Here is a 144,179-nt window from a genome sequence, read left to right on the forward strand (position 1 = left end):
AAGGAACATGACAACCCCAGATGATCATTTCGGCCTCGTCAGTGAGGTGCAGCCACAATCCTCTAAGCAAACTGGGCAAGGAGTCCACGTCTGGTTTCCCCCATCATCCATAGGGAGACCTCCCTAGGGTCATATTAATTTGCATATGAAGAGATAAGCACTCTATCAGGAATGAACAACAGTTCATCAGCTAGTTTTATGGCGATTTACCACCCAGGAGCAGCCTCTTTCAGACAAGTGTGCTTTTCACAGAGAAAAACTTTCCTGTAGTATATCAGTCTGATCCCGCCAAATAATGTCTGTCCAGCCCCAAAATAACAGGTAATTCTCCTCTGAACATGGAACATGACAACCCCAGATGATTGCTTCAGCCTCCTATGGGCCTTGTCAGTGAGGTGCAGCCACAATCCTCTAATCACACTGTTCAAGGAGTCCACGTCTGGTTTCCCCCATCACCTATAGGGAGACCTCCCTAGGGTCATATTAATTTGCGTACGAAGAGAGAAGCGCTCTACCAGGAATGAACAACAGTTCATCAGCTAGTTCTATGGCCATTTACCACACAGGAGCAGCCTCTTTTAGACCAGTGTGCTTTTCATAGAGAAAAACTTTCCTGTAGTATTTCAGTCTGATCCTGCCAAGTAAGGTCCGTCCAGTCCCGAAATACCAGGCAATTCTCTAAACATGGAACATGACAACCCCAGATGATCATTTCAGCCTCCTATGGGTCTAGTCAGTGAGGTGCAGTCACAATCCTCTAATCACACTGGGTAAGGAGTCCACATCTAGGTTCCCCCATCATCCATAGGGAGACCTCCCTAGGGTCATATTAATTTGCATATGAAGAGACAAGCACTCTACCAGGAACAAACAACAGTTCATGAGCTAGTTCTATGGCGATTTACCATCCAGGAGCAGCCTCTATTAGACCAGTGTGCTTTTCACAGAGGAAAACTTTCCTGTAGTATATCAATCTGATCCCACTAAGTAAGGTCAGTCCAGCCCCGAAATACTAGGCGATTCTCCTCTGAACAAGGGACATGACAACCCAGACAATTGTTTTGGCCTCCTATGGGCCTCGTCAGTGAGGTGCTGCCATAATCCTCTAATCACACTGGGCAAGGAGTCCACGTTTGGTTTCCCCCATCACCCATAGGGAGACCTCCATAGAAACATAGAAACATACATATTGACGGCAGATAAGAGCCATAGGCCCAGCAAGTCTGCGCGATATTACCTAATAGTATAAACTTATCTAGTTTGTAGGATAGCCTTATGTTTGTCCCATGCATTTTTAAAGTCCCCCACAGTGTTTGTCGCTACTACCTCTTGAGGAAGTTTATTCCATAAATCAATCACTCTTTCTGTAAAGAAGTGCTTCCTCAAATTACTCCTGAATCTACTACCCTTTAGCCTGAGATCATGACCCCTTGTTCTTTATATAAAATACCCACAGCCTCAGTTTCACTAAGCCCTTTAACGTACTTGAAAGTTGCCATCATATCACCTCTTTCCCTTCTCTCCTCTAAGCTATACATATTTAGGTCATTGAACCTATCCTGGTAAGTTTTATTTTTTAGACCATGTACCATTTTGGTAGCCCTCCTTTGCACAGATTCAAGTTTGTTAATATCCTTCTGAAGATATGGCCTCCAGAACTGCACCCAATACTCAAGATGAGGCCTAACTAATGATTTATAAAGTGGCATAAGAACCTTACTATTTCTGCTGCAAACACCTCTACCAATACATCCAAGCATTCTGCTAGCCTTACTTGCTGCATTACTACATTGTTTACTAAGTTTTAAATCATCTGAAATAATAATTCCCAAGTCCTGTTCCTCATCTGTAACAGTCAGTAAAGTGTCATTGAGTCTGTAATTAAAATTTGGATTTTTCTTCCCTAATTGCATTATTTTACACTTTGCTGTGTTAAACTTTAGATCCCAGTCGTTTGTCCAATCCTCCCCTTGTTGTATATCACTTCTCATTTTGTCTACCCCCCTGGAACATCCACTCTGTTACAAATTTTTGTATCATCTGCAAACAGATATACTTTCCCCTGTAGCCCTTTGCTGATATCACAGATAAATATGTTAAACAAAACCGGCCCCAGAACTGACCCATGAGGAACACCACTAGTAACAGCCCCCTCTGCTAAACGTACTCCATTTACTAAGACACTTTGTTTTTTGTCCTTAAGCCAGCATTCCCCCCAGTTCACAATTTTTAAATCTAGACCAAGGAGATACAGTTTGAGAATTAGTTTATTCTGTGGAACGGGGTCAAATGCTTTGTTGAAATCTAGATATGCTACATCAACTGTTCCACCCTTGTCTAATACTTTTGTTACATAATCAAAGAAGTCAATTAGATTAGTCTGACATGATCTCCCTGAAGTAAAACCAGCTGATTTTGGTCCTCTAAATTGTTTGTCTTTATGTAAGTCATAATTCTTTCTTTTAAGAGGCTTTCCATTAATTTCCCTACTACTGAAGTTAAACTGGTCTGTAGTTACCAGATTCTTTTCTACTGCACTTTTTATGAAGAGGTATTACATTTGCTATTCTCCAATCATCTGGGACAGTTCCTGTTAATAGTGACTGATTAAACAGATCAGTTAATGGGACAGTTCGCACTGATCGAAGTTCTTTTAAAACCCTTGGATACATATTATCAGGACCCACTGCCTTTTTAACATTTATTTTTGATAATGCTAACAAAACCTCATCCTCTGTAAAAAAGATTACTGTTAAGCTTGTTTCTATTTTTCATAGCATCCCTTTATGTAGACATTTTATCTTCACAATCTTTTGTGAAAACAGAACAGAAGTAATAGGGTCATATTTATTTGCATACGAAGAGAGAAGCGCTCTACCAGTATTTACAGTAAATACACACTATAACACTTTTTATGAATATTGAATATCGTATAAGTATGTTTTAACATATTTTCAGCTACTTAACTGCAATGTAATTATATATATATATATATATATATATATATATATATACATACAAAGAGAGAAGTGCTCTACCAGGAACAAACAACAGTTCATCAGCTAGTTCTATGGCGTTTTACCACCCAGGAGCAGCCTCTTTTAGGCCAGTGTGCTTTTCACAGAGAAAAACTCTCCTGTAGTATATCAGTCTGATCCCGCCAAGTAAGGTCTGTCCAGCCCCAAAATACCAGGCAATTCTCCCCTGAACATGGAACATGACAACCCCAGATGATCATTTCAGCCATCTTTTGGCCTCGTCAGTAAGGTGCAGCCACAACCCTCTAATCACACTGGGCAAGGAGTCCACGTCTGGTTTCCCCCATTACTTATAGGGAGACCTCCCTAGGGTCATATTAATTTGCATACAAAGAGACAAGCACTCTACCAGGAACAAACAACAGCTCATCAGCTAGTTCTATGGAGATTTACCACCCAGGAGCAGCCTCTTTTAGACCAGTGTGCATTTCACAGAGGAAAACTTTCCTGTAGAATATCAGTCTGATCCTGCCAAGTAAGGCCAGTCCAGCCACGAAATACCAGGCAATTCTCCTCTGAACAAGGAACATGACAACCCCAGATGATTGTTTTGGCCTCCTATGGGCCTCAACAGTGAGGTGCAGCCACAATCCTCTAAGTAGACTGGGCAAGGAGTCCACATCTGGTTTCCCCATCACCCATAGCGAGATCTCCCTAGGGTCTTATTAGTTTGCATACGAAGAGAGAAGCGCTCTACCAGGAATGAACAACAGCTCATCAGCTAGTTCTATGGCAATTTACCACCCAGGAGCAGCCTCTTTTAGACCATTGTGCTTTTTTAACAGAGGAAAACTTTCCTGTAAAATATCAGTCTGATCCGCCCGAAATACCAGGCAATTCTCCTCTGAACAAGGAACATGATAACCCGAGACGATCATTTCAGCCTCCTATGGGCCTCATCAGTGAGGTGCAGCCACAATCCTCTAAGCACACTGGGCAAGAAGTCCACATCTGGTTTCCCCCATTACCCATAGGGAGACCTCCCTAGGATCATATTAATTTGCATACGAAGAGAGAAGCGCTCTACCAGGAATGAACAACAGCTCATCAGTTAGTTCTATGGTGATTTACCACACAGGAGCAGTCTCTTTTAGACCAGTGTGCTTTTCACAGAGGAAAACGTTTCTGTAGTATATCAGTCTGATCCTGCCAAGTAAGGTCGGTCCAGCCATGAAATGCCAGGCAATTCTCCTCTGAACAAGGAACATGACAACCCCAGATGATCATTTCGGCCTCGTCAGTGAGGTGCAGCCACAATCCTCTAAGCAAACTGGGCAAGGAGTCCACGTCTGGTTTCCCCCATCATCCATAGGGAGACCTCCCTAGGGTCATATTAATTTGCATATGAAGAGATAAGCACTCTATCAGGAATGAACAACAGTTCATCAGCTAGTTTTATGGCGATTTACCACCCAGGAGCAGCCTCTTTCAGACAAGTGTGCTTTTCACAGAGAAAAACTTTCCTGTAGTATATCAGTCTGATCCCGCCAAATAATGTCTGTCCAGCCCCAAAATAACAGGTAATTCTCCTCTGAACATGGAACATGACAACCCCAGATGATTGCTTCAGCCTCCTATGGGCCTTGTCAGTGAGGTGCAGCCACAATCCTCTAATCACACTGTTCAAGGAGTCCACGTCTGGTTTCCCCCATCACCTATAGGGAGACCTCCCTAGGGTCATATTAATTTGCGTACGAAGAGAGAAGCGCTCTACCAGGAATGAACAACAGTTCATCAGCTAGTTCTATGGCCATTTACCACACAGGAGCAGCCTCTTTTAGACCAGTGTGCTTTTCATAGAGAAAAACTTTCCTGTAGTATTTCAGTCTGATCCTGCCAAGTAAGGTCCGTCCAGTCCCGAAATACCAGGCAATTCTCTAAACATGGAACATGACAACCCCAGATGATCATTTCAGCCTCCTATGGGTCTAGTCAGTGAGGTGCAGTCACAATCCTCTAATCACACTGGGTAAGGAGTCCACATCTAGGTTCCCCCATCATCCATAGGGAGACCTCCCTAGGGTCATATTAATTTGCATATGAAGAGACAAGCACTCTACCAGGAACAAACAACAGTTCATGAGCTAGTTCTATGGCGATTTACCATCCAGGAGCAGCCTCTATTAGACCAGTGTGCTTTTCACAGAGGAAAACTTTCCTGTAGTATATCAATCTGATCCCACTAAGTAAGGTCAGTCCAGCCCCGAAATACTAGGCGATTCTCCTCTGAACAAGGGACATGACAACCCAGACAATTGTTTTGGCCTCCTATGGGCCTCGTCAGTGAGGTGCTGCCATAATCCTCTAATCACACTGGGCAAGGAGTCCACGTTTGGTTTCCCCCATCACCCATAGGGAGACCTCCATAGAAACATAGAAACATACATATTGACGGCAGATAAGAGCCATAGGCCCAGCAAGTCTGCGCGATATTACCTAATAGTATAAACTTATCTAGTTTGTAGGATAGCCTTATGTTTGTCCCATGCATTTTTAAAGTCCCCCACAGTGTTTGTCGCTACTACCTCTTGAGGAAGTTTATTCCATAAATCAATCACTCTTTCTGTAAAGAAGTGCTTCCTCAAATTACTCCTGAATCTACTACCCTTTAGCCTGAGATCATGACCCCTTGTTCTTTATATAAAATACCCACAGCCTCAGTTTCACTAAGCCCTTTAACGTACTTGAAAGTTGCCATCATATCACCTCTTTCCCTTCTCTCCTCTAAGCTATACATATTTAGGTCATTGAACCTATCCTGGTAAGTTTTATTTTTTAGACCATGTACCATTTTGGTAGCCCTCCTTTGCACAGATTCAAGTTTGTTAATATCCTTCTGAAGATATGGCCTCCAGAACTGCACCCAATACTCAAGATGAGGCCTAACTAATGATTTATAAAGTGGCATAAGAACCTTACTATTTCTGCTGCAAACACCTCTACCAATACATCCAAGCATTCTGCTAGCCTTACTTGCTGCATTACTACATTGTTTACTAAGTTTTAAATCATCTGAAATAATAATTCCCAAGTCCTGTTCCTCATCTGTAACAGTCAGTAAAGTGTCATTGAGTCTGTAATTAAAATTTGGATTTTTCTTCCCTAATTGCATTATTTTACACTTTGCTGTGTTAAACTTTAGATCCCAGTCGTTTGTCCAATCCTCCCCTTGTTGTATATCACTTCTCATTTTGTCTACCCCCCTGGAACATCCACTCTGTTACAATTTTTTGTATCATCTGCAAACAGATATACTTTCCCCTGTAGCCCTTTGCTGATATCACAGATAAATATGTTAAACAAAACCGGCCCCAGAACTGACCCATGAGGAACACCACTAGTAACAGCCCCCTCTGCTAAACGTACTCCATTTACTAAGACACTTTGTTTTTTGTCCTTAAGCCAGCATTCCCCCCAGTTCACAATTTTTAAATCTAGACCAAGGAGATACAGTTTGAGAATTAGTTTATTCTGTGGAACGGGGTCAAATGCTTTGTTGAAATCTAGATATGCTACATCAACTGTTCCACCCTTGTCTAATACTTTTGTTACATAATCAAAGAAGTCAATTAGATTAGTCTGACATGATCTCCCTGAAGTAAAACCATGCTGATTTTGGTCCTCTAAATTGTTTGTCTTTATGTAAGTCATAATTCTTTCTTTTAAGAGGCTTTCCATTAATTTCCCTACTACTGAAGTTAAACTGGTCTGTAGTTACCAGATTCTTTTCTACTGCACTTTTTATGAAGAGGTATTACATTTGCTATTCTCCAATCATCTGGGACAGTTCCTGTTAATAGTGACTGATTAAACAGATCAGTTAATGGGACAGTTCGCACTGATCGAAGTTCTTTTAAAACCCTTGGATACATATTATCAGGACCCACTGCCTTTTTAACATTTATTTTTGATAATGCTAACAAAACCTCATCCTCTGTAAAAAAGATTACTGTTAAGCTTGTTTCTATTTTTCATAGCATCCCTTTATGTAGACATTTTATCTTCACAATCTTTTGTGAAAACAGAACAGAAGTAATAGGGTCATATTTATTTGCATACGAAGAGAGAAGCGCTCTACCAGTATTTACAGTAAATACACACTATAACACTTTTTATGAATATTGAATATCGTATAAGTATGTTTTAACATATTTTCAGCTACTTAACTGCAATGTAATTATATATATATATATATATATATATATATATATATACATACAAAGAGAGAAGTGCTCTACCAGGAACAAACAACAGTTCATCAGCTAGTTCTATGGCGTTTTACCACCCAGGAGCAGCCTCTTTTAGGCCAGTGTGCTTTTCACAGAGAAAAACTCTCCTGTAGTATATCAGTCTGATCCCGCCAAGTAAGGTCTGTCCAGCCCCAAAATACCAGGCAATTCTCCCCTGAACATGGAACATGACAACCCCAGATGATCATTTCAGCCATCTTTTGGCCTCGTCAGTAAGGTGCAGCCACAACCCTCTAATCACACTGGGCAAGGAGTCCACGTCTGGTTTCCCCCATTACTTATAGGGAGACCTCCCTAGGGTCATATTAATTTGCATACAAAGAGACAAGCACTCTACCAGGAACAAACAACAGCTCATCAGCTAGTTCTATGGAGATTTACCACCCAGGAGCAGCCTCTTTTAGACCAGTGTGCATTTCACAGAGGAAAACTTTCCTGTAGAATATCAGTCTGATCCTGCCAAGTAAGGCCAGTCCAGCCACGAAATACCAGGCAATTCTCCTCTGAACAAGGAACATGACAACCCCAGATGATTGTTTTGGCCTCCTATGGGCCTCAACAGTGAGGTGCAGCCACAATCCTCTAAGTAGACTGGGCAAGGAGTCCACATCTGGTTTCCCCATCACCCATAGCGAGATCTCCCTAGGGTCTTATTAGTTTGCATACGAAGAGAGAAGCGCTCTACCAGGAATGAACAACAGCTCATCAGCTAGTTCTATGGCAATTTACCACACAGGAGCAGCCTCTTTTAGACCATTGTGCTTTTTTAACAGAGGAAAACTTTCCTGTAAAATATCAGTCTGATCCGGCCGAAATACCAGGCAATTCTCCTCTGAACAAGGAACATGATAACCCGAGACGATCATTTCAGCCTCCTATGGGCCTCATCAGTGAGGTGCAGCCACAATCCTCTAAGCACACTGGGCAAGAAGTCCACATCTGGTTTCCCCCATTACCCATAGGGAGACCTCCCTAGGATCATATTAATTTGCATACGAAGAGAGAAGCGCTCTACCAGGAATGAACAACAGCTCATCAGTTAGTTCTATGGTGATTTACCACACAGGAGCAGTCTCTTTTAGACCAGTGTGCTTTTCACAGAGGAAAACGTTTCTGTAGTATATCAGTCTGATCCTGCCAAGTAAGGTCGGTCCAGCCATGAAATGCCAGGCAATTCTCCTCTGAACAAGGAACATGACAACCCCAGATGATCATTTCGGCCTCGTCAGTGAGGTGCAGCCACAATCCTCTAAGCAAACTGGGCAAGGAGTCCACGTCTGGTTTCCCCCATCATCCATAGGGAGACCTCCCTAGGGTCATATTAATTTGCATATGAAGAGATAAGCACTCTATCAGGAATGAACAACAGTTCATCAGCTAGTTTTATGGCGATTTACCACCCAGGAGCAGCCTCTTTCAGACAAGTGTGCTTTTCACAGAGAAAAACTTTCCTGTAGTATATCAGTCTGATCCCGCCAAATAATGTCTGTCCAGCCCCAAAATAACAGGTAATTCTCCTCTGAACATGGAACATGACAACCCCAGATGATTGCTTCAGCCTCCTATGGGCCTTGTCAGTGAGGTGCAGCCACAATCCTCTAATCACACTGTTCAAGGAGTCCACGTCTGGTTTCCCCCATCACCTATTGTAACAGTCTGTCCCTTTAAGGATCTAATTTCACATCAGCCTCATTTTCGTTTCAACTCCCTTTATAAGCATTGAAGCCTTTTGCTTCATTGCTTGGTATTAGCTGGTTGACTCCTGTCAATACTCAGCCTGTATTTTTGCCTGAACGCATTATTGAGGTTTTGCTACATCCTGCCTAATCTTCCTGGCTCTGTGTGAGTTGCCTCTGCCTTTGCTTCCGAGATACTCCTCGCAGCAACAACGCTGCTTCTCTTCACCTGTCACTTCTCCAGCACCGTACCGCATCGGAACTTCCTCTGACGTCACGGGCGGCCGCTCCAACTACTCACAGTGTTTTCACGCTGACGCCGTGTTTGTACAACCTGTTCACACCGGACTCTCCTGCTTACTTCTACTGAGAACAGCTTCAACATCTACCGCTCGACATTACTCACTGCCGCATCTCCTGCTCCCTTGTTCCATCAAGTTGGTGAGCCAAAACTCATTACTTAAACTTTATCTATTTTGCTGTATCAATCTCCATTACGATTCCCTGCTTATTTGAATTACATATATGTTTCTGCCATACCTAAACTATGCTTCTAATGAGCAAAGGGATAATAAGGGTAACATTAAGCATATGTTACTCCACTCCTTAGCTCATAATATAAAACTTCTTGTGATCATTACGATTGTTATTCAGACAAACAATGGTACTGATTTAAAGAGACAAACACACAATTTTGTAACTGAAAGTATTTTATTGGAGAACAGTGTTAATTTCAATTGCAACATAATAATAACAAATCGGGTTGTTACAGAAATACCAAGCCAGAAAAAAGCAGCATAAAGATGGATCCCATGGAACTCTCCAACTATGTAGCTACATTAGATCAAAAGGTAGATCAATTAAACGTTGGTCTTAGAGAGTTGCAGGTGGAAAACCAAACACTTAGAAAAATTATACAAGATACATTGAAGCCCACACACTCTCACATAGAGCCATTTAATGAGCCACCTGTAAGTCCCCCAGAAAAATTTTCTGGTGATCGCAAACAGTTTAGACAATTCCTAAACTCATGTATACTGTTTATCACTTTGAAACCAAAAACCTTCACAACAGATAAAATAAAGGTATTAACTGTCATCTCATACCTTAGAGGAGAACCTAGGGCATGGGCAGATACCCTTTTTGAACGCAATGACCCCCTACTTAATTCCATTGATGATTTTTTTAAAGCTCTTTCCTCCTTGTATGAAGATCCACACAAACAGCTAACAGCTGATAATAAATTAAGGTCTCTCAGACAGCATAAAAGGGAGGTAGAGGATTATATTTCAGAATTTAAAATCTGGCAGCAAGATTCTGGCTGGAATCAGATTTCCCTGAGAAATCAATTCAGGATTGGACTCTCAGAGTCAATCAAAGATGAGTTCGCCAGAATAGATCTGCCAGATGATCTAGAACAATTAATGCAGCTGTCAATAAAAATCGATCACAGGCTTAGGGAAAGAAAGTTAGAAAAATCAAACTATGACACACATACTAAACTAACTGACTCTAGAGTTTCTTCACACACACAACGAAGTGCTGATGAGCCTATGGACATCGGAGTAATCAGAGGACCACTGACCCCAGAAGAAAAACTGAGACGAAGGGCAAATCATCTATGTCTTTACTGTGGATCAAAGGATCATGAGGTCACAGCTTGCCCAACCCTTAAGAAGCAGAAAAAGGGTAAGCCACAGATACTCAGTTCAGTAACCCCCTCTCCTAATACTGAATTAACTAACTGTTTACTCCCTATCTCATTACAGTGGGATCAACATCTCCTCCACTCTAAAGCAGTCATAGACTCCGGAGCATTTTCCTGTTACATTGATATTGATTATGTTAAACTTAATAAAATCCCCCTTATTGCAAAAAATAAACCTGTAACGGTTCGTCTTATTGATGGAAAACAGTTAGAAACAGGACCAATAACACATCACACAGTACCGATTCTGGTGACCACTCATACATCACATAGAGAGTACATTAAATTTGATGTCTTACAGTCTCCGATTTTTCACATAGTTTTAGGATTACAATGGCTACAAACACATCAACCTACAATTAACTGGACAACTAGTACATTTGAGTTTAATTCAGATTATTGCAGAACAACCTGTAATCCACATTTACCACTACTAGCTCTAAGTGAATCAAAACTTCCTATTGAGTATCAGGATCTTAAGCAAGTTTTCAGTAAAACTGAGGCAGAAAATCTGCCTCCTCATCGTCCATATGACTGCCCAATAGATCTCATTCCTGGTTCTGATATACCATTTGGACATATATTTCCTCTCTCAGAACCAGAACTCCAAACTTTAAAAAATTACATAAATGAAAACTTGCGAAAAGGTTTCATTAGACCTTCAACCTCTCCAGCAGGAGCAGGTATATTTTTTGTTCGAAATAAAGACCAAACATTACGTCCAATCGTTGATTATAGACAATTAAATAACCGCACAATTAAAGACAGATACCCATTACCTCTGATCCCTGAACTTATTGAGAGGCTTAGGGGGGCAAAGATCTTTACGAAACTTGATCTAAGAGGCGCCTATAATCTCATCCGAATAAGACCAGGAGATGAGTGGCTTACTGCGTTTCGCACAAGGTATGGACTGTATGAATATACAGTCATGCCTTTTGGGTTATGCAACGCCCCAGCCACGTTTCAGAGATTTATAAATGACATATTCAGGGATCTGTTAGACACATCCATGGTAATATATTTAGATGATATTCTAATATATTCAGCTAATTATCAGGACCACATCAAACATGTACGTGCAGTCTTACATAGATTAAAAGCACATAGTCTGTATGCTAAGCTTGAAAAATGTATCTTCCATACACAAAATATTACATTTTTAGGATACAACATAAGCCCAAATGGCATAACAATGGAACCCAATAAAATTCAGGTCATCTTAGATTGGCCTAGACCAAAGAACAAACGCGATATCCAAAAGTTCCTTGGATTTTCAAACTTTTACCGCAAATTTATAAAGAATTTTGCTGGTATAACAAAACCTTTAACAAATCTCACCAAGAATGATATTCCTTTTCACTGGACTGCTGAAACTGAACAAGTTTTTCAGCTCTTAAAAACCAGATTCACTACAGCACCAATTTTAAAATACCCAGATCCTAACTTCCAGTATGTGTTGGAAGTTGATGCTTCCCAATATGCAATTGGAGCCATTCTATCCCAACGATCTTCACCCAAAGATTCTATCCATCCAGTAGCTTACTTTTCAAGGGTATTAACTACCCCTGAATTAAATTATCACGTTGGTGAAAAAGAACTTCTAGCAATGAAGGCTGCCTTGGAGCATTGGAGGCATCTATTAGAAGGTACAACAATTCCTATTCAGATTTATACTGATCATAGGAATTTGCAATATCTAAAAATTCATAAAACCCTCACCTCCAGGCAAGTCCGATGGAGTCTCTTTTTCTCTAGATTCTCCTACATTATTTCATACCGACCTGCATCTAAAAACTCAAAGGCAGATATACTATCAAGACTACCCGAAAAACCTACCAATTCCAGACATCATGGCACTGTAATTCCTGAAACTTATATACAGAATACCATAGCTATTCTTTATGAACATAACAAAACTCTCCAGAAGGAACAACTCCAAGATGATACATTTCCAAAGGAAAAGTTAGAAAAACGTAACGATGGTCATTACTATTATTCAAACAGACTATATGTACCCCCCTCACAGAGAAATTCTTTACTAGAAAGTCTACATGATAATAAACTCTCTGGTCACCCAGGAATTCATAAAACCATTGAATTAGCTAAAAGATCTTACTGGTGGCCAAAGATGCAAAAGGACATAAGAATGTACATACAGAGTTGTGAAACTTGCACAACCTCAAAGATTGAGAAACAAAAACCTATAGGATACTTACTCTCACTACCAGCTCCAGAAAAACCTTGGACTCACATTGCCACAGATTTTATTGTAGAATTACCAACTTCTGATAACAACAAAACAATTATGGTTGTGGTAGACTTATTCACCAAGATGTCGCATTTTATTCCTTACCATAAATTGCCGACATCTCTGGAAACTGCTAAGTTACTGATTCAACACGTAATAAAATTGCATGGCTTACCCCAATCCATAACTACGGACAGGGGGACGCAATTTACGTCTCGACTTTGGAAAGAACTATGTACTGCATTACAAATTGATAGACGGTTAAGTACTGCATACCACCCACAGTCTAATGGGCAATGTGAAAGAACCAATCAATGGTTAGAAGAATACCTCAGGTGTTATGTCACACAGCATCAGGATGACTGGTCCTCCCTTCTCCCATTGGCAGAATTTGCCCACAATAATTCTTATCATACGTCTATTAAAACTACGCCTTTTTTTGCAAACTATGGGTTGCACCCTACTTTCCATATTAACACTCAAATAGACAGTGTCTGTCCGGTCGTAACTGACACAACCAACACAATTGCAGAAACATTCTCCATTCTTCATGATAACATTAAGTCAGCTCAGACTAGACAACAGAACTACTACAACTTACGTAGACGGCCGTCACCCACTTACTCACCTGGTGATTTGGTGTGGCTATCAACGAAACATTTAAGATTGACAACTCCTACTAGGAAGTTGAACAAATTTTTTATTGGACCATTTCCCATCTTCAAGATAGTTAATAGGAATGCCGTCACACTAGAATTACCTCCTCAATACAAAATACACCCAACTTTCCATGTCAGTTTATTGAAACCCTATACTGCTTTGAGGGATTCCATGACACATACTTCTCAGCAGCCACCACTTGCCCCAGATACTGAATTTGAAGTTCAGAGTATTCTTGACTCACGGATCGTATCGGGCAAGTTGCAATATCTAATACATTGGAAAGGTTATTCATCAGAGGATGATTCATGGGAGCCTTCAGCTAATTTGTCGGCACCCCGACTGGTTTCCCTTTTTCATAGGCGACATCCAGATCGTCCACGTCCCTGAACCTCGGAGAGGTTCATTTTTGGGGGGCCCTCTGTAACAGTCTGTCCCTTTAAGGATCTAATTTCACATCAGCCTCATTTTCGTTTCAACTCCCTTTATAAGCATTGAAGCCTTTTGCTTCATTGCTTGGTATTAGCTGGTTGACTCCTGTCAATACTCAGCCTGTATTTTTGCCTGAACGCATTATTGAGGTTTTGCTACATCCTGCCTAATCTTCCTGGCTCTGTGTGAGTTGCCTCTGCCTTTGCTTCCGAGATACTCCTCGCAGCAACAACGCTGCTTCTCTTCACCTGTCACTTCTCCAGCACCGTACCGCATCGGAACTTCCTCTGACGTCACGGGCGGCCGCTCCAACTACTCACAGTGTTTTCACGCTGACGCCGTGTTTGTACAACCTGTTCACACCGGACTCTCCTGCTTACTTCTACTGAGAACAGCTTCAACATCTACCGCTCGACATTACTCACTGCCGCATCTCCTGCTCCCTTGTTCCATCAAGTTGGTGAGCCAAAACTCATTACTTAAACTTTATCTATTTTGCTGTATCAATCTCCATTACGATTCCCTGCTTATTTGAATTACATATATGTTTCTGCCATACCTAAACTATGCTTCTAATGAGCAAAGGGATAATAAGGGTAACATTAAGCATATGTTACTCCACTCCTTAGCTCATAATATAAAACTTCTTGTGATCATTACGATTGTTATTCAGACAAACAATGGTACTGATTTAAAGAGACAAACACACAATTTTGTAACTGAAAGTATTTTATTGGAGAACAGTGTTAATTTCAATTGCAACATAATAATAACAAATCGGGTTGTTACACCTATAGGGAGACCTCCCTAGGGTCATATTAATTTGCGTACGAAGAGAGAAGCGCTCTACCAGGAATGAACAACAGTTCATCAGCTAGTTCTATGGCCATTTACCACACAGGAGCAGCCTCTTTTAGACCAGTGTGCTTTTCATAGAGAAAAACTTTCCTGTAGTATTTCAGTCTGATCCTGCCAAGTAAGGTCCGTCCAGTCCCGAAATACCAGGCAATTCTCTAAACATGGAACATGACAACCCCAGATGATCATTTCAGCCTCCTATGGGTCTAGTCAGTGAGGTGCAGTCACAATCCTCTAATCACACTGGGTAAGGAGTCCACATCTAGGTTCCCCCATCATCCATAGGGAGACCTCCCTAGGGTCATATTAATTTGCATATGAAGAGACAAGCACTCTACCAGGAACAAACAACAGTTCATGAGCTAGTTCTATGGCGATTTACCATCCAGGAGCAGCCTCTATTAGACCAGTGTGCTTTTCACAGAGGAAAACTTTCCTGTAGTATATCAATCTGATCCCACTAAGTAAGGTCAGTCCAGCCCCGAAATACTAGGCGATTCTCCTCTGAACAAGGGACATGACAACCCAGACAATTGTTTTGGCCTCCTATGGGCCTCGTCAGTGAGGTGCTGCCATAATCCTCTAATCACACTGGGCAAGGAGTCCACGTTTGGTTTCCCCCATCACCCATAGGGAGACCTCCATAGAAACATAGAAACATACATATTGACGGCAGATAAGAGCCATAGGCCCAGCAAGTCTGCGCGATATTACCTAATAGTATAAACTTATCTAGTTTGTAGGATAGCCTTATGTTTGTCCCATGCATTTTTAAAGTCCCCCACAGTGTTTGTCGCTACTACCTCTTGAGGAAGTTTATTCCATAAATCAATCACTCTTTCTGTAAAGAAGTGCTTCCTCAAATTACTCCTGAATCTACTACCCTTTAGCCTGAGATCATGACCCCTTGTTCTTTATATAAAATACCCACAGCCTCAGTTTCACTAAGCCCTTTAACGTACTTGAAAGTTGCCATCATATCACCTCTTTCCCTTCTCTCCTCTAAGCTATACATATTTAGGTCATTGAACCTATCCTGGTAAGTTTTATTTTTTAGACCATGTACCATTTTGGTAGCCCTCCTTTGCACAGATTCAAGTTTGTTAATATCCTTCTGAAGATATGGCCTCCAGAACTGCACCCAATACTCAAGATGAGGCCTAACTAATGATTTATAAAGTGGCATAAGAACCTTACTATTTCTGCTGCAAACACCTCTACCAATACATCCAAGCATTCTGCTAGCCTTACTTGCTGCATTACTACATTGTTTACTAAGTTTTAAATCATCTGAAATAATAATTCCCAAGTCCTGTTCCTCATCTGTAACAGTCAGTAAAGTGTCATTGAGTCTGTAATTAAAATTTGGATTTTTCTTCCCTAATTGCATTATTTTACACTTTGCTGTGTTAAACTTTAGATCCCAGTCGTTTGTCCAATCCTCCCCTTGTTGTATATCACTTCTCATTTTGTCTACCCCCCTGGAACATCCACTCTGTTACAATTTTTTGTATCATCTGCAAACAGATATACTTTCCCCTGTAGCCCTTTGCTGATATCACAGATAAATATGTTAAACAAAACCGGCCCCAGAACTGACCCATGAGGAACACCACTAGTAACAGCCCCCTCTGCTAAACGTACTCCATTTACTAAGACACTTTGTTTTTTGTCCTTAAGCCAGCATTCCCCCCAGTTCACAATTTTTAAATCTAGACCAAGGAGATACAGTTTGAGAATTAGTTTATTCTGTGGAACGGGGTCAAATGCTTTGTTGAAATCTAGATATGCTACATCAACTGTTCCACCCTTGTCTAATACTTTTGTTACATAATCAAAGAAGTCAATTAGATTAGTCTGACATGATCTCCCTGAAGTAAAACCATGCTGATTTTGGTCCTCTAAATTGTTTGTCTTTATGTAAGTCATAATTCTTTCTTTTAAGAGGCTTTCCATTAATTTCCCTACTACTGAAGTTAAACTGGTCTGTAGTTACCAGATTCTTTTCTACTGCACTTTTTATGAAGAGGTATTACATTTGCTATTCTCCAATCATCTGGGACAGTTCCTGTTAATAGTGACTGATTAAACAGATCAGTTAATGGGACAGTTCGCACTGATCGAAGTTCTTTTAAAACCCTTGGATACATATTATCAGGACCCACTGCCTTTTTAACATTTATTTTTGATAATGCTAACAAAACCTCATCCTCTGTAAAAAAGATTACTGTTAAGCTTGTTTCTATTTTTCATAGCATCCCTTTATGTAGACATTTTATCTTCACAATCTTTTGTGAAAACAGAACAGAAGTAATAGGGTCATATTTATTTGCATACGAAGAGAGAAGCGCTCTACCAGTATTTACAGTAAATACACACTATAACACTTTTTATGAATATTGAATATCGTATAAGTATGTTTTAACATATTTTCAGCTACTTAACTGCAATGTAATTATATATATATATATATATATATATATATATATATATATATATACATACAAAGAGAGAAGTGCTCTACCAGGAACAAACAACAGTTCATCAGCTAGTTCTATGGCGTTTTACCACCCAGGAGCAGCCTCTTTTAGGCCAGTGTGCTTTTCACAGAGAAAAACTCTCCTGTAGTATATCAGTCTGATCCCGCCAAGTAAGGTCTGTCCAGCCCCAAAATACCAGGCAATTCTCCCCTGAACATGGAACATGACAACCCCAGATGATCATTTCAGCCATCTTTTGGCCTCGTCAGTAAGGTGCAGCCACAACCCTCTAATCACACTGGGCAAGGAGTCCACGTCTGGTTTCCCCCATTACTTATAGGGAGACCTCCCTAGGGTCATATTAATTTGCATACAAAGAGACAAGCACTCTACCAGGAACAAACAACAGCTCATCAGCTAGTTCTATGGAGATTTACCACCCAGGAGCAGCCTCTTTTAGACCAGTGTGCATTTCACAGAGGAAAACTTTCCTGTAGAATATCAGTCTGATCCTGCCAAGTAAGGCCAGTCCAGCCACGAAATACCAGGCAATTCTCCTCTGAACAAGGAACATGACAACCCCAGATGATTGTTTTGGCCTCCTATGGGCCTCAACAGTGAGGTGCAGCCACAATCCTCTAAGTAGACTGGGCAAGGAGTCCACATCTGGTTTCCCCATCACCCATAGCGAGATCTCCCTAGGGTCTTATTAGTTTGCATACGAAGAGAGAAGCGCTCTACCAGGAATGAACAACAGCTCATCAGCTAGTTCTATGGCAATTTACCACCCAGGAGCAGCCTCTTTTAGACCATTGTGCTTTTTTAACAGAGGAAAACTTTCCTGTAAAATATCAGTCTGATCCGCCCGAAATACCAGGCAATTCTCCTCTGAACAAGGAACATGATAACCCGAGACGATCATTTCAGCCTCCTATGGGCCTCATCAGTGAGGTGCAGCCACAATCCTCTAAGCACACTGGGCAAGAAGTCCACATCTGGTTTCCCCCATTACCCATAGGGAGACCTCCCTAGGATCATATTAATTTGCATACGAAGAGAGAAGCGCTCTACCAGGAATGAACAACAGCTCATCAGTTAGTTCTATGGTGATTTACCACACAGGAGCAGTCTCTTTTAGACCAGTGTGCTTTTCACAGAGGAAAACGTTTCTGTAGTATATCAGTCTGATCCTGCCAAGTAAGGTCGGTCCAGCCATGAAATGCCAGGCAATTCTCCTCTGAACAAGGAACATGACAACCCCAGATGATCATTTCGGCCTCGTCAGTGAGGTGCAGCCACAATCCTCTAAGCAAACTGGGCAAGGAGTCCACGTCTGGTTTCCCCCATCATCCATAGGGAGACCTCCCTAGGGTCATATTAATTTGCATATGAAGAGATAAGCACTCTATCAGGAATGAACAACAGTTCATCAGCTAGTTTTATGGCGATTTACCACCCAGGAGCAGCCTCTTTCAGACAAGTGTGCTTTTCACAGAGAAAAACTTTCCTGTAGTATATCAGTCTGATCCCGCCAAATAATGTCTGTCCAGCCCCAAAATAACAGGTAATTCTCCTCTGAACATGGAACATGACAACCCCAGATGATTGCTTCAGCCTCCTATGGGCCTTGTCAGTGAGGTGCAGCCACAATCCTCTAATCACACTGTTCAAGGAGTCCACGTCTGGTTTCCCCCATCACCTATAGGGAGACCTCCCTAGGGTCATATTAATTTGCGTACGAAGAGAGAAGCGCTCTACCAGGAATGAACAACAGTTCATCAGCTAGTTCTATGGCCATTTACCACACAGGAGCAGCCTCTTTTAGACCAGTGTGCTTTTCATAGAGAAAAACTTTCCTGTAGTATTTCAGTCTGATCCTGCCAAGTAAGGTCCGTCCAGTCCCGAAATACCAGGCAATTCTCTAAACATGGAACATGACAACCCCAGATGATCATTTCAGCCTCCTATGGGTCTAGTCAGTGAGGTGCAGTCACAATCCTCTAATCACACTGGGTAAGGAGTCCACATCTAGGTTCCCCCATCATCCATAGGGAGACCTCCCTAGGGTCATATTAATTTGCATATGAAGAGACAAGCACTCTACCAGGAACAAACAACAGTTCATGAGCTAGTTCTATGGCGATTTACCATCCAGGAGCAGCCTCTATTAGACCAGTGTGCTTTTCACAGAGGAAAACTTTCCTGTAGTATATCAATCTGATCCCACTAAGTAAGGTCAGTCCAGCCCCGAAATACTAGGCGATTCTCCTCTGAACAAGGGACATGACAACCCAGACAATTGTTTTGGCCTCCTATGGGCCTCGTCAGTGAGGTGCTGCCATAATCCTCTAATCACACTGGGCAAGGAGTCCACGTTTGGTTTCCCCCATCACCCATAGGGAGACCTCCATAGAAACATAGAAACATACATATTGACGGCAGATAAGAGCCATAGGCCCAGCAAGTCTGCGCGATATTACCTAATAGTATAAACTTATCTAGTTTGTAGGATAGCCTTATGTTTGTCCCATGCATTTTTAAAGTCCCCCACAGTGTTTGTCGCTACTACCTCTTGAGGAAGTTTATTCCATAAATCAATCACTCTTTCTGTAAAGAAGTGCTTCCTCAAATTACTCCTGAATCTACTACCCTTTAGCCTGAGATCATGACCCCTTGTTCTTTATATAAAATACCCACAGCCTCAGTTTCACTAAGCCCTTTAACGTACTTGAAAGTTGCCATCATATCACCTCTTTCCCTTCTCTCCTCTAAGCTATACATATTTAGGTCATTGAACCTATCCTGGTAAGTTTTATTTTTTAGACCATGTACCATTTTGGTAGCCCTCCTTTGCACAGATTCAAGTTTGTTAATATCCTTCTGAAGATATGGCCTCCAGAACTGCACCCAATACTCAAGATGAGGCCTAACTAATGATTTATAAAGTGGCATAAGAACCTTACTATTTCTGCTGCAAACACCTCTACCAATACATCCAAGCATTCTGCTAGCCTTACTTGCTGCATTACTACATTGTTTACTAAGTTTTAAATCATCTGAAATAATAATTCCCAAGTCCTGTTCCTCATCTGTAACAGTCAGTAAAGTGTCATTGAGTCTGTAATTAAAATTTGGATTTTTCTTCCCTAATTGCATTATTTTACACTTTGCTGTGTTAAACTTTAGATCCCAGTCGTTTGTCCAATCCTCCCCTTGTTGTATATCACTTCTCATTTTGTCTACCCCCCTGGAACATCCACTCTGTTACAATTTTTTGTATCATCTGCAAACAGATATACTTTCCCCTGTAGCCCTTTGCTGATATCACAGATAAATATGTTAAACAAAACCGGCCCCAGAACTGACCCATGAGGAACACCACTAGTAACAGCCCCCTCTGCTAAACGTACTCCATTTACTAAGACACTTTGTTTTTTGTCCTTAAGCCAGCATTCCCCCCAGTTCACAATTTTTAAATCTAGACCAAGGAGATACAGTTTGAGAATTAGTTTATTCTGTGGAACGGGGTCAAATGCTTTGTTGAAATCTAGATATGCTACATCAACTGTTCCACCCTTGTCTAATACTTTTGTTACATAATCAAAGAAGTCAATTAGATTAGTCTGACATGATCTCCCTGAAGTAAAACCATGCTGATTTTGGTCCTCTAAATTGTTTGTCTTTATGTAAGTCATAATTCTTTCTTTTAAGAGGCTTTCCATTAATTTCCCTACTACTGAAGTTAAACTGGTCTGTAGTTACCAGATTCTTTTCTACTGCACTTTTTATGAAGAGGTATTACATTTGCTATTCTCCAATCATCTGGGACAGTTCCTGTTAATAGTGACTGATTAAACAGATCAGTTAATGGGACAGTTCGCACTGATCGAAGTTCTTTTAAAACCCTTGGATACATATTATCAGGACCCACTGCCTTTTTAACATTTATTTTTGATAATGCTAACAAAACCTCATCCTCTGTAAAAAAGATTACTGTTAAGCTTGTTTCTATTTTTCATAGCATCCCTTTATGTAGACATTTTATCTTCACAATCTTTTGTGAAAACAGAACAGAAGTAATAGGGTCATATTTATTTGCATACGAAGAGAGAAGCGCTCTACCAGTATTTACAGTAAATACACACTATAACACTTTTTATGAATATTGAATATCGTATAAGTATGTTTTAACATATTTTCAGCTACTTAACTGCAATGTAATTATATATATATATATATATATATATATATATATATATACATACAAAGAGAGAAGTGCTCTACCAGGAACAAACAACAGTTCATCAGCTAGTTCTATGGCGTTTTACCACCCAGGAGCAGCCTCTTTTAGGCCAGTGTGCTTTTCACAGAGAAAAACTCTCCTGTAGTATATCAGTCTGATCCCGCCAAGTAAGGTCTGTCCAGCCCCAAAATACCAGGCAATTCTCCCCTGAACATGGAACATGACAACCCCAGATGATCATTTCAGCCATCTTTTGGCCTCGTCAGTAAGGTGCAGCCACAACCCTCTAATCACACTGGGCAAGGAGTCCACGTCTGGTTTCCCCCATTACTTATAGGGAGACCTCCCTAGGGTCATATTAATTTGCATACAAAGAGACAAGCACTCTACCAGGAACAAACAACAGCTCATCAGCTAGTTCTATGGAGATTTACCACCCAGGAGCAGCCTCTTTTAGACCAGTGTGCATTTCACAGAGGAAAACTTTCCTGTAGAATATCAGTCTGATCCTGCCAAGTAAGGCCAGTCCAGCCACGAAATACCAGGCAATTCTCCTCTGAACAAGGAACATGACAACCCCAGATGATTGTTTTGGCCTCCTATGGGCCTCAACAGTGAGGTGCAGCCACAATCCTCTAAGTAGACTGGGCAAGGAGTCCACATCTGGTTTCCCCATCACCCATAGCGAGATCTCCCTAGGGTCTTATTAGTTTGCATACGAAGAGAGAAGCGCTCTACCAGGAATGAACAACAGCTCATCAGCTAGTTCTATGGCAATTTACCACCCAGGAGCAGCCTCTTTTAGACCATTGTGCTTTTTTAACAGAGGAAAACTTTCCTGTAAAATATCAGTCTGATCCGCCCGAAATACCAGGCAATTCTCCTCTGAACAAGGAACATGATAACCCGAGACGATCATTTCAGCCTCCTATGGGCCTCATCAGTGAGGTGCAGCCACAATCCTCTAAGCACACTGGGCAAGAAGTCCACATCTGGTTTCCCCCATTACCCATAGGGAGACCTCCCTAGGATCATATTAATTTGCATACGAAGAGAGAAGCGCTCTACCAGGAATGAACAACAGCTCATCAGTTAGTTCTATGGTGATTTACCACACAGGAGCAGTCTCTTTTAGACCAGTGTGCTTTTCACAGAGGAAAACGTTTCTGTAGTATATCAGTCTGATCCTGCCAAGTAAGGTCGGTCCAGCCATGAAATGCCAGGCAATTCTCCTCTGAACAAGGAACATGACAACCCCAGATGATCATTTCGGCCTCGTCAGTGAGGTGCAGCCACAATCCTCTAAGCAAACTGGGCAAGGAGTCCACGTCTGGTTTCCCCCATCATCCATAGGGAGACCTCCCTAGGGTCATATTAATTTGCATATGAAGAGATAAGCACTCTATCAGGAATGAACAACAGTTCATCAGCTAGTTTTATGGCGATTTACCACCCAGGAGCAGCCTCTTTCAGACAAGTGTGCTTTTCACAGAGAAAAACTTTCCTGTAGTATATCAGTCTGATCCCGCCAAATAATGTCTGTCCAGCCCCAAAATAACAGGTAATTCTCCTCTGAACATGGAACATGACAACCCCAGATGATTGCTTCAGCCTCCTATGGGCCTTGTCAGTGAGGTGCAGCCACAATCCTCTAATCACACTGTTCAAGGAGTCCACGTCTGGTTTCCCCCATCACCTATAGGGAGACCTCCCTAGGGTCATATTAATTTGCGTACGAAGAGAGAAGCGCTCTACCAGGAATGAACAACAGTTCATCAGCTAGTTCTATGGCCATTTACCACACAGGAGCAGCCTCTTTTAGACCAGTGTGCTTTTCATAGAGAAAAACTTTCCTGTAGTATTTCAGTCTGATCCTGCCAAGTAAGGTCCGTCCAGTCCCGAAATACCAGGCAATTCTCTAAACATGGAACATGACAACCCCAGATGATCATTTCAGCCTCCTATGGGTCTAGTCAGTGAGGTGCAGTCACAATCCTCTAATCACACTGGGTAAGGAGTCCACATCTAGGTTCCCCCATCATCCATAGGGAGACCTCCCTAGGGTCATATTAATTTGCATATGAAGAGACAAGCACTCTACCAGGAACAAACAACAGTTCATGAGCTAGTTCTATGGCGATTTACCATCCAGGAGCAGCCTCTATTAGACCAGTGTGCTTTTCACAGAGGAAAACTTTCCTGTAGTATATCAATCTGATCCCACTAAGTAAGGTCAGTCCAGCCCCGAAATACTAGGCGATTCTCCTCTGAACAAGGGACATGACAACCCAGACAATTGTTTTGGCCTCCTATGGGCCTCGTCAGTGAGGTGCTGCCATAATCCTCTAATCACACTGGGCAAGGAGTCCACGTTTGGTTTCCCCCATCACCCATAGGGAGACCTCCATAGAAACATAGAAACATACATATTGACGGCAGATAAGAGCCATAGGCCCAGCAAGTCTGCGCGATATTACCTAATAGTATAAACTTATCTAGTTTGTAGGATAGCCTTATGTTTGTCCCATGCATTTTTAAAGTCCCCCACAGTGTTTGTCGCTACTACCTCTTGAGGAAGTTTATTCCATAAATCAATCACTCTTTCTGTAAAGAAGTGCTTCCTCAAATTACTCCTGAATCTACTACCCTTTAGCCTGAGATCATGACCCCTTGTTCTTTATATAAAATACCCACAGCCTCAGTTTCACTAAGCCCTTTAACGTACTTGAAAGTTGCCATCATATCACCTCTTTCCCTTCTCTCCTCTAAGCTATACATATTTAGGTCATTGAACCTATCCTGGTAAGTTTTATTTTTTAGACCATGTACCATTTTGGTAGCCCTCCTTTGCACAGATTCAAGTTTGTTAATATCCTTCTGAAGATATGGCCTCCAGAACTGCACCCAATACTCAAGATGAGGCCTAACTAATGATTTATAAAGTGGCATAAGAACCTTACTATTTCTGCTGCAAACACCTCTACCAATACATCCAAGCATTCTGCTAGCCTTACTTGCTGCATTACTACATTGTTTACTAAGTTTTAAATCATCTGAAATAATAATTCCCAAGTCCTGTTCCTCATCTGTAACAGTCAGTAAAGTGTCATTGAGTCTGTAATTAAAATTTGGATTTTTCTTCCCTAATTGCATTATTTTACACTTTGCTGTGTTAAACTTTAGATCCCAGTCGTTTGTCCAATCCTCCCCTTGTTGTATATCACTTCTCATTTTGTCTACCCCCCTGGAACATCCACTCTGTTACAATTTTTTGTATCATCTGCAAACAGATATACTTTCCCCTGTAGCCCTTTGCTGATATCACAGATAAATATGTTAAACAAAACCGGCCCCAGAACTGACCCATGAGGAACACCACTAGTAACAGCCCCCTCTGCTAAACGTACTCCATTTACTAAGACACTTTGTTTTTTGTCCTTAAGCCAGCATTCCCCCCAGTTCACAATTTTTAAATCTAGACCAAGGAGATACAGTTTGAGAATTAGTTTATTCTGTGGAACGGGGTCAAATGCTTTGTTGAAATCTAGATATGCTACATCAACTGTTCCACCCTTGTCTAATACTTTTGTTACATAATCAAAGAAGTCAATTAGATTAGTCTGACATGATCTCCCTGAAGTAAAACCATGCTGATTTTGGTCCTCTAAATTGTTTGTCTTTATGTAAGTCATAATTCTTTCTTTTAAGAGGCTTTCCATTAATTTCCCTACTACTGAAGTTAAACTGGTCTGTAGTTACCAGATTCTTTTCTACTGCACTTTTTATGAAGAGGTATTACATTTGCTATTCTCCAATCATCTGGGACAGTTCCTGTTAATAGTGACTGATTAAACAGATCAGTTAATGGGACAGTTCGCACTGATCGAAGTTCTTTTAAAACCCTTGGATACATATTATCAGGACCCACTGCCTTTTTAACATTTATTTTTGATAATGCTAACAAAACCTCATCCTCTGTAAAAAAGATTACTGTTAAGCTTGTTTCTATTTTTCATAGCATCCCTTTATGTAGACATTTTATCTTCACAATCTTTTGTGAAAACAGAACAGAAGTAATAGGGTCATATTTATTTGCATACGAAGAGAGAAGCGCTCTACCAGTATTTACAGTAAATACACACTATAACACTTTTTATGAATATTGAATATCGTATAAGTATGTTTTAACATATTTTCAGCTACTTAACTGCAATGTAATTATATATATATATATATATATACATACAAAGAGAGAAGTGCTCTACCAGGAACAAACAACAGTTCATCAGCTAGTTCTATGGCGTTTTACCACCCAGGAGCAGCCTCTTTTAGGCCAGTGTGCTTTTCACAGAGAAAAACTCTCCTGTAGTATATCAGTCTGATCCCGCCAAGTAAGGTCTGTCCAGCCCCAAAATACCAGGCAATTCTCCCCTGAACATGGAACATGACAACCCCAGATGATCATTTCAGCCATCTTTTGGCCTCGTCAGTAAGGTGCAGCCACAACCCTCTAATCACACTGGGCAAGGAGTCCACGTCTGGTTTCCCCCATTACTTATAGGGAGACCTCCCTAGGGTCATATTAATTTGCATACAAAGAGACAAGCACTCTACCAGAAACAAACAACAGCTCATCAGCTAGTTCTATGGAGATTTACCACCCAGGAGCAGCCTCTTTTAGACCAGTGTGCATTTCACAGAGGAAAACTTTCCTGTAGAATATCAGTCTGATCCTGCCAAGTAAGGCCAGTCCAGCCACGAAATACCAGGCAATTCTCCTCTGAACAAGGAACATGACAACCCCAGATGATTGTTTTGGCCTCCTATGGGCCTCAACAGTGAGGTGCAGCCACAATCCTCTAAGTAGACTGGGCAAGGAGTCCACATCTGGTTTCCCCATCACCCATAGCGAGATCTCCCTAGGGTCTTATTAGTTTGCATACGAAGAGAGAAGCGCTCTACCAGGAATGAACAACAGCTCATCAGCTAGTTCTATGGCAATTTACCACCCAGGAGCAGCCTCTTTTAGACCATTGTGCTTTTTTAACAGAGGAAAACTTTCCTGTAAAATATCAGTCTGATCCGCCCGAAATACCAGGCAATTCTCCTCTGAACAAGGAACATGATAACCCGAGACGATCATTTCAGCCTCCTATGGGCCTCATCAGTGAGGTGCAGCCACAATCCTCTAAGCACACTGGGCAAGAAGTCCACATCTGGTTTCCCCCATTACCCATAGGGAGACCTCCCTAGGATCATATTAATTTGCATACGAAGAGAGAAGCGCTCTACCAGGAATGAACAACAGCTCATCAGTTAGTTCTATGGTGATTTACCACACAGGAGCAGTCTCTTTTAGACCAGTGTGCTTTTCACAGAGGAAAACGTTTCTGTAGTATATCAGTCTGATCCTGCCAAGTAAGGTCGGTCCAGCCATGAAATGCCAGGCAATTCTCCTCTGAACAAGGAACATGACAACCCCAGATGATCATTTCGGCCTCGTCAGTGAGGTGCAGCCACAATCCTCTAAGCAAACTGGGCAAGGAGTCCACGTCTGGTTTCCCCCATCATCCATAGGGAGACCTCCCTAGGGTCATATTTATTTGCATACGAAGAGAGAAGCGCTCTACCAGAAAAAAACAACACCTCATCAGCTAGTTCTATGGTGATTTACCACCCAGGAGCAGCCTCTTTTAGACCAGTGTGCTTTTCACAAAGGAAAACTTTCCTGTAGTATATCAGTCTGATCCCGCCAAGTGAAGTCAGTCTAGCCCCAAAATACCAGGCCATAGAACTCATAATTTTAGCGGTAAGCCCGACAAGCACAAATCCCATGATAAACCCTATTATCACTTGCGTTTGCGCTCCACTTGTAATCTAGCCTTTAGTCTTTTGACAACAGACACACAATTGTTTACAACCTTGTTTATTAACATTTTAATCAAAATATAGATTTTTTTTCTTACATTTCATGATACATACATAAAATAATTGTATAGTTTGGATCTGCTGGTTTTGCTGAAAAAATCTAATATATAATATGTGTGGGTTTCTCAGTGAAAAATGACTAACAGTGGAACTTAAATGTGAGTTACATCTAAAGACCCCAAAACAGTTCAGCACAGGGATGGAAACAGTTTAGCAGTTAAAGGGAGAGAGAGATAATTTAATGCTCCTGTATTCCCCTCTCTCTCTGGAATAAAATATAATCTATGATACAGCAGCTTGGAGAAGAGGTAAATGTAAAATGTACCAAAAACTAACTAAACCCCTTTACAGTGAGGCATAATATGCATAAACTACAGTCGTAAAAAAATGATTATTTACTATTTCATCATTTACTGTTTTTTCTTTAACTGAAAACAAACCCCTTCAGTTGCCTGTAACATTCTAGAACAAATAAATTGGATTAAAATTGTCTCCCACAAAGAAACAGTTTCATAGAGCATCAAAAAAAGCCTTTATGTTTTAGTAAACAAGTCTGTTCAACATGAAATGAAAGTCATCAAATGAATACAAAATCTGTAATATCCTATCTTTGCCATTAGTAAATAATCAGCTGGTATCTTTAATTTTCCACTCTGTAATATTAAAGGAAGAAAAGGAAGTTAATTAAATATGACCTAGGGCAATAAATCTTTGTAAAACTGAGTTGCAAAATGTAATATTTGCTCATTGCTGAAAACAATTAACGTAGTAGAAGCGATTTTGTTTGCTTTATCATCAGTTCCTCACAGAACTGGTTGATAACATGCTAGTGATACTATGGATAATTCAACAAAAGCCCGCCTCGAACATAAGCTGAGTGCATATTAATAAGTGCTGACTAAAAAATCATTGGCGATTTACGTTGATAAAGCTGCCTCCGTATAAAGATGAGAAATTTTTCTGCTTGTATCTCCCATTAAACATGCTGTGCTGGATTTTTTGTCTAATGATTTATATTTCATGGACCATTCAGTGGGTTGACTACGAAAAACGAGGGAAAACATGACCATGGAGATAGCTGAAGAAACACAGATGCGTATTATTATTATTAAATTATATCTTATTGAATTTATAGAAACAAGAATGTGCTTAACAACTATAGGAAGCTTGAAAATCCATCTTTATTTAGAAAGAAATTCTCTCACAGATAGATAGCGATTTTCAATGAAGACAAAACAGTATGAACAAAATTAGATTTCTGATTTGCAATGTCTGTCTTCTGCAGAGCTGCTATATATATTACAAGGTCGCTGAAAAGAGGAATCAGCTATCCACAATCGCCTTTCCAACCATGGGTGTCTGGACAGAATTAGGAAGGTTGTAGGTGGAGTCTTTCAGTCCCTGGAAAATCATGGCAGCAGACAGACCACCCAATCCACAACAATCCTGCAAGATCCAGGGTGGTAGGGAGGTATGATATTTATGGTAAACTTGTGAAAAAATGATGGCTTTTCTCTGGAATTTTGAAGGGTGTTAAATGGGGAGTTTCTGCACAGATACACAGAAGCAAAATATAAAAAGTGACTTTCATGTTTCAGATAAATGTATTTTAAACAGACTTTTCAATTTACTTATTATCAAATTTACTTCAATCTCTTGCTATCCTATATTTAAAAGCATACCTAGGTATGATTGGGAGCACCACTACTTGAAACTATCTGGTGACTGGTGGCTACACACATATGCCTGTTGTCATTTGCTCACCAAGCATGCTCAGCTAGGTCTGCACTGATGATCTGGAGCTGAATTTAACTATTTGTTTAACCTTCTGCGGGGGTTAAGCACAGGTATATGCAAACAGCAGTAATTTTATGTCTATTTAATGGGAAAAGAAAGTAGAGTTTAATTAATTGATTCATTCTTCTTCTTATTATACTTTATTTATAAAGTGCCATCATACTCCGCAGCATGGGTACAATTTATATAAATAAAACAATTATACAATACTTGTAAGAGACATAAACAATGTTACAAACAAATACATGAGGAATTTATTGATAATAACTGCTTAATATGTTTTAGTGCATTTTTCTTCTGTACGTAATAATATCATAGCTCGTGCAATTGATAACGTCATTGGCATTTAATTAATTGTATAACTTACAATTAAATATAAATGTCCAAACACTTAGTTTTAATGAATATACGGATGATTATATGTGCGTTCTACATAAGTTTTACAGCATAGCATGTATAATTTTAACTTGTTTATTTTCTTGTTTATTAAATTGTGATATTAGCTGACAAGAAAACAATTTTTAAAAAGGACATACAGAAAGCTAGTTTATGCTTGTTCAAAACAGGCAACATTTCTTTTAACAAAAACCTTCTTTATTGAACGTATTAACGGAGGTTATGTGGTGTGGGGAAACTAGAAAACCACATAACCACTGAGTTTTATTATGAACTAGACTGTGCTCTATTTTAAAAACAAGCAGCATTTCTCACAGCTTGTCCAATAGACTGGAATGTATTCCACTATCTCTATATATTTGTGAAATATAGTATGGTATGGCACCCTACAGTCACATGTAGACTTCTTTAAATGTAGTCAGTGACCAATTATATTCTTACATGTTAACTCTTAAAGGGATATTCCAGCCAAAATTGGAAACCACATGGATGTATTTCGGTATTAAACAGAAGCATTTTTGTAATAGACACGTATAAACAAAAAAGCTTCTAATAAAAGCTATAGCTGTTTCAAAAGTGTATTTAAGTATGCACCGTGCACCAGCATTTTAAACACAGCACTTGCTCAGAGTGCCTAAGGCGCTTGTAGTACCATCTGGTCATTGCTCAATTTGTTAATTGCTGACATGATACAAACCCCACTGATGATCTGAGAAGCTGCATTATTTAAAATGAGGGTGCAGTGACTCTATGTAGCAAAGCTTCACATGCACGTGCAAAAAAAAATGTTAACACTAAAACAGTGATAGCTTTCACTAGAAGCATTTTTGCCAATACATCTATATTGCAAATATGTTTCTATTCAAAGATGTAATAAATCTATGTGCATTTAATTTTTGACTGGAATGTTCCTTTAATGTTAATCATCCCATAAGGTTGACATATTGGTCTAGATTCATAGATGCTTATAGGGTTGCTCTGGAACCTTGTTGCAAATGCCCCTATTTTTCCAGCATTTTATAAGTGGGAGTTCCTGCGATTTATTGAAGCATCCAATACATGATATCAAAGGAGAACAGCCAGGAACATGGAACTATAATAATTAAACTTGGTAAAATATATCGCATATGCGTATGTGTAAATGTAATTTTAAAATAGTCTTTTTTTTGTTACGCTAAATTTAGTCTTATTGGATTGGATTTAAGGTATCTCTAGGGGCTGTTGACATTCCAAGACTTCTAGGGGTGAGATTTTCCACCTGAGCCCAAGATGCAGAATTTATAAAGACTCTATTACCCTTGTGAGGTATCTTGCCTCATGATCGTGTCTCACTATTTCTGATAAGCTGATGAGTTGTCTTGTTAGTGTGGATTACAGGGGGAATTTTTTTCAAATTTGTTTCTTCTACAACATTTGAAGGTGTTTTTATGGTGCCGTATCCTTTTTGGTGGAACATGTCTATGCTCCGAGAGGTGAATGGATAAAAGATTGATGAAACTCCAATGATTATAATGAAACTTAAAGGTTTATGAAACTCAAAACATGATACAGAAAACCATACAGTTTTGAAAAAATTTACTTTGTCCTCATAGTATTCTTTATTATATCTAGATAGGTTGCGCGCACATTTCTGGAGCAGTACATGACAGGAAATGCTGCTGCCACCTACTGTTCTTGAAAATGTTTTAACATAGTTATAAAACTGTTGCCATATATTGCTCCAGTCACATGCATGTTCTGCCCTTCTATTTGTTTTTCAACAATGGATACCAAGAAAACAAAGTCAAGTTGATAATAGAAGTAAATTGATAACTTTTTTTTATTTTATTTTACACTCTATCTTAATCATGAAAGACATCTTTGGGGTTTTATCTCCCTTTAACTTGCAACTTATAGCTGTGATACTGGATAGTTACAAATCTTTATGAATTTTGCAATTTGAAAGCTGTGATGTGGTGGTTATTGTTTTTAAAGGGACTTAAAGGACCAGTCAACACTGTAGATATGAATAATCAACAAATGCAAGATAACAAGACAATGCAATAGTACTTAGTCTGAACTTCAAATGAGTAGTAGATTTTTTTTCTGACAATTTTAAAAGTTATGTCTTTTTCCACTCCCCCTGTACCATGTGACAGCCATCAGCCAATCACAAATGCATACATGTACCATGTGACAGAAATCAGCCATTCACAAATGCATACACACTTATTCTTGCACATGCTCAGTAGGAGCTGGTGACTCAAAAAGTTTAAATATAAAAAGACTGTACATTTTGTTAATGGAAGTAAATTGGAAAGTTGTTTAAAATTGCATGCTGAATAATGAAAGTTTCATTTTGATTGAGTGTCCCTTTAAACACCAACATTTTAAACAACTTTCCAATTTACTTCTATTATCAAATTTTCTTGGACATGAGCTCAGACGGGTGTCAGCAGTTTTGGAAAAATGTTATACATTAGCATGAACACTAAATGGCACTATGGCAGCACTATTTCCTGTCATGTAGTGTTTCAGGCATGTGCACACTACCTATTCATATAGCTCTTCAACAAAGTATAACTTGACAACAAAGCAAATTTGATAATAGAAATAAATTGGAAACTGTTTTAAAAATGTATTCTCTATCTGAATAATGAAAAAAAAATGGGTTTCATATCCCTTTAAATTAAAATCGTAGTATTATAAAAGGGTTTTGCTGAATCTAGTTCGATATCTATAACAAGTCAGAAACCTATTTTATCCCAGACTGCTTGAAGACTGAAGTGATAAAAGAAGGTGTAAATATTTATACAAATACTTCAATTTGTTACAAACAGAAGAATATAGTGGCGCTTACCAGCCTCCGGGGATATGTGTTGAGGGCAGCGTGTCTTCAGCGAACGCACTGCAGTGAGCAAGTGTGGCAGACCCACACGAAACATGTCTGCATTTTTTTGCCTTTACTGATACTCCTACGTACCGCTGTGAGCTAATGGCTCACTTTTGTTTTTATCTGTATCTCTAATAAAGTTACTTTTTTTATGTGTTTTTGCCCTCCTGCAAGTCTGTTTTACCCTCACCACCTAGTGATGCCCGGAAGTGTTTGATTTGTATACTTCAATTTGTTGTTAGGTGAAAAGAAGCCCTTTACTTGAATTGTAGGACCCCTTTTTCATATATAGACATATGTTTAAACTGTTTATAGATTATAGCAGTTTCCAGTCAAATACCTTGTCATATGCCATAAATATGTTTATCACAAAGTGCATATTTGATTGTAATATTTTATTTTAATGATTTTGTTTTGTATTTGGTGAAACTTTTTTTAAACCCTTATACTTTATGCTAGGTCTTTAGGCATGCTAACCCGTTGAGCACAAATTTTGTTTGCACTAGCGTGCAGCCATTTACTTTAAACTTGAATTATGTGCAGACTCCAGATTTGCAAAACAGTTTACATGCCTCACATCTAACATTAGACTCCAGATTTGCAAGCACTAGCCCTTCAACCATCCCACCACTACCCACCCTAGTCTTTACCTTAATATATGCAACTACTATTGATTGTGCTCAATGGCAGGGCATTCCTCTCCTTTTGTATAACTCAATTATTGCACCTACCACTGTTATTTACCCCTACTGTACTTTTGTGTATTACTGTATCCATGTAATGTTTTTATTCTTTGTATAGCGCTGCGTAATCTGCTGGCGCTTTATAAATAAATTATAATAATAATGTGCACTAGTTAGCCAGGTTGCAATATTACTTATCGTGTTCCCTGCTAACAATATTGTGCCATTTGTAATCTAGCCCTATATTTGGATTCAAGTGTTGCTATTCGAGTTTAGAACAACCTAGTAAACAGGTTATTACATTTTCCCTAGAGAGACATGAAATCCTTTATTTGGTAATTCCCTCTTTCATATGAGATGTATTGTTTATGTTGTATTCTGTTTTTAAGGTATAGGGGATCATTTTCAATCTATAAGTAATGCTAAAGATAATGATGTGCTAATGGGTTAAACTATGTATTTCCAAACAAATACAATTTAGGTACACAATGATTTCAAAACACATTTTAGAACATTGTATTCAGTTTCTATTCATAGTACACTTTCAATTTCTTCAAGATAAGAGAAAGGAAAGATAGCTCTTCAGAATAATCATTTATCAGTAAAAATAAGGTGTTGTTATATATAAGAGATCTCCAGAACAAATTATGTGTGTTTATAACAAAATCATGGGCAATAAAACAGTAATACAGGAGAGACTGGTAAAAATCCACTCAAATAATAAAAAAAAAAGTCTTAAATAACTTTCCAAATTTAAAGTGGCAGAGAACACAATTTTTATGCAGTCTTACAAAAAAAAGTATCAGGTGAATGTAAAACATATTTGAATACGTTAAACTTTTGTTTAAAACAATTGTTTTTCAATGGTCAAACTCCTCCTTAAAGAAGCCAATCAGCACTTATTAATGGCATAGACAATGCTTGCCGTGGTCATTTTATTGGCAATGTCTCCTTTATGTGGCAGTTCATTTTAAATCAAGAACACTTAAGTCAGATATGAACAGATATGTAATACAGATAAAATTGTACACTGCAGACTTCCTATCAGCCAATCGGAATTCGAGGGACGCCATCTTGGATGACGTCATTTAAAGGAACCGTCATTCGTCGTCTAGTCGTCGGTGAAGAAGGATGTTCCGCGCCGGAGGTCTTGAAGATGGAGCTGCTCCTCATCGGATGGATGAATATAGAAGATGCCGCTTGGATGAAGATGTATGCCGGTCCAGATGTCCTCTTCTGCCCGGATAGGATGAAGACTTCTGCCGGTCTGGATGTCCTCTTCTGCCCCATCGGATGAAGACTTTGGCCCGGTTGGGTGAAGACGACTCAAGGTAGGGAGATCTTCAGGGGGGTAGTGTTAGGTTTATTTAAGGGGGTTTTGGGTTAGAGTAGGGGTATGTGGGTGGTGGGTTGTAATGTTGGGGGTGGTATTGTGTTTTTTTTTACAGGCAAAAGAGCTGATTACTTTGGTGCATGCCCCGCAAAAAGCCCTTTTAAGGGCTGGTAAAAGAGCTGGTTACTTTTTAATTTAGAATAGGGTAGGGACCTTTATTATTTTGGGGGGCTTTTTTATTTTATTAGGGGGCTTAGAGTAGGTGTAATTAGCCTAATATTCTTGTAATCTTTTTTTATTTTTTTGTAATTTAGTGGGTTTTTTTTTGCAATTTAGTTTAGTTTATTTAATTGTATTTAACTGTAGGTATTGGTAGTTAATTTATTTAATTAATTTAATGATAGTGTAGTGTTAGGTTTAATTGTAACTTAGGTTAGGATTTATTTTACAGTTAATTTTGTAATTATTTTAACTAGGTAGCTATTAAATAGTACATAACTATTTAATAGCTATTGTACCTAGTTAAAATAAATACAAAGTTGCCTGTAAAATAAATATAAATCCTAAAATAGCTACAATATAATTATTCGTTATATTGTAGCTATATTAGGGTTTATTTTACAGGTAAGTATTTAGTTTTAAATAGGAATACTTTAGTTAATAAGATTTCATTTATTTCCTTAGATTAAAATTATATTTAATTTTGGGGGGTATTAGGGTTTGGGTTAGACTTAGCTTTAGGGGTTAATACATTTATTAGAGTAGCGGTGAGGTCCGGTCGGCAGATTATGGGTTAATTCTTGAAGTTAGGTGGCGGCAATGTTAGGGAGGGCAGATTAGGGGTTAATACTATTTATTACAGTGTTTGCGAGGCGGGAGTGCAGCGGTTTAGGGGTTAATACATTTATTATAGTGGCGGCGAGGTCCGGTCGGCAGATTAGGGGTTAATAAGTGTAGGTGGGGAGGGCAGATTAGGGGTTAATAAATATTATTTAGGTGTCGGCGATGTTAGGGGCAGCAGATTAGGGATTCATAGGGATAATGTAGGTGGCGGCGGTGTGCGGTCGGCAGATTAGGGGTTAAAAATATTTATTATAGTGGCGGCGATGGGGGGGGGACCTCGGTTTAGGGGTACATAGGTAGTTTATGGATGTTAGTGTACTTTAGAGCACTGTAGTTAAGAGCTTTATAAACCGGCGTTAGCCCAGAAAGCTCTTAACTACTGATTTTCCATGGGCAGTAGGAGTTTTGTCAGTAGAGTTGTAATGCTCACTTCAGCCAAGACTCTAAATACCAGCGTTAGGAAGATCCCATTGAAAAGATAGGATACGCAAATTGGCGTAAGGGGATCTGTGGTATGGAAAAGTTGCGGCTTGAAAGTGAGCGTTAGACCTTTACCTACACGACTCTAAATACCAGCGGGCAGCCAAAAGCAGCATTAGGACCCTTTAACGCTGCTTTTGACGGCTACCGCAGAACTCTAAATCTAGGCGTAAGATAGCTACAAGATAACTAATAGTTATATTGTAGCTAGCTTAGGTTTTATTTTTATTTGACAGGTACGTTTGTATTTATTTTAGCTAGGTAGACTAGTTATTAAATAGTTATTAACTATTTACTAACTACCTAGTTAAAATAAATGCAAACTTACCTGTCAAATAAAACCTAAGCTGCCTTACACAAAATTATACAAAACAATAAAAATGATTCCTATTCTAATACCCTTAAAAAAACACCCCAAAATAAAAAAAAACCTAATCTATAATAAACTACCAAGGGTCCTTAAAAGGGCCTTTTGTGGGCCCTTAAAATGGCCTTTTGTAGGGCATTGCCCTAAAGTTAACAGCTCTTTTCCTACAAAAGAAAAACAAACACCCCCTAACAGTATACAAACCCCCACCCCCCAAACCCACAAAATAAAAATAAAGTAAAGCCTAATCTACCCATTGCCCTGAAAACGACATTTGAATGGGCATTGCCCTTAAAAGGTCATTTAGCACTTTTGCTGCCCAAGCCCTAATCTAAAAATAAAAACCCATCCGAAAACTAAATAAATACATTACACAAAATAACAAATTATCAAAAATAATAAAAATTATTTCTATTCTAATACCTAAAAAAAACCCACCCAAAATAAAAATCCTAATCTAGAATAAACTACCAATAGCCCTTAAAATGGCCTTTTGTAGGGCATTGACCTAAGTTAAGCAGCTCTTTTACCTGAATTTTTTTTACAAACCCCCACTAACATTACAAACCCCCAACCCCCCCCCCCCCCCACACCCACAAAATAAAAAAAAAATATCTAAAAAAACCTAATCTACCCATTGCCCTGAAAAGGGAATTTGTATGGGCATTGCCCTTAATAGGGCATTTAGCTCTTTTGCTGCCCAAACCCTAATCTAAAAAAAACCCCACCCAAAAAACCCTTAACAAAAACCTAACACTAACCCCCGACGATCCACTTACACTTTTTGAAGTCCCGCTTAAACGGTCTTCATCCAGGCGGCGAGAAGTCTTCATCCAGGCGACCTCTTCTATCTTCATCAAGACAGCATCTTCTATCTTGATAGAGTAGTGTAAGGATTTTTTTAATGTGTAATTTAGTTTATTTAATTGGTAGTTAGTTTAATTTTAGTTTTATAATTATATTAGTTTAGTTGTTAGTTTAAACTTAGTTCTTTTAATTTGACTGGTAAGTTTTAATTTAATTTAAGATAGGGAAATTGTAATTTTAATATAAATTTAGGGGGGTGTTAGGTTTAGGGGTTACTAGTTTAATTTAGTTTTTTTGTGATGTGGGGGCTTTCAGTTTAGAGGGTAATAGTTTACTTTAGTATATTTCGTTGTGGGGGGCTTGCGGTTTAGGGGTTAATAGGTTTATTATAGTGGCGGCAGTGTAGGGCTTAATAACTTTAGTACAGTGTGGGCGATGTTGGCGGACGACAGATTAGGGGTAAATAAAATTTAAATAGTGTTTGCTATGTGGGAGGACGACGGTTTAAGGGTTAATAACTTTATTATAGTGGTGACGATGTCGGGGAGCGGCGGAATAGGGGTTAATAATTATTTTTAGTGGCTGTGATGTCGGGAATGGCAGATTAGGGGTTAATAAGTTTATTATAGTATTTGCGATGCAGGAGGGCCTCAGATTAGAGGTTAATAGGTAGTTTATGGGTGTTTAGTGTACTTTGCAGCAGTTTAGTTATGAGTTTTACGTAACATATTTGTAGCATAAAACTCATAACTACTGCTTTTAGATTGCGTAATAGATCTTGTCGTTTTAGGCTGGAACGCAGGTTTTTTAGCCTCACCGCAAAACTTGTAATGTCAGCGCTATGGAAGTCCCATGAAAAAATGTAATTTTTACATGTGCGGGGCTGACGTTGCAGAACAGGCTTAAAGGCTTGCGGTACAGCTATACCGACAAGACTTGTAATGGCTGCACTGCCGTTTTAATGCTAAAATTACCATTTTTTCAGCATTAAAAAATAAACGCAAAAAACTCGTAATCTACGTGAATGTTTTTTAATAGACATGTAAATGGCAAAAAAATTTGGTTCGATTCGGTTTGGATCAATTCGGATTTTTTTGAATTTCGGTTCGGATCGATTCGAATTCTAAAAAATTCAAATCAATTCGGTTCAGATTCTTTTCGGATTCTTTCAGATTCGAATAAATTCGTCTTGATTCGGTTTCGATTCGGTTCAGTTCGGAAATTCGGAATTTCGGTAAATGTTAGGTGGGATTAGACTAGTATTATGTACTGTATATTAGGTGTAACCCATAGCAGAGTGATATAACCTAATACACTGTACAAAACTAGTGTAATCCATGGCCATCCGAATCTACCGAATAAATCCGAATAAATCCAAACTAATTCGGATTTATTCGGTAGATTCGGCACTATTTTAATTCGGAAATTCGAATCAATCCGAATCCCGAATTTTACGAATTCGGCCGAATTTCCGAATCGATCCGAAACGAATCGCACATGTCTATTTTTTAATAGAACCCATATACCTAAGAAAGGATACTAGGATTCGTTATTGTTTATAAAGAATGTGGGGGGGGGCGGTAAACTGACATTCACCATAAAGAAAGTCCTCCCATGAGAAGACGAAATATGTAAGGGTATTGTGTCCCATCCAGGCCTCTGTAAGTTTGGAATTGAAGTTTGCGGTATTATAGCATCTGTTCCGCTACTTCCAAGTGGATTAAACATTAGTAACGGTACATCTTATGAGCCACAAGAACAGCTGAGAGATGGACCCGGCTACCAAACGGGAGATGCTCTGAATCAGATCATCTTTCAGAGAGGTTGAATTTGACTCGTAAGTCTGGACACTTTTTAACCGCACCTGTATTAATATGCAGTAATTATATATTTATTTTGTATGTGCATTTTTACTAATAGGGTTTTTATTAAATGTTACAATTCTTCCTTGAATTGGGGAATGCACTGTTGTTTTTAATTCTCTTACAGTTTGGTTTTATATATGGTTTGAACTCTGTGTACAATTGCTGCAAAATTCAAATGAGTATTGTGTGAAGAAAAGTTCCCATTATTCAGTGAACAATTATAACATTTACCTGACCAGGGACTACTCTTATATACAACTGATAAGTATTTATTTTCCACTAGCCCTCTGTAATGATATACAAACTAACAATTATTTTGTCATATGTGTTGATACATTATTCAGTGTGAAGTAAACATCTTTGAATTTGTATACATTTTGACTTGTATTACCATATATATTTTTGTTGCTCTTTTTCGTTTTGCAATTTTAATTCTCAAAATTTGAAAATTCACAGTTTTCAGAGTTAAATGAAATTTTTTTTTTTTTTTTAAAAATGCTATTTTTCGCATACATTCTGGATCCCTTAGCTGGCTGTGCCTAATTGAGGCAACTATTTTGTATCAGCGTCTACTTTAGAAGAAGGCGTCCACTTGCCCCTTTATTTACCACCAAAGTTATTTCATGAGCTCTTTTTTTTTGCCTGGCATCCCCAGTTACAGATTCCAGTGACTCGTGAGAGTAGATCCAGTGACTATGAGGCCGATTTACTAATGTGCAGGTGGACATGATTCGCTGTAGCGGATCATTTCAGCCTCAAATCGATAAATGCCGACAGCATACACTGTCAGCATTTATCATTGCACAAGCATTTCTAGTGAACTGCTTGTGCAATGCCGCCCCCTGCACATTCGTGGCCAATTGGCCGCTAGCAGGGGGTTTCAATCAACGCAATCGTATACGATTGGGCTGATTGCTGTCCGCCGCCTCAGAGGTGGCAGACGAGTTAAGAAGCAGCATCCGCTACTTCATATATTGAACTCTATATATTTAAACGGCTGCCTAATACACCTTTAGTTTGGCGGTGCTAGCTGCAACATCAAGAAGTAAAAAAAAAGACAGATTATAAGGGGGGGGGGGGGCAGACAGGAAGAGGAACCAATAATAGGTAAAAACTTTTATTCTAAAAGTAAATAAAGCTTTCAAATGTATGATTTCTATTTGATTCATACCTTTAATCTTAAAGGGACAGTAAAGTAAAAATTAAAGACTCATGATTCAGATAGAAGGTGCCATTTTAAATACATTTCCAATTTACTTCTGTTATTAAATTTGATTTGTTATAGAAATGTGCATTCGATTTAGAAATTTAAGGAAAATACTGATAAAATGTGTCATTCATTGGTTTCTTTTAAATAGTTCAAATTTACCTTTAGACCGCTGGAGAGCTGCGCTAACCTGGTCTTCTTCTTCACAGATTCTTGGCCGCTAAAGGACCTTCATGTTTAGTGCAGGCCCTGGGAGCCGCCTTGCTAAGCCTCCTATTAGCATAGTCAGAGGTCTATGAAGTAGAGGACGGGTTTAGACAGGCTATTCGTAGATTAGGATTGTGCATGTGCCTTTAGCATTCTTTGACAGCAGTATTTGCAATTATATATAACATTGCTTTAAACATTGTTGCAAACACTGCTGCCAGATGGCTAAAGATATGTGTACGCTCCTGAGCTTACGTAGGATTTCTCTTTAACAAAGGGCACAAAGAGTACTATGCAAATTTGATTATAGCACATTGTAAAGTTGTTTAAAATTTCAGGCCCCATCCCAATCATTTAAAGGGACATGAAACCAAAAATATTTCTTTCATGATTCAGATAGAGCATACATTTGCAAATTACTTTCCTATTTACTTTAATTATCAATTTTGCTTTATTCTCTTGGTATCCTTTCTTGAAAGAACAGCAATGCAGTACTGGGAGTTAGCGTAACACGTCAGGTAAGTCAATCACAAACGGCATATACTGTATGTGCAGCCACCAATCAGCAATTAATTCTCATCTCCTGAGCCTTCCTAGGTATGCTGTTCAATAAATGATACCAAAAGAACAAACCAAATTAGATTTAAAAAGTACATTGTTTAGAATTTAATGCTCTATCTAAATCATGAAAAAAAATAGTGTTTTATGTTCCTTTAAATTTAATTTTGACTTTACTATCCCTTTAAATGTTTAGCTTTTACATCAGTTTGATATCAGTTTAAAGTGGAACACCATTTCTTATGCTGGCTAAGCAAACATTTTTAGAGTATTCATATTGAAGCATAAAATGTTTCGCTGAAGCCACATCTGACTCCAGTCAATCCTCAAATCAGAAAGTTGCTCAGGCCACCTTATCAGCTACCTGGCGGGAGATGCATGTCAAACTTATACACAACTCATATTTTACTCCCGAAAAAGGCTGCAAAATTCCCCATCTTTGCTTTAATAAATGTCCAAAATGTTTATTCTCTGCAGCAGATTTAATGCATATGATCTGGGACTGTCCTAAAATAAGACATCTCTGGTGGAGGCTAGAGTTCTGGCTTAGTAAAACCCTTAAAATCTCTCTTCCGGGCCTAACACAGTTACAGATCATATTTGGTCTAAAGAACCATAATCCACAACAATCAAATGATAAAGTGATATTTCTGTCCATATTGGCAACCAGATACCTTATTTAAAAAAAAATGGAAATTGAGAGCAACTCCATCTATCCCAGAGATCAAGAATTGTTTGAAAAAACAATGTCTATTAGAACAAAGAGATACCGATTTAGATAACGACGCAGATATCAGTTTTTTAGCAAATGGTCAGCGTTCATTAAGTCATTAACTGATATTGAGATAAACGATCTGATATTTCCTTTTAGAAACTCTGAATTAGTACTCTTAGGCGTTTGGTAATAACCGAGTAAGAGAGATACGAGCTAAGATATCACTCTAGTTTTACTGGTCCCCCCTCTCCTCTTTTTGCTCCTGGAACTTATAGTCTTCTAGGTAGGGGGGGGAAGGTGAGTGGGAGGGGGGCCCCTTTCCCCCTTTTTTTGTTTTTGTTTTTGTTACTTTGTTGGTCTGGGTTGTCTATGTAAAGATAAAATTTCAGCAGAATGATGAAAGAGAATGTTTTGCTGCTTGTTCCAATTGTAAAATGGTATTGATTTGTTCTAATTCTCTTTTTTTCTTTTTTCTGTGATTTATTGCTGATAAGAAAAAAAAATTAAGAAAAAAAAAAATTTCAGGCCCCATCCCAATCATTTAAAGGGACATGAAACCAAAAATATTTCTTTCATGATTCAGATAGAGTATACATTTGCAAATCACTTTCCTATTTACTTTTATTATCAATTTTGTTTTATTCTCTTGGTATCCTTCCTTGAAAGAACAGCAATGCAGTACTGGGAGTTAGCGTAACACATCAGGTAAGTCAATCACAAACGGCATATACTGTATGTGCAGCCACCAATCAGCAATTAATTCTCATCTCCTGAGCCTTCCTAGGTATGCTGTTCAATAATGTGTTTTATGTTCCTTTAAATTTAATTTTGACTTTACTATCCCTTTAAATGTTTAGCTTTTACATCAGTTTGATAATCAGTTTAAAGTGGAACAACATTTCTTATGTTGGCTAAGCAAAATTTTTAAAGTATTCATATGGAAACATAAAATGTTGCGCTGAAGCCACATCTGACTCCAGTGTTTTCAACTATCCGACTGTTTGTAGAACAAATATTCTGTTAAAAATATCAGAGCAAAATATTCCCAATAAAGTGTAAAATAACCACTATATTTAAATGTGAATATGTAAACAACAGATTAAATGCAATGCATTTTAAAACTGGCAGCTATAGGGTTAATCATTAGCATGGATATCTCATTAGTGTAGCACTGTCTTTCAGCTGCACCTACCACATAGAGATTAGATTTCAAATGTTCTTGACACACTACAGCCGTGTCACCTGACTTCTATTTAGCATTTAATTGGTTCACCTTAATGTCCTTTCAGGATCATCCAGGGATTTTTGTGAGTTGTGGTATTTCTGACTTTAATTAATTTATCACAGCAAAATAGGACTTCCTAAATAGAATGAAGAGAGGGTTATGTAGATCAATAGTATTTTACAACAAATCAGATTACAGAGCAATGAACTCCATTATCTTGTGATTCTAAGCTTCCTTAATTTAAAGTCCTTCAGCAACAGGGGCACTCAGCAGTATAGTTCCAGCATTTTAAAGGGACATGAAAGTCAATTTAAAGTTTCATAGGTTAGATAGAATATGCAGTTTTAGATGATGTTTCAATGTACTTTTACTATCAAATTTACTTAGTTCTCATTGCATTCTTTGTTGAAAAGAGTAACTATATAAGTTAAGGAGCAGACTATTGGGAGCTTCCTGGTGATTGGTAGCTAGTAACTACACACAAATGCCTCTTGTCATTGGCTCACTGAGATATGTTCAGGCAGCTTCCTCTAGTGTAAGTCAGCTCCAGAGCAGCAATGCACTAGGGCAGTGTTTTGCAAACCCAGCCCTCAGGACCCTTACTCAGGCCAGATATTCGATGGGGCCTATATATCAAGCTCCAAATGGAGCTTGATGCCCCGTGTTTCTGGCGAGCCTTCAGTCTTGCCAGAAACAGCAGTTATGAAGCAGCGGTCACAAAGACCGCTGCTCCATAACCCTGTCTGCCTGCTCTGAGCAGGCGGACAGGAATCGCCACAATTCAACCCAATCAAGTACGATCGGGTTGATTGACACCCCCTGCTGGCGGAGTCAGCAGGGGGCGGCGTTGCACCAGCAGCTCTTGTGAGCAGCTGGTGCAATGTTAAATGCGGAGAGTGTATTGCTCTCCGCATTTAGCGACGTCTTGCGGACCTGATCCTCACTGTCGGATCAGGTCCGCAAGACCTTTGATAAATAGGGGCCATTATATCTTATCTAGCGCACAGGTGAAACAATCAGCTGATGGGTGAGCTGATTGTTTCACCTGTGCTCTAGTTAAGATATAATGAATATCTGTCCTGAGTAAAGGTCCTGAGGACTGGGTTTGGGAAACACTGCTCTAGTGCATTGCTGCTCTGGAGCTGACTTATACTTTGTGTTTAACTTCTGCAGGGGTAAAACAAATAGATATATGCAAGAGAGCAATAATAAACTTCTTTAACATAATACAGCATTTTAATTCAGAACTATTATGTCTCTTTAAGACAGTGCTAGGAACAGTTTTCTCCCTCTAGACAGCTTTTTCCTCCACCTAATGAGAGACCAGATTACAACTTACACAGACATGCACAACCTTATTCATCTATTCATTTTACCACTTATTTAATGTAATGAAACAGCAGCCATGTTATAATTCATTCTATTACTACATTATTTTTCTAGTCTATTTTCCAAAAATAAACTCAGCTCTCTTTACTAACACTAACTCCATGGGTGCCAGAGAAGCACTGAAAAGCATTATGGTTTCTTTCTGGCAGCTACAGGTTTAAATCAGCCCTGTTCTTTAGGTAAAAAAGAGATTTGAATATATTCTTATGCTTTGCATTTCTGTATAATAGACTTTGCAGCTGAAAGATCCAATTTTATACCTTTTCCTTGGTACGCCTGAGCCTCTCAGGTGTATCCAATTCCCCAATGCAATTACCATCACCTGTGACTCATTGTGAACCGTCCTACTTCAGATTCTGTGAGGATATGGTACAATGCCACCCACTTCCCCAGTATTAATCAGACAACAAGAAACCTGGCTTTATGTTTTACTGATAAATCTCATCCCAAAATAAGTAAGCAACACTTCATGAAATCACATTTTCCTCAAGACTTCATGAAATAATAATTTCTTCACGTACCAGCAATATTATGTGCAATGAGACAAAACATGAGTGTTCTTTTGGATTGCAAAAGCTGAAGGATAAGCTTCCAAGATCATATGTTCTCTGAGGTAATATAATGATTTTAGTAACAAATAATAAGACATTTAGATATTTAACAGGCAAAAAGAAAAATCATTGTTTTATTAAAGGGGCAGTCAAGTCAAAATTAAAATTTCATTATTCAGATAGGGCATGCAATTTTCCAATTTACTTTTAATATCAAATTTACTTTGTTCTCTTGGTATTCTTTGTTGAAAGCTAAACCTAGTTAGGCTCAAACTGATTTGCAAGCAGTTAAAGGTCACCTCTTATCTCAATGCATTTTAGATATTCCCCTCCTGCACGTATCATTACCTACCTCCAATCCCATCTCTCTCCTTCTTCTCCTTTGAAGTCCACTGTATCCGCCTTTTCTTCCCCCTCTCCCTCTGAGTGGCAGTCATCTATCGCCCTCCTGGACCGACCTCCCAATTCCTTGACAACTTTGCCACCTGGCTTCCTGACTTTCTCTCTACAAATATACCAACGCTAATTCTTGGGGACTTTTACATTCCCACTGGCAACCCATCTGCCCCTGCTGCCTCTAAACTTCTTTCACTCACATCCTCCTTTGGTCTCTCACAATCAACCCCATTCCCTACTCACTGTGATGGACACTCCAGCGATCTGGTATTTTCCTACCTCTGCTCTATTTCTGACCTAACTTGTTGCCCTTGTCCCATTTCAGACCATCACCTGGTCACCTATAATATTAATGCAACAGCCAAATCCACTTCTCCATCCTGCCCACACACCTCCAGAAATCTACACGCTGTGGATCCGCTCCAATTTTCAAAAATCATTCAAGATCTCCTCTATCACACTTCCACTATAACCTGTCCTGATCTCGCTACAGCCCACTATAACAAAACTCTCTCCTCTGCTTTAGACACACTTGTTTCTCCCAACTGCGCAAAACATCACACCATCAGTTACAGCCATGGCACTCTCAGCAAACACGCTATTTGCAAAAATGCTCCCATACTGGCAAAAATGCTCCCATACTGGCAAAAATGCTCCCAAACTGCTGAGCGTGTATGGAGGAAAACTCACTCAGAACCTGATTTCATCCACTATAAGTTTATTCTTCATTCATACACTTCTGCCCTTCACTTAGCCAAGCAAACCTACTTCTCTCATATCTACTCTTTCCACAAACCCTAAATGACTCTTCTCCACCTTTAACTCTCTCCTCTACCCACCTACTCCACCCCCTCCGTCTGTCTTTAGTGCTCAAGACCTGGCTGACTACTTTCTAAACAAGACACATACTATCCGAAGCAACATCCCAACACCAACCTGCAATCTTCCAACTCCAGGCCCAGTTACTCCCTCTGCCACCCTCCGCATATTCTATCCAGCCACTGAGAATGAAGTTTATTCACTACTATCTTCCTCAAGTCTCACTACCTGCCCGCTCAACCCTATCCCTTCCCATCTAATACCCTCCCTGTCTTCCACCTTCAATTCTGCTCTTACTCACATCTTCAACCTATCTCTCTCTATCGGTTCATTCCCATCTTCTTTCAAATATGCAAAGGTCACTCCCATACTCAAAAAAACCTCACTTGACCCTAATTCTCCTGAAAGCTACTGCCCCATATCACTGCTTCCACTAACATCAAAACTCCTCGAAAAACTAGTTTACAACTGCCTAACCCACTTGCTGTCCACCAACTCCTTGCTTGACCCCCTGCAATCTGGATTCTGTCCCAAACACTCAACTGAGACTGCCCTTCCCAAGGTTACTAACGATATTCTTTCTGCTAAAAGCAATAGTCACTACTTTATACTTATCTTACTTGACCTCTCAGCTGCCTTTGACACAGTTGACCACCCCCTCCTCCTACAGACCCTTAGCTCTTTTGGCCTCTGTGACACTAGTCTTTCTTGGATTCACTCTTATCTTTATCACAGTTCTTTTTCTGTGTCATTTGCTGGCGACTCCTCCTCTCCAATGCCTCTGTCTGTTGGAGTATCTCAAGGATCAGTTCTGGGTCCTCTACTCTTCTCCATTTATACTTCTTCACTGGGTAAACTTATCAACAGTTATGGCTTCAAATACCACCTCTATGCTGTTGACACCCAGATCTACCTCTCCACCTCTGCTCTCTCTCCCTCTGTCCTTTCTCATGTCAGCAACTGCTTATCTGGTATTTATTCCTGTATGGCCTCTCACCACCTAAAGATTTACATGTCCAAGACTGAGCTCCTTCTAATACACCCGCTAGCTCTACGCCGACTTCTAAATTTTCTATCCCTATTAACGGCTTCACCATCTTCCTATCACCCAAGTTCGCTGCCTTGGAGTTACACTTGACTCAAATCTATCTTTCATCCTCTACATCCAATCGCTTTCCTCATCCTGCCGCAATCACCTACGCAATATTTACAAGATTCGCCCTTTTCTGAGTGCTGTCACCACAAAGCAAATAATCCACTCCCTTGTTATTTCCCAACTTGACTACTTTCATAACCTACTTACTGGCCTTCCTCTCTCCCGCCTCTCCCCTCTTCAATCCATTCTAAATGCCTCTGCAAGGCTAATCCACCTTTCCTGTCACTCTGTATCTGCTGCACCTCTCTGGGAGTCCCTTCATTGGCTCCCCATTCACAGCAGAATTAAATTCAAAATCTTCATCCTTACATATGAAGCTCTCACCAATGCTGCTCCCCTCTACCTATCCTCTCTAGTCAACAAGTATACTGCAGCCCCCCCCACTAAGATACAATGACCTGCTCCTTGCATCTTCGGCTATCACCTGTTCCCATGCTAGACTACAGGACTTCTGTTGTGCAGCCTACCCTCTTGAACACTCTACCTCATGCTGTCAGGCTGTCCCCTAATCTTTCTTCATTTAAATGCTCCCTGAAGACTTTTTTGTTCAGAGAACCCTACCACCCAACTCTGTAATAAATTAATTCCACTCACCTAATAATTCCCTCATCTAACTCTGTATTAACATCTTGCTAACTCTTGCAGTCCTCACCTCCCACGGAAATAGGGCCCTCAATTCCTCCTGTATGTGTTTGTAAAATTTCGTCTTGTCTCTTACAAGTTTTATATCATTGTCTTATCTAAATAAACTTTTATAAGTAAAGTATAATAATAAAATAATAATCTATCTATAATCTATCTATCTATCTATCTATCTATCTATCTATCTATCTATATATATATATATATATATATATATATATATATAGAGAGAGAGAGAGAGAGAGAGAGAGAGAGGAATAGATAAATATTTTACCAAAAAAACATCACATATATGTACAAAAATGTATTTATAAATAAATAGACAATATTCTGCTATTTGAAGAACACTGGAATGTGAAATATATTTATATTTTCATATTTAGTTAGCGCACTTGAGAATATGCGATAGGGTTTGCACATGAGAAGGGTGATTTTCCCACTTTTTTGCTCCATTGACTTCTATGAGGAATACGTTAACACGTGTGCAATATCCTAACCGGCTTTTTGCGTGTGCTGGGTAACGCTCCTATTATAGGTTGAAAGTAAAACGTTTTCACTTGCACGCTAACCTAACACCCTACTCACGTGCAAACTCAATCACATTTTCGCAAGTTCACTAAACCGACATGAAAATATTCATATTTTACATTCCAATGTTCTTCACATAGCAGAATATGTTCTAGTTATTCATAAATACATATTTCTACATATATCTGTTGTTTTAAAAAAATATATATATCTATTCCATCTACTCTCTCTCTCTCTCTCTCTCTCTCTATATATATATATATATATATATATATATATATATATATATATATATACAATGTATATATATTGTAATGCGAAATTTAATACACAGTATAACACTTTTTTAAATATGAATATTGCATAAATATGTTTTTACATGTTTTTATCTGCTTGACTGTAAAAGGCTCCAATGCACTTATATATACAGTATATGTCTATATATGTATACATATGTATGTGTTTATATGTGTATATTTGTCCGTAAATACATTGATATATACATATACATCTTTAGACAAGTATATGTTTGTATCTTTATGTTACAGCCCTTTGCTTACCTTTTTTTCTAACACCTGAGACCTTGGGGCATATGTATCAAGCTACGCTGCTCCATAACCTGTTCGACTGCTCTGAGCAGGCGGACAGACATCGCCACAGTACAACCTGATCGAGTTGATTGACACCCCCCTGCTGGCGGCCTATTGGCTGCGAGTCTGCAGGGGCGGTGTTGCACCAGCAGCTCTTGTGAGCTGCTGCTGCAATGATGAATACGGCGAGCATATTGCTTGCCGTATTCAGCGAGGTCTGTCGGATCAGGTCCGCCAGACTTTCATAACTAGAGGCCCTCATATCTTTGAGCCCTTATAATTTTTTTGTGCAATATTTTAATTTCATTTTTTTATTAAATGGTGTTATTGTGAGAGTAATTATACTTTGTAATGTGTTTTTGATGTGTTTTGTGACCCTTTTTTGTTTTGCGAAATAGTTACCCAGAGCTCAGAGGACACGCGTTAACTTTAATTGTGTTCAAGTGATCGCATTTGCTTTCAACTTGTAAATTACGAGTGCTACACACGTTGTGTGCAAACAGCTGCAATAAACCCCTTTCTCTTTTGAGCTACTCGTAATTTGGACCTAAATGTTGCCAAAAGGAAAGTATAAATATTAATAACAGAGAAATATTGTGACAGATACATATTGTGGGAATGGAGGAGATTATATATTGTTTGTTGGTTAAATAGAAAATATTGAGGGATGGGAAGAAATGAATAATTATTATTGTTATTATTCTTTATTTATAAAGCGCCAACAGATTCCGCAGCGCTGTTCATAGGTAACAAAGATAAAAGGACAGTACAATATGAGACACCAGACAAAATTTAACAAACAAATACAGGAGGAATTGGGAGCCCTGTTCCCGTGGGAACTTACAATCTAAATGGGTAGGAGGGTGAGAAACAGGAGGTGGGGACTGCAAAGGTGGGAATGATGTTAGTGTGAAGTTAGATGAGGGCAACTATTAGCCAAGTGGAATTCATTAGTTACTGATTTGGTGATAGGCTTCCCTGAACAAGAAGGTCTTTAGGGAGCGTTTAAAGGAGGAGAGGTTGGGGGAAAGTCTGACAGCTCGAGGAAGTGCGTTCCAGAGGGTTGTTGCCGCACGAGAGAAGTCCTGTAGTCTAGCATGAGAGGAGGTGATGGTAGAAGAGGCAAGGAGTAGATCGTTGTTGGATCTTAGGGGACGGGCTGGAGTATATTTGTTGATGAGTGAAGACAGGTATGGGGGGGCTGCATTGGTAAGGGCTTTGTAGGTCAGAGTGAGAATTTTGAATTTAATTCTGCTGTGAATGGGGAGCCAGTGAAGGGACTCACAGAGGGGTGCGGCAGATACAGAGCGTTGGGAGAGGTGGATTAGCCTAGCAGAGGCATTTAGGATGGATTGAAGGGGGAGAGGTGGGAGAGAGGAAGGCCAGTTAGTAGGTTGTTACAGTAGTCAAGCCGGGAAATTACTAGGGAATGGATTAGCTGTTTAGTAGTTTCACCACTCAGAAAAGGACGAATTTTGGAGATATTGCGTAGGTGGTTGCGACAGGATGAAGAGAACGATTGGATGTGGGGTATGAAGGACAGATTTTTAGTCGAGTGTAACTCCTAGGCAGCGGACTTGGGGTGATGGGGAGATAGTGGTGTCACCGACAGTGATAGTAAAGTTAGAAACTGGAGTAGAATTAGTTGGGGGGATTAGAAGAAGCTCAGTCTTGGACATGTTGATTTTTAGATGGTGAGAGGCCATCCAGGAAGAAATGCCAGATAAGCAGTCGCTGATGTGGGAAAGGACAGAATGAGAGAGTGCAGGGGTGGATAGGTAGATCTGAGTATCATCAGCATAGAGGTGATAGTTGAAGCCATAGCTACTGATAAGTTTACCCAGTGAGGAAGTATAAATAGAGAAGAGTAGAGGGCCTAGAATAATGGCAAAATGGGGAAGATATATTGTGGGCAAAGGAAATATTGCATGAGGACAGATGACATATTGGGGAAATGGAAGACAGATAATGTATGAAGTATGAGAAAACCATAAGGATGGATATGAGCTGTTCGGGAAATGAAATATTGAGAGCTGGAAAGTTTAAATAAAAGATGAGATATGAGAGAGAGAGAGAGATAGATAGATAGAGAGAGAGAGAGATAGATAGATAGAGAGAGAGAGAGAGAGAGAGAGATAGATAGATAGAGAGAGAGAGAGAGAGAGAGATAGATAGATAGAGAGAGAGAGAGAGAGAGAGAGAGAGAGAGAGAGAGGGTGAGTGCAGCAAATACAAAAATCATTACTATTGATGAGTTCTAATAAGCTGTATTTGCTGCACTCACTCCATTAGGGGACTGCTGTGTGTTTTTGAAGCAAGAAGCCTGAGATGTTGAATATCTAATTTGCATATCTTAACCAGAATCCTCTTGTGCTTTGCTAATAATGTATATGGAGTTTTACTGGGTAAAGGCAAGCGGGAATAGTTGCCTAGATGTACTAATTACCTGTGCAATAATTTCTATTGATTTACTTTTGCGATATGGAGGATTTTAATCTCATGCTTTTATCTCCACCATAATTTTAATGACACCTAAGTTCAGTAAAATGGAGTCAAAGCGTACCAAGGAATTGGTTTAATAATGTACTTGCAATGTAATACCAAGTGTATGTTTATTGAAATCTCCCGTATAAATATTATTTAAGTAATCATAAGAGTTTGCATTATGGAAGGAAGCACTTCAGGCTTTAGATAAATCTGCATTGTTTAACCATTGTATGCTGTAACCCTTTGTCCTTAAACGCTTGTTAGGGTAATCTAAAATTGGAAGGGAAAAATACAACAGCAGCGGAAAGCTAATGAGTTTGTTTTGGCAGGACTTTGTTTGATTTACATATTGTATTATTTGATCGCTGGCGAGGAGAAGGGAAGGTAATCAGAAATGGAGAAATTTGATCTCCCTTTCCACAGACCTTAATTAATTAAGAAATTGGATTGGTGAAAGCAGAAGCACTCAATCAGTTTTCAATTGTTCTACAAGCAAACTATCATTAAAATAAAAGAAAAATGTAAACTCCAAATCAGTTTTTTAAGTATTGTCTGTATTTTTTCTCCCTGCTGTATAGTCTTTAAAGCATTTCTCTGTCATGTCATTACTGCACTGCGTGTTTCCATATCCTTTGGTGTTTTCTTTGTATTACTGGGTGCTGTGCTGTATTTAAAAGAAAATAACCCTGTGGTTGTATGTATAAATATGCTGTCTATTCATTTATTAAAAATGTACTCTATGTAGTTCATATGAATACAATAGGTTCTCTCCTAAGAATTTCTAAAAATCACCCTGTGAATTTGCTAAATGACTATGAAAAATATGAGTAATATAAATAAACTCTAGATATGTGAAAACAATCATTTAAAAATGAGTAATATTTTAAGACATAGGGCTTGATGATAAATATTCTTGTCATTTACATTTGGTGTATATATTTAAGATCAACACCTCCCATTTACTTCACCTGTATAAATAATCAGAACACCATCAAGACCTTGCTTGGTAATCTTCCTGTATTCTCAAAGTTCCAGCCTTGCTACAGCTAAAGACCTCTTTGATTTTTGTTCCTGACTGAATACCTCTATGCAGTTACCCTTTTCAGCTGTTACTACAGACTATTGAGACGGAATAACGATGCTGGAACTGTTTCCTTGCGGTAACGTCACACGCCAACGAGCCTTCCGCTCTAAGTTGTTTCCTAACCGCATCTCTGCAGAGAGCTCTAACGGGTCATACAAACCGCTACTGCTACTTTCCAGATTAACCAGTCTCTTAAAACCGTAAGTCTAACTTCATTTCCTTGGGGGCACAACATCTTCTAAAGTTGAATTTCAAGCCACTGTCTGTCTCACAATACTTGTGCTTATGTGCTTTATTATTTGGCTGCACAACTTATATAAGGTTATGACCACACCTAACCAGCTGATATTTTAACAAAGTATCCTCCTTGTTGCTAATCAGAGTAATGCAATTGCTTATATCTTTTTGTGCACATCAGATACACTCTGATATATGCTAGCCTTAAATAAGAACATCCTATTCTATTTTTCATTGCTGTAAATTAATCTGACATACTGCTGTGCTAAGCTCCAACTTCAGTACTAGCCTGAGTGTGTAACTACATTTACAGCATATATTGTATTAGTAGTTAATCTGCATTGTTTGGAAAACCTAAATCACACAGTTGCCTCCGAGTCAAAAGATTTATATAAATTTTATCTGCAGTTGTGGTTCATATTAATTGTATGGACATATATCTTGGTAGGTTAATCAATGTTCAGACCATTACAATTCTCCTGCTTGGAGAGAAATTGTAGTGCAGTGTAGAGTTCAGGGGCTGAACTCACTGAATCCTCAATAAAAAAAGGATGGAACTCTCTAGCACTGCGAGATGTCTCTTATTTCTGTATCTGAAGGAGAGACAAGCCCAGAGCAATATAGCACTGCATGATATGAGAGTTTTTACACTTTGTGCATTGTATTTTATATTACTTTACACATTAGTTTGGGTCCTTTCAGTACTATTACATTTAAGCTTTGGACTTTCTATTTTATATTTTAATACAATTAGATTTAGATTCAGCAGTAGTTTTACTAATTCAGATTATTTTTTGAAGGTTTCTGTGTTACTTTAACAAATTGGGATCATACTTTTTATATGTCTGTGTATCTTTTACTATTTACTTTGGTCTTTGTATTTTCTCTATAGTAAAAATAAAACATGCTTCAGATAGTGGTAGGGACAGAGGAGTTTCCTAGGCTGAACAGGGGAGCCAATTTACTTCTATTCAATATCCCAATTCTGTTTTCTTCAACTTTCATGCTTACTAAATAGGAACTGAGTGTACACGTCAACTTAAAGGGACAGTATAACCCCCCAAAAAAAGGCTAATTTAATATAACGTTTGATGTACACAAAGTTTGCAATTGACATGCATTAGTTATTTTGCTTCAAAACAGTTACAAATGAGGAAGAAACTTGCAGTGGTTTGACTGCATATGTAGACGATCGACCTACTCACTATTTAGAGAGAGAGATTTTCTCCCCCAGTCCCTAACTAGTGTGTTTACTGACAGCCCTCCTGCTGGAGCTGCCTGTGTAAATATGCTTTGCGTAGTACCATGTGCAAACTACAAGCATAAAAACAACAGTGCAGGAGGATTTATTTATTTTTTACTAAAAAAAAGCAACAAAGTTTTAAATAGATCAGAAAAAAATACTTTTTTCTACTGCAAGTTTCTTCCTCATTTTTAACTGTTTAGGAGCAAAATAACTAATGCATGTCGATTGCAAACTTTGTGTACTTCAAAAGTTTTATTAAATTAGCCCATATTTTTTTTAGTGTATACTGTCCCTTTAAAGGGATATAATGTGTTATATGCAGGCAACAGTGCAATAATTAACTGATTCATGTGTTTAACCCCTGCATAGGTCTTAAATGCATATTTAAAGTAAGCTCTAGAGCAACATTGCCCTACTGGGAGTTGGGTGAGCCAATAAATATGCTGTAGGAAGCAATTTCGTTTATCGACTGTTTCCAATGGCGCGTAATACCTCAAAATCTTTGCGTCCCATAGAAAGTAATAGAAGCCGTTAATCGATAAATTATACCAGGTTTCTAATGAAAGTGCAAGCCATTAATACACTGTCGGAGGCTGTCAATACATTGAGAAATATTACACCCAGCTCAACTAGGTGTAAAAGAGGAAAATTGTGCTTTTTGAGACCTATTTTCTATTGAAATTATAAAACTTGCAAATAATGCAAGTGTTTTAATGTAGAAATAAATTGTTATAAGTAATATTTATTGTTATCTCATGTATAGGAATAGTTGGCCTTTTATTCTACAGTAATATAAATATCAGTATATATATTTAAATATAATAATATATGCAAGAACATATCTACAGAATTCAAACTAGACCTATGTCTAGGGCAGCAATACATATTACTTATATTTATGAAGTGGTAAATATAATTATATTAAAAAATAGTATTTGATTATTAAAAATATGGATAAGTGTCTCTTTATTTTTCTTGAGAGGTGATCACAGGTAAGGAGCATGGACATTAAACATAAATTCTATAGCGTAAGGTCGGGTTACCTTAGCAACTAATTGATTTTCAAGAAATCCGACGTCAGATGGAAGCGTTAACACAACGTTAACTTACAGCTACATGAAAAGAGCGACTGCACGCAATGCGCAAAATATTTCAATGGAAAACTGGTACTAAAATTTAGCCGTAAATTGCTTTTAGCTGTCGGCCACTTTGGTAGCTTACGGCTCCATTTTTTTTTGTTTTTTTTGTTTTTCAAAAAGCTTTATTGAGGTAACTGGAAGGTTAACATCATGAGATTTTCATAAAATAAACAAAATCAAAAACGAAAGTACAGTTTCAAGATCAATACATGCAAATACAATATAATCTCCAAATGCCCATGTCCATTAATGGAATAATCATTGTCCAGGCAGACACTAGAATGTATTACCATCTAAAGCTATTGACATCAATAGTATACATATGACCAAAATAAATTATTTATTTATTTATTCAGATATTCCTCCCACAAGAAAAGCAAGTTGTGAAAATCATTTATACGTTTAGTGTGTAGATAATGATATTTTTCTAATTGTAGTGTACGGGTCACTATAGATTTCCAGTTGTCTAGGGATGGTAGGTTGCTTGTCTTCCAATGTAGTGGTATTTGTTTTTTGGCTGAGTTTATAATAATGGTCAAGAGTGTCAGCCTTAATTTGCATTTTCTGTTAGGGAACTTATTAAAGAGGAAGATCCAAGGATCAAAAGGAAGACTCAAAGAAAGTGCGATTTCAATTTCTGGTTGAATTGAATGCCAGTATGACTTAGCAATAGGGCATAGCTTCCAAATATGTTGAAAGGTAGCAGTCTCTGAACAACCTCTCCAACATTTACTGGTTGAATTGGGGAATATCTGGTGTAGTCTAGATGGCGTATAATACCAACGACTTAAAAGTTTAATATTTATTTCCATTATTGAAATGGATGATGAGGCTTTGGTCATTTGTGTAAAGATAAAGTCCCAGTCTTTGGGAGGTAAGTGTTGGTCCACTTCAGTTTCCCATCGTGATACATATGTAGGAGGTAAAGAATAGAAAGTTGAGGTTAACAACTTATAGTTTAGTGATAATATTCCTCTACAAGGATGTGAGAGGTAACATAAGTTATCAAAGGTCGTCAAACGATGTTTAAGATGGGCTTTACATATGTGTGATAGCAGCTAGTGGAAGACTTGTTGATGTGAATACCAGTTATTAAATTCTGGGCCTAAAATTTCAGATATTTCATTTAAAGGTTTAATATTATTCTCACGATAAATGAGTATATGTGGCAATGAACCTTGTAGAGAGGGTTGAATTTGTTGGGGGATTAAATGTTTCAATGGGAACGTTTGGCTATTTCTCAAGGGTGTAAGGGGTGAGTATATTGTAGAGATTGAGGGGTATCTCTTAATCATTTTATCCCATATCTTATATGATTCAATAGAGGCCCTGGGGTGAGTGATATTGTACTTCCGGTGGGGTGCTGGAATCCAGCAATTTCCACCCAAGTCAAGGCCGCCCGCTAAGGAGTGTTCAAGCAAGACCCACTCTTTACTGGCTGTATGTGTACACCAATCTACTATTCTTGTGAGAAATGCAGCAAATCTTTATTGTGCAATATTGGGAGCTCCTATCCCTCCCTTCTCTTTGGGGCAGTAAAGGGTGTTGGTATTGAAATGGGGTAGTTTATTTAACCAAATAAAGGTATTTAATTGTTTCTGTAGATTAGAAACTGTACATTCCGGAAGGGGTATAGGTAATATATACAGAAGGTATAAAATTTTTGGGAGGATGATCATTTTTAAAGCGTGAACTCTACCCAACCATGATAGTGGTTTCTGGTTCCAAGAGCGTAACATAGCCTGTATATTTGTGGTTAAGGGATTATAGTTCAGTGTGATAATATCTTCTAGGTACGGTGAGATGTAGACTCCCAAGTATTTAATAACCTTATTTTGAATATGGAAGCTAAATTGGTTTTGGATTCTATCTAGATTAGGTATTTTTAGGTTAATGCCTAGCAGTTCAAATTTTGATATATTAATGCTGAAATTGGAGTAAAGACCGTATGTCTGTATTGCTTGTAAGAGGGGGGGAATTGAGTGTACAGGGTTTGTAAGAGTTAGGAAGATGTCATCAGCATATAGTGTGAGTTTATATTCTGATGGTCCTATGGTAAAGCCTTTAATGTCTTTATTATCCCTAATGTATGACGCAAGAACCTCCATTGCCATAACAAAAAGCAAGGGTGACAGGGGACACCCCTGCCTTGTACCATTTGCGATGGTAAAGGGTTTGGAGATCGTATCATTTAATCTAATTTTGCCTGGGGGGTTTGATAAAGCATAAATATCTTCTCATTGAAATCTTGGGGTAGACCAAATTTTTGTAGTACGCATTTCAAAAAATTCCAATCCAATCTATCAAAGGCTTTCTCCGCATCCATTGATAGGAATACGGATGGAACCTGTTGTTGGTGGGCATATTCCATAAGGTGGAGCATTTTGGTGGCATTGTCTCTAGCTTCTCTAAAAGGAGTGAAGCCAGCCTGATTGGTATGAATGATATCTGGCAAAATCTGGTTAATCCTAAAAGCTAGAATCTTTGCGTAAATTTTTATATCAATATTCAGTAGAGAAATTGGGCGGAAATTTGCTGGGGTTGTGGGAGGTTTACATGGTTTAGGCAATACCACTACTTGTGCTTCTAACATTGAGGGTGGGAATTGGTTTTTCGCATTAGTTTTGTTAAAAAGTTGTGTAAGGAAAGGGACCAAAGAGTCTGAGAAGGTGCGGTAGTATTTAGCTGTAAAACCATCCGGCCCAGGGCTATTACCTTGTTTCAAGCTCTTTACTGCTAAAAGTGCTTCTTGGGATGAAATTGGAGTTTTAAGCATATATTGCTGTTCTTCATTTAGAGCGGGTAATGAGCATTTATCCAAATAGTGTTCCAAAGCAGTAGTGTGGTTTGGGGCTTGCGAGTTGGTCGGTAAGTTATATAGCACGGTGTAGTATTCATTGAATGATTGTAAAATGTCAGGGGTAGTGTGTAGGGGTTTTTTAAGGTGGGGAGGGTGTAGTTCATAGATATAAGACCTGAATCTTTTCTTTTTCAGAGCGATTGCTAGCATCTTTCCGCTCTGTTGCTTTCAAAGTAAAACATGCTATTAGTTTTTTTCCTATGGGATTGATATTCTATATCAAGAAAATGATTCAGGTCATCATGGGCTTTTTGCATGTCTTTTAGAGCATTGTCATCGGCCAGGGATTTTTTTAGAATGTAATCTAATTTTGTGTATTTGTCCATTAATTCCTGGTATTGTTTGCGATGGGTCGATTGGTAGTGTGCTTTTAATTTAATAAATTCACTGTGGAGCACATATTTTTGAGCTTGCCAAATTGTGTGGTTGCTGTTAACGGATTGTGAATTAAGATTTAAATATTAATTTATAGTGTTTGTAAGTTTAACTACTGAGTCAGGGTGGTCCAGAAAAGAATCATCAAGTTTCCATAAATATGGAGTCATGGGGCTATCAGGCCAATGGAATTTTAAAACAACAGCAGAGTGATCTGACCACTAAGTGGGGGATATGTTGCATCTGCGTGCATATGACAGGCTTACCTGGTTCATAAAAATATAGTCTTTGTAAATACATTTTTTATTGAAGTTGAAGTAGAGATTAACAAACAAGATTCACCCTTGAGGCAATATTACATCAAAGAGAGTATTACATTGTCTATAAGCTAATATTGGTGACAAAACAAAATGCACATGTAGAAAGAAAATTACATATCGAATCATAACATGGTGATAGACAAAGGTTTAGGCGAAATGGAATAGAACTTCCTTTTATGTTATATTACTGATGAAAGATCTCCACAATGCAGTAAGAAACGCTCTTTAACTTATCTGAATCAAAGGTAGCAGCCTGTGGAGAATTAGCATATGTGTCGGTCGCTCTTGGGCCGAAGTATATAGGGGGGGGGAGGGAAAATCAGCGGGCAAGAGCCGCTCAGATATAAGAGGGGAGGTGGAGGGGCGGAGCCTTCCAGCCAATGCAGTGGAGCTTATAATATAATTAAGTATAAATTGGCTTCCTCGACTATTAGATAAATACTGAAGAGAATACTAGGGTTATTAGGTTCCTATTTCGGAAATGTATGTTTGGAGCAGAAGGGACCTCTGGATGAGCTCCTCTCCTAAGGGAGTGCCACCTATAGGCGATGCGGGAAAAAGGAGTAGGGATATGACCCGCAGGCAGTCAGTACCGGCGGGAAAGGGAGGAGAGAGGCTTAGCAGGAGCATATAATATATATTAATAATGTAGATAAAACTATAGAGAAACTAGGGATGACAGTCCCACAGTCACCAACAATGATAACAGATAACATATAGTATAAAAAAAAAAAAAAAAAAATAACACAACATTTAGATAACAACAACAGATGCCTAAACAACTGACTATATCAGCTCAGTATATACCTATGGAGATCTCTTTGGTGTATAAAAATTAAGGAAATTATATTTATAATTACACTCAGCATACACCTAAAAGGATAAGGATAACAACAAAACTATTAAATGTTGAGCTGAGTTAAGATAGATGAGGGCCTTAGGTTATAATCAGATTCTGAGCTCAATCTGGAATAAAGATATTACCGAGTCAGATGTGACATAATAATACTGGTAGTTCACCTATGGGTGACATGGGTGGCAGATTATAGGTATAATAAACCAAGGAAGCCAATGAGATGTCATAGAGAGAAATATAAACAAATAAATAAATAAAATAAGAGAAAAAGAAAAACTGTAAATAACTGAAGTGGGTCTATGCGCTGCCAATGGTTATTAAACATATGTGACAGTGCAATGGCAGCTAATACAAACAACTCTCCGCATATAACTAATGACATTTATGAGGGGACATTGGCATCACATCCCAACAGTGTGTCTGTAACGTGTAGCTCCATGTCACCAATAGTACTATTTGTTATCACCCCCCAACATAATTGATATGCAGAAAAATGTGTTCTTTCCCTCTGCATTAAGCTGTAGCCTAAGGTTAGGTTTGGAGTGGGAGCACAAACATCACCATCTAGAGGTGACCGCCTGGTAACATCTAATGCGTGGGTATTAACAGATGTTCAATAAACTATACATATATGCAAACCCAATGATGATACTGGGGGTGTTGTAATGAGAAAGTGAAGGCTATTCTCACGTGAAGCTAAACAAAAAGGTGTCAATAGTTCAATTAGGAGTTCAATAACATAAGGAATAATAAATTAAAGAAATGTCACATAATACAATGTAAAGATATCACTAAACAGGAAAATTATCAAAAATCATTACCCAAACTGTAAATAGTCCACTTATAGTAAGATGCATGACCTGTACCCTACTGCAATAAGTCTATAATAAGTCATTCCTATATAAATATATATATATATGCATACTAAGATAAGTTAATGCTATTATTATTGGAGGGAGAAATTATTGAAAGTGTGAAAACATATATATTAAGTTCAAGCTTTAATTCTATTGACTAATCCTCAGTCAGTATTTTTTATTGTAAGCTTATTTAACGATTAGTCAGCTACTAAGAGCTAAGTGGAAGAGGGAAAATAGCCCCTAGGAAATTAAGTAACCATAACCAGTGCCTAGCAGAAATCACTTCAGACAATTTGGACATGTCATCATTAACGGAAGTCTGTGGGCATGGGGATTAGCTTAACACTCTACAAAAGGTATAAATGATGTTTGCAGCCGTCTTGGGGAGAAACACACAAACCAAGCATTGTATCCTCTCATGGAAACTGCATACTCAATTAGTGTATAGAATGTAAATGAACATGAAGAGACAAACAATAACATTAAACTATACTTCAAGTAGGAAAAGAGAAAAAAAAAGGAGAAACATAACTTAGGTAGTGCAATATAGAGAAATCTAGATATGTATAGTGGGGTAGAGATCAACCGGAGCTGACAGGATCATTCTTCGGATTTAACTTGTAAGTTATTAATCCGTATCTACTGTAGATGAAGAGCAAATTATTTATATGTCCATCAGGGCTGTTGACTAATTAAGTGCATATACCGTCTTGTGAGGGACTGTCTGGAATGTGGTCTTTAACCAATACCGCTTCTGCATAGTTCATCTGTTTCAGATAGAAAATTAAAGGAGAATCGGCATTGTGGAGGCTGATCTAGTGAGCTGAGGAGGTTAGCACACAGACCTGACTGCTGTACATACAGGTCAACGCTGCTAGGGAAAGGATTAGTGAGGTAGACTGACCTCAGTGAAGATGGGATTAGGTGTTTGATGCAGGGGTTGAGATCTCCAATGCGGAAGGTTGATTCGTCAGAGAACAACAGTTTGTAGTCAAGGTAGGGTTATAAGAGGTGACTAGATGACAGATTGCTGGCCCCATATTGGAAGCAGGACTGAAGACTCCTGTGTCGTTCCGCTTGTGTTTTCAGGGATGTCTTGTGGATAGTGTGATACTCGGCACTCTGTAAACAGTTCAGCAGCTGAAGCCTGCATTCCTGTTGAAATTTCTCAGCAACCGGGTGTGTCGCTGCGAGACCAGGGCTCCAAGTTCTGCATTTGTGCGGATCACCAGGACAAGCCTCCAGGGGCGACATGCTACCTGAGCATAGCACCCGTTGAGGTAATATTTCCAAACTATTGTGCTGCATGCTTGACCTGTCCTGAACAACAGCATTTACATCTGAACCTTGTGACTTAGATTGTTAGGCGTATGAACCTCTGTATGAGGAACTTCTTCCATACTTGTATTTTGGATTCAAAAGTTCTTTAAGGGAACTGAAATGCTCCTCCATTTTCTCAGCCACAAACTGTAATAAGGATGCAACGGTAGTCTCCATTATTGATTATACTTGTGCTGACTACAGATTTGCACTTCGCTCACCTTCTTAATATCCCTCTCTCCTGTGTATACTAATCACAATTTCTCAGATAGGCCTCAGTTACGTTATTAAAATGGCGATCATCTCTTTTTCATCTTAGCTCGCTATGCCTGTCAAGTTCTGACTTTCTGTTAGATGTAGCCCAAAAAGTGGCTTGTCAGTTGGTAGAGAAGATCTTACAGAACAATTAGTTAGGTTAGTCCAAAATCTGGTTTAAAATCATAGCATTAATTGGTTAAAATAACAAAAATTAACCGGAGCTGTGAGTTTATGCATCTGTTTTCCTCTGCTGCTGGCTCTGCCCCCCCGTAAAAATATAGTCTACTTGACTATAAGTTTTGTTTGGATAAGAGAAGAAGGTATAGTCTCTGGAGTCATGATGTGTACATTTCCATATATCATATAAATTTTGGTCCCTAAAACCATTCCACAATGAGGTATTAAGTTTACATGCAATCTGTATTTTGAGATTGGTACTATCTGTTTTAGGATTAATGGGAACATTAAAATCTCCTGCTAGAAATATTGGGCCCTTAGCGAGATCAATTATTTTTTTAAACATATTATGGAAAACTGGAAGTTGCCTAGTGTTAGGAGCATAGATATTTATCAAAGTAATGGGTCTGCCATATAGAAGGCCGGTAATACCAAGGAAACGCCCTTCCCTATCAGTGGTCTTGTGATGTAGTGTGAATGGGAGGGACTTATTGAGTAAAATACTCACTCCATTTTTCTTAGATGGGCCTGTGCTATGGTAGTGGGTGGTAAATGTTTTCCCAAAATATTTGGGTTCCTTTTGGTATTTAAAGTGGGTCTCCTGTAAGAATAATATATCAACATGTCTTTTAGTTAAGTCAGGGAGGGCTAGTGATCTCTTATGAGGCGAACTTATTCCCTTAGCATTCTGGGTCAACAGTGTCAAATGATGAATTACGTCGTGTTTAGTGTGTGATGTCATTATAACGTGTTAAGGTCTTATATAGCGTCTTAGAGTAGTGTGGTTCAGTGTCTAACCTAGAGTAGAAAAAAGACATAGCATGTAAAACTGTACATTTCGAAGTATCACATAGTATTAAGTATATCTCATGATGACATGTGCATTCAGTTATGAATAACATTTGAAACAACTTGCACAAACAAAACATAACAAACAGTATAAATCTAAGAAAAACTCTCATCCTAATATAGGTCATATTGAGAGTAACACGTGGGGGAATCTACTTAGCAAGTCCCATATTAGGAATACTTTTTTTATGTTATTACATCCTGGGCTAGGATTAAAACAAAGAAACTCAAAGGCTCTCAAGGAACATATAACATCATACAAGATAAGTATATTAATAAAATTGTTAAACTTATTCTTTCATGTTGGGCCTATTGATTCCCAGGGCAAATTGGCTTTTCAGAAACATAGATAGGCAGCACACGTACCCTTCAATTATGGAGTGTCTATCAGGGTTACCGATTATGAGGCAACCATTTGAAACAAAGTACAAAACACCAGTTAGCAAATAAAAAATGAGTAACTATTAAGTCATTAGACAAATCTTAAACAGTGTTAAAACATTCGCGTACAATACGGTTCAGGAAGGTTACCAGGACAGACCAGGTCAGGCCAAGAATCATTTAGGACTCTCAGTAGTTGGTATCTCTGATTGTCCCTGCGTGGGGAGAGCCGGTCCCTGGTGGCTATTCGGTGGTCTTGATGTTCTATTGGCCCTTTTCTGTTTATTGGTGATAGTAGACCAAGATGAAGATGAGTTTGTGGGTCGCCCCAAAGGCGATGGAGACGAGGCACTAGGCATTTCAGGCAGTTATGGAGGGTCTAATCCCAGAGACTTGCAGAATGAAGGAATGTTCTCTGGTGATCTACAAATCAGACGGTTATTATTTCGAAGCACCCATATCTGGGTGGGGAAACCCCAGCGATAAGGGATCTTCTTATTCCGTAGGAGCGAAGTGAGAGGTGTGAACTCTTGGTAGAACTGCAACACGTTTCCCCTAAATCGGACCGGCTGCAGTTTTCGGGATTGGTTCATGAGCATTTCTTTTTCCAGAAAGTTTTAAAGCGGATAATTATATCTCTTGGAGGGGCTGTATCTGGTGGTTTGGGTCTAAGTGACCTATGGGCTCTTACCCATTGTATATCAGAGGTACAGGTTGAATCTATGATTTGCTGGAATAGTGCTTGCAGGTAAACTGGAAAATCTTTTAGGAGGATACTTTCTGGTACTCCTCTGATGAGTATGTTTTTCCTTCTGCTTCAATTTTCCAGATCCTCCAGCTTCTCCTGCAGTCTAGAAATAGTTTCTTGGTGTTGGTCACTTGGTCAGTAAGGTTCTGTACATCCTCTTTAATCTCCTCTTGGCCTCCCTCTAGGGACTCGACCTGGAAACCCAGGGTATGGATGTCCTGTCGCATCCCAGTGAGTTCCTTTCTTATACATGTGTGGACAATATCCGCAATATCTTGCTTGGAGGTCAAATTGTGGAACATAGGAATGGATGTTTGTGTGCCTTCAGGTTGCATATTAAGTTCTGTGGCGGCCCGAGTATCTCCAGAAAGCTTTTTGTTCCTAAGCTCTGATAAATCAGGGTTCTGCATATAAGATGATATAGGCAATGACTTCCCCGCCATAGGTTTGGAAGGTCTGTCCTGCCTAACATTTCTTCTTGTAGCCATGTTGGTAGGTATAAAGAAATATGGGCTGTACAGTATGTAAAATGTTACCGGTATAAAAGAGGAGGTGTAGAAAAAAGGAAGACAGGCACTATAAAAGGCAATATATCTCCCAGCTGGTTCTCGCAAAAAACTATCTCAAACAAAACCCACATGCACACCACTGCAGTAGGCCAAATAATACAAGCTTTATTTTAAAAATAGCGCTGAGCTGGTTATGGGGACAAATGTGCCTGATCTCTTTGTAATCCTCATAAACAGGTAGGTAATTGTAAACACCTTTCCTCAAAGCGTTTTCCTTTTCTCCTCTTTATATGTGGGTGTATATTAAAAGTTTATTCACATCTTTCTGTGTCCCCCTTTATTATCAGTATATCTTTCCCCCTGTATTTTCTAGCTCTCCTCTGCCCCTTTCTCCTTATATCACATTTATTATTTATTCCTGAGGGCTATCTGTTATTATCGGCTAAATAGCCGTTATTGCCTTAGGTGTTTTGTGACTAATTTTAGCTGCGTATGTTACAGCATGACGGCTCCCAAGATGGCGGCTATTTAGATTGAGCCCTGTGATAGTCACCTGGTGTCCGTGATCGTAGCTTAACAGAGCGACGGGGATGTCCACCCGGTTCTGCTTTCAATGTGGCCAGTTGTTTGGTTCAGTAACTGTTATTCAGTTAGGACTTACATGCTTCCTCTGTTGGAATGGCTGACTCGGCTGTTTGCGGTAAGTGCTCGTTGCGCTGCACGGATCTCTGTGTTCTATATCCTGACGGGTTCCCTGCTATCAATCAGGGTCATCATCTTTAGCCAGGGTCATATTTATGGGGTTAAGCCCAGGATTTTATAAGTTTTGTGGGACTGCTGTAGCAGAGCACCGGGATTACACTGCGCTCATGGCAGTAGCCAGGCTCCGCCCCCTACGCTCCATTTTTAACAACTCAATGGAAGTGAGCCCTATGTGTCTAGCCACCAATCATCAGTTAGATCCCAGCAGAGTAGAGCTGCTCCTGACCCTACTTAGGTATGGTTTTCAACAAAAAAATACCAAAAGAACAAATTAAGGGCTAGATTACAAGTGGAGCGCTAACAGTTATGCTCAAGCGAAAAGTGGTTATTTACGGGTGTTTGCGCCTCAGGTTTTTAAATTATCTTACAAGTTAAACGCAATAGCTTGAGCGCAATTAAAGCTGCGCTCATTTGGTTAGCATGTCCTCAAAGATCTGGTTAACTGTTTTGCAAAACAAAAACGTGTTACAAAACACATCAGTAATACATTACAAAGTACAGTTACACTCATAATAACACTAATAATAAATAAAAATGCAGAAAAAAGTTCTAAGGGCTCAAAGATATGAGGTCTCAGGTGTTAGAAAAAAAAAAGGCACGCAAAGGACTTTAACATAGAGATACAAACATATACATGTCTAATGATGTAAATGTATGTGTATATATATATATATATATATATATATATATATATACCTGTGTGTATATATATATATATATATATATATATATGTGTGTATATATATATATATATATATATATATATGTGTGTACATAGGTATTTATATGTGTATATATGTATTTACAGACATATATACACATATAAACACATAAATACATATTTACACACATGTAGACATATATATATAAGTGCGATAAAGCCTTTTGCAGTTAAAAGGACAGTATGCACTGATTTTCATATAACGGCATGTAATAGACACTACTATAAAGAAGAATACACACAGATACTGATTTAAAATTCCAGTATAAAACCTTTTCAAAAAATTATTTAGAAGCTCCAAGTTTAGCACTGTTGAAAAGGTTAGACTGGGACACTCACTGAAATGTGCTGGAAAGCAAACAAAACAGACACTTCACCCCTCCCCTGCATATGAAAAGAGCCTTTACATAAACAGGGGCAAGCTGGAGTAGGTAGACAACAGTCTACTTCTAAAACTTTAGGGCTTGGAAAGGAGTCTGAAATTCAGCACAATGTTATTTAAAAATAAGCAAAACGGCGGAGCCTGACCGGCGACGAAGATGGACGCTTAGTTAGTGAGCTCCGTGCAGAGGCAGATATAAAAGGCTATAGTTCAGTCGGGGATGCGTTGAAAAACTATATTTTTGGACCGGCAACAAGTAATCTGCATTAGAGGACCCGGTCCTTGAGGTCTGAACTGATGCCAGAGTGACACGGACAGGAAATAACTCCCGGTAACCCACCAACCGCAGCCATCTTAACCCGCCACGTGGAGATGGTCAGATAACACAACCGGGCACATCCAGCACAGCAGCTACACAATGCAAGGGAGGTAGGAGGGCAGACTTGGCTATTAGCCCCTGTGTCTGGTTGGGCTGCTCACTAAGCAGGAAGGGATATAAGTTTAGGTAACAACATGATGCCCTAGACACTACTGCATGCACATAGCCATTCGGCATTGCAAAATCAGGTCCGCACGAAATACGTTGGCACAATGGACACCTGTAGAGCTGGGGTGACATTTTTATCCCTAGACTTTAGTGAATCCTACAAGCAATTAATTGCTCCAAGTAAAAACTGTCTTGGAAGACACTAGCTACATCACACATGGCGAGAGGCCAGCATCCTGACTATACATGCAGCTAGCAGAGAAAGCTACACTCCATTTAGAAAAAAAAAAACGAATGACCGACTATACCCATTTAAGCTAGAACCACTATTGGGTCTTGACTGGGACCCCCAGAACCTCGCTTGCAGTAACAAAGACTGATCTTAACTTGCAGGGAGTGCAACTCTCCTTTACACACAATAGAGACAAGAGGCGCTAATAATTAACACGCAGAAGAGGAAGCTGATATTATAGGAAGCCATGTCAGCTAGAAAAAATAACAAAAACCCTACGGCAGGGAAAAACACTGCGTCCAGTTTATTCTTTAAGCCCCAGAGGTATGAAAAATTAACTGAGACCCAAGAAGAGGCCACAGAGGGAGACTCTGACAGCAAGATAACTATGCAGATGTACAAGGAAGATTTAACACCAGTTACAAAAGCAGACATTAAATTCCTAGTCTCAAAACAAGATATAAATGCAAATTTTGAAAATATGTGGGAGAAAATGGAAGCCATTCAAGCCACAGTTACAAGCAGTCTGGCAGAGATTAAACATGACATTCAAGAATATATAAAAACCCAAACCAAGCAGAGTGATATAAGGGTGTGCCAACTAATGTGAAAATCAATACAATCTATAAAATAGTTGATAAAATAATTGATAATTAATATAAGTGAATAATTTGTGGCTCTATATGAGATAATAAAATTTATCCAATTCCTGCTTTAGTAAATAATTCATCAATGTGTCCATGTATAATTAAAAAAGTGTCCAAACAAGTGTCCAAATTAATAGAATTTGAAACTTGAAAACTTTGATGCAAAAGTTAATCAAAAAAACAACGTGATAGTTTGCTGGAATAATTATACGTTCTCTATGGAAGACTGGTGTTCACACAACGGGGCAGCTCTCTTCAAAAAGGATCAGAAGCAGCAAAACATCCTAGAAATAGGAACAGAAAGAGGCGCCCAATAGGATAATAACGTTAAGGCCAGTAACACAACTGTAGAGTACTCCTTTATACTCACAAATGGAATGGGCAGCACACTTGGCTCGCAAGCAGTTTCCTCTAAGCGTCTCCTTTTGGTCCTTCTTGGATTGGTTTGGCAAAGGATCCAAATATCCAAAAAGTCCAGGAGCAGGTGTCAGTAAAAAGTATAATATATTAAAATCAATGTTAAAACATATGGAAAGCACAGCAACGCATTTCTCTGTCTGACATTGAAAACCGTAGTCGCAGATGCAACATTAGATTTAAGGGAATACCGAAATCCATAACTCCATTAGAGCTCCAGCAATACCTTAAACAACTATTCCAGGCTATTACAGACCAAACAGAGGAAAACAACTTTCAAATAGAGAAGGCATACAGGGCCCTCAAGGTGAAGCCTAAGGGTGACAACCCGTCGAGAGATGTAATTGCTAAATTGCTCCATTTCCATGAAAAGGAAGCTATACTTCAGGCTTCTAGAAAGAATCCAACTTTCAAATTTCAGAGTTCGGTGGTGCAGTTTTACCAAGATCTCTGTGTGAGAACTCTAAAGAGGAGAGGATCACTAAGACCACTGACCCAGATAATAAGGAAAAATCAGATCAACTATTGCTGGGGATTTCCATTTTCACTGCAAATATCCCATGAGGGGAAAATCCTGATGCTTAAAGATCAACAAGACATACCAGACATCTGTTCCTACTTAAAACTGGACGTCCAGGACCTGCATACCGAGGCAAGAGATCACAGAGGAGATAACACCATCCAAAGAGACAGCTCCAACAGGAGTTCAACTTGGTCTAGAGTGGCTAGGAAAAAATCAAAGACTTGAAAGTCAGAAAACTAAGAAATTTCAAGATCAGTCAGGTAAGGACCTCCAACCGACCATAAATCAGATAAGTACAGGAATTATACCCGCAACCTTACTTGATTTACATACTTTTTAGCTGACAAGACATTGACTCTCTATGGCCAGAGACTATTGGTAGGCTATGGAAGGGGTGAAATGTTGCACTCAAGAGGGATATGGGACATTGGGGCCCAAGGATATATCCCTGAGACCAGAGAAGCTTACAAACTGGCTTGGGAGAAAGAAGATTGTGGGGCTCATAACTAATAAACATGAGAAATATTGTGAAATGGAGGGGTCGAGGGAGGGGTCAATAGAATAACTAAAATGTTGAAATGTTGAGAAGTGGAAAACATAACTTGAAGTGTAGATATGTTTAGCCTTAATTATTGATTGTAATATGCTGATTGTTTTTGCCATTGCATAGAAATGGTAAACATTGTAATTTTCATTTTGTTCTTTTTTTCAGTGCAGGTATTTCACCTTAAGTTTTGTTATTATGTTAATGTTATCTTTGTTTGTTGTTATACAGATATGGTCAACTCTGTCTCTGGTGAGTGTGAGAGAGAAGTTTTTATACATAGAAAGATGAGATGCCTGAGGCAACTTAGAGAGGGGAGAAAAGGTGGGAGTGATCTAGTAAAAGGTAATCGGATTACTCCAAAGAAGGCTCTAGCCATTAAGAAACCTATCATAACCACAGATATAATATTTATAATACATAATGTAAAAGGTCTTAATACCAATTTTAAGCATAAAACTGCTTTAACACAATATCAGAGACTCAACGCGAAGATTATATTTTTACAGGAAACCCATTTTACAGACTCTGTGATACCCAAATACTGGAGTAGACAATACCCACTCCACTACCACTACACCTCAACACAAAAGAAAAAGGGTGTATATATCCTAATACATTCCTCTCTACAGTTCTTGACAGAGGAAACCATAACAGACCCAGTGGGGAGATTCCTGATAGTTAGAGGCCGAATACACAAGTCAAATTATGCAACGTCTATGCGCCAAATGAGAAGCAAAGTGTCTTCTTTACCCAAATATCACACCTCTGAACACAATGGTCACAATCACTCACAATACTAGCAGGGGACTTTAATATAACTCTCCAATCTCACAATGATAGGGGAAGTCCCAACCTCTCTAGTAAACAACACAGACATAACGCTATGGCCAGGATGATGAAAAACTCGTTGGAAACACAATTTGATAGATTCCTGGGAGGCCCTTTATGGATTTAACATGGGCCACACGTACTATTCACACGCCCATAAGTCTTATTCCAGACTGGATTACATTTTTGTTAGCCAGATGTTGATTCCTAGTGTTACTACTTCCCGGATCTACCCTTGTGTGTGGTCAGATCACTTGATATTTCAGGTTAACTTAACAGTCATAATGCAATTCCAAAGACAGCGCTCCTGGACATACAACCCTATCACACTCAGGACCACTGACATACACACTAAAACTCTTAAAAATCTGGAGAAGTATTGGCAACTTAACAAAGATACCTCTGAAAATCCTATATATGCATGCGCAGCACACAAACCGTTCATTAGAGGCTTCCTCATTAATGAGAAATCCAGGCTTACTAGGATATTACACAAACACACAAATAAAGTAGAGAAATAAATAGCTGCATTGGAAACTAAACACAAACAGACAGCATCTGTTGTTGTATTTAAACTACTTCAAACCAAAAGACAGATCTTGTCCAACATTTTAAATGACACTGCAATTAGAGCTACACAAAAACTAAAAGCGAATTACTTCCTATATGCCAACAAGCCAGACAGATATCTAGCATACAAACTAAGAGAGAGGATAAAAATTAATGCTATCCCAAAGGTACGACAACAAGATGGCTCTTTTACCTCAAACCCATATGAAATAGCAAATGAGTTTGCTTCATACTATGCCCAATTATACGACGGACAGAAGGTTGAACAAAACCCCCACACACAAAAGTTACTGCACCAGTTCTTACAAAAAGTTAAGTTAAACACTATTAGTGAAGAAGACAGAAAGAGATTAAATGCAGAGATAACTTCAGTAGAATTCCATAATGTAATCAAAGAACTTAAACCAGGCAAGGCAGCTAGCCCAGACAGACTATCGGGGGAATATTACAAACAGTTCAAAACCACACTAATCCCACATATAAAGCAATTTTGGAACAATGTTATGGAAGGTCTAGAGATAAAAGCAGACAACTTTAGGGCAAAAATAGTAGTAATCCCTAAACAAGGGAAGGACCCAAAGTTAACTCAAAGCTACAGACCAATATCCCTAATCAATCAGGATATCAAGATATTAACCAAGATCCTAGCAAACAGACTTAAGAAAATAATTCCAACACTGATACATCTGGATCAGGTGGGGTTCATCACAGATAGAGAGTCACCTGACAATGTGAGGAGAACAGTGGCCATGACAGAATTTTTTAAAAAGACGGGTATGCCTTCTCTGCTCCTTTCGTTGGATGCTTAGAAGGCGTTCAATAAGGTGGACTGGTCCTACATGTTTAGAATTCTGACAGAGATGGGCTTTGAAGGCACTTTTATCCAAGCAGTGAGGGGAATATACTCGATCCCTACAGCAATAATCAGTGCGGCAGGCTTCCAATGTAAAAACATTGACATCTTAAGCGGCACTCGGCAGGGATGCCCCCTTTCACCAATATTATTCGCCTTATGTATCAAGCCACTGGCGTCGGTTATCAGAAATTCACCCGAGGTGTCGGGAGTCATAATTAGAGACACAGAATATAAATTATCGTTATTCGCAGACGACGTGTTGCTCACATTGACCGGCCCTCTAGGTTCTTTAGCTAATCTGTATAAAATCTTACGGGACTTTTCGGACGTCTCGGGTTATAAAATAAATAATGATAAGTGCGAAGCACTTCCTATAGTGATACCCCCACACACTAACGGCTAGATTTGGAGTTTGGCGGTAAAAGGGCTGTTAACGCTCCGCGGGCTTTTTTCTGGCCGCACCATAAATTTAACTCTGGTATCGAGAGTTCAAACAAATGCTGCGTTAGGCTCCAAAAAAGGAGCGTAGAGCATTTTTACCGCAAATACAACTCTCGATACCAGAGTTGCTTACGGACGCGGCCGGCCTCAAAAACGTGCTCGTGCACGATTCTCCCATAGGAAACAATGGGGCTGTTTGAGCTGAAAAAAAACCTAACACCTGCAAAAAAGCAGCGTTCAGCTCCTAACGCAGCCCCATTGTTTCCTATGGGGAAACACTTCCTACGTCTGCACCTAACACTCTAACATGTACCCCGAGTCTAAACACCCCTAGCCTTACACTTATTAACCCCTAATCTGCCGCCCCCGCTATCGCTGACCCCTGCATTACACTTTTAACCCCTAATCTGCCGCTCCGTAAACCGCCGCCACCTACGTTATCCCTATGTACCCCTAATCTGCTGCCCTAACATCGCCGACCCCTATGTTATATTTATTAACCCCTAATCTGCCCCCCACAACGTCGCCGACACCTACCTACACTTATTAACCCCTAATCTGCCGACCGGACCTGAGCGCTACTATAATAAAGTTATTAACCCCTAATCCGCCTCACTAACCCTATCATAAATAGTATTAACCCCTAATCTGCCCTCCCTAACATCGCCGACACCTACCTTCAATTATTAACCCCTAATCTGCCGACCGGAGCTCACCGCTATTCTAATAAATGTATTAACCCCTAAAGCTAAGTCTAACCCTAACACTAACACCCCCCTAAGTTAAATATAATTTTTATCTAACGAAATAAATTAACTCTTATTAAATAAATGATTCCTATTTAAAGCTAAATACTTACCTGTAAAATAAACCCTAATATAGCTACAATATAAATTACATTTATATTATAGCTATTTTAGGATTAATATTTATTTTACAGGTAACTTTGTATTTATTTTAACCAGGTACAATAGCTATTAAATAGTTAAGAACTATTTAATAGTTACCTAGTTAAAATAATTACAAATTTACCTGTAAAATAAATCCTAACCTAAGTTATAATTAAACCTAACACTACCCTATCAATAAAATAATTAAATAAACTACCTACAATTACCTACAATTAACCTAACACTTCACTATCAATAAATTAATTAAACACAATTGCTACAAATAAATACAATTAAATAAACTATCTAAAGTACAAAAAATAAAAAAGAACTAAGTTACAGAAAATAAAAAAATATTTACAAACATAAGAAAAATATTACAACAATTTTAAACTAATTACACCTACTCTAAGCCCCCTAATAAAATAACAAAGACCCCCAAAATAAAAAATTCCCTACCCTATTCTAAATTTAAAAAGTTACAAGCTCTTTTACCTTACCAGCCCTGAACAGGGCCCTTTGCGGGGCATGCCCCAAGAAGTTCAGCTCTTTTGCCTGTAAAAGAAAACATACAATACCCCCCCCCCAACATTACAACCCACCACCCACATACCCCTAATCTAACCCAAACCCCCCTTAAATAAACCTAACACTAAGCCCCTGATGATCTTCCTACCTTGTCTTCACCATGCCAGGTTCACCGATCCGTCCTGGCTCCAAGATCTTCATCCAACCCAAGCGGGGGCTAGACATCCACTGAAGAAGTCCAGAAGAGGGTCCAAAGTCTTCCTCCTATCCGGCAAGAAGAGGACATCCGGACCGGCAAACATCTTCTCCAAGCGGCATCTTCTATGTTCTTCCATCCGATGACGACCGGCTCCATCTTGAAGACCTCCAGCGCGGATCCATCCTCTTCTTCCGACGACTAGACGACGAATGACGGTTCCTTTAAGGGACGTCATCCAAGATGGCGTCCCTCGAATTCCGATTGGCTGATAGGATTCTATCAGCCAATCGGAATTAAGGTAGGAATTTTCTGATTGGCTGATGGAATCAGCCAATCAGAATCAAGTTCAATCCGATTGGCTGATCCAATCAGCCAATCAGATTGAGCTCGCATTCTATTGGCTGATCGGAACAGCCAATAGAATGCGAGCTCAATCTGATTGGCTGATTGGATCAGCCAATCGGATTGAACTTGATTCTGATTGGCTGATTCCATCAGCCAATCAGAAAATTCCTACCTTAATTCCGATTGGCTGATAGAATCCTATCAGCCAATCGGAATTCGAGGGACGCCATCTTGGATGACGTCCCTTAAAGGAACCGTCATTCGTCGTCTAGTCGTCGGAAGAAGAGGATGGATCCGCGCTGGAGGTCTTCAAGATGGAGCCGGTCGTCATCGGATGGAAGAACATAGAAGATGCCGCTTGGAGAAGATGTTTGCCGGTCCGGATGTCCTCTTCTTGCCGGATAGGAGGAAGACTTTGGACCCTCTTCTGGACTTCTTCAGTGGATGTCTAGCCCCCGCTTGGGTTGGATGAAGATCTTGGAGCCAGGACGGATCGGTGAACCTGGCATGGTGAAGACAAGGTAGGAAGATCATCAGGGGCTTAGTGTTAGGTTTATTTAAGGGGGGTTTGGGTTAGATTAGGGGTATGTGGGTGGTGGGTTGTAATGTTGGGGGGGGGGGTATTGTATGTTTTCTTTTACAGGCAAAAGAGCTGAACTTCTTGGGGCATGCCCCGCAAAGGGCCCTGTTCAGGGCTGGTAAGGTAAAAGAGCTTGTAATTTTTGTATTTTAGAATAGGGTAGGGAATTTTTTATTTTGGGGGTCTTTGTTATTTTATTAGGGGGCTTAGAGTAGGTGTAATTAGTTTAAAATTGTTGTAATATTTTTCTTATGTTTGTAAATATTTTTTTATTTTCTGTAACTTAGTTCTTTTTTATTTTTTGTACTTTAGATAGTTTATTTAATTGTATTTATTTGTAGCAATTGTGTTTAATTAATTTATTGATAGTGTAGTGTTAGGTTAATTGTAGGTAATTGTAGGTAGTTTATTTAATTATTTTATTGATAGGGTAGTGTTAGGTTTAATTATATCTTAGGTTAGGATTTATTTTACAGGTAAATTTGTAATTATTTTAACTAGGTAACTATTAAATAGTTCTTAACTATTTAATAGCTATTGTACCTGGTTAAAATAAATACAAAGTTACCTGTAAAATAAATATTAATCCTAAAATAGCTATAATATAAATGTAATTTATATTGTAGCTATATTAGGATTTATTTTACAGGTAAGTATTTAGCTTTAAATAGGAATCATTTATTTAATAAGAGTTAATTTATTTTGTTAGATAAAAATTATATTTAACTTAGGGGGGTGTTAGTGTTAGGGTTAGACTTAGCTTTAGGGGTTAATACATTTATTAGAATAGCGGTGAGCTCCGGTCGGCAGATTAGGGGTTAATAATTGAAGGTAGGTGTCGGCGATGTTAGGGAGGGCAGATTAGGGGTTAATACTATTTATGATAGGGTTAGTGAGGCGGATTAGGGGTTAATAACTTTATTATAGTAGCGCTCAGGTCCGCTCGGCAGATTAGGGGTTAATAAGTGTAGGCAGGTGTCGGCGACGTTGTGGGGGGCAGATTAGGGGTTAATAAATATAACATAGGGGTCGGCGATGTTAGGGGCAGAAGATTAGGGGTACATAGGGATAACGTAGGTGGCGGCGATTTGCGGTCGGAAGATTAGGGGTTAATTATTTTAAGTAGCTTGCGGCGACGTTGTGTGGGGCAAGTTAGGGGTTAATAAATATAATATAGGGGTCGGCGGGGTTAGGGGCAGCAGATTAGGGGTACATAAGTATAACGTAGGTGGCGGTCGGCAGATTAGGGGTTAAAAATTTTAATCGAGTGTCGGCGATGTGGGGGGAGCTCGGTTTAGGGGTACATAGGTAGTTTATGGGTGTTAGTGTACTTTAGGGTACAGTAGTTAAGAGCTTTATAAACCGGCGTTAGCCAGAAAGCTCTTAACTCCTGCTTTTTTCAGGCGGCTGGAATCTTGTCGTTAGAGCTCTAACGCTCACTGCAGAAACGACTCTAAATACCGGCGTTAGAAAGATCCCATTGAAAAGATAGGCTACGCAAATGGCGTAGGGGGATCTGCGGTATGGAAAAGTCGCGGCTGTAAAGTGAGCGTTAGACCCTTTAATCACTGACTCCAAATACCAGCGGGCGGCCAAAACCAGCGTTAGGAGCCTCTAACGCTGGTTTTGACGGCTACCGCCGAACTCTAAATCTAGGCCTAAGAAACTTACGGCTAGATTTGGAGTTTGGCGGTAAAAGGGCTGTTAACGCTCCGCGGGTTTTTTTCTGGCCGCACCATAAATTTAACTCTGGTATCGAGAGTTCAAACAAATGCTGCGTTAGGCTCCAAAAAAGGAGCGTAGAGCATTTTTACCGCAAATACAACTCTCGATACCAGAGTTGCTTACGGACGCGGCCGGCCTCAAAAACGTGCTCGTGCACGATTCTCCCATAGGAAACAATGGGGCTGTTTGAGCTGAAAAAAAACCTAACACCTGCAAAAAAGCAGCGTTCAGCTCCTAACGCAGCCCCATTGTTTCCTATGGGGAAACACTTCCTACGTCTGCACCTAACACTCTAACATGTACCCCGAGTCTAAACACCCCTAGCCTTACACTTATTAACCCCTAATCTGCCGCCCCCGCTATCGCTGACCCCTGCATTACACTTTTAACCCCTAATCTGCCGCTCCGTAAACCGCCGCCACCTACGTTATCCCTATGTACCCCTAATCTGCTGCCCTAACATCGCCGACCCCTATGTTATATTTATTAACCCCTAATCTGCCCCCCACAACGTCGCCGACACCTGCCTACACTTATTAACCCCTAATCTGCCGACCGGACCTGAGCGCTACTATAATAAAGTTATTAACCCCTAATCCGCATCACTAACCCTATAATAAATAGTATTAACCCCTAATCTGCCCTCCCTAACATCGCCGACACCTACCTTCAATTATTAACCCCTAATCTGCCGACCGGAGCTCACCGCTATTCTAATAAATGTATTAACCCCTAAAGCTAAGTCTAACCCTAACACTAACACCCCCCTAAGTTAAATATAATTTTTATCTAACGAAATAAATTAACTCTTATTAAATAAATGATTCCTATTTAAAGCTAAATACTTACCTGTAAAATAAATCCTAATATAGCTGCAATATAAATTATAATTATATTATAGCTATTTTAGGATTAATATTTATTTTACAGGTAACTTTGTATTTATTTTAACCAGGTACAATAGCTATTAAATAGTTAAGAACTATTTAATAGTTACCTAGTTAAAATAATTACAAATTTACCTGTAAAATAAATCCTAACCTAAGATATAATTAAACCTAACACTACCCTATCAATAAAATAATTAAATAAACTACCTACAAATAACCTAACACTACACTATCAATAAATTAATTAAACACAATTGCTACAAATAAATACAATTAAATAAACTATCTAAAGTACAAAAAATAAAAAAGAACTAAGTTACAGAAAATAAAAAAATATTTACAAACATAAGAAAAATATTACAACAATTTTAAACTAATTACACCTACTCTAAGCCCCCTAATAAAATAACAAAGACCCCCAAAATAAAAAATTCCCTACCCTATTCTAAATTTAAAAAGTTACAAGCTCTTTTACCTTACCAGCCCTGAACAGGGCCCTTTGCGGGGCATGCCCCAAGAAGTTCAGCTCTTTTGCCTGTAAAAGAAAACATACAATACCCCCCCCCCCCCAACATTACAACCCACCACCCACATACCCCTAATCTAACCCAAACCCCCCTTAAATAAACCTAACACTAAGCCCCTGATGATCTTCCTACCTTGTCTTCACCATGCCAGGTTCACCGATCCGTCCTGGCTCCAAGATCTTCATCCAACCCAAGCGGGGGCTAGACATCCACTGAAGAAGTCCAGAAGAGGGTCCAAAGTCTTCCTCCTATCCGGCAAGAAGAGGACATCCGGACCGGCAAACATCTTCTCCAAGCGGCATCTTCTATGTTCTTCCATCCGATGACGACCGGCTCCATCTTGAAGACCTCCAGCGCGGATCCATCCTCTTCTTCCGACGACTAGACGACGAATGACGGTTCCTTTAAGGGACGTCATCCAAGATGGCGTCCCTCGAATTCCGATTGGCTGATAGGATTCTATCAGCCAATCGGAATTAAGGTAGGAATTTTCTGATTGGCTGATGGAATCAGCCAATCAGATTCAAGTTCAATCCGATTGGCTGATGGAATCAGCCAATCAGATTGACCTCGCATTCTATTGGCTGTTCCGATCAGCCAATAGAATGCGAGCTCAATCTGATTGGCTGATTGGATCAGCCAATCGGATTGAACTTGATTCTGATTGGCTGATTCCATCAGCCAATCAGAAAATTCCTACCTTAATTCCGATTGGCTGATAGAATCCTATCAGCCAATCGGAATTCGAGGGACGCCATCTTGGATGACGTCCCTTAAAGGAACCGTCATTCGTCGTCTAGTCGTCGGAAGAAGAGGATGGATCCGCGCTGGAGGTCTTCAAGATGGAGCCGGTCGTCATCGGATGGAAGAACATAGAAGATGCCGCTTGGAGAAGATGTTTGCCGGTCCGGATGTCCTCTTCTTGCCGGATAGGAGGAAGACTTTGGACCCTCTTCTGGACTTCTTCAGTGGATGTCTAGCCCCCGCTTGGGTTGGATGAAGATCTTGGAGCCAGGACGGATCGGTGAACCTGGCATGGTGAAGACAAGGTAGGAAGATCATCAGGGGCTTAGTGTTAGGTTTATTTAAGGGGGGTTTGGGTTAGATTAGGGGTATGTGGGTGGTGGGTTGTAATGTTGGGGGGGGGGGTATTGTATGTTTTCTTTTACAGGCAAAAGAGCTGAACTTCTTGGGGCATGCCCCGCAAAGGGCCCTGTTCAGGGCTGGTAAGGTAAAAGAGCTTGTAACTTTTTAAATTTAGAATAGGGTAGGGAATTTTTTATTTTGGGGGTCTTTGTTATTTTATTAGGGGGCTTAGAGTAGGTGTAATTAGTTTAAAATTGTTGTAATATTTTTCTTATGTTTGTAAATATTTTTTTATTTTCTGTAACTTAGTTCTTTTTTATTTTTTGTACTTTAGATAGTTTATTTAATTGTATTTATTTGTAGCAATTGTGTTTAATTAATTTATTGATAGTGTAGTGTTAGGTTAATTGTAGGTAATTGTAGGTAGTTTATTTAATTATTTTATTGATAGGGTAGTGTTAGGTTTAATTATATCTTAGGTTAGGATTTATTTTACAGGTAAATTTGTAATTATTTTAACTAGGTAACTATTAAATAGTTCTTAACTATTTAATAGCTATTGTACCTGGTTAAAATAAATACAAAGTTACCTGTAAAATAAATATTAATCCTAAAATAGCTATAATATAATTATAATTTATATTGTAGCTATATTAGGGTTTATTTTACAGGTAAGTATTTAGCTTTAAATAGGAATCATTTATTTAATAAGAGTTAATTTATTTCGTTAGATAAAAATTATATTTAACTTAGGGGGGTGTTAGTGTTAGGGTTAGACTTAGCTTTAGGGGTTAATACATTTATTAGAATAGCGGTGAGCTCCGGTCGGCAGATTAGGGGTTAATAATTGAAGGTAGGTGTCGGCGATGTTAGGGAGGGCAGATTAGGGGTTAATACTATTTATGATAGGGTTAGTGAGGCGGATTAGGGGTTAATAACTTTATTATAGTAGCGCTCAGGTCCGCTCGGCAGATTAGGGGTTAATAAGTGTAGGTAGGTGTCGGCGACGTTGTGGGGGCAGATTAGGGGTTAATAAATATAACATAGGGGTCGGCGATGTTAGGGGCAGAAGATTAGGGGTACATAGGGATAACGTAGGTGGCGGCGCTTTGCGGTCGGAAGATTAGGGGTTAATTATTTTAAGTAGCTTGCGGCGACGTTGTGGGGGGCAAGTTAGGGGTTAATAAATATAATATAGGGGTCGGCGGGGTTAGGGGCAGCAGATTAGGGGTACATAAGTATAACGTAGGTGGCGGTCGGCAGATTAGGGGTTAAAAATTTTAATCGAGTGGCGGCGATGTGGGGGGACCTCGGTTTAGGGGTACATAGGTAGTTTATGGGTGTTAGTGTACTTTAGAGTACAGTAGTTAAGAGCTTTATAAACCGGCGTTAGCCAGAAAGCTCTTAACTCCTGCTTTTTTCAGGCGGCTGGAATCTTGTCGTTAGAGCTCTAACGCTCACTGCAGAAACGACTCTAAATACCGGCGTTAGAAAGATCCCATTGAAAAGATAGGCTACGCAAATGGCGTAGGGGGATCTGCGGTATGGAAAAGTCGCGGCTGTAAAGTGAGCGTTAGACCCTTTAATCACTGACTCCAAATACCAGCGGGCGGCCAAAACCAGCGTTAGGAGCCTCTAACGCTGGTTTTGACGGCTACCGCCGAACTCTAAATCTAGGCCTTATAGAGCTCAATTTTGATATCACGTGGACATATCTGGGAATTAAGCTAACTGCCTCATATAACACACTATATAAAGTAAACTATATACCCTTATTCAAAAAAATAAGGATGGACATGAATTCATGGAGAAAGAGCACTTTTTCATGGTACGGATGCTTGTCAGCCATAAAAATGAACATTCTTCCTAGATTATTATATATTTTCAGAGCCCTCCCTAATAAAATACCTTTGATAGAGTTACAGAAGTTGCAAAAAGATCTTCTCGCTTTTGTAAGAGGGGATAGGAAGGCGAGAATAGTTTCTCAAGTTCTGACTCTACACAGACAATTGGGAGGGGTAGGATTACCAAATTTATTGGATTATTACCAAGCGGCCAGAATAGCTCAGGCCACACTCTTCCACAAAATATCTCAAAATATAGTCTGGACAAGAATAGAATCTGATCTGATGGGGCACAGTAACATAGACGATCCAATATGGAATCAGAGAGATAGATCCAACCACAACACATATAGATCACAAATAACCTTAGGTACCTTGGCAGTGTGGGACTCCTTAGGTAAACAACTAAATCTGATCCCTACCAATACATGGATTAAACTGATAAGAACTATTTTGCCAGCTGAGACTCATAGACTAGTAGGCAAATGGTCAAATAAAGGGCTATACAGAGTAGCAGACTTTATTAAGGGGGGACTTTTGATTTCATACAGCCACCTTAAAGAAAAAATTCAGCCATATAAACTCCACTGGTATCTCTATCTACAGATTTCATCAGCTATCAACAAATTTGTCGTAACCCACTCACAACACACATACACTATACTAGAGGAAATCTGCAGATCCCCCATTAGGGGTAAAGGCACTATATCCAAAGTATATCTTACAATCCAGGAGGACCACAAAAATACTAATAAGGCAACCTTCCTTACAAAATGGGAAACAGACACACAATTAGTCCTCCAGACAGATGAATTGAATCATCTTCTATTTGATTCTTGCAAAGGCTTAATCAGTGCAGACCTTACAGAAAACAGTATTAAGACCATTTTTTGGTGGTATGTAACTCCCATTAGATCATCCCACTTTGCTAAAGGCAACACAACCTTTTGTTACAGAGGGTGCGGGGAAGTGGGCACTTATATCCACATGTGATGGGAATGCACTAAAATAAGAGATATATGGGACCAACTTAATGAACTCCTATTAACACTATTTAATGAACCACCATGTTTCCTCTCCATAAATAACGCATCACTAAACCAGGAATCCCCTAAGTATAACTCAAACATAAATAGATTTATTAAAATTGTATGCACTGCCACCAGGGTCTGCATCGCCAGACACTGGAAAACGGGTTCTCCTGTCTGGCAGGAAGTACTAGACAAGATACAAGATACGTACTGTATAAGATGTCAGAAATCATAGCATGAACTCAGGGAGACAGAAGGCAGTTCCAGAATACTTGGTTTTATTGGATAAGAAAGGGTATTATATGAAGTTCAGATATCCCATCTGAAAGACAAAGGCATAAGTAGACAGGCATGGGACAAAACTGGCCCATCCTCGGGTGAGGAATTTAAACCCCAAGCACCCTGCGCTCTCTTTCTCACCAGACGAATCCTATGGTAGATAAAGAGCTAGAACTACTTAGACGGAGTACGACCATGAATTTACGTTGACTTGATGGTTTATAAAATTGTTTGGTTATTTTTGTTTTTTTATAATGTATTTATCTTATTAATATAATGTGTTCCATGATTCATCTCTGAGTCCTCACAAGGAGTCTAACCTATGAGGGGGCGTCGAAGAATTTCCGTACCAAGCTAGAGATGACTAATAGCTATGCTGCAAAGCAAACTGCAAAGGTAATATAGATTAAACAGAAAAAAAGACTCACACACTCTTCTAGTTGAAACTAAGGAAGCAGACTCGAAGGAGAGGGACTAAGTTCCCTCAGGCTTAGACATTGGTTTTACAAGACCTAACCGTTAACTAGATGTTTATTGACATATGTAATTTTGATCTATTAACTGTTACACACCCTGGAACAAAATAAAAAGAGTTTTATTTAAAAATAAGCAAAACAATACGTTAAAAAAAAATAAAAATCTGTATGGTCTATATAAATGGATCATCTACAAAACATTTATGCAAAGAAAAATCTAGTGTACAATGTCCCTTTAAGTAGATGATAATATGTAAAAGCATATTTATGCAATATTCATTTTAATAAAGTGTTAAACTGTGTATTTACTGTAAATATTTCACAATCCAGTGTACTGCACATTGCAAAATATGTTCTTAGTATTTATAAATAGAATTTCCTGTATATATTTATGTATATCTATACCTATATATAATCAAATACAAAAAACCACAAACATCAGTTATATGTAGAACTATGTATTTATGAATAAATAGAAGATATTCTGCTAGGTGAGGAACATTGGAATGGGAAATATTCATATTTTCATGTTGGGTTAGCACACTTGAGAATATGTAAGTAGTCTTTTTTCCACTTTTATGCTCCATTGACTTCTAATGGGGAATACTATATCATGCGAGCGATATTCGAAGTTCGGCTTTTTACGCTCATCAGGTTAGTGCAAAAACAAATTTCAAATTGTACTGAGCGTTTCTCAACGAGCGCAAAAAACTTTCTTCTAGCCCTAAATGTGATAACTGCAGTAAACTGAAAAGTCTATTAAAATTGCATGTTCTATCTAAACCATGGAGGTTTAATTTCATATGCATTTGAACATTAAATTTTAAAAAAGAACCTCATACAGCAGCAAATATGCACCTTTTGTAATAGTTGAAAATAGGTTTTTAAGTGACCAATGCTGCTGAAGCCATAAAACTATGAGTGTCACATTATATGTTGTTGTTTTTTTTGTAATGTATTACAGTAGTCATCTAAATGATTTTGTTGGGGAATTTGAATAAGCCTTGATTATAATGTTAGAGAGCTTAGTTTCATTCAACAAATAGTTTGGCCAAGCTGATGCTTTACATAAAAACAATCAATTAAGTCAGTTATAGGGATACAGACCACTCCCATTAGTTTCTAATTTGCACCCAGTGTGCAGAAAATATTAAATATTGTATTACTTGATCAATTCATTAAACTGCTGGAGAATCACTGTTGCCTATTTTACAAAATATACCTATATTGCTTTATTTTTATGTAGTTCTAATAAGTGAAAGATGTCACAAAATTCAAACAAATAAAAAAATTGGACCAGCAAAGTCTGAAACCCATGCCAACCTCACACTTCACGGCTAATTTTTTACAAACAATAATTCTTCCATGGGGCAGAAGGCCACAAAAACAATCGCCTAGATCACGAGTTTGGCGTTAGCCTTAAAAAGCAGCGTTGAGAGGTCCCAACGCTGCTTTTTAACGCCCGCTGGTATTACAAGTCTGACAGGTACATGTGTACCAAAAGGTAAAAAAGGGAGGTCTATAAATTAGCACAAAATATGGCTGCCCTGAAAAAAGAGGTTAGTTCCAAAAATACCTCCAAATAATAGCTATAAAAAACACAAATACAGGGAGCGCTAATAAAAGCTGCTAATATGTTGCAATAGAGGATGGGATAGAGCTAGTAATTATAAACATAAGCTAATGGCAAAGAATAGCTCACAAAATAAGTTAGTTAAATAAAATATATATTTAATAAACCCTAATACAAGGTAACTAGCCTAAAACATATAATATGTTGATTAAAAAATGAAATAAAAAATAAACAATAAAAAACCACCGGTGGTATGAAGGATTATGGATTGAAAAGAAAGTCCGTTTTGAGCTCAAATAATAAGTCCAAAGGAACAAAGTTCAATTAGTAGAACGCCGGTATTACGAGTCTTGGAAGAAGTGAGCGTTAGACCCTCTCCTGTCCAGACTTCTACCGCATTTAAAAGTCAGTAGTTAAGAGTTTTATGAGCTAACGCCAGAACATAAAGCTCTTAACTAAAGTGCTACAAAGTACACTAACACCTATAAACTACCTATTAACCCCTAAATCGAGGCCCCCCCACATCGCAAACACTATATTACATTTTTTTAACCCCTAATCTGCCATCCGGACATCGCCGCCACCTACATTATACCTATGGACCCTTAATCTGCTGCCCCTAACATCGCCAACACCTACATTATATTTATTAACCCCGCCCCCAATGTCGCCGCCACCTACCTACAATTATTAACCCCTAATCTGCCAACCGGATATCGCCGCCACTTTAATAAATGTATTAACCCCTAAACCACCACACTCCCACCTCGCAAACACTCTAACATTTTATTAACCCCTAATCTGCCCCCCCAAAGTCGCCGACACCTACCTATAATTATTAACCCCTAATCTTCCGACCCAGACGTCGCCGCTACTATAATAAAGTTATTAACCCCTAAACCTAAGTCTAACCATAACCCTAACCCCCCGTAACTTAAATATAATTTAAATTAAACGAAATTAATTTAACATAATTAAATAAATTAATCCTATTTAAAACTAAACACTTACTGATAAAATAAACCCTAAGCTAGCTACAATATAACTAATAGTTACATTGTAGCTAGCTTATGATTTATTTTTATATTACAGGCAACTTTGTATTTATTTTAACTAGGTACAATAGTTATTAAATAGTTATTAACTATTTAATAACTACCTAGCTAAAATAAGTACAAAATTACCTGTAAAATAAATCCTAACCTAAGTTAGAATTACACCTATCACTACACTATCATTAAACTAATTACCTAAACTACCTACAATTACAATTAAATGAAATAAACTAAATCACGAAAAAAACAAACACTAAATTACAGAAAAAAAAAGAATTACAAGAATTTTAAACTAATTACACCTAATCTAATCCCCTTAATAAAATAAAAAAATAAACAAAATAATAAAATTTCCCTACCCTATACTAAATTACAAATAGCCCTTAAAAGGGCCTTTTGCGGGGCATTGCGCCAAAGTAATCAGCTCTTTTACCCAGCCGGGCACAAGTGGTCCTCCAGAGGGTCCGAAGTCTTCATCCGATCCGGGCAGAAGAGATCCTCCAGACGGCAGAAGGCTTCATCCAGGCGGCATCTTGATTCTTCATCCTTCCGGAGTGGAGCGGGTCTATCTTCAATCCAGACGACGCGGAGCCATCCTCTTCAAATGAAGTCCTAACGAAGAATGAAGGTTCCTTTAAATGACGTCATCCAAGATGGTGTCCCTTGAATTCAGATTGGCTGATAGAATCCTATCAGCCAATCGGAATTAAGGTAGGAAAAATCCTATTGGCTGATGCTATCAGCCAATCGGATTGAAGTTCAATCTGATTGGCTGATCCAATCAGCCAATAGGATTGACCTTGCATTCTATTGGCTGATTGGAACAGCCAATAGAATGCGAGGTCAATCCGATTGGCTGATTACATCAGCCAATAGGATTTTTCCTACCTTAATTCCGATTGGCTGATAGGATTCTATCAGCCAATCGGAATTCAAGGGACGCCATCTTGGATGACATCATTTAAAGGAACCTTCATTCTTCATAAGGACTTCGTTTGAAGAGGATGGCTCCATGTCGACTGGATTGAAGATGGACCCGCTCCGCTCCGGAAGGATGAAAATACAAGATGCCGCCTGGATGAAGCTTTCTGCCATCTTCGGACCCTCTGGAGGACCACTTGTGCCCGGCTGGGTGAAGACGGCTCAAGGTAGAGTGATCTTCAGGGGGTTAGTGTTAGGTTTTTTTAAGGGGGGGTTGGGTGGGTTTTAGAGTAGGGGTGTGTGGGTGGTGGGTTGTAATGTTAGGGGGGTATTGTATTCTTTTTTTACAGGTAAAAGAGCTGATTACTTTGGGGCAATGCCCTGGAAAAGGCCCTTTTAAGGGCTATTTGTAATTTAGTATAGGGTAGGGAAATTTTATTATTTTGGGGGGCTTTTTTATTTTATTAGGGGGATTAGATTAGTTGTAATTAATTTAAAATTCTTGTAATTCTTTTTTTTTTCTGTAATTTAGTGTTTTTTTTCGTAATTTAGTTTATTTAATATAATTGTAATTAATTGTAGGTAGTTTAGGTAATTAGTTTAATGATAGTGTAGTGTTAGGTGTAATTGTAACTTAGGTTAGGATTTATTTTACAGGTAATTTTGTACTTATTTTAGCTAGGTAGTTATTAAATAGTTAATAACTATTTAATAACTATTGTACCTAGTTAAAATAAATACAAAGTTGCCTGTAAAATAAATATAAATCCTAAGCTAGCTACAATGTAACTATTAGTTATATTGTTGCTCGTTTAGGCCTAGATTTGGAGTTCGGCGGTAGCCGTCAAAACCAGCGTTAGAGGCTCCTAACGCTGGTTTTGGCCGCCCGCTGGTATTTGGAGTCAGTGATTAAAGGGTCTAACGCTCACTTTTCAGCCGCGACTTTTCCATACCGCAGATCCCCCTACGCCATTTGCGTAGCCTATCTTTTCAATGGGATCTTTCTAACGCTGGTATTTAGAGTCGTTTCTGAAGTGAGCGTTAGAGCTCTAACGACAAAATTCCAGCCGCCTGAAAATAGCAGGAGTTAAGAGCTTTCTGGCTAACGCCGGTTTATAAAGCTCTTAACTACTGTACCCTAAAGTACACTAACACCCATAAACTACCTATGTACCCCTAAACCGAGGTCCCCCCTACATCGCCGCCACTCTATTTAAATTTTTAACCCTTAATCTGCCGACCGCCACCTACGTTATACTTATGTACCCCTAATCTGCTGCCCCTAACCCCGCCGACCCCTATATTATATTTCTTAACCCCTAACTTGCCCCCCACAACGTCGCCGCAAGCTACTTAAAATAATTAACCCCTAATCTTCCGACCGCAAATCGCCGCCACCTACGTTATCCCTATGTACCCCTAATCTGCTACCCCTAACATCGCCGACCCCTATATTATATTTATTAACCCCTAATCTGCCCCCCTCAACGTCGCCGACACCTGCCTACACTTATTAACCCCTAATCTGCCAAGCGGACCTGAGCGCTACTATAATAAAGTTATTAACCCCTAACCCGCCTCACTAACCCTATCATAAATAGTATTAACCCCTAATCTGCCCTACCTAACATCGCCGACACCTAACTTCAATTATTAACCCCTAATCTGCCGACCGGAGCTCACCGCTATTCTAATAAATGTATTAACCCCTAAAGCTAAGTCTAACCCTAACACTAACACCCCCCCTAAGTTAAATATAATTTAAATCTAACGAAATAAATTAACTCTTATTAAATAAATTATTCCTTTTTAAAGCTAAATACTTACCTGTAAAATAAATCCTAATATAGCTACAATATAAATTATAATTATATTATAGCTATTTTAGGATTAATATTTATTTTACAGGCAACTTTGTAATTATTTTAACCAGGTACAATAGCTATTAAATAGTTAAGAACTATTTAATAGTTACCTAGTTAAAATAATAACAAATTTACCTGTAAAATAAATCCTAACCTAAGTTATAATTAAAACTAACACTACCCTATCAATAAAATAATTAAATAAACTACCTACAATTACCTACAATTAACCTAACACTACACTATCAATAAATTAATTAAACACAATTCCTACAAATAAATACAATTAAATAAACTATCTAAAGTACAAAAAATAAAAAAGAACTAAGTTACAGAAAATAAAAAAATATTTACAAACATAAGAAAAATATTACAACAATTTTAAACTAATTACACCTACTCTGTTCCGATCAGCCAATAGAATGCGAGCTCAATCTGATTGGCTGATTGGATCGGCCAATCGGATTGAACTAGATTCTGATTGGCTGATTCCATCAGCCAATCAGAAAATTCCTACCTTAATTCCGATTGGCTGATAGAATCCTATCAGCCAATCGGAATTCGAGGGACGCCATCTTGGATGACGTCCCTTAAAGGAACAGTCATTCGTCGTTCAGTCGTCGGTCCGGATGGATGTTCCGCGCTGGATGTCTTCAGGATCCTGCCGCTTCGCTCCGGATGGAAGAAGATCGAAGATGCCGCTTGGAGAAGATGTTTGCCGGTCCGGATGTCCTCTTCTTGCCGGATAGGAGGAAGACTTTGGAGCCTCTTCTGGACCGGATTATGGATCGCCAACCCCCGCTTGGGTTGGATGAAGATGTTGGAGCCAGGACGGATCGGTGAACCTGGTATGGTGAAGACAAGGTAGGAAGATCTTCAGGGGCTTAGTGTTAGGTTTCTTTAAGGGGGTTTGGGTTAGATTAGGGGTATGTGGGTGGTGGGTTGTAATGTTGGGGGGGGGGGTATTGTATGTTTTTTTTTACAGGCAAAAGAGCTGAAATTCTTGGGGCATGCCCCGCAAAGGGCCCTGTTCAGGGCTGGTAAGGTAAAAGAGCTTGTAACTTTTTTAATTTAGAATAGGGTAGGGAATTTTTTATTTTGGGGGGCTTTGTTATTTTATTAGGGGGCTTAGAGTAGGTGTAATTAGTTTAAAATTGTTGTAATATTTTTCTTATGTTTGTAAATATTTTTTTATTTTCTGTAACTTAGTTCTTTTTTATTTTTTGTACTTTAGCTAGTTTATTTAATTGTATTTATTTGTAGGAATTGTGTTTAATTAATTTATTGATAGTGTAGTGTTAGGTTAATTGTAGGTAATTGTAGGTAGTTTATTTAATTATTTTATTGATAGGGTAGTGTTAGGTTTAATTATATCTTAGGTTAGGATTTATTTTACAGGTAAATTTGTTATTATTTTAACTAGGTAACTATTAAATAGTTCTTAACTATTTAATAGCTATTGTACCTGGTTAAAATAATTACAAAGTTGCCTGTAAAATAAATATTAATCCTAAAATAGCTATAATATAATTATAATTTATATTGTAGCTATATTAGGATTTATTTTACAGGTAAGTATTTAGCTTTAAATAGGAATAAGTTATTTAATAAGAGTTAATTTATTTCGTTAGATAAATATTATATTTAAGTTAGGGGGGTGTTAGTGTTAGGGTTAGACTTAGCTTTAGGGGTTAATCCATTTATTAGAATAGCGGTGAGCTCCGATCGGAAGATTAGGGGTTAATAATTGAAGTTAGGTGTCGGCGATGTTAGGGAGGGCAGATTAGGGGTTAATACTATTTATGATAGGGTTAGTGAGGCGGATTAGGGGTTAATAACTTTATTATAGTAGCGCTCAGGTCCGCTCGGCAGATTAGGGGTTAATAAGTGTAGGCAGGTGTCGGCGACTTTGTGGGGGGCAGGTTAGGGGTTAATAAATATAATATAGGGGTCGGCGGTGTTAGGGGTAGCAGATTAGGGGTACATAGGGAGAACGTAGGTTGCGGCGGTTTACGGAGCGGCAGATTAGGGGTTAAAAAAAATATGCAGGGGTCAGCGATAGCGGGGGCAGCAGATTAGGGGTTAATAAGTGTAAGGGTAGGGGTGTTTAGACTCGGGGTACATGTTAGAGTGTTAGGTGCAGACGTAGGAAGTGTTTCCCCATAGGAAACAATGGGGCTGCGTTAGGAGCTGAACGCTGCTTTTTTGCAGGTGTTAGGTTTTTTTTCAGCTCAAACAGTCCCATTGTTTCCTATGGGAGAATCGTGCACGAGCACGTTTTTGAGGCCGGCCGCGTCCGTAAGCAACTCTGGTATCGAGAGTTGCATTTGCGGTAAAAATGCTCTACGCTCCTTTTTTGGAGCCTAACGCAGCATTTGATTAAACTCTCGATACCAGAGTTAAATTTATGGTGCGGCCAGAAAAAAGCCTGCGGAGCGTTAGCAGCCCTTTTACCGCCGAACTCCAAATCTAGGCCTTAGGGTTTATTTTATAGGTAAGTATTTAGTTTTAAATAGGATTGATTTATTTAATTATGTTAAATTAATTTCTTTTAATTTAAATTATATTTAAGTTAGGGGGTGTTAGGGTTAGACTTAGGTTTAGGGGTTAATAACTTTATTATAGTGGTGGTGACGTTGGCGGCAGCAGATTAGGGGTTAATAAATTTAATATAGTTGCGGCGACGTTGGGGGGGTAGATTAGGGGTTAATAAATATAATGTAGGGTTCGGCGATGTTAGGGGCAGCAGATTAGGGGTTCATTAGTATAATGTAGGTGGCGGCGGAGTCGGGGGTGGCAGATTAGGGGTTAATAAGTGTAAGATTAGGGGTGTTTAGACTCGGGGTTCATGTTAGGGTGTTAGGTGCAGACATAACTTTTATTTTCCCATAGGAAACAATGGGGCTGCAGTAGGAGCTGAACGCTGCTTTTTTGCAGGTGTTAGTTTTTTTTTCACCCAGCTCAGCCCCATTGTTTCCTATGGCGAAATCGTGCATGAGCACGTTTTGAATGCTTACCGCTACTGTAAGCAACGCTGGTATCAAGGTGAGATGTGGATCTAAATTTTGCTCAACGCTCACTTTTCTGAGGCTAACGTCGGCTTGCAGAAAACTCGTAATACCAGCGTTGTTTAAAGGGAGCAGTAAGAAAAAAAGGAGCGTTAGCCCCACCTTACCGACAAAAACTCGTGATCTAGCCGTATGGCTTTCCTGGAAAAATCTGCAGTTTCCAGGTATTCTTTATATATTAAAGTAGACAGATATCCATATTTTTTTGGGACAGTCCAGAATTTGGGCAGTGTGTTACTCATTTTTTCCCGAACTTCTGCAGCCTGTCCCTAATTGTTTTAAGGGGCTAAGCTATTATTTTGAAAGCGCACCAGCATCCCTGGTTGAGGTGTAACAACAACACATTTCAATTATTATTTTTTTTAAGCAAAAGCAGGTATGAAAAGTAAGGAATGAATACGCCGATGTTGCTTGAATTTCCTTAATTAAACATTTTACAGATAGATTTATAGGTTGAGTTTTATGTCCATTTAATAGCTGGCAATGCTCTGCCTAATAAATGTTAGCATACCACATACATTTTAATGAAGTAAATATAATAAAAATAATTTTATAAGAAATGTAATATGCAAAAGCATGACAGTCATAGCTACCTGTATTTTATTTATTTATTTATTTATTTATTTTAATTTACGAAAATTCTTGCTTATCTATGGACAACAATTTACATGGTTCTCTTCACAGTACAGTGGTGAGAAATGTACAATGTATATGCAGATTTACACTTGCTAACCTGCTGCAATTTATAAAAGAAAATCTCATGTTCTCATATTTATATCTGTTTCCTAGTGATTTTGTGCGTTTGAGGCAATGGGGCATATTTATCAAGCTCCGTCGGAAACAATAGTTATGATGCAGTGGTCTAAAGCCTGCTCTGAGGCCGCGGACAGAAATCAACCCGATCGAATACAATCGGGTTGATTGACACCCCCTACTAGCGGCCAATTGTCCGCAAATCTGCCGGGGGCGGCATTGCACCAGCAGTTCACAAGAACTGCTGGTGCAATGATAAATGCCAACAGCGTATGCTGTCAGCATTTATCGATGGGCAGCGGAAATGATACGCTACTTCGTATCATGTCCGCTAGCACATTGATAAATATGCCCCAATAAGTTTTGATAACTTATTTTACAGCAAACAGAAAAAGTGTACAGAATAAAATAGGACATTAAAGTATTTTTTTTTTTAATTATACCATAGGAATTATTTCCGCCATTACAAAAGATCTGCATGCAAAATTAGGCCTAGATGACAAGTGGAGCGCTAACGATAGTGCAGGGTGTGTTATCAGAACTGTGGGCCTGGGATAAGAATGGTGCACAATCTGGTATTACAAGTTAATGGTGAAACAGAATTACCAGAGAATGTTTAGCAAGCGCAAAACATAACAGCGCTAATAAAAGTAGTGAGACTGTATACCTGGAGTATAACACACATATAAAATGTATTAAAATAAAGTATTACACTCACACACACACACACATATATATATATATATATAAATCCAAAAGGATGATTAAGGGTCTGCGTTACCCGAAATGTTGCTGTCTGTTCATTATGTCACCTTAATAAAGGTTTTTTCACTTTTAAAAGAAACAGTGCTGGAGCCATTCACTTTTTTCCTTTTGGATTTATATATGGGAGGTGAGCAGGACCCTCTGGCTACCGTGCACTTTTGCTTACCATTTTTGAACTGTTAATTTGTGCTGAACCTATTGCTTTCTTTTTATATATATATATATATATATATATATATATATATATATATATATATATATATATATATATATATATATATATATATTTATTAACAGTAATATATGTTTATTATTAAAATAAATGTATAAAAAGTGTTTTAAAGTGATATAGTATTTGACAAGGTGGGAAGGGCTCAGGCGTGTGTGTGTGTATATACAGTATATATATACGATATAATATTTAAAGCGCTCACTCACGGGGTGCACTTCAAATCCACAATACAGACCCATCCATTTCAAGAAGGCACTCTCCATTTTACAAATAAGATATTCCTTAATTGAATAAACATTTTCGGGGTCTCCCCCTTCCTCAGATTCACACAGAAAAATAAGCTTATCTCCTCTATATAGAGATCCCCATCACCCGTGTAACCTGGTCGTCACAGTGTACTCATCTCGTAACTGCTCATGTGCATAAGTACCTACGGTGGCCCAGGAAGTAAAAAATACAAATAGCAAAATTAAAAATGCTCGGCAAAAAATATACTATCGGTTAATCTTATTCTAACAATTAATACCAATAGTTAGCAAAGGAGCTTATACATTATATTACTGCACCAGGTTTATGAATGTTATACACAAACTACCTCTATTACTAACATACCAATGAAGACATTGACCCCTTCAGAAAAAGTAGCAAATTTGATCCTAAAAGCCATAATGCTAGTGTTAATACCTTTAGTAGCATGACGAGTAATGAGCTAGTAACTATTCAACAACCTGTGAAGGGTAAAGTGCGAAAAAACTTGACAAAAGGAGAATGGGACGCCTTGAGGGGATTGAAGAATAACCCTAGCCTGTTCATCAGAGAAGCTGATAAAGGCGGTGCCCTGGTACTCCAGGATTTCGAAAAATATAAAAATGAGCTACTACAACAGCTCAATTATGTAACAGTCTATCGTACACTGTCCAAGGATCCCACTAAAGAATTCAAGAAAACTATTGATAACTACCTAACACTGATGTTAAAACAAGGTACACTCATGAAGGGTGTATATGATTTCCTATAATCCCAATAATATACACATTGCCTAAAGTCCACAAGGACTCAAAAAATCCCCCTGGATGACCAATAGTTTCGGCACAGGGGTCTATTCTACAAACTATTGCTACATACCTTGATAGCCTACTACAACCATTGGTAAAATGCATGGACACTTTTTTATTGGACTCTATTGAACTGGTAAAGCAATTGCAAACTGTTGACATTCTAACAGGAGAATAAATACTAGTCTCACTAGACGTGAGCAGTTTATATACTCTTATCCCCATAATGAGGGGTTAGCCTCTATACGAGCCAGTTTGCTACATGTGCCTTATGTGGGTCCACCACTGGATACAATATTACAGTTGCTAGAATTCTGTCTGAAGTACAACTACTTCAAATTTGAAAATATGTTTTACCTTTAAGTGTCAGGCACAGCGATGGGGTCCAATGTGACCCCATCCTATGCCAATTTGTACATGGCCCAGTTTGAGACTAGGGGGTCTGAATTGCTTTTTGATAGAAGGATACAGATGTATCGAAAATACATTGACAACCTCTTCTTTATTTGGGCTGGCAGCCAAGAAGATCTTGATAAATGGCTTAATGATTTAGACAGCGTAAACAACAACTTGAAGTTCAAGATGACAAGCAGCAACCATGTTATTGAATTCCTGGACCTTGTATCTATAAGAATGGCAACAAGTTACAGAGCACGCTTCACCAAAAGGACACTGAGAGAAATTCAATTCTGGAAGTTACATGCTGTCTTCCACCCAGCCTAAAGAAGGCTTTACCTGTATCACAATTTAAATTTGTGTTACCTTTACATGCACTCTTCTATTAAGTATGTGCTATGATTTACTAAAGTGGAAGTTTAACTCAGATATACCTCTTTTTTCAACATACAATTAGGTATACATGTGTTATCCACCCTAATTTTTATGGTTATATCTATATCATTTGGTATGTTAGTAATAGAAGTAGTTTGTGTATAAAATTAATAAACCTGGCACAATAATATAATGTACAAGCTCCTCTGCTAACTATTGGTATTAATTGTTAGAAAAAGATTAACCGATAGGACATTTTTTGCCGAGCCTTTTTAATTTTGATTTTTTACTTCCTGGGCCACTGTAGGTACTCATGCGCATGCGCAGTTGCGAGATGAGTAAGCTGTGATGACCGGGTGACACGGGAGATGGGGATCTCTAGATAGAGGAGGTAAGCTTATTTTTGGGTGTAAATCTGAAGAAGTGGGAGACCCCGAAAATGTTTATTCAATAAAGGAATAATTTATTTGTAAAATCAAGAGTGCCTTCTTGAAATGAATGGGTATATATATATATATATATATATATATATAATCAATGTAAATATTTGCATAGGAAATTGGCACATCTAGGCAAGATCTAGGCTCGCTTTTTCCCAGAAATACCTCATATACAATGTTACCATTGCACAAGAGAATTCTGGGTAAGATATGCAAATTCTCAGGTTTTTTTGCATATCTTACCCAGAATTCTCTTGTGCAATGGTAACATTGTATATAAAGTATTACTGGGAAAAAGCGAGCAGGGAATCTTACCTAGATGTGCTAATTTCCTATGCAAATATTTACATTGATTTAATTTTGAGACATGGAGGATTTTAATTTCATTTTTTTTTATCTAATTTTTACCCCCCTTAATTTATTGAATTTTATATTTATATATATATATATATATATATATATATATATATATATATACTGTATATATATATATATATATATATATATATACACACACACATATATTTGTATGTATATACAGTATGTGTATGCATGTGTACCTGCACATTTGAGCCCTTCTCAGTGAAATATCTTGTCATATACCATATCACTTTTTAAACAATGTCATATATATGATAAAAAATAACAATGCTATATTATCTTATTTCTTATTGCACTTTCGGCTTAGTGCATTTTGGCTTATAGCCCTGTAGACGTCTATGAGGAGAGGAATTTAGTGTGTTCTCACTATAAATCCTCAAGATGTTAGCGTGCCTGCTTATATGTGTATATACACATATTTACACATAAATATATATGTATATAAGCATATACATATATATTTAAAGTTTAAACACAGTCCCCATAAACTGCTATGTAAAGGCATTTTTCTGTGCCTTTTTTTCTAACACCCCACATCCTATCACTTTAACCCCTTATAACTGCTTTATACAGTAATAATAAAAAAAAAAGATGGCTATAATTTTTATTTAACAAACTTAACAGCGCACTTTATTTTGGGGGCAATTGGGGGACATTTATTTAATTAACCAGAGTGAACAAAGCTACAGACCGGCAGAGGGCAAAAACTCATTTGAATGTCTCTCAACAATCGTAGGATGACATCAAGTGACCTACAAAAAGAATTGCAAATGGCTGCTGGGGTAAAGTGCAGGCCAAGAACAGTTTGAAACAGGCTCCTTGGGTGAGGCTGAAGGTGTGCAAAACTATCAAACAAAGCCAAGCTGCTTGAATGTTTGCACCAGAAGTGGCATAAAGTCATTGAACAGCAATGTGAAAGACTGTTGTAGAGCACGCCAAGACGCATGACAGTTGTGATTCAATTCAGGGTTATTCCACCAAATATTGATTTCTGATCTCTTGCTAAGTTAAAACATTAGTATTGTGTGGTTTAAAAATGAATATGAACTTGTTTTCTTTACATTATTCAAGGTCTGAAAACACTGCATCTTTTTTGTTATTTTGACCAGTTGTCATTTTCTGCAAATAAATGCTCTAAATGACAATATTTTTATTTGGAATTTGGGAGAAATGTTATCATTGGTTTATAAAATAAAACTAAAATGTTAATTTACCTCAAACACATGCCTATAACACATGCTTGATAATTTTGCAATGGTCTCTTAAATTTTTACAGAGCTGAAATGTCGACCCTGTGGTGACAAGATTTTAATGATGTATCAATAAAGGAGTATATTCTTATACAAGACCTAGCAATAATGAGCCACTTGTAATCTAGCCCTTTTTGGGGAATAACATTTTAAGTTTACTGTCTCTTTAACTAATATTTGCCTGTTGGATTGCAATATCTGTTGCCAGCAAAATATTCTAAATTCTGTTTGAGGATTGGATTACTACACTGATCTATTATTTAGTCTTGGCAGCATATGTGTCTTACCTACCCAATTCATTAATTTTCCCTTATCCTCAGATTTCAAGCAAGTCCAGTCTATTAGTAAATTATTGTTTTTGTATTTGGATTGTTTGTCAAAGATAGCTGTAAAAACCACTTGCCTTCCACAAAGGGCTGGGTTGTATGAAGTATAAACCTTTTCTAAGAAAGGTATCAACTAACTGTATTCTTAGTTTCAAAGCAGTGCACGGCTGTTAATGTTAAGATATTCATGTAAGCAGATACAATCATGGGATGCTGATATTTCATTCTCAACATTATCTTCTGAGGTCCGTGTGCATAATACTTTAGCATTCTTAATAAATTGTTCATGTACATATCTTGTTGCTTTGGCTAATTTGATTGTCCATTTATACCATACCTTGTCCAGCAGAAGCAATAACCAAATGTTGTGCATGAGTTATTTCATTCATACATACTTTAATACTAATTTGCAATATAGCCTCATCTTTTGCATAACATCTTATTATTGGATGTTATGCAATGGATTTTGTTTCCATTTAGTCCTGTAAATTGCATATGTATTATGTTGAGAGTAGCTAACTGCATTCATTTTATAAAAAAAAGTGAAATTTTAACTAATACAAGTTTAACTAATTTGTCTCAGGGATATACTTATGTATTGGTTATAGTTTAGGGAAGCATATTTAAAAGGGTTACCACTAGGAATGCAGGTATTCATTCCTATTGATTCATTTAGGCATGAGGGTTTAAAAATATTGGTGCTGAAATGGATTTAGAAAAATAAATATATGTTTAAAAAGCATGTACATACTTGAATGTGAAACCATATTCTTGAGTATATGCATCTGCATCCATATTCACATATTTGTTTATGTTTAAACACACATGTGTAGCAAGGGGTACCACAGTTTGGGCCAGATTACAAGTGGAGCGATATGTAACGCGTTTTTGCGTGCGCCGAGTAGTGTTCGTATTACGAGTTGAAAGTAAATTATTTTTGCACAAGCACTAACATGATAACTGGTATTAACTTATTCGCCTATAGATGTCAATGGAGCAAACAAGTGCACTATTTCACATTCCAATGTTCTTCACATAGAAGAATATGTTCTATTTATTCATAAATACATCTCTCTCTCTCTCTCTCTCTCTCTCTCTATATATATATATATATATATATATATATATATATATGATAGTATTTTGGTACAATATATATATATATATATATATATATATATTTTATTTAAAAAGAATAGTAGTCTCTTGATGTTGTTTGCAGGCATTTATATATATATATATATATATATATATATATATATATATATAAATATCTATTTAAAAATACATAAAACATATTTTACTTCAATAGAATTATTTAATAAAAAAAAAAAAACATATTCTATTATGTGCAGAACATTGAAATGCGAAATATTTACAGTAAATCCACAGTATAACATTAACCTGAGACCCCATATCTTAGAGCCTTATAAGTTTTTTTGTGCAATATTTAAAACAAAATTTTTTTTTTATTAGTGTAACTGTACTTTTCAATGTATTTTTGATCTGTTTTCGCGCGTTAACTTCAATTGTGCTCAGGCAATCACTTTTCCTTTTAACTTCTAATACTAGCGATAAACCAGACACGCGCAAACAGCTGTGATAAACCCCTTTTTGCTTGCTCTTAACTGTTAGAGCTCCACTTGTAAGCTGGCTCATTACTGGGCATAAAGATGGATGCACTGTTTCTAAAAAAACATTGGATGCTGGCTGCTCAGTTACCCATGTTATTGTCAAGTATATTTTTTACTTATGTATAGAATATTCTTTCATGCCACAATGAAATAATATGCATTGCTTACAACTCAACTTTTCACATAATGAGTTTTCTATTTCCTTATGAAATTCACCTTGCAGAGTTTGTTTCTGGAATCTAGTTCTATAAATATCAGCCTGACATTGAGCCAATATGAATGCAACACTGTCAGCAGAGTTAAATGTGTTGCATTACACTTAATTCCCTCAACTCCTGTATTGAAACGTTTAGGGGTCTATTATATTGTGGTTTACTTTTAAGAGCACTCTGATTTTTAAATGTATAACACCTAGATGACAAGTTCTGCGCTATAGAGGGTACAAAATGAACGCAACAAAGGTTGCGTTATTTCACCCTCCATAGCGCTGCCATTACAAGTTTTTGAAAAGCCACCTTGTGCGTGCTATATGGTGGCGATGAGCTCCATAGCGCACAAAATCCAAGCACTGCTTTCCCCATATACATCAATGGGGAGAAAGTGTTAGAAAAAAAATTAACACCTGCGATCGCGGAATGAAAAGCTCCGTAACGTAACCCCATTGATGTCTATAGGGAAAAAGTTATGTTTAAACCTAACACCTTAACATAACCCCCAAGTCTAAACACCCCTAATATTCTGCCCGGACATCGCTGACACCTAAATAAAGTAATTAACGCCTAATCTGCCGCGCCCGACATCGCTGCCACTATAATAAAGTTATTAACCCCTATTCCCCCTGCACCCCAACATCGCCCACACTATACTAAAGATATTAACCCCTATTCCGCTGCTCCCCGACATCACCACCACTAAACAAAGTTATTAATCCCTAAATCTCTGGCCTCCCACATCACTGGCACTAAATAAACCTATTAATCCCTAAACCGACAGCCCCCACATCGCAAAAAACTAAATTAAATTTATAACCCCTAAACCTAACAACCCTCTAACCCTCCCTATCTGAAAATAAATAAAAACTTACCTGGGAAATTAAAAAAACCTAAGTTTAAACTATAAATTAAACTAACATTACTATTATACTAAAATTAAAATAACTATCAATTAAATAAATTAAATTACACATTAAAAAAACCTAACACTACTAAAAAAAATTAAATCTACAATTACAAAAATAAAAATACTAAATTACAAAAAAGAACAAACACTAAATTACAACCCCTCCCATTAAATTACAAAAAATAGCAAACTAAATTATACAAAATAAAAGCAATTACACCTAATCTAATAGCCCTATAAAAATAACCCCCCCAACCAAAATAAAAAAACCCTAGTCTACAATAAACTACCAATAGCCCTTAAAAGGGCCTTTTGTATGGCATTGACTTTAAGCTCTTATACCTAAAAAAAATACAAAGACCCCCCAACAGTAAAACCCACCACCCAACCAACCCCCCCAAAATAAAAAACCTAACTCTAACAAAAACCTAAGATACCCATTGCCCTGAAAAAGGCATTTGTATATGCATTGAGCTCTTTTTCTTACCCTGAAAAAGCATTTAGCTCTTTTCAGAATGCCCAAACCCTAATCTAAAAAAAAAAACACCCAAAAAAACTAAAAAAAAAAAAACTAACACTAACCCCTGACGATCCGCTTACAGTTTCTGAAGTCCGAACATCTAGGCAGCAAAGTCTTTATCCAGGCGGCGTCTTCTATCTTCATCCAGGCGTCATCTTGTATCTTCATCCCGACGGCATAGGTCCATCCTGAAGACATCGGGCGCGAAGCATCCTCTTCATATGTTCGCCGCCGTATCCTGAATCTTCAATGCAAGGGAGCCTTTTTGAAATTTGAGTCCCTTGCATTCCTATTGGCTAATTTGATTTTTGAAATTCAAATCAGCCAATAGGATGAGAGCTACTAAAATCCAATTGGCTGTTCAAATCAGTCAATAGGATGAGAGCTACTGAAATTCTATTGGCTGATTTGAACAGCCAATAGAATTTAGTGGTGGTGATGTCGGAGAGCGGTGGAATAGGGGCTAATATCCTTATTATAGTGTGGGTGATGTTGGGGTGCAGGGGAATAGGGGTTAATAACTTTATTATAGTAATGACGATGTCGGGGAGCAGTGGAATAGGGGTTAATAAAAAAAAATAGTCACTGTGATGTTGGGAGAGGCAGATTAGGGGTTAATAACTTTAATATAGTGTTTGCGATGCAGGAGGGCCACGGTTTAGGGGTTAATAGGTAGTTTATGGGTGTTAGTGTACTTTGTAACACTTGGGTTATGAGTTTTGTGTAACAGTTTGTCGCGCAAAACTCATAACTACTGGTCTCTGATTGCGAGATCATGTCGGTATAGGCTGTAACGCATGCTTTTTAGCCTCACTGCAAAACTTGTAATGGCAGCGCTATGGAAATCCCACAAAAAAACGTCATTTTTTTGAGTGCGGGACTGACATTGCGTTACAGGCTAAAATGCTTGTGGTATAGCTATACCGACAAGACTCGTAATGGCTGCATTACTGTTTTTATGCAAAACTTGTAATCTAGGTGTATGTAAATAATAGTATGACATGGTATTTAGTTTCAGACTGATAAACTTGGAAAATGTGATTTCTCTTGTTAGGTTTTAAGATATTGCATATATATAGGGCTTTTTATGAAATTACTAATTTAAAAGCTATGAGAAAGTTTAATCAGGTTTACCTTTGAGTCTCCAGACAAAGTAACTGAGTTATGCAGGTATGCTTGAAATCTGGAGGGATAATGTGCCAAAAAAAAAAAAGAATTTCAATAGGCATGTATCTACAAAAATCCCTTTTCTGTGTCATCACTGTAAAAAAAACATTTTTTACATATGCTGTAGTGATTTTACAAACATATGTTGAAAGTTTGAATTTAAAATAATTTGCTAGTCAGATCTACAGCACAAATGACTAAACAGTTTTGCTTAAATGAAAAGTAAAGTCAAAATTAAATGCTCAGAATTCAGATAGAGCATACAATTTTAAACAACTTCGCAATTTGATTCTAGTTTCAAATTTGCCTTTTTCTTCTGTTATTCTTTGTTGAAATGTAAACTAGGTGGGCTTATAGGACTTTAGGAGTAAAGTAAATTGCAAAATGTTTTTAAAGGGTGTGCTCTTTCTAGAACATAAAAGTTTAGTATTTACTTTACTATCCGTTAATATATGTCAGGGGCATAAATAAGAGGGGCTAAACTAGAGCAACTGGGTGGAAAATCCTCTAGGTGTTGACCTCAAGCATAAATAAGTACAACCAAATAAATTTAATGGAACTGGGGCAGTCTAGTCTAGGTTTATTTTACTCAAGTTAATCCACATAAAGGGACTGATTATAAGTGGTGCGCCAACTGTTTTGCACATGTGATATCTGGTTTATTGCAGCGGTTTGCGTGTGTCGGAAAGAATACTCGCATTACAAATTGAAAGTAAATGTGATCGCATGAGCGCATCGTGATTTACGCTACAATGATTACTGTGACCTCAGAGAACTGTTTAACGGTTACGCAAAAAAAAAAGTTTCACAAAAAAAAAAAAATACATTTAAAAAAATAGTTACACTCATAATAACACTACCTGATAAAAAAATATTTAAAAAAATATTGCACAAAAAAAGTTATAAGGTCTCAAAGATATAAGGTCTCATGTGTAAGAAAAAAAGAAGACATACAAAGGGCTTTAACATAGAGATACATACATATACATGTCTAAATATATATATATATAGCAAATAGAAGACAGCACTCTCTGGTCTTAATATAACAGAAGATTTATTTCAGTGACGTTCAGACTAATGTCAAATACAGTGAGGCAAACATTTATACATATACATCAACCCCACCCCCTGTGAAAAAAACTAGCTAGGCAACCAATACTTTGCAAATAAACATACTGTATATAGTGACAATAGATACAGTGAAAAAACAAAATAACATTATATACAAATACAGATAAAAGATATCAATACAGAGTGTCCTTTCTTTCAGTTTAATGTCTATATAGAGAGGCATCTGGATTGCATAAGCTGATTCTCAAGCATACACCGACTTATGTGTACATACACAAATGGAGGTATAAACTGAATATCATGCCAGTAGTAACAAGATTACAGATCAGTGAGAAATATGACAACTAGTGTAATCAGGTCGATATGTAAACATAATCCAGCAGCCTAAATGTAATCAATATCAATTATCAATTCTGCAAATCAAGAGGTCATGCCCAGCAATCTTTACATAATCATGGTTCACATACCGTATATAAGGCAATCCAAATGGAATATACAGTTAAATGGGCAAAAGATAACATAAAAAAATGTGCATCGTATGGCACAGATAGCCCGGTAGGTGAATAGGGCAGCAACATCAAGTGTCTATGTGACTGAGTCCCCTACTGGTCCAGAGTGACTAGACCCGCCCCTTAGAGTCATGTAGAGTTACCTGATTGGTTATTAGCGGCAAGCCCCTATATCTGCTCAAACAGAACGTATCACAAAGCACACCGTAATGTAAAGTAGCCATACAGTCACATATTGGCTGTCCTACCTACAGGATCATAGAGACCCATAATATGAGCAGGATGCACACGCCAACTTTTAGGGGGTACCCTTGTTTGTTAACATCACATGAAAAAGGTCAAGTGAAAAACCTTTTCATAGCCAATATCGATAACCACTACGGGGCTGCAGGCATCCAAATATGAACAAAGAGATGAGGGGGGATAAGCACTTACCGGTGTTAGTGTGTCATGTGAAAATAACTAGTAGTAAAATACTAGAGGAAAAATACAGCCCCATGAAACTGCCTCTAGCTCCTGATAGGCTGCTGCGGACAGGCCCCTACGTGGGCTGGAACCTGAATCAACCATAAATCTCATCTATAATAAGGCAGTGTATAATCATAGTGTGTTCCTATGTTGGCTAAGGTATGTACAGGTTACTGTGGACCCATAATGCTGACATGGACAGTATGTGCCAGGTGTCATGATAAGGGGAATATATGCATATACATAGGGGAAGGAAGATGGATAGTCCATCCACTATACTGATAGGTATAGACAGTGTGTAAATGAAATACCCAATGGGTGGGACCACATGTAAAGAAATTATATTACCCCTAACAGGCCTAAAATAAAGCCCATGTATGCGAGGGGATCCTAAACCAGGGACACGGATCCATGGGAATAAACAGGGTACAGAGAGCCTATATACAGGTCATGGGGCATGCACAGACATTGTAGCAATGTATGGGTAATACATTAGAAAAAACATGTAAAACAAGATATATAGTCCAATCACACATCAGTCCATAAGAATAGCACGTACATGGGGTATGACTGCTGTTGTATCTAGGTTTTCCAGCTGGGTAGTTACCTGGCTCAAAGTAAGCTAACACCTCTCAGAAGGGCCAACGAGTTCAAAGAAAACAATGCCAGTCAATACCCATGTTCAGGCCTCTTGGGTGGATAGTGCCCAATTTGTAAATCCATTCAGCTTCATTTTTAAAGAAGCAGTTTACCTCTATCCCCCCCACGGGATAGAGGAGGGACATGATCAATTAGAGTAAACCTCAGGTCTGCTACTGTGTGACCCTGTTGTAAAAAGTGCCTTGCCACCGGCTGGTCACTGGCACCTTTGTCTATAGCAGCACGGATGGCGCATCTATGATTTGCCATCCATTTCCTAATGTCATCTGTAGTTTTACCAATATAGAACAGGCCTCAATTGCAATTCAGCATATACACTACATATTTTTTAGAGCAAGTGAGGTAGTATTTAATGTTGAACCTTTCGTTGGTGTGTGGGTGTCGAAATCTGGTGCCCTGAATCATTGCATTGCAAGTCACACAGCTCGGGCATTTATAAGACTCCTTCTTAGTACTGGTAATTACCTTGCTGTAGCTTCCAAGAGGATCAGTCCTCATGAGTATATCCCTCAGATTCCTGCCTCTCTTATATGTGATCCTGGGTGGTCCATAATCAGTGTAGGGAAGCGACTCGTCAGATTCCACTTGGCTTTAAGGGTGGCTCCCAGTGTCCTAGTTGTTGGGGTGTAAGTGGTAATGAAATTAATTGTTTTCTGTGTATTCCTCTTGTCAGTGTGAACAACATTCAAGTCAGATCTTGCATCCTTAATCAGTGCCTTGCTGTAGCCCCTGGTTATGAAGCGATTCTCCATTTTGGTCAGCTGGGCCTCCCTCCGCATATCTGACGTGTTGTTCCTTAGCACTCTCAGCATTTGCGCCAGTGGGATTGCTTTAATCAGTGGCCTTGGATGATAACTAGACGCATGTAACAGCGTCTTGCGGTCTGTCTCTTTCTTAAAGAGTGTAGTACCCAAACCGGTATCATCCTTAAATATCCTGAGGTCAAGGAAATCCACCTCTGTGTAGCTTGCAACCGCCTAGAGTTGTACTTGTCCTCCAATGTTATCAAGTTCCATAACCCATTCATGAAATGTTTCCAAGGTGCCACACCAGATGACTATGATATCGTCAATATATCTCTTGTAGAACTTCCATGAACTTCCATGAATAGGTTTGCAAAGGCCGGTGCCATGTTCAAGCCCATGGCCGTGCCCATAAGTTGCAGAAATAATTTATTTTCAAACTTGAAGTAGTTCAGTGTAAGGCATAAGGAGAGAAGTTCAATGATGAACCCAGTGGGCGGTCCCACATAGGGGTATTTATCCAGGCTCCTTGCCACGACTTCCATACCCATCTCATGTGGGATGATCTTGTATAGACTTGCCATGTCCATACTAGCTAAGACATCCCCTGTATGTGTTGGTGTCAGCCAATTGTTTTACAATCTCATCATGGTAATCCTTATAGTCCTGGAGTATAATAGCACCACCTTTGTCCGCTGGACAGATCAATATAGAGGTGTCCTTAGTTGAGGTCTGTATGGCTTTCCAATCACTTGAAGTCATATTGTTCCTAGCTGTTATCATGTCATTCTCACCCAGTTTCTGTTGGACAATCCGTGTGTAAGTGTGGATACTGGGGTTAGTGGTAGAAGGATAGAAGGTACTGGGTTTCTTGAAGTGGTGTTTGGTGTCTTCCAGTGTCTTTCCTTGAAAGAAATCCCCTAATTTAAGTTGTCTTTGGAAATGCATGGGGTCAATATAAGTGTTAAAGTTGTTTGCCATAGTGGTAGGAACAAAGGACAAGCCTTTACTGAGTACCCGTTGTTCCTGTGTGCTGATAATGTGCTTGCCACAGTTACATTCTCCTCCGAATGCGTGGGAATGGGCGGTCTTTTTCCATACCCCACTCCTTCGGGTGTGCGGTCGTCGCCTCTGCCTCTGGAGTGGGTAGTAATCCCTAAAAAAAGGCTGTTCAGTGTTGTTCCCTTCCTGTCCATGTCTTTGGTTCACGTTGCCTTCTGATTCTGAGCCAGAACTGGTGTCCACTGTATTGAGCTGACGATGGGTATATACCCTCTGTCGCCGCTGTTATCTGGGTTGATAGTAAGCACACTCTTAAGGACCAAGGGAGAAATCCTAATACAGGACCAGACAGAAAACTGGACAGAAAAGATTACCACACAGCTTCGCACATACAATAATGCCTTGGTCGCATTTAAAAAACAAGAAACTAGGATAAGTGACTGACGATTATAAAGAAAAGAAGGTATACAGATGGACCCTAGGACCTGAAGAGCATGCTATTAACCCAGATGACAGGAGGAGAATGTAACTATGAGCTTGAGCAAGCATATTCTCAGCACACAGGAACAACGGGTACTCAGTAAAGGCTTGTCCTTTGTTCCTACTACTACGGCAAACAACTTTAACACTTATATTGACACCATGCATTTCCAAATACAACATAAATGTCAGGATTCTCCTTAGGATTCTGGTTAATAACTTCCTGGGCTGCTGTACCTTTAATTGCATTATGTGTTACTTCCTGTCCCCTATAAAAGACTGCCTGCTCTGTATCACATTGCTTGGTATTGAAGTTCTCTTTATTATTGAGCTCTCCCAACTGCCTACAGATTTTGCTAATTGAATTGCACTTTATCCTGAACCAGCTCTTCTGATACTCTTAGCAGCTTTTCTACAACTCACACCTTCCTGCAGCTACGATACCTTCAGTCTCCCAGGCCGGATCTACAGGATCAATCCGCGGTGATGTCACACGCCAACGGAACGGACCATCCTCGCGAGTACCGCTGCTCAGAGCCTCGCAACTACCGCTGCTCACAGCAACACCTAACCTTTGAATTAGGATCAGAACTCCCTCTACCTGCCTGCAAACTGACCGGCACTTCTATAAGGTACCTTTTAACTTCTGGCTGTTCCTACCATCAGTTCAGACTCGCAACCTTGAATGTACAAATAGTAGCGCTAATCAGTTCAGCAAGTACATATTGCTTGTAGGTTTGCTATTTGCCTATCTGTTTCTCCTCCCAGCCTGTATATGTTTCACGGGGAAAGGATGTTATTAACTAGTTGCTTTCACTCAGCTTATTATTTACTCTTATAAACTTCTGTCATTATTCCACACTTGGTTCAGATTTTAGGCTTAGCTGTATTTAACTGTGTTACTGCACTGGTGACAGTTATAAGCTATCCTTAGTAATATTCCTGAAACCTCACATTAACTGCTTGGTAACATATCTGGGACTCACTTTACCATACCGGTACATATTGTGTTTTCCACATGTTCCTTAGCCACAACACTAAAATTTATCTCAGCAGCTGTGGTCTAATTGAAGTTTCCTCTTTGTTCTCTAGATAACTTTATTTCCAAACAAAGTGTGACAATAAATTAGGGGATTTCATTCAAGGAAAGACACTGGAAGACACCAAACACCACTTCAAGAAACCCAGTACCTTTGATCCTCCTACCACCAACCCCAGTATCCGCACTTGCACAAGGATTGTCCAACAGAAACTGGGTGAGAATGACATGATAACAGCTAGGAATAATATGACTTCAAGTGATTGGAAAGCCATACAGACCTTGACTAAGGACACCTCTATAGTGATCCGTCCGGCGGACAAATGTGGTACTATTGTACTCCAGGACTATAAGGATTACCATGATGAGATTGTGAAACAATTGGCTGACACCAACACATACAGGGCTCTCTTGTTGATCCAACGATACCATACAAATGCAAAGTTGATGCAGTAATTGAACAAGCAGCTAACAACAACTGGATTGATTCAAAACTGCAGGATTGGTTGACCACAAAGTATCCCATTAGACCAATACTTCACCATCCCTAAGATCCACAAGCAGGTAAACCCCCCTCCCGGACATCCCATCATGTCAGCCCACGGGTCACTGCTACAACCTCTAGCTACATATGTTGATGCCCTATTACAACCACTGGTTCTAAATGTGAGATCGTACCTAAGGGACTCATCTGCATTGATTACCTGTCTGGCACAATTAACTGATGTACAACCAGGGGATGTCTTAGCAAGTATGGCGTGGCAAGTCTATGCACGATCATCCCACATGAGATGGGTATGGAAGTCGTGGCAAGGAGCCTGGATAAATACCCCTATGTGGGACCACCCACTGGGCTCATCATTGAGCTTGTCTCCTTATGCCTTACACTGAACTACTTCAAGTTTGAAAAGAAATTCTTTCTGCAACTTATAGGCACGGCCATAGGCTCGAACATGGCACCGGCCTTTGCAAACCTATTCATGGAATATGTTAAAATAGAGATATTTAAAGTCTATAACCACAGTCAAGGGAAGTTCTACAAGAGATATCTTGATGAAATCATAGTCATCTGGCGTGGCACCTTGGAAACATTTCACGAATGGGTTACGGAATTTACTAACATTGGAGGACAACTACAACTCAAGGCGGTTGCGAGCTACACAGAGGTGGATTTCCTTGATCTCAGTATAATTTAGAATGATACCGGGTTGGGGACCACACTCTTTAAGAAAGTGGCACCACTTCTCATCATCCAAACGATCCTTTATTACCACATACTAAGAGCAGGTTACAGAAAGAACAACATTTCGGGTAATCAACCCTTAGTCATGTTCACATAAGGGTTGATTACCCGAAACGTTGTTCTTTCTGTAACCTGCTCCCATTATGTGGTAATAAAAGATTGTTTGGATGATGAAAAGTGGTGCCACTGCATTTTTTTGTGTTACATTCTTTTGGGATTGTTGCAGTGATCCTGTGACAGTGTGCACAAACCTGAGGGTTTGAATGCTGGATATTGACTGTGCTTACTCTTTAAGAAAGAGACAGACCACAACATGCTGTTACATGTGTCTAGTTATCATCCAAGGTCACTGATTAAAGCAATCCCACAGGCGCAAATGCTGAGAGTGCTAAGGAACAACACGTCAGATACGAGGAGGGAGGCCCAGCTGACCAAAATGGAGAATCGCTTCATAACCAGGGGCTACAGCAAGGCACTGATTAAGGATGCAAGATCTAACTTGAATGTTGTTCACACTGACAAGAGGAATACACAGAAAAGGATCAATTTCATCACCACTTACACCCCCAACAACTAGAACACTGGGGGCCACCCTTAAAGTCAAGTGGGACATTGTGGAATCTGACAAGTCGCTTCCCTACACTGATTATGGACCACCCAGGATCGCATTTAAGAGAGGCAGGAATCTGAGGGATATACTCATGAGGGATATACTAATGAGGACTGATCCTGTTGGAAGCTACAGCAAGGTAATTACCAGTACTAAGAAGGGGATCTTATAAATGCCCGAGCTCTGTGACTTGCAATGCAATGATTCAGGGCACCCAAATTTTAACACCCACACACCAATGAAAGGTTCAACATTAAATACTACCTCACTTTACAAAATATGTAGTGTATATACTGAATTGCAATTGTGGCCTATTCTATATTGGTAAAACTACAGATGACATTAGGAAATGGATGGCAAATCATAGATGCGCCATCCGTACTGCCATAGACAAAGGTGCCAGTGACCAGCCGGTGGCAAGGCACCTTTTGGAACAGGGTCACACAGTAGCAGACCTGAGTTTTACTCTAATTGATCATGTCCCTCCTCTATCCCATGGGAGGGATAGAGGTAAACTGCTTCTGAAAAATGAAGCTGAATGGATTTACAAATTGGGCACTATCCACCCAAGAGGCCTGAACATGGTATTGACTGGCATTGTTTTCTTTGAACTCGTTGGCCCTTCTGAGAGGTGTTAGCTTGCTTTGAGCCAGGTAACTACCCGGCTGGAAAACCTAGATACAACAGCAGTTATACCCCACGTACGTGCTATTCTTATGGACTGATGTGTGATTGGACTATATATCTTGTTTTACATATTTTATCTAATGTATTGCCAATACATTGCTACAATGTATGTGCATGCCCCGTGACCTGTATATAGGCTCTCTGTACCCTGTTTATTCCCATGGATCCGTGTCCCTGGTTTAGGATCCCCTCGCATACATGGGCTTTATTTTAGGCCTGTTAGGGGTAATATAATTTCTTTACATGTGGTCCCACCCATTGGGTATTTCATTTACACACTGTCTATACCTATCAGTATAGTGGATGGACTATCCATCTTCCTTCCCCTATGTATATGCATATATTCCCCTTATCATGACACCTGGCACGTACTGTCCATGTCAGCATTATGGGTCCAAAGTAACCTGTACATACCTTAGCCAACAAAGGAACACACTATGATTATACACTGCCATAATATAGATGAGATTTATGGTTGATTCAGGTTCCAGCCCAAGTATGGGCCTGTCAGGAGCCAGAGGCAGTTTCATGGGGCTGTATTTTTCATCTAGTATTTTACTACTAGTTATTTTCGCGTGACACACTAACACCGGTAGGTGCTTATCCCCCCTCATCTCTTTGTTCATATTTGGCTGCCTACAGCTCCATAGTGGGTATCGATATTGGCTATGAAACCGTTTTTCACTTGACCTTTTTCATGTGACGTTAACAAACAAGGGTACCCCCTAAAAGTTGGAGTGTGCATCCTACTCATATTATGGGTCCCTATGATCCTGTAGGTAGGACAGCCAATATGTGACTGTACGGCTACCTTACATTACGGTGTGCTTTGCGATACGTTCTATTTGAGCAGATATAGGGCCTTGCCACCAATAACCAATCAGGTAACTCTACATGACTCTACGGTTCTGGTCTAGTCACTCGGGACCAGTACGGGACTCAGTCACATAGACACTTGATGTTGCTGCCCTATTCACCTTCCGGGCTATCTGTGTCCTACGATGCATATCTTTTTATGTTATCTTTTGCCCATTTGACTATGTATCCCAAGTGGATTGCCTTATATACGGTATGTGAACCATGATTATGTAAAGATTGCTGGGCATGACCTCTTGATTTGCAGAATTGATAATTGATATTGATTACAATTAGGCTGCTGGATTACGGTTACATATCGACCTGAGTACACTAGTTGTCATATTTCTCATGGATCTGTAATCTTGTTACTACTGGCATGATATTCAGTTTATACCTCCATTTGTGTATGTACACATAAGTCTGTGTATGCTTGAGAATCAGCTTATGCGATCCAGATGCTTCTCTATATAGACATTAGACTGAAAGAAAGGACACTCTGTATTTGTATCTTTTTATCTGTATTTGTGTATAATGTTATTTTGTTGTTTCACTGTATCTATCGTCACTATATATCAGCTGGCCCGATGCGCTGACTAAAAACAACAGACCCGCTCAGCAGAGAGCAGAGAGCGGGTCTGTAAAAGCGCCGTATTTTAGCAAATTAAACGGGTAAAAAATGCTTTTATGGCTATAGCACCTAAATAATGTTATATAATTCTGCACTATGTGCAGAATTATATAACATTATTTTTAAGGTTTACTGTCCCTTTAAGGGGTTGATTCTTTGTACATAGTTTTGCAGATAAACAATTGGATTAAGGTATTTTTCTCAACTTTGTATATTTATTTTATAACATTTTTGCTATGAAGAAGGCATATAATCATATTATTATTATAATTATCACTATTATGGTTTATTTATAACTCTTACAACTCTTACAAAGGTACATTACAATCACAAGGGTACAATACGAAAAAAAAATGTTGTTCCTTAGTTACCTTCTCTGCTGTGGCCAATTAGAGACAGTTATAAATAGGTCACTAGAGTGTGCAGCCAATGGCTGTGTAGAATATAACAGTGCCCTGCACTTCCGTTTCTAACAGGAACTGAAATGCTCACAATTTCAGAATGGAATTACAGGAAAAGAGGACAAAATAAATAATGAAAGTATATTGTAAAGTTTTTATATATATATATATATATATATATATATATATATATATATATATATATATATATATATATATATATATATATATATATATATATATATATATATATATATAGACAAAGTGCAATCCTAACTTCACAGGTATAGCCTTGGGTGCAGAAAACGAAATGCACAATCCTGTAGAAAATAGCGCACTCCAAAGGACTTACTATAATATCCACTTTAATGTGTAAACATTTGAGCTTTAATAGCTCGTCCTCAGACAGAATTTTTGTCTGTCTGAGGACGAGCTGTTAAAGCTCGAAAACGTTTACACATTAAAGTGGATATTATAGTAAATCCTTTGGAGTGCGCTTTTTTCTACAGGATTATATATATATATATATATATATATATATGATTTCTCATTTTTTTTGTTTTTATTTTTATTTTTTCTCTTGATATCTTTATTTGAAAAAGCAGGAATGTTAGCTTAGGAGCTGGCCTATTTTTGGTTCAGTACCCTGGGTAGTGCTTGCTGATTGGTGGCTACAAGAGAACAAAAAAAGATTAATAATAGTAGCAAATTAGAAAGTTGCTTAAAATTGCATACTCTAACTAAATCATGAAAGAAACAAATTGGGGTTTCATATTCCTTTAATGTTGTATACAAAAATATGATAGTCAATTTTTCTATTAAGTTGTTAGATTTTCTAAAATATTTGCAAAATATTTTTTTCTTGAAGCTATGTCATCACAGATGTGAGATAATTAATGACTGGCTTTTCTTTCTTTCTATATTTTCTATGTCTTTTTAGGTAAAATAAAGCCCTTACAGTAAATGTATCTTAAGATACAAAGCTCGCAATTATAATAAACATAGGTCTATTGTATAATGCCACAGATTTTCTTATACTAGTAACCATGGATAAAGAATGTGCAATTGAATTTTCTTTGAGTGTTTTTTTAAAATATAATGGTGTGTGTATTCTATTTGTACCTAGCAATGAATATAAAATGTAATATAAATTCTAAATGTTCTATTTAGCATTAATATAACTGAATACATGTCAATAGATGCATAATTCCCTATATAATGATTCAGTAAACGTGTATATATATATATATATATATATATATATATTGTTCAATGGATAAATGTGATTATATGTATAATGTGATTATATGCATAATATAGTAGTTGCTATCCACACAATATTCTAACAGCATCATTTGATAGGTTAAAAACCTTATTAATAATATGGGCTAGATTACAAGTGGCTCACACACATTTGCGTGAGGGTTTTTGCAATCGTTTGCACACATTTAAAATTGTGCATATATTGCATTACTGCAATCTCAGAACTGTGGTTAAATATTTGGCAAAATTAAAAAGTTGCACAAAACACATCAAAAATACATTACAAAGTACACTTACACTCATAATAACACAGTCTAATAAAAATTATTGCACACAAAGTTATAACGGCTCAAAGATATGAGATCTCAGGTGTTAGATCTCTTGCTTAGGCGCTGGCCCACTTTAGGTTCAGCACCCTGGATAGCGCTTGCTTATTAGTGGCTTCATTTAGCCACCAATAAGCAAGCACAACCCAGGTTCTGAACCAAAAATGGGCTGGCTCCTAAGCTTTACTTTTCTGCTTTTTAAATAAAGATAGCAAGAGAACAAAGAACATTTGATAATTGGAGTAAATTAGAAAGCTGCTTAAAATTGCATGCTCTATCTGAATCATGAAAGAAAAATATTGGGTTTAATATCTCTTTAAAGATGTATATCTTTGTTTATTTATATATATATATATATATATATATATATATATATATATATATATATATATATATATTGAAGCCTAATCCTAAATATTTAAAAATATATAAGTTCAAGATTAATAAATATTTTACTTGATTAAAAATTAGTACATATAATATAAAGCATATATCCTAACAATGAATCGATTTCATCCATAGGAATTGGTCTCATTATTCTTCTATTCAAGTCTCCAAAATAGATTACCGTTAAAAATACATATAACACACATTTCTATACATAAAAGGTAATCTTAATATGATAATATTAGGTCTATTTAAGGGGGGTTTGGGTTAGAGTAGGGGTATGTGGGTGGTGGGTTTTAATGTTGGAGGGGTTGTATTTTTTTTACAGGCAAAAGAGCTGATTACTTAGGGGCATGCCCCGCAAAAAGCCCTTTTAAGGACTGGTAAAAGAGCTGGTTACTTTTTAATTTAGAATAGGGTAGGGGCCTTTATTATTTTGGGGGGCTTTTTTATTTTATTAGGGGCTTAGAGTAGATGTAATTAGCCTAATATTCTTGTAATCTTTTTTTAGTTTTTTGTAATTTAGTGGGGGTTTTTTGTAATTTAGTTTAGTTTATTTAATTGTATGTAATTGTAGGTAATTTATTTAATTAATTTATTGAAAGTGTAGTGTTAGGTTTAATTGTAACTTAGGTTAGGATTTATTTTACAGGTAATTTTGTAATTATTTTAACTAGGTAACTATTAAATAGTTAATAACTATTTAATAGCTATTGTACCTAGTTAAAATAAATACAAAGTTGCCTGTAAAATAAATATAAATCCTAAAATAGCGACAATGTAATTATTCGTTATATTTTAGCTTTATTAGGGTTTATTTTACAGGTAAGTATTTAGTTTTAAATAGGAAGACTTTAGTTAATAAGATTTAATTTATTTCGTTAGATTAAAATTATATTTAATTTAGGGGGTGTTAGGGTTAGGGTTAGACTTAGCTTTAGGGGTTAATACATTTATTAGAGTAGCAGCGAGGTTCAGTCGGCAGATTAGGGGTTAATACTTGAAGTTAGGTGGCGGGGACGTTGGGGGGGCAGATTAGGGGTTACTACTATTTATTATAGGGTTTTTGAGGCGGGAGTGCGGTGGTTTTGGGGTTAATAACTTTATTAGAGTAGCGGCGAGGTCCGGTTGGCAGATTAGGGGTTAATAAGTGTAGGTAGGTGGCGGCGACGTTGGGGGGGCAGATTAGGAGGTAATAAATATAATATAGGTGTCGGCGATGTTAGGGGCAGTAGATTAGGGGTTCATAGCTATAATGTAGGTTGCGGCGGTGTCCGGAGCGGCAGATTAGGGGTTAATAATATAATGTAGGTGTCAGCGATAGCGGGGGGCGGCAGATTAGGGGTTAATGAGTGTAAGGTTAGGGGTGTTTAGACTCAGGGTTCATGTTAGGGTGTTAGGAGCAGACTTAGAAAGTGTTTCCCCATAGGAAACAATGGGGCTGCGTTGGGAGCTTAACGCTGCTTTTTTGCAGGTGTTTGGTTTTTTTTCATCCCAAACTGCCCCATTGTTTCCTATGGGGGAATCGTGCACGAGACAACGCTGGTATTAAGGGTTGAAGTGGCGGTACATTCGGCTCAACGCACCCTTTTTGGAGCCTAACGCAGCCCTTCAGACAACTCTAAATACCAGCGTTGTCTTAAGGGTGCGTTGGGAAAAAAAGCTGCGTTAGATATATGTCCATATATGTATATGTTTAATCATTTTGAATAATTTTTTTTTTCTTCATATGTAATATTTCAATAACGTGCCTTAAGATTACTAGATTTCTAAGTGCGCTAACCTGACCACATTAAGAACTTTAGCTAGAAACATGATTTATATTCCTATATTATTTACATATTAGCAAAATTACAAGTTGTGCGGTAAGGCTATACTGCTGAAAAATTGGTATTGAGCACAGAATTTGCAGGTTTCCTGCATTAAAAGTCGTAGCTTTACGGCTATATCCCGCTAGCATTTTAGCCTTTACGCAACTCTCCATTGCACACTCAAAAAATGACTTTTGAGTGTGGGATTTTCATTGCACCTGTATTACAGGTTGTGCGATCCGACTATAACGCTAGCGTTATAGCTTATACCGCCGCAATTCATTACGCTATTTGAGACCAGTAGTTATGGATTTTGCGAAACAAAAATGTTTCACAAAACTCATAACTAAAATGTTACAAAGTATACTAACAGCTATAAATTACCAATTAACCCCTAAACCGCCACCCCTGCATCACAAATATTATATTAAACCTATTAACCCCTAAACTGCCTGCCCTCCACATCACTAACACCTAAATAAAGTTATTAATCCCTAAACCGCCAGCCCCCACATTGCTACTACTAAAATAAACCTAATAACACCTAAACTGCTGCCCCCCCCCCACATCGCTACTAATAAAATAACCCTATTAACTCCTAAACCCCGGACCCCACATCGCTACTAATAAAATAAACCTATTAACCCCTAAACCTCCATCCTCCACAACGTAATAAACCTAATTCAACAATTAACCCCTAAACTGCCATCCCCCACAACGCAAATAACTAATTTAATCACTAAGCCCCCTAAGGACCTTTCACCCCCTAAATTAACCCCAATTACATAAAATGAAAAAATACTAAGTTAAAATTAAAATAAAAATCCTAACATTACTAAAAAAAACTAAAAAAAAACTAAAATTAATTTACAATAAATAAAAAAGTCTAAAATTACAGAAAAAATAAACCAAATTATCAAAAATACAAAAATTAAACTTAATCTAATACCCCTATAAAAATAAAAAGCCCCCCCAAATAAAACACCCCAAATCTAGGGTGACCAGACGTCCCCGATTTTAGGGGACAGTCCCCGGATTGAGGAGACTGTTCCCGGAAAAATTATGTCCCCGGAAATGTCCCCGGCTCCTGAAGAACTGTCCCCTGCTCCTGTTGTACTGCAGCCAAGCGCTGGGAGGAAGTGATCGTCCTGATAACGTCAATTCGTCCCAGCGTATGTTAGGCAGCGCGCAGGTCAGGAGGGAAGACCTTGTGAATGTGTGTATATTTATGCTTGTGTGTGTGTATGTGCATGTCTGTATATGTATATGTATGTGTGTATGTGCGTGTGTGAATAGTTATGCGTGTGTGTATGTGCATGTGTGTATATGCATGCTTGTATGTGTGTGTATATATATATATATATATATATATATATATATATATAGCTATATATAGATATATATATAGATATATATGTATATGTGTGTATATGTATGCTTGTGTCTGTGTATATATGTGTGTGTATATATGTATGTTTGTGTGTATATGTATGCTTGTGTGTATAAGTGCAAATGTATGCTTGTGTGTGTATATGTATGCTTGTGTATATGTATACTTGTGTGTGTATGTGTATATATGTATGCTTGTATGTGTGTGTATGTGCATGTGTGTATATGTATACTTGTGTGTGTATATGTATGCTTGTGAGTATGCGTGTATATATATATGCTTGTGTGTGTATGTGTGTATTTGTATGCTTGTGTGTGTATATATGTATGATTGTGTATTTGTGTATGTGTATATATGTATGCTTGTATGTGTGCATATGTATGCATGTTTGTGTGTGCGTATGTGAATGCATGTATATGTATGCTTGTGTGTGCATGTGTGTATATGTATGCTTGTGTGTGAGAAAATGTGAGAAATAATTTATATATACATATACATATATATATATATATATATATATATATATATATATATCATACAATCACTCCATAAACCCATACCAAATACACTGCATATGTAATTTGAGGAAAATATGCTAATAAAATAGTTTTTTTACCATTTGCCAATAAAAAAAAAAAATGTATCCGGATTTCATTTTAAAAATCTGGTCACTTTACCCTAATCTAACACTAAGCTACCAATAGCCCTTAAGAGGGCCTTTTGTAGGGCATTGTCTTAAATTAAACAGCTCTTTTACCTCAAAAATACAAATTAACCCCAAACAGTAAACCCCCCAACCCCAACAAACCCCCACAAAATAAAAAAAACTAACACTAAAAAAACCTAAGCTACCCATTGCCCCTAAAGGGCAATCAGCTCTTTTGCAGACCCTTAAAAATAAAAAAATTCCTAATCTAAACCCCCCCCCAAAAAAAAGACTAAATCTAACCCCGAAATAGGTACTCACCATTCCTGAAGTCCGGCGGTGAAGGTCTTCTTCCAGGGGCGACATCTTCATCCAGAGCGTGGATCTCTTCTATCTTCATCCAGGGTGAAGGCGGAGCGGAGGTGGCCATTGAACAGGACCGGCGGCCGCGGAGCCATCTATAGTGGAGGATCCTCTTCATGCGATCGTCCACCACTGTCATGTTCTGTCTCTTTAAGGAACAATTAGTTCTGTTTGCTCTCCCTTTAAATAGAGGTTGGACTTCCTGCACAAATTGCTTGGAAATTTTTCTCTGTTGCATTCAGAACTTTTCTAGCCAATCTCTGATTTGATAGTGGAGAGCCCTCTAGTGGGGCTGGAACAACATTAAGGGATTACCAACTTGAAGTCTGGAGGATGCTAGATTGTGTTGTTACAATGTTGCAAGTGTGGAGGCGGGTGTTTGTGCTTACCTTTATAGGGTCGTGCAGCAGTGATACCGGCCTCTTCCTGCTCCAGACTTCAAAAGAGAAAGTTTCTTCGTGTCCTGTGCAGAGCTTGGATGATGGATAGAGCCAGGAGGAAGGCGATGCCACCGAAGAGATATCGTGAAGTGGTGGAGATGACGGCCAGGAAGAAGGAAACTGCAGGGGAAAGAGAGGATCATCAGTCTGATGAGGTGGTACCCCACCCCCCAGAAAAATCCCCCAAGTAGAAATTATAATAGGGGAAGGAAGATGGTGGGTGCATGGGCAGGCCCCATGGTGCAGGCGCAGAGTAGTATAGGAGAAGTGATAGGCCAAGGCCCTATCAGGCAGCCCCTTGTGCTTAGTGAAGCTCCCCCTTTAGGCCCCCCAGGCTTAGCATGTAGTCAGACAGAGGGGAGTGGGCTATCAGGGGGGGTCACGACACACCCGTTACCTCCTTTGCCGCCAGCAGCCGTGGCGGCTGTCTTGGCCCTGGCGCAGTCCCTTACATCAGTGATGGGTTCCATGCAGGGTCAGGAGGCCCCTGGGGCTGGCGGTGATGCTGGTGGTGGTGCTAGGCCTAGGATTGAAGCAGACCTGTCTGGAGTGTTAGGCCATGCCCCCCAGCATGGCGGCTCTCGCGACACTTCTACCACTGGATCTCCAAGTGTGGAGGAGTGTGCGGCCGCCATCTTGGGGGGAGGAGCCATAGGCGGACCCACAGTCCACGCGACCGGAGCTCCCAAGGTAAGTTGGGGAGTCTACGGGTGACGGATGGGGCACCAAAAGGCAGGGGGGAGGTCACAGGGGCCCAAAGGGACTCACCGATTAGCGGCTCAGGCACGTATGTGGTAGGTGAGGCAAATAGCCCACGGTGCATAGAGAGGGGCTGTGTAGACCCGACTGAGAGAGCAAGGTATCACATGGACCTGGCAGGCATACAGGGGCCTCCCGTACCAATGGCAGTCACCTGGGGACATAGGGAGTCAAGCACAAGGGATGAATCTGGTTGGCTGGGGGTGGAAAATGTGGGGATGACACATTTTGGCTTGCATGAGGTACATGAGGGCACAAGGGGGCACGTTGCGCATGGGGAGCATATGTTTAGGCCTCAGGGTGGCCAGGGAGCTAATATGAAGGCGCAAGCTGGGGGAATAACAGGATATAATTAGGCAAGCTGTGGAGGCTGCTTTGCGTGAGGGAAGCAGGCCCCAGGCCCCCCTGGGTTTAGCATGCAACACCCGGGAGGGGATGGGGCAAGAGGAGCTCATAAGATGGGCTGTGTCAACGGCTTTGGGTGTGAATGTGGGGAGAGGTCAGGGGGAGAGGGATGTGAGTGGACCACTTGAGGCCTCATTCGCGAACTGGAGTACTCCAAAAAATGTTTTGTCCCCACAGGTACGTGACAGAGAAGCTTCAGGGATGGCAACCGGATCAGCAGGTACATTGGTGGTTGCAGGGCCCAGCAGGGATAAGAGGGCGGAGACAGTAACAGCACCCCAGGCTTCAAAGGAAGGAGCACAACCAGAGAGTGAGTACTATGTACCTGACATAACACATGCCGACACAGGGTCATCCACTTGCGTGTCAGGCTCAGAGAGCCGGGAGGACTTGGGGCTAGTGGGTAAGGGTCAGCAGAAAATGTTCAGGTGGATTAAAAAGATGGCGGCTGGTCAGGCGAAGGCTAGAATGGGTTTTTCTGGGGTGGTGAAAGGCCCCATAGGTGCGTCAGTGATAGGTAGCGTCATACAGACTCCCGGACAGGTGCCGAAGAAAGTGGCTCATGGGGATAAAGTTTGAGGGGGCATATTACGTGGACAGATGCTTACCCATGGGGTGTTCTCTGTCATGTTCCCTCTTTGAGTGCTTCAGTTCATTCCTTCACTGGGTGGTGCAGAAGGCATCCAGGGGAAGGTCGGTGGCCCACTACCTGGATGACTTTTTGTTAGTGGGGAGAGCAGGTACCACGGAGTGTGAGCTGCTGATGGAGGTAATGCAGGAGATGATGGCGAAGTTTGGCATGCTGCTTGCGGACGACAAAACGCAAGGTCCGTGCACCTGCCTAACATTTATGGGTATAGAGATAGACACGGTGCAGGCTGTATGCAGACTGCCAGAGGACAAGGTGTCTCGCATGTTGTAACTGGTGCAGAAAGTACGAGGGGAGGTTAAGGCCCTTCTTAAGGAGGTACAGTCGTTGCTCAGCCTGCTTAACTTTGCAGGCCATGCCATCCCGATGGGCAGGGTCTTTAACCGTCATTTACAGAATCAGCTGAAAGGGCCAGTAGGGCAAGTGAAGTGGGTCAGGGTCAAAGCTGATGTCAGGGAGGACCTCAAGGTGTGGGAAAGGTTTTTAGTCCAATTTAATGGAGTTTGTCTATGGAGGGATCCGCCAGTTTCAAACCAAACGCTGCACCTATTTACAGATGCAGCAGGCGGCTTTGGGTATGGGGCATACATGGACGGGGAGTGGAGCGCCGCTCCATGGCCCATGGAATGGATAGCCGCAATCGTGACAAAAAAATCTGACATTGTTGGAACTCTTTCCTATCGTGGTAGCCATAGAAATTTGGGGGAGGCGACTAGCGAATAGGTCGGTGGTGTTCTGGACGGACAATATGAGTGTGGTGTACGCCATTAACAGATTGTCCGCATCATCACCAGGGGTAGTACTTGGTGTTGCGCTGCTTGCAGCTTAACGTTTGCTTCACCGCCACACACGTCCCGGGAGTGCAGAACGTAATTGTGGATGCACTCTCCCGATTTAATTGGGAGCAATTTAGGAAAGCAGCACCCAGGGTGGCAGAAGAGAGTTTAATGTGCCCTACTTTTCTTTGGCAGCTGTTAAAGGTTGGGAAGGCATCCTCCCCTTAATCAGAGCATCACTGGCTCAGAAGACCTGGACAGCTTACAGGGGGCATTGGAAAAGATGGGAGGCATTCTGTTATCAGAAAGAGGTGCAGCAAGCCTCATATGCTTGATTGGCTGGCAGCTTTGAGGAAGGGATCAGCAAATTAGGGCCAGGGAGCAGATTGTCAGCAGTAGCTTTTTTCAATAAAGCATTGGGGAACGCTGATCACTCACAATCATTTTTAGTCAGGCAGGTCATGAAGGGGTGGGGTAGGGTAGAACCCCGTCCGAAGGATCAGAGGGAACCTATCACACCACCTCGCCTGAGACGGTTGGCGCTAGAGCTGGACATGGTCTGCTCGTCTGAGTATGAGAAGCTGCTCTTCCGAGCAGCTTTTGCTTTAGCATTTGCCAGGGCATTACGTTTAGGAGAATTAGTAGCATCTTCCAAGGCGAATAGTGCAGGGGGAATCCAAGCAAGCCACATCCACGGGGCGGATGGGGGGCTGCTCTTGTTAGTACCATGATCTAAAGCAGACCAAGAGGGTAAAGGGACATGGTTGTCCCTGGCAAAGCATGACTATCAAGAATGTTGTCCAGTGTGCTGCGTCAAGGAATTTAGTAAAGTGAGGTCAGAGGGCTCCCAACAGTTCCTTGTACATGAGGATGGTAGCGCCCTGTCGGTGTTTCAGTTCCACAGGGTGCTCACCAAGGCGGCAGAGAGGGCAGGGTTGGATCCTAGGAGGATTGCCCCACACTCATTTTGAATTGGAGGAGCTACTAGCGCGGCGACGCAGGGGGCTTCTTCACAAGAAATTAAATATATAAAAAAAAAAAAAGGGGGTTTTGGTTTGAGGAACAAACCTCCGCTGTTAAGGGGTTTTCAGTTTCAGCACTAGTTGAGGACTACACAGTGGGGTCTGGCTGTGTCTGACTGGCGGTAAGGGTTAATGTGGTTTACTCATGTTTCGCCAGGTACGTTAGGTGAGAATTCCCCTCAAGTTCGTGTGTGGAAAGTAGGTCACTCCTTTATCCACTGGGCATCCATCAGGGCATTGCGTTCACCGGAAGGGCAGCAGGTTGGATTTCCAACGTCCAGGGCCAACTTCTGCTAGTTAGGGCATAGGGGCCTGACATGGGCAGAATTGCCAGTACTTCTGCAGGAGGCGCACAAGAGGTGGGGGCAGCCACACATCATTGTGCTGCACTTGGAGGGGAATGATTTGGGTTCGGTACCCGCTCTGGACCTCAGTAGGAGGATGGCGGCTGACTTGAAGTGGGTGCACACTTGGCTCCATGATGCTGCAGTGGAGGTACATAGTGACCCAGAAAGCAGCCTACAACATTAGAAAAAAGGTCAATAGAGAGATGGGTAGAATGGTCACGGCCCTAGGGGGCTTTGTAATCAGGCACAAGTTGATTACAGCCTACAAAAGGACCTATTTCGCCCTGATGGGGTACACCTAACAGTTGATTTCATGTTTGAGTTAATAGATGTTTGAGTGCCTAATAATAAAGATATTAGCCACAAGTTAATCGTTTATTGAATAAACTTGACCGTGACCTGTCTTTCTCCCAACAAGGTTGTTGTGTCTTATTTATTTAAGGTTATGGCTAGAGTACGTAGGACGGAATAGGGGGTTTATACCTTAAAGATTTATTACTGCCTCAGTATATTGTCTCAAGAATTTAAACTTCAGTAACCTTGTTTTTGTTACCTTCAGAGTTTCTCATCCTTTGAATCCTAAAGTGTGTGTCTGGGAATTTCCTTGCCAGCTGATTCAGTGTTTTTGGAAACTGATCATCTTCACAGCCTCATTTTGGATCCGCTCTCTCTCACAGATTTTCAGCTGCTTGTTTAACATACACACACACCTCCAGCTTCAAGCTCCAAGGTACAGATTTCCTGCAACTCCTCCTTGTCATACCCTTATGTTTTAATGAACTTCCTTACAACTAACATACTAAGCAATGTCTCAGATGTACTCTATTTGCTTAAGATAACTTTGATATTTAATCCCACCTCGTTAACTGTTTGTATATCAAACTCTTTCTACCTGTCTCTCTGGGAAACGCTGAATACTGAATTTTGCTTGCTGCCATATTTTTTTCTCCTATTTTTTATACCGGTTTATATAGAATGTTTATATGCATATATATATATATATATATATATATATATATATATATATATATATATGTATACATGTATTCTCTTTTTGATGCAGGTTTACTCAGTCTGCATACAAAGGAGAGTATTCAGGGAAAGGTTAATCTGCAGTTTAATTGCAAACTGTTGTTCAGGAGTTAATTTAAGATTCATTAATGCTAAACAACAACTGCTACATTACATCTATTAAATATTGCGTTTCTTTCCTTATTAAAACTGGTTATTCTCTACATATAGATCCTCTCAATAAATCTCTGACAACCGCACACTGAAGCTTGAATGCAAGGTAGCAGTTTTATATCTGGGGTACCTTGCATTCCTATTGACTGAAAAATTCAAATTAGCCAATAAGATGAGAGCTACTGAAATCCAATTGGCTGATTTGTTACTATAAAGTGCATATTTTATAATTAGGTAGTATATCTTTTGCACCTTCCATATCTGTGTTATATACCTGGCTGTATGTGCATGTATGTATTCTATAGATAGTGTTTTTAATTAGTAATTAATATATTTATGCTTTAAGCTGATATGGTTAATTCTTATGAACAACACTTTGGAACCTCTCTGGGACATATAAAGTTTTGGCTGTTTGCATTATTTAGCATATGACACATGATAAAAGTCTTATGACCAAAATGTCTGTTTTTAATTTTGAATATTTAACAAAAATTGATGAAGATTTTACAAATATGCTGCTGCGTTTATATTTTTTAACATTTCTGCCAGAACCGTCTAATCTCATAAAGACATATTCCATACTCTCACCCACCCTCTGTTTATCCTGAGCAGTTAAGTTTGGTTGGTGCATAAGGAAATCATTAAAAACACATTTTAGTATTTGGAGAAGACAGGGAGGCCTAGTTATCAACGTGTCTACGTTACCTGCCTTCGCCGGCCCAATACGCCTGCCCAAGCTCGCCTACCATCGCCGCCGCGGACCTGCAAAATTTCGCCTTAGTTATCAATAAATCTGTCAAAAAGTTGCGCACCAAGTACGGGGCGATGAGCAGCGGACTGTGAGAGTTATCACTCATCCGATCTCGCTGCTCTTCGACTTTTTGACAGCTTTATTGCTAGCCTGTCACTAAGCACCCACACTAAACTACACTGTTCTACCTCCTATACCGGTGCCCCCGGAGCCCCCCGCAACTCAATAAAGTTATTAACCCCTAAACCGCCGCTCCTAGACCCCGCCGCAACTCTTATAAATGTATTAACCCCTAAACCGCCGCTCCTGGACACCGCTGCCACCTACATTATATCTAGTAACCCCTATCCTGCCCCCCATACCTTCGCTACCTATAATAAAGTTATTAACCCCTATCCTGCTGATCCCGCACCTTGCCGCAACTAAATAAATAGTTTAACCCCTAAACCGTCGCTCCCGGACCCCGCCGCAACCTATATTAAACTTATTAACCCCTAATCTGCCCCCTTACACCGTCGCCACCTATAATAAATTTATTAACCCCTATCCTGCCCCACCCTACACCGCCGCCACCTATAATAAATTTATTAACCCCTATCCTGCCCCCACCTACACCTTCGCCACCTATAATAAATTTATTAACCCCTATCCTGCCCCCCCTACACCACCGCCACTGTAATAAAATTATTAACCCCTAAACCTAAGTCTTACCCTAACACCCCCCAACTTAAATATTAATTAAATAAATCTAAATAATATTTCTATTATTAACTAAATTAATCCTATTTAAAACTAAATACTTACCTATAAAATAAACCCTAATATAGCTACAATATAAATAATAATTATATTGTAGCTATCTTAGGAATTATTTTTATTTTACAGGTAACTTTCAATTTATTTTAACTAGGTACAATAGCTATTACATAGTTATTAACTATTTAATAGCTTACCTAGCTAAAATAAAGAGAAATTTACCTGTAAAATAAATCCTAACCTAAGTTACAATTACACCTAACACCACGCTATACTTTAATAAATTATTTCTATTTAAAATGAAATACTTACCTGTAAAATAAACCCTAAGATAGCTACAATGTAATTAATAATTACATTGTAGCTATTTTAGGATTTATATTTATTTTACAGGTAACTTTGTATTTTTTTTAGCAAGTTAGAATAGTTATTAAATAGTTATTAACTATTTAATAACTACCTAGCTAAAAGAAATACAAAATTACCTGTAAAATAAATCCTAACCTAAGTTACAATTAAACCTAACACTACACTATCATTACATTAATTAAATAAATTAAATACAAATAACTACAATTAAATACAATTACATAAACTAACTAAAGTACAAAAAATAAAAAAGATTAAGTTACAAAAAATAAAAAAAATAAGTTACAAACATTTAAAAAATATTACAACAATTTTAAGCTAATTACACCTAATCTAAGCCCCCTAATAAAATAACAAAGCCCCCCAAAATAAAAAAAATGCCCTACCCTATTCTACATTAAAAAGTTCAAAGCTCTTTTAACTTACCAGCCCTTAAAAGGGCCTTTTGCGGAGCATGCCCCAAAGAAAACTGCTCTTTTGCCTGTAAAAGAAAAATACAACCCCCCCCAACATTAAAACCACCACCCACATACCCCTAATCTAACCCAAACCCCCCTTAAAAAAACCTAACACTACCCCCATGAAGATCATCCTACCTTGAGTTGTCTTCAGCCAGCCTACCCACCGATGGAACCGAAGAGGAGATCCGGAGCGGCAGAAGTGATCCTCCAAGGGGCGCTGAAGAAGTCTTCCATCCAATGAAGTCATCATCCAGGCGGCGCTGAAGAAGTCTTCCATCCAGGCGATGTCATCTTCCAAGCGGCGCTGAAGAAGTCTTCCATCCGGGCGATGTCATCTTCCAAGCGGGCTCTTCAATCTTCTTTCTTCAGGATCCATCTTCATCCCGCCGACGCGGAACATCCTTCTTCCCCGACGGACTAACGACGAATGAAGGCTCCTTTAAGGGACGTCATCCAAGATGGCGTCCCTTCAATTCTGATTGGCTGATAGGATTCTATCAGCCAATCGGAATTAAGGTAGGAAAAATCTGATTGGCTGATTGAATCAGCCAATCAGATTGAGCTTGCATTCTATTGGCTGATTGGAACAGCCAATAGAATGCGAGCTCAATCTGATTGGCTGATTGGATCAGCCAATCGGATTGAACTTCAATCTGATTGACTGATTCAATCAGCCAATCAGATTTTTCCTACCTTAATTCCGATTGGCTGATAGAATCCTATCAGCCAATCGGAATTGAAGGGACACCATCTTGGATGACGTCCCTTAAAGGAGCCTTTATTCGTCGTTAGTCCGTCAGGGAAGAAGGATGTTCCGCGTCGGCGGGATGAAGATGGATCCTGGAGAAAGAAGATTGAAGACGCCGCTTGGAAGATGACATCGCCCGGATGGAAGACTTCTACAGCGCCGCTTGGAAGATGACATCGCCTGGATGGAAGACTTCTTCAGCGCCGCCTGGATGATGACTTCATCAGATGGAAGACTTCTTCAGCGCCCCTTGGAGGATCACTTCTGCCGCTCCGGATCTCCTCTTCGGTTCCATCGGTGGGTCGGCTGGCTGAAGACAACTCAAGGTAGGATGATCTTCAGGGGGGTAGTGTTAGGTTTTTTTAAGGGGGGTTTGGGTTAGATTAGGGGTATGTGGGTGGTGGGTTTTAATGTTGGGGGGGGGGTTGTATTTTTCTTTTACAGGCAAAAGAGCAGTTTTCTTTGGGGCATGCCCCACAAAAGGCCCTTTTAAGGGCTGGTAAGGTAAAAGAGCTTTGAACTTTTTTTTTTTTTTTATGTGTCCTTTCGTTAGAAAGGGTGATATCTTTTTTAATCATAATGGCTCTGAGTCATTTAACATGAAACATAGATGCAATTGTCAAACAACGTACACAGTATATCTCCTGTCCTGCAAGTGTGACCATATTTACATTGGTCGCACAAAGGGGAAAACATCTAAAAGGTTTAGTGAACATCTCTATAATATTAAAACCATTTATTTTTTTTTTATTTTATTTTTTTAAATATATTTATTAAGGCAAACAAACAGATACAGCAATCAAAAGAAATGAAGGGTAACATCTCCAGAACAATGATACAGGACACTAGTCTAGTACAACTATACATCACATAGTAAAGTGTAAATTATGACAGAATATCACCCTTCATCAATGCCTCTTTTTATAAGAATTAAGCACTCTAGTGTCCTCGATAAAATAGAGATCCCCTCATGGGACCTGGCAACTAAATCAAACTGAAGACATCTTCCAGGAGTTCAGAAAGTCCTCATCATATGCTGGTAAAATCATCATGCAATAAGCTTACCTTATGCCTATGTAAGTAACATGGCATGTGGTAGAGGCAAACTCTGGGTTAAAGATACATCCACAATCAAAAAATGCAAAAGGGGCATCAGAGTTTCTCTGTAAGGGAAAAACAGTAATTTACCAAAATAGAGCTCAGGTGCCACTACAACCATAACTCAACATTTATATTGAACTTTTATAAAAACATAGACATCAGTTAACTTATTATTTTTGATAATTATCAGAAAACTCGATTATGAAAAACAAGGAAGAAAGAGCCTTTTCTTATGATTGTAGGGGAAAAACTCAACAATGACACTTCGGATTAAGCAGAGACTGCTCAACTCTGCCAAAGGGGGGTGGGGAGGAGAAAGTATTCATCCCTACCTCACCAGAGTGGTGGGGGGGGGAGATAGGCCAGCAACCATATACCCTATTATTACTGCTGGATACTATAACCAACAATTAAATAGGCTCTGGTATTACTAAGAGAGTACCCAAGGAATTTCAGATGTGGCCAGTTTCCAGGTGTTCACGTGCTGAGCGGTGTTCTATATGTGATGCATGTTGGTAGTTATAGAAAAGTGTATGAATAAAACAAACCGTTATGTGTAGGAAACTAAATGACAGTACTAACTTATTGTCTGGTATAGTGCACTATAGTGAGGAAAAATGCCTTCTGAATTTACTATCAGGGACTTAAGATTGGGGTAGCAGCAATATATCAATCTACTGTTTAGAACATATTAGGCAATACCAGCTCCCACACTCAAATTCCTTTCCTTCCAGCCCTAGGCAGCATAAAGAGAGCTGGCCACACTCTCCATAGGCTGTTTGATTAGGGAGCCGAGTGCAGGAAACCCACTGTGTATTCGTGTAACCAGATTAGCTGTTAACAGTGCTACATCTCTGAGTTGCATTTATAAAGCAGAGATCCAATCAACCCCACGAAACCAACACACAAACCAATATATACCCTATAATATATTTTGTACAGTTATGCATTGCCCGGGGCTAGCCAAGGAGAAAGGTGCACTCAGGTATTTGTCCTCAACACCAATTAGTAGTGCGGGAGAGTATAGTGCAGAGCAGGCATATATATAACAGACACCGGTATGTTTAGGTAGTATTTACATCTTTTGCCAATATGTCCCCATTAGTTCTACACTTAGTAGCACAGCAGGAGGGTACAAATCCCCACATTTTTAGACGTTGGTCTTCATGGATGCAGGTTCCTCGGTTATATCTGTAATAAAGTCACTTGAGAGTCCAGCAAAGTATCTTGGCCATGTGGCCTTCTGCTAATGCAGGTCCATCACTGTGAATAGGTCACCACATTCACCCAATGCCGGACCGGGGGCCACAAGAGGAGTGACAGCACACTTATGCAGCTTGATATATGAGCAGAATATGCCAGCTTTCCTCCCAACCCTGTCGAGACAAGTGCACAGTACCCCACCCTAGTACTGAGTTCTGTTGTGTACTCACATGGACCCTCTGTAGTGGAGCAGTAGGTTGCGGTAACATGGGGAAGCGTTCCTGAGAGTGTGCTGGCATCAGGTCACAGTGCGGTGCTTGCCTCTTCATATGATCCGCCCAGTGATTCTTAGTTGCACCTATATACTCAGTTGGCAGGGGCAAATATATCCCACACAATAGAATCTCTGCCCTGGGGCTCGTGTCCGATGGTGGCAATAAAGAAGGGTTCTCTTGAAAGGCTGGGGATGCTTCAGTATTCTGCGATTTCTGTACTCCTTTATGGTCCCCCTCAATCTCATTACCACGCATACGTGCCGATCGGATCGTGTAGAGCAAAGCGTCCAGCCTCTCACATAGCCCCCGTGCATGATCTTCCAGCAGATCCCTTACTGCATCAAAGGTTATTTGTGCATTCATGTTAGCAAGCACTACAACACACAGCAGGCAGTATATTACAACATAAGCTCAGGGTTTAGAAGTCGTCTTTAGTTTCAATGGGCAATCTTGCTGACTGTGTTAGCAATCCAAAATGGTGCCTCAGTGTGTGGCGATCAGCTCCGATGTAACTGCTCTGCTTTGCACAAATCATTCAGTTTCCCAGATGGTTGCTTGCAGCGTTCTCGGGGTTCCTTCCTGCAGTGTCACCCTTCCATGTAGTTATTTTTTCGGATTCTTAATGTGAATAGGGTTAACTTGAATATTGTTTGCGCAGAGCTCCCTGATCATGCGACCATCTCTGTTGCTGGCCAGCTCTGCCCCCCGCTTTTAACTTTTTTAATGTAGAATAGGGTAGGGCATTTTTTTATTTTGGGGGGCTTTGTTATTTTATTAGGGGGCTTAAATTAGGTGTAATTAGCTTAAAATTGTTGTAATATTTTTTAAATGTTTGTAACTTATTTTTTTTATTTTTTTTAACTTAGCTTTTTTATTTTTTGTACTTTAGTTAGTTTATATAATTGTATTTAATTGTAGTTATTTGTATTTAATTTATTTAATTAATGTAATGATAGTGTAGTGTTAGGTTTAATTGTAACTTAGGTTAGGATTTATTTTACAGGTAATTTTGTATTTCTTTTAGCTAGGTAGTTATTAAATAGTTAATAACTATTTAATAACTATTCTAACTTGCTAAAATAAATACAAAGTTACCTGTAAAATAAATATAAATCCTAAAATAGCTACAATGTAATTATTAATTACTTTGTAGTTATCTTAGGGTTTATTTTACAGGTAAGTATTTAGTTTTAAATAGAAATAATTTATTAAAGTATAGTGTAGTGTTAGGTGTAATTGTAACTTAGGTTAGTTTTTATTTTACAGGTAAATTTCTCTTTATGTTAGCTCGGTAGCTATTAAATAGTTAATAACTATTTAATAGCTATTGTACCTAGTTAAAATAAATTTAATTTTGCCTGTAAAATAAATATAAATCCTAAGATAGCTACAATATAATTATTATTTATATTGTAGCTATATTAGGGTTTATTTTAAAGGTATTTAGTTTTAAATAGGTTTAATTTAGTTAATAATAGAAATATTATTTAGATTTATTTAATTAATATTTAAGTTGGGGGGTGTTAGGGTTAGTGTTAGACTTAGGTTTAGGGGTTAATACATATATTATAGTTGCGGCGGGGTCAGGGAGCGGCGGTTTAGGGGTTAATACATATATTATAGTTGCGGTGGGGTCAGGGAGCGGCGGTTTAGGGGTTAACATATTTATTATAGCTTGCGGTGGGCTCCGGGAGCAGCGGTTTAGGGGGTAATACATTTATTTAGTTGCGGCGGTGTAGGGGGGGGCAGATTAGGGGTGTATAGACTCGGGGTACATGTTAGGCTGTTAGGTGTAGACAGCTCCCATAGGAATCAATGGGATGTCTGGCAGCAGCGAACATGAACTTTCGCTATGGTCAGACTCCCATTGATTCCTATGGGATCCGCCGCCTCCAGGATTGAAAACCAGGTACGCTGGGCCGGAAAAGTGCCGAGCGTACCTGCTAGTTTTTTGATAACTAGCAAAAGTAGTCAGATTGTGCCGCACTTGTGTGCGGAACATCTGGAGTGACGTAAGAATCGATCTGTGTCAGCCTCGCCACAAATACGCTGCGGAATCCCAGCGTATTTGAGGTTGACGGCTTGATAACTATCCCCCCTACTTTCTTTTCTATATTGCTCATTTCTTATTAGTTTTCTGTATTAGACCTATGTCTAATTATGTGTTGTGTTATGGTTTTAAAGGTGATTGGCATGTTGTCTAAATGTTTCTCTTGTTATTTTATACTCAATTAAAGGTTGACAACGTCTCATTTTTATAATGGTTAGATGATACTTCTGTCATATGTTAACAGTTCTACCTTATAAGTAAATTAATCTTAATGGTTGATAACCTCACTTTTTTTTAATTTCCCTTGGGTTAAAAAGTTTTAATTACTTTGATATAGCAAAAATTATAGATGTGCGGTGGACATGATACGCTACATAGTATCATGTCCGTCTGCACTGTAATAAATCAGCCCCTTGTCTTTGATTTGGATCAAATTTTTCATCTTTTCTTTCATTTCCCTCGTGCAGTTATAGCTTCGAGGGAATGGGTTTGTTCCTAAACCTCACATGGCATCTCTGATCTTGGAGATTAAAGTATAATAAAGATGGAGATTAAGCGGGGGGGGGGGGGTGTATTTAGTGGTATTTTTGCTTTTTTGACGCAACGTAGGGGAATGTTTGTGTGTGTGTGTATTTAGAAAGCTACAGGGTTTTGATGTAGTACCCTGTGTCTAAGGGCCTCATTCTCTATCTGGTCTGCAAGATTCTACAATAAACCTTGTCACTAATACAGGGTCCTTCAGCAAATACTCTAAAGGCATTTTTTTACCTTGAGACCTCTGTATCTCATTATGGGGAGTTGCTTTATTTTCTTTATGAGAAGGGGAGAGACCTACATTACAATATAAAGCTCAATAAACAAATAGATGATTTCTCTTCGTTCCAGCGAGTTTTTAAAAATGAGGCCCAAAAAAATCTCTTGACTTTGTTAAAACTGACCTTGTTTTATTTAATTATATGATTTATAAATGCATTTTCTGTTTCCATTTTTCTCTTGCCTTTAATTATTTGTTTAGTAGTATATCTTGACACTGGTTATTTATGATCCCTTACTACATTATTACAGACAGCATTCACATTTATTTCTTTCGCTTTAACAAATTGTTTTGGATATGATGCATGAGGAGTAAATATTTTTTTTGTTTCCCCATCATGGTATTTTCGTTATAGACTAAAAAGTAGAGCACAAAATGTCAGAATTTATCTGACTTCCTTCTTCTAAGCCACAGGTGCCCTCGTAGGTAAATATAGGGAAGTGCAAAAATAGAAATCAGCAGAGACAAGATGCAAGGCACACTAGGGAATTGTAGAAGGAAAAATGTGTATTAAAGGCTCGTAGTATTCAAAGTTTTAGTATCTCTAAGACACAGTTTCCTCAGGGAAAATTTGTAGATTGTCCCTGAGGAAAGTTGTATGTATAGGCCTAGAGGCACTAAAATGGATCTTAATCACTGAAGGAAGAGTGTGTGTTTTTTTTGATGCACAGACCTACAATTCTTAGTAAATCGAGTCCAATAAACTGTTAATACATATTTTTCATTCTACTTTTGCCTGGTGTCTTTGGTACATTCCCGAGTTGGAGCTGACTTCTTCATGCAAAATAACACAGCAGGAGAGAAACCAAACTATTTTACAGTAACAACAACCACATAATAATGTAATTATAGTTTGTATGTATATATTGTGTTACATTACCAAAATGGTACAAAACCATGGTATGGATTACAATTATGCCAATATTGCATGTCAATAATAAAAAACAATTTTCTTTTATAACCACTTTAGTTTTTTAAGAATTAAGTTAAAGGGCCAATAAACTCAACATTAAACTTTCCGGATTCATATAAAACATGCAATTGTAAACAACCTTCCAAATTACTTGCTTTGTCCTTTTGGTATCCTTTGTTGAAAAGCATACTTAGGCAAGTTCTGGAGCAGCATTGCACTACTGGGAGCTAACTGCTGATTGGTGGCTGCACAAATATGCCTCTTGTGATTAAATGGCCCAGTGTGCTCAGCTAGCATTTAATAGTGTATTGTTGCTTCTTCAACAAAGGATAACAAGATAATGAAGCACATTTGATAATAGAAGAAATATAGAACGTCATTTACAATTGTATGTTCGATCTGAAGCATTTTGGCATATTTCATGCCCCTATTTCACCGCCTAATGCAATCATATTGAAAAAATTGTTAACTTTTTCACAAACTTTGGTTTTCTCACTAAAATTATTTACACACAACTACTGCACTTATAAGAAAAATGGTTGTAAAAGCCTCTCTGGGGTCCCCTTTGTTCAGAAATAGCAGACATGCATGGCTTTGCTATTAGTTTTTAGCAATTAGAAGGCTGCTAATTGCAGCTGTGCATCACACTTCTGATATTCCCGGCAGTGAAGGGGTTAATTAGTTAGCTGGTAACGGAATCAGTTGAATGCTCTCTCCTATAAATTTAACACTGCTCTGGGGTAAACTTTCATTATTCAGATAGGACATGTAATTTTTTTATCAACTTTCCAATTTACTTTTATCATCAAATTTGCTTTTTTTTCTCTTGGTATTCTTAGTTGAAAATAAACCTAGGTAGGCTCATATGCTAATTTCTAAGCCCTTGAGGGCTTCCTCTAATCACATGTTTGTTAAATTGCTTTTCACAACAAAAGACTTAATAGTTCATGTGGGCCATATATATAACACTGTGTTCAGGCACAGAAAGTTATTTAAGATTTAGCACAACACAATGCTAAATGCAAGTCAATAGATAATAGTCAGTCATGCGATCAGGGGGTTGTCAGAAGGTTCTTAGATACAAGGTAATCACAAAGGTTAAAAGTATATTAATATAACTGTGTTGGTTATGCAAAACTGGGGAATGGGTAATAAAGGGATTTTGTATCTTTTAAAACAATAAAAATTATATTATAGACTGTCCCTTTAAGTGACCATTTATAAGTGAGGCACTAAGAATTGAGCAAAAGAATTATACAAGAATTAAGTGAACATTTATAAGTGAGGCATTAAGAATTGGGCAAAAGAATTATACAAGAATTCAACAAGAATTGGACAAGGGATAAGACAAGTCTGGTTGTAATACTGTGTTTTATCCACTGTTTGCTTACGGCTAGATTTAAAGTTTTGTCGGTAACGACCCGCGTAGCTAACGCTGGCTTTTTTCTGGCCGCACCATAAAAATAACTCTGGTATTGAGAGTCCACATAAAGGCTGCGTTAGGCTCCAAAAAAGGAGCGTAGAGCATATTTAACGAAACTTCAACTCTCGATACCAGAGTTGCTTACGGACGCGGCCAGCCTCAAAAACGTGCTCGTGCACGATTCCCCCATAGGAAACAATGGGGCTGTTTGAGCTGAAAAAAAACCTAACACCTGCAAAAAAGCCGCGTTCAGCTCCTAACGCAGCCCCATTGTTTGCTATGGGGAAACACTTCCTACCTCTGCACCTAACACTCTAACATGTACCCCGAGTCTAAACACCCCTAACCTTACACTTATTAACCCCTAATCTGCCGCCCCCGCTATCGCTGACCCCTGCATATTATTATTAACCCCTAATCTGCCGCTCCGTAAACCACCGCTACTTACATTATCCCTATGTACCCCTAATCTGCTGCCCCTAACACCGCCGACCCCTATATTATATTTATTAACCCCTAATCTGCCCCCCACAATGTCGCCTCCACCTGCCTACACTTATTAACCCCTAATCTGCCGACCGGACCTGAGCGCTACTATAATAAAGTTATTAACCCCTAATCCGCCTCACTAACCCTATAATAAATAGTATTAACCCCTAATCTGCCCTCCCTAACATCGCCGACACCTAACTTCAATTATTAACCCCTAATCTGCCGACTGGAGCTCACCGCTATTCTAATAAATGTATTAACCCCTAAAGCTAAGTCTAACCCTAACACTAACACCCCCCTAAGTTAAATATAATTTACATCTAACGAAATTAATTATCTCTTATTAAATAAATTATTCCTATTTAAAGCTAAATACTTACCTGTAAAATAAACCCTAATATAGCTACACTATAAATTATAATTATATTATAGCTATTTTAGGATTAATATTTATTTTACAGGTAACTTTGTAATTATTTTAACCAGGTACAATAGCTATTAAATAGTTAATAACTATTTAATAGTTACCTAGTTAAAATAATAACAAAATTACCTGTAAAATAAATCCTAACCTAAGTTACAATTAAACCTAACACTACACTATCATTAAATTAATTAAATAAAATATCTACAATTACCTACAATTAAACCTAACACTACACTATCAATACATTAATTAAATACAATATCTACAAATAACTACAATGAAATAAACTAACTAAAGTACAAAAAATAAAAAAGAACTAAGTTACAAAAAATAAAAAAATATTTACAAACATAAGGAAAATCTTACAACAATTTTAAACTAATTACACCTACTCTAAGCCCCGTAATAAAATAACAAAGCCCCCCAAAATAAAAAATGCCCTACCCTATTCTAAATTACTAAAGTTCAAAGCTCTTTTACCTTACCAGCCCTGAACAGTGCCCTTTGCGGGGCATGCCCTAAGAAGTTCAGCTCTTTTGCCTGTAAAAAAAAACATACAATACCCCCCCCCAACATTACAACCCACCACCCACATACCCCTAATCTAACCCAACCCCCCCTTAAATAAACCTAACACTAAGCCCCTGAAGATCATCCTACCTTGTCTTCACGTCACCGGGTATCACCGATCGGTCCTGGCTCCAAAATCTTCATCCAACCCAAGCAGGGGCTGGCGATCCATCATCCGGTGGCTGAAGAGGTCCAGAAGAGGCTCCAAAGTCTTCATCCTATCCGGGAAGAAGAGTAGATCCGGACCGGCAACCATCATCTTCCAAGCGGCATCTTCTATCTTCATCCGATGAGGACCGGCTCCATCCTGAAGACCTCCACCGCGGACCCATCTTCATCCGGCGACGTCCAACTGAAGAACGACGGTTCCTTTAAGGGACCTCATCCAAGATGGCATCCCTCGAATTCCGATTGGCTGATAGGATTCTATCAGCCAATCGGAATTAAGGTAGGAATATTCTGATTGGCTGATGGAATCAGCCAATCAGAATCAAGTTCAATCCGATTGGCTGATCCAATCAGCCTATCAGATTGAGCTTGCATTCTATTGGCTGTTCCGATCAGCCAATAGAATGCGAGCTCAATCTGATTGGCTGATTGGATCAGCCAATCGGATTGACCTTGATTCTGATTGGTTAGGGGTATGTGGGTGGTGGGTTGTAATGTTGGGGGGGGGTATTGTATGTTTTTTTTTACAGGCAAAAGAGCTGAACTTTTTGGGGCATGCCCCGCAAAGGGCCCTGTTCAGGGCTGGTAAGGTAAAAGAGCTTTGAACTTTAGTAATTTAGAATAGGGTAGGGCATTTTTTTGGGGGGGGGCTTTGTTATTTTATTAGGGGGCTTAGAGTAGGTGTAATTAGTTTAAAATTGTTGTAAGATTTTCCTTATGTTTGTAAATATTTTTTTATTTTTTGTAACAGTTCTTTTTTATTTTTTGTACTTTAGTTAGTTTATTTCATTGTAGTTATTTGTAGGTATTGTATTTAATTAATGTATTGATAGTGTAGTGTTAGGTTTAATTGTAGTTATTTGTAGGTATTGTATTTAATTAATGTAATGATAGTATAGTGTTAGGTTTAATTGTAACTTAGGTTAGGATTTATTTTACAGGTAATTTTGTAATTATTTTAACTATTTTAGCTATTAAATAGTTAACTATTTAATAGCTATTGTACCTGGTTAAAATAAATACAAAGTTACCTGTAAAATAAATATTAATCCTAAAATAGCTATAATATAATTATAATTTATATTGTAGCTATATTAGGATTTATTTTACAGGTAAGTATTTAGCTTTAAATAGGAACTTAAGTAGCGGCGCTTTGCGGTCGGCAGATTAGGGGTTAATTATTGTAGGTAGCTGGCGGCGACGTTGTGGGGGGCAGGTTAGGGGTTAATAAATATAATATAGGGGTCGGCGGTGTTAGGGGCAGCAGATTAGGGGTACATAAGTATAATGTAGGTGGCGGTCGGCAGATTAGGGGTTAAAAAATTTAATTGAGTGGCGGCGATGTGGGGGGACCTCGGTTTAGGGGTATATAGGTAGTTTATGGGTGTTAGTGTACTTTAGAGCACAGTAGTTAAGAGCTTTATGAACCGGCGTTAGCCCAGAAAGCTCTTAACTCCTGACTTTTTTCTGCGGCTGGAGTTTTGTCGTTAGAATTCTTTTTTTTATTTTCAAATAGTTTTTATTAATTTTTTTTTTAACAATATATAACAATAAATGGGGACTCGCAGGACCCCTGCAAATTTCAGTGCAAAACATGTAGAAGAGTATCAAGGAAAAATTATAACTCGGGCATTCGAGTTTCAAAGATAGAGTCAGTACATTTCCAAACAGCTGTCAAAGAAGGATAAGAGGATGGGGGGGGGGGTGGGGGAAGGGTTCATCTGTAAGGATGGGAGAGGGGGGGGGGGGGGAGGGGGGGGGGATACTGCTGGGGATCGCCTAGGGCGCGTGGAACGAGGGTTCTTAAACTCTAACCTGGGGGAGCCATGTGGTATCGTGTGTGTCTGTCCAGTCTGCCCAAACCAAGTCAAAAAGGTCACTTTTGTCCAGACTGTAGAATATGTTCTTTTCCATGGCGTGTAAGTAAGCCATTGTTTTGAGAATATCGGGCCAACAGGGGGGGGATATTTTTTTCCAGTGCCTGGCAATATTGGTTTTAACTGATGACAGGAGGTAAACGCAGAGAATCTGCTGGTGTTTAGGAAGGGCCTGCAGGTTTAGGTGCAAGAGTGCTGTGGCAGGGATTTTTGGTAGCTGGATCCCTAGAGCAGACAGAGTACGGAAGCAGATATTCCACAGGGGAATCAACTTAGGGCATTCCCACCATATGTGAAGCATATTTCCGTGAGAGCCACATTCTCTCCAGCATTGCGGAGAAGATGTCGAAAACATCTTAGATAGCCGAGCGGGGACCAAATACCATTGGGAGATAACTTTATAGTAGGTTTCGAACATTGTCACACAATGTAATGATTTTTTGGTTAAGGTGAGGGACCTCTGCCAGGCATCTGCCGGGAATCGAGAGTGAAGGATAGTGTCCCACTTACGTAAGTGTGGGGCCAGGTCTGGGGGCACAGTACCGTCCAGCAGACTATAATGTCTTGAAAGAGGTTTGTGGAGTCTACGTCCTCTTTTCCAAACAGTCTCCCATGGGGTAAGCTGACGTGGAGCAGAGGGAAAGAAACCCCAACTAGAGAGGAAACTTTTGATCCTAGTAAGCTCGAAAACGAGGTAGGGTGGGATGTCTTCGCCTGGCCTGTCTTTAGACAACGAAAGATATCCATCCTCGTTAGTCTCTGACCAAAAGTCTGAAACAAGTTTTACACCCAGCCTAGCCCACGTATTGGGGTGTGTTTCTGCTAGACCTGTAAAGAGGCCTGGGATGGAGGTAATCGGGGAGGGGTGCGGTGCGATTAGTTTACGGTGCCGGAGCTTATCCCATATTGCCAGGCATTCCAAAACTACATAGTTATGTAACTGTAGGGTTCTGCGGCTATGGACCGGAGTCCAGATGAGGTCTTTTAGGTATATATCGAACGGTAAAGAGGCTTGCTCAATGTCTCTCCACCTGTCTTGTGAGTGAAGCACTCCCCACTGGGAAATGTGCATAAGCATAGCACCCTCGTAGTATTTTATTATGGATGGGGAGGCCAGACCCCCAAGCTGGACAGGGAACTGCAGAATTCCATGGGCTATTCTAGGAGTTTTGTTTTGCCAAATAAATTTTGTGCACTCACTTTGAAACTGCAGCAAAAGGTGAGTGGGAATTCTGATTGGGAGGCATCTGAAAATATAGGTGAGCCGAGGGAGGAACGACATCTTAAGGGACGCTATGCGGCCCATCCAAGAGATGTTCTTATGATCCCAAACATGTTTTAGTGCTCTCAAGTCCGCCAAAAGGGGTAAATAGTTATCCTTAACCATCTGTTTCAAATCATTAGAGATATGAACTCCAAGGTGAGTAATCCCTTTGTTAGACCATTTAAAGTCAAACTGTCTTTGGAGGGCTGTGACATATTCTTGGGGGAAACCCCACAAGTAAATTTCCGTTTTGGGGGTGTTTAACTTGTAGAAGGAAAGGGAGCCAAAGACCTCAAGGATCTTCAGAAGTCTAGGGATTGTGCGGAGCGGGTCTGCAGAAAACACAGTCACATCATCCGCAAACAAGGCGATGTTGTGTTTGGAGCCAGAAAGTGTGATTCCTACTATGTCCCTATCAGTACGTATTGTTTCCGCTAGCGGCTCGATTGCCAGTGCAAACAGGAGCGGAGAGAGTGGGCAGCCCTGCCTCGTGCCGTTAAAAATGGGGAATGAAGACGAGTGGAACCCTACCCCCCTAACCGTTGCCGTGGGGTTAGAGTATAAAGCTTGGATAGCGAGGCGAATGTCAGATGGAAATTTAAAGGCGACAAGAGTCTCCCACAGGTAACTCCATCTGACCCTATCAAAAGCCTTCTCGGCATCCAGAGAGATAACCGAGAAGGGCTTGTTCATTCTCGTCGATTCGCAGGTAATATTGATAAGACGTCTAGTGTTATCCGGGCCTTCACGATTAAGTACAAATCCCACCTGATCTGGGTTAACTAGGGTGGGCAGAAGTTTGCATATTCTATTAGCAAGAAGTTTGGAATAAATTTTTATATCAACATTAATACGTGAGATGGGCCTATAATTGGGGCAGTAGGAGGGGTCTTTATTTGGTTTGGGGATCATGATAATTTCAGCCTTCAAGAATTCTCGATTGAAACTTCCCTCTTGCCTAGCAGTATTAAAAAATCTAAGGAGAAGCGGGATTAGTTCTTGACTATAAGTTTTGTAGAACTGTGCGGGGAACCCATCTGGGCCAGGGGCCTTAAGAGGTTTGAGACGCTGGATGACCTGCTTGATTTCCAGCTGGGTAAATGGGTTGGACAGAGACTCTTGTTGTTCCGTAGTCAGGGACGGTAAGTTTAGAGACTCTAGAAATGTTTTAATCTGTTGTGTGGAGGCAGGGGCTTTAACTTCGTTGCCCTCAAGGTTGTAGAGTTTAGAATAGTAGTCTGAGAAGCAGTCCCCTATCTGTGAGGGGAGTTTATGAGTCTTGTTATTGTGAAAGATTTGGTGTATGCGGGAAGAACTATTCCGCTGACGCAATTTGTGTGCTAACAGAGTGTCGGCCCTATTGCCTTTATAATAAAATAATTGCTTAAGTTTTGTAAGGTTCTCTTGGGTGCGCCTCAACTCTAAGTGATTGATATGCGCACGTACGGCTGAGATCTGGGAGGTCAGTACTTCAGAGACGTTAGCTCTGTTGGAGGATTCAAGCAACCGAAGTTTGCAGTGGGCTTGGGCTAAGGAAAGTCCAGCCAGTTTCCTAAGGCGAGCTTGCCTGCGGATGATATAACCTCTGGAAACCGCCTTGATGGCGCCCCAGAGGGTATCATCAGATGTCTGACCATTGTCATTAACTTGAATAAGTGCTATGAGATCTCTGCGTAGTTCTTCCCTAAAGGGGGTGTCTGCTAGGATATTGCGTGGGAGGGACCACCTACTTTTATGAAGACAGGGGTCACTAGTGTGAAGATCTACAAGTACCGGGTCATGATCTGACCATGAGCAGAGGGGGATACTAGATTGGAGTACTGAGTCTAGAGTCGTTGCCGAACAGAAGATATGGTCTAACCTAGAATAGGTTTTGTGTGCCTGGGAGAAGTGGGTGAAGTCCCTGTCTGTAGCGTGTAATGAACGCCAGATGTCAAAATATCCAAATTCAGACATGATTGATTTAAAGCGTGTGGAGAGGAGAGTTAGTTGGGGGGTGGTCTTGGTTGGGGATAACGTCTTACGGTCTAGTTTAGTGTCCCAGATCATGTTGTAGTCCCCCGCTATTATAACTCTGCCCTGTTTGTGGTGATCAATTAATCTCAGAATTTTCCTGAGGCAAGTAGGCTGTTGGGTATTGGGAAGGTATATTGAAACTAGGGTGTGCGTGACATGGTCAAGCTTGCAGATTACTATAGTGTATCTAGCCTGGGGGTCTCTGATTACCTCGATTTCCTCATAAGCTACCCTCCTGTGAATCAGGACCGCAGTCCCTCGAGCTTTTTTTGTAAATGAGGAGCATTCTATGGTCGTGTATGAGCGAGAATGAAATCTATGAGGAGCGTCTAATAGCCAGTGTGTTTCTTGCAGAAACACAATATCGGGGTTGTGGTGGTTAAGCATGCGAGTGAGTAGGCTCCTTTTGAAGGGAGAGTTTAAGCCCCTGGAATTATGTGTGCATACTCGTAATCTGGACATGGTTCACTGCTAGCTCAGGGGAGTGGGTGGGCAGTAGGGATATCTGAGAGGCTTAGGTTGAAGACTTGGAAAGAGGTATGTAGGGGATGGGAGGGGAGAAGGTTATTCAGAGTGTAAGGTGGAGATGTACTGACAACACAGGTGGAAATAGTCCACCTAGGTGGAACCCTGGAGTGGGTTAACCTGTAGGGGGGGGGAGCTAAGGGCAAATGTATGAGAAGAGCTGGGAGGTCCAGCCCCACTCCGCCAGTTAAGTAACTAGACATTGGAGAATAAAACAAGGTGCAATAACATGTAAACCTGTGGGCCCCAAAGAGGGCGTGACAAAAACATAATGAACTGAAATGAACACAGGAACCTGATAGAAAACATTGGATGCAATAAGCAATCTACACACATATGCCAACTTAAAATAATAGACCCTGCGTAAGGACACTGCAAAATAACAACAAAGAGTGAGAATATTGGGATTAAGGGCATTTTGTCGAATCGTGCTTGTGAAATATATAGCAGAGTGAACTCAGAGGGCTGACATGAGACGACAGAGTGTGATGAACGTTGTAAAACACATATTTACAGTTAATGCAAACCTCGCTCAGTGACACGTCAGCGTGTCAGCAAAACATAGAGGGAGCGGAGGTGAGGACATTCTATCGTGTCATGTCCGCATTATGTAAGACTAAGTGGGGATAAGGGTCTAACATGAAACATCATGAAGCATTTGACATTGAAAACACATAAGTCTAACATGAAACAATAGCAAGTGGGCATATGTGAGTAAGAAAACACATTTTTCGGATACTATAGCTCCTACTCCGTTACTTGTTAACACATCAATACAAGATAATGAGAGTGGGGGTAAGCATATTATATCCTATCAGACCTGCAATATATAACAGAAGTAGGCTCAGGTTCAGGAGGGTGGAGACTCTAGTTGGGTTTCATCGGTAAGCTGTTGTGTTCTCATCCTCTTAGGCCTTTGTTCCTTAACCGACCATTCGGGAGCTGTGACTTTCAGCTTAGATTGTACAGCCGGAGGACCCCTTGAGTCTATTGGCATGAGACCCCATTGGCCAAGGAGAGAAGTCCCTTGAGAAAGAGAGGTCACGGTGATTGATTTGTTGTCTCTTGTGATTATTAGTTTAGTAGGGTAACCCCATCTATACTTAATGTTCTCCTTGCGAAGAATCTGTGTGACTGGCTGAAAATATCTCCGGTGTTGCAGAGTGTGTGCGGATAAATCGGGCAGCAGTTGTATGTCTTTAAATCTTTCTGATGTTTGCGGCTTCCGAAAGGCCGCCTGCATGAGTCTGTCCTTGAAGATAAAACTGTGGAAACAGACTATGACATCTCTCGGTTTCTCCTGGGAGACTGTTCTAGGGCGTAGGGCTCTATGAGCCCTTTCCATGGTGTCAGTCAGCCCCTCTATTGGTCCCAGCAATTCTTTAAAGAGTTCTTTCAGAAAGCTTTGAATCTCTGCCGGTTGGATATCCTCAGGAATTCCTCTAAACCTTATGTTGTTTCTGCGTGCCCTATCCTCCACATCGGCAAGTTTGAACTCCAGCTGGCTAATTTGATCCGCAAGAGATTCTGAGTAGGATAATAAATTTGTATGGTCAGTGGCAAGATCGTCCTGTTTTCTTTCCAGGGAGTCTACTCTGTCACCTATCTCAGAGATGTCTTTACGGAGTTCAGCATGGTTGCGTTGGATTTCCTTGGTTATGGAGATAGTTTGGTTTGCAAGCATTTTTTTAAGTGTTGCTTCCGTTATTAGGTGTTGTGATCTCGCTTGAGGCGTGAGGTCAGGTTGGGAACCATCCCCCAGAGACTCAGACTCACTCAGGCCTTCATTGGAGTCCTCATTCTGGTCTTTGGAGTGTTGCGTGAAATGATCCAGGACTGTTTTTTTCACAGAACCTGGCGGCTTCGAGTGTCTCCTGGCGTTGTGTGGCATTTTCATAGGAGAAGAGGGAGCCTCTAGCTGAACCAGTGAGCCCGAATTGGGGGTAAATGAGAGGGCTATAGGGCCCAACAGGCTAATAAAAATAAAAAGAGGATAATACACATGCACAATAGTATTACATAACGGAGTAGGGCTAGCCGTCCACCTGTAACCTCTATCTCCCCATAGCGGCGTTTATGGGCAACATGCTGCCCCACGTGGCTTTGTATGTATCAAAAGATGCCTACTCAGGTGGAGAAAGAGGCCAGGCGGGCGTCTTATTAATATTACCCTTTTACCTGTAGTGAGGCGCCTCTAAAATTCTTAAGGGGGGGTGTGCCCCTCGGACTCGGGGAAGGGGGGGATACGACCCGGAGGAAGGGGAAAAGGAAAGTGGTAGTGACCAGCCCACGTAAGCAGGCCGGAAAGGATGAGTCCGAGAGGGGGGGGGTCAGCGATAGAAAGTGGTATTAACACGCAGATGGGCAACTATGCCCAGAGTACCTGTAACAGTTATTTCTGCCGGTCAGCGCACAGGGTGGGAGGCAAATTTGCTCTCGCTATT

The sequence above is a fragment of the Bombina bombina genome, chromosome 2, assembly GCF_027579735.1.
Source record: "Bombina bombina isolate aBomBom1 chromosome 2, aBomBom1.pri, whole genome shotgun sequence".
Taxonomy (NCBI): Eukaryota; Metazoa; Chordata; class Amphibia; order Anura; family Bombinatoridae; genus Bombina; species Bombina bombina.